The sequence below is a fragment of the Caretta caretta genome, chromosome 7 (assembly GCF_965140235.1).
Source record: "Caretta caretta isolate rCarCar2 chromosome 7, rCarCar1.hap1, whole genome shotgun sequence".
Taxonomy (NCBI): domain Eukaryota; kingdom Metazoa; phylum Chordata; order Testudines; family Cheloniidae; genus Caretta; species Caretta caretta.
In genome coordinates, this window is record NC_134212.1 from 122,868,933 (window position 1) to 123,013,111 (window position 144,179).

At 46.3% G+C, this 144,179-nt stretch overlaps 1 protein-coding gene across 2 annotated transcripts; it reads left to right on the forward strand.

Moving 5' to 3' along the window:
- Positions 1–50,590: 50,590 nt before the first annotated feature.
- Positions 50,591–111,924, forward strand: SLF2 (SMC5/6 complex localization factor 2). Of its 2 annotated transcripts, XM_048858147.2 has the most exons (21): positions 50,591–50,801; positions 62,626–62,669; positions 64,727–65,436; positions 66,549–66,606; positions 70,562–71,757; positions 74,154–74,236; positions 75,118–75,237; positions 75,894–76,061; positions 78,924–78,980; positions 82,753–82,855; positions 86,176–86,251; positions 87,886–88,027; positions 88,835–88,937; positions 89,958–90,134; positions 90,792–90,889; positions 92,632–92,719; positions 93,310–93,438; positions 94,221–94,298; positions 103,408–103,494; positions 105,001–105,069; positions 106,010–111,924. In XM_048858147.2, exons 1-21 carry the CDS (start codon positions 50,692–50,694, stop codon positions 106,043–106,045), a joined length of 3,732 nt encoding a protein of 1,243 aa, XP_048714104.2. In that variant the 5' UTR covers positions 50,591–50,691; the 3' UTR covers positions 106,046–111,924. The 2 variants fall into 2 exon arrangements, with proteins under 2 accessions (XP_048714104.2, XP_048714105.2); XM_048858148.2 differs by lacking the exon at positions 78,924–78,980 and having other exon boundaries at positions 50,603–50,801.
- Positions 111,925–144,179: the final 32,255 nt, after the last annotated feature.

A 144,179-nucleotide genomic window follows, 5' to 3' on the forward strand; every position in this document is an offset into this window, starting at 1 on the left:
TTCTAGTGGTACTTGTATACTTCAAGCACAAAGAATGGGGACCTCTCTAGGGCTGTTCCAGTTGTATTTTTTGTTCTCTTTTGTTTGAGTTTTCCATCTAAGCTGGGGAGACTCGGCTGGTCACACCCAGCTTGTTGCTAGTCTAATGATTTGTATTTTTAGCACAGGGATACAGTTGTACACAATAAATCAGCACACCATCAAGTTTGTTTTCTTAAACATGCCTGTCCATTTCCAGACAGAAGAAACACTGTGTTGTAAGTTTCCTCTCTCTGCCTCCTCTGCTTCACCCACCCTGTATGTGAAAGAGGAAGACACAGTTAAAGTCTGTCATCTAGCAACTTTCTAGATTAAACACTGAGATTTCCTAGTATAGGCTGCAAACTCTGCTACTTTGAATTTTAGTTCCCCATTCCTTCTTTGCCAATGGGCAAATAATTATGTTAGTTCCTAAAATGGGTGATCCAGGCTCCAATAGAAGAGGCTCCAGTATGTTCCTTCTTCAACCAGCCACTCTAGAGAAGCTGCAGGTTATTTGCTACCCAGCTACAGAACTGAATCCACAGGGCATTTTCATTATTTTAAAGCCTATGGAATTCAGTTCTCAAAGCCAAGCAGCTAGGTTCCAGCTCCCAGTCACTGGGCCATGGCACGTTAGTCTCCATCTGTAAGGAAAAGTAGAATAAGCTGGTTCATTGTATTAGTAAGCAGCACAGACAAATATTGAATTGACACTGATTTTGCAACTGATACAGAAAAGTACTTGGGCATCTTTCTATCCTAGAGGTAGGACGCAGTGGCCGTGTTTCCTAATTTAGTAACTTTAATCAGTGAGGGTTCCTATTCAGTGCTCTCAGGTTCTCTGTTCCATTATTAGGAACATAGGAATTGCCACACTGGATCAGCCCAGCTTGAGAATTTGTATCCCTGCTGAGGTTCTTTTCTACTACTTCAGCTATGCTTGTTAGCCACATAAATGTGGCTGACTTCAAAATCCTGCTGAGATTTTTTGCCTCGGTGGTAACTTGCAGAAATGAGTTCCACAGTCTAACTCCTTTCTCTTTGAGCTGCAGACACTTTTACACAGGAATAGTTGTGCACCAGGTGTTGGAACTAAGTAAGTTTCTGTATTTACAGCGTGAGCCGTCACCTTTTAGATGCAGGCAACATGCTCTACAATGGCTTGAAGTAACGTTTCCCTTTGTGGCGTAATGACAGCTTATACCCAGTGGGGTCCACTGATCTAGAAGCCAAATAGAGCTGGAGAGGAGATAGAATTTCAGTGAAACTGAAAGGCAACAAGTTTTAAATAAATAAAGGGAAATATTTTTACATAGCAGGTGCTTTACATGTGGAACTAACTACTTTAAAGGTATCAGGGAGTCCACAAGCTTAGTAGGATTAACAATTTGATACTTAGGAGGGTAATACATTTTTACCCCCATCATCCTCTAACAAATGGGAAGAAAATTCTCCTGTGGCCAGGTTGTTCCGTAATTAAGCTGTCTTGTACCTTCTTCTGAAGAGTCTGGTGCTGGCCCCTCTCAGACAAGATAACTGGTCCAAGCTCATATGGAAGTCCCAGGGTGAGTGTTCTTTATTCACTAAAGCTTCTTGGTATCCCCCTAAGGTTTCCAGGAAAATTGGTTTGATCTTCAGTTCAAGGCCATTCACTAAAGAAAATAGGATTTCAGCATGAAACCTTCCTTAAATGACCGCAAGTACAGTTCTGGGAAGGAAGGGATTAATCTCAAAAGCTTTTCTACACAATACTGTTCATTCTGCTTTCTCACTGTGCAAAAATGGCAGCTTCAGGATGACCTCTGAGACCTGCCAAGGACACATGGGCACGTTTTCACACACTGTGAAAATTAACTCTTCAGACAGTTCGTTCAAGAGAGACTTTTATACAAATCTGCTGCCCAAAATTCCACTTAATAAAAAAAAAAATCTCTTTTTGATCTTACTTCCAATCACATAGTTTGCATGGTCTAACACTACAGAACACTGCTGCTTCTAGCCATGAGCCTGTCCTTTCAATTTCTATATTTAACTTATGCGTGAAGTTGGGGGGAGAACTCTGCAAGCACTCCACAGGGGCACGGTTTTACTCACTAAAGATTCTGTCTACCCAGTACAAGAATTTAGAGGAACTAAGTTTTCATTCTCTTCTCTCCCCTTCAGAGAGGCGACAGCAGCTGCCCAATAAATAGATCTTTTTTTAAAGCAACAAAAAATCTGGTTTATTTCATGTCATCTGAGATGTGGCCATTTGGCAAGGTCTGGTTATCATCACAGGCTTAACATAGAAACATCAGGCTGGAAGGGACCTCGATAAGTCATCACGTCCAGTCCCCTGTGCTGCGGAAGGACCAAGAAAACCTAGATTGTCCCGATGGGTGTTTGTCCAACTTATTTTTAAAAGTTTCCCTTGATGGGGACTCCATGACGTCCCTTGCCAGCCGATTCCAGAACTTAAGTTAAGGCTGTTGTAGGAAGTCCCAGACCTTCCACTTGCCCTGGGCAGGTGCTGGGGTGCCCGACGGCAGACGACAGCCCCCAGCCCATGTCTCCCCTCATCGGGCGTGCTGCCCAGGGCAGGCGGAGGGTCTGGGGCTCCTCGCAGTGGCCCAGGCTTCTTGGGGGGCTCTTACCATGGCCTGCCTTCTGGCCTGGCAGGGGTGGGGCAGGGCCTCATGGCAGAGGGGGCTAAGGTCTACCTCAAAGCCCACCCCCACCACGTGGCCCTCCCTATCGGACAGTCTCTACGTAAAAGAGTAAATGGACACAAATCAGATGTGTGTGTGTGTGTGTGGGGGGGGGGAACCTGGATTTGTGCTGGAAATGGCCCAACTTGATTATCATACACATTGTAAGGAGAGTGATCACTTTAGATAAGCTATTACCAGCAGGAGAGTGGGGTGGGAGGAGGTATTTTTTCATGCTTTGTGTGTATAATAAGACCTTCTGCACTTTCCACAGCATGCATCCAATGAAGTGAGCTGTAGCTCACGAAAGCTTATGCTCAAATAAATTGGTTAGTCTCTAAGGTGCCACAAGTCCTCCTTTTCTTTTTGTGAACTCAGCTAGCTTCTCTAAATATTCTTTAACCTGCTTCCCCCCCCCCTATTTTGGTGTCCATGCCTTCCCCTTAGTTGTCCGTATTAACTGGGTTGAGTATCTGGTCACCAGTCACCCTTTTAGTGACGATTGTGGCAAAACAGGCATTAAGCACCACAGCCTTCTTGATAGGTTTCAGAGTAACAGCCGTGTTAGTCTGTATTCGCAAAAAGAAAAGGAGTACTTGTGGCACCTTAGAGACTAACCAATTTATTTGAGCCTTCTTGATGTTGTCAATTATTAGCTCGCCTTCCCCACTAAGTTTAGGGCCTACCCTTCCCTTCAGCTTTCTCTTGCTCTTACAGTATTTAAAGGGCCTCTTATTCCCTTTGATGGCCCTTGCCAGCTGTAACTCATTTTATACCTTAGACTTTCTGATTTGGTCCCTACATCTTTTGTTCTCCTCCTTATCAGATCTGACCACGTCTCCACTTGTGCGGAATTCCTTTTTGATTTTCAGGTCATCAAAGAGCTGCTGATCGAGCCATGTTGGCATCTTACGAGTCTTCCTGTCTTTTCTTTGCATTGGAATAGTTTGCCATTGCACCTTTAATACGGGCTCCTCGAGGAACTGCCTGCTCTCCTGAACCCCTTAGATTTTCTTTCCATGGGACCTTACCTACCACTTCTCTGAGTGAACATGTCTGCTTTAATATAATTGAGTTTGTTTATATATGCCAGACTGAAGGCTAAGTGCTAGCAGTAGAGAGACAGTGAGTTTTTTTTCTAGTAGAACAAGCCTGGGTGTGCGTGGGGGAAAATGTATTAGTAGAATTGTGATAACATCTTTAGGCCCTAGCCTCATAGCACCAGGTACTGCACAAACAGATAGTCTGTGCCCTGAAGAGAAATGTACCATGCTGCTACTTGGTATTTGTGTTGCATTTTCTGTGGTATTGTCATGCAGTCGCAGGGCCTGGGGAAGAGATGCGGTGAGAACATGTGGAGTCCAACTGGCAACTATGTTTGCTCTGTGCAAACATAGGTACTAGACAGGGGGGAAGTGATACAGCCATCTCTCACAGGAGCAGTCCTTACGACGGGTCATTTCTGAGATGACGCAGGTGTTCGTAAGCCGGTTGTGCAGGGTGGGAACCCCCAGGCCTTCCCAATCTGGAGCAATGGCAAAGGAACTGAAAGATACTAAAGTGATAAAGAGGGATCCAAGCTAGTAGTGATAAAAGATGTAGGGGGAATATGCTGACTAAAGCTAATCAATCTTCTCTCTTTCTTGCTGTCTTTCAGCCCAATGAGATTTATACTTGGTGCTCTGATTTTCAATAAAATAGGTGGGAAAGTATAAAGTATGTGTTAGTGAAAGAAGTCTGTTCTGTTATTACTCGCTAGGCTGGTGGAGGTCACATCTCTTGGTGCCTGATTAAGATCGCTCTGGGAGCACTAACTTGTCGAGCGCTAATGTTTATTCCTGCCATTAGGGTGTCACTGTGCTTGGCATTTTGCCTCTCTGCTGATTACCGAGTGACCTTTAGCTGGATACCTTGGGAAAAGGAGTTTATAGCACAGGGTTCGGCCTGCATCCTCCAAGGCAATGGGAGCAGGATTAGGTCCTACTTTGGAGGACAGAGGGAGGTGTGGGGAGACGTTTTGAAAGCGGTGAAGTCCCATTTTCAAGAGCGACGTCGGAGCCTCAGTCAATGGGCACGAGAGCCCACGTAGCCAAGTCATTTTTGCAAAGGGGATTCAGCACTTTTGAAAGCACGTGGGTGCAGTTTCCAGCCCCGTGGGTGGGCCAGGAGCGGGTAGGGTGAGCGGGCTGTTCTTGAGGAGGGCTCTCTTTCCTTGAGGCACCCCTGGAGCAGCACTGCCTCCTGTGGGCCCTGGAGATGAAACTCTCCTTCCAGCAAGGGTTTGGGCTGCACGGCAGGAAAGGGGCTTGGTTTGAATGCTCCGAGAACTCCCCAGCCTAAAGCAGTGACCCGAGTGAGGAAGTAGAAATTTTCATACAAGGATCTCAAAGCACTTTACAAAAAAGGGTGATTGGATCACTGTTCGTTTAAATCCCACGCTGGTCTCCAACTTTACCCCCTGTCGTTCCATGTAACAATTACGGTTATGAGAATTGAAAGCAATTAGAAGGTGTGTGGGGGGGAAGCTGCAGTTTAAACTTTGTGCATTTGACTATGCTTTGCAGAGAGAACATTCCCCTTTGCTGGTTTATGAGAGACCTACACAAAATAGCAAGGGAGAGAAACATTTTAAAATAGAAAATGTGGTTGTAAAACCACAAAAATTAACAGAACAACTTGGGGGAAAAGATAAAAGATCTGAAACTACTTTCAACTCGTTTTTTGAGAGTGAGTAATTTCAAGTTGGCTTCCCCTTCAATTTTTATCTCTCCATTTAAAAAAAAAAAAAAGAAAGAAAAATACAGATGGGGAAACTGATTCACAGAGGTGACATGACTTGCCAAAGGCCAGCCAGAGCGTCGGTGGCAGAATCAGGCATAATGTAGAACTCAGCCATTCTTGCACACAGGCTGCTGCCTTTGCCTTTAGAGGCAGTTTTGTCCAAATCTAGGTATATATATATATGTAATTTTTTTTTTTTGGCTAAAATTTTCAAACACACATCCTGTTAGCACATGCTCTGAATCAACACCCAGCTCAAAAAGGTCAAGAAGCCACAGTCGACCTCATGCACAAATTAACTTTCACAGTAACAACCGAGCTAACAATCGAGCATCTGTTGAACCAGGATTGGCGATGCAGACATGCAGAACTGATGTTAACAATTCAAACTATTCACTGACTTAAGGCCAGAGTTACAGTTAGCTTGAATCACCACCGCCCCCAGCCTGAATCACCACCGCCCCCAGCTACGCTTTCTATAAATACTTCTGCTTACTGTAAGTCTAGCACCGATTTAGATGTCATACGCATCCATGAAATCAAACAGGACTCCTCCCAGTCCAGAGGGCATTTAAACAGAATACCTTTGAACAGCAAATCAAGAAGCCCAGAGTGCGACTGGTTTTGTGCTTTGGTTCTGCTCTTGAGCTTAGCTGTTTGCTTGTCTCATGATGCTTTGCTACGTCCCTGCCTCTTTAAACTTTAACATAAAAACCTCACACCAGTCAGAGTATCACAGAGCTGAGGGAGGAGGGGCAGGTGGACGGGGATTATGAGCACAGAGTAATTTTGTGGGTCACGGAGTCAGCACTCCTGCACTCTATTCTTGACTCAAGCACCGGCAACCCAAGGCGAGCTGAGAGGTCACAGCCTGTGTCGGTTTCACCATCTTTAAAGTGGGAGTAACATTACTCACCTACTTCCCAGGGACCGCAATGAAGCTTTTAGCTTAGAACTCTTGTATGTCTTGGTGGAGAAGCCTGGGCTGGAGGCGTGGACTATTTGCTCATGGATCCTGGTGCTTAGATTCTGCCACCATGCTTTCCTGCCCAGCACCACTGAATGTGACCGGGCCGATGGCTGCATGAACTGAGCTGGGAACGCCCACCATCAGTTGGAGAGGTAGGTTCCTGTGCTGGTTACAAGTTACTCGTTTCTAGTAAGTGAAATGAGGAACCGTTAGCAGAACAGGGCGTTGCTGACCCAGCGCTGTCTAGGAAGAGACTATTGCCACAGAAATCAGTGCAGTCAGCTACCTCCACTTCATACACGTTGCACACACATACAGTGAGAGTATTATAGGGGTCCTGGACGCTGGCTTATTCCAGTAAAAGCCAGGCACGGGAATACAGGATTTGCCATGCAAAAATCAGACTATTTAGTCCAGCTAGTATCTTATCCCCGCTGATTGCCAGTAGCTAATGCTGTAGAGGACAGTAAAAAGAAAGAACAGGCTGTGGGACTGGCCAGTTGTGCAACGCGGCACATGGAAGGGAAAAGATTCTTCCTGACCTCTGCAGGTAGTCAGCTGGTGACCTGAAGCAGGGAGGTGTGGCCTATGCTTTGAAATCATCCAGAGACCCTGGCCCTACACAGTTTATGCTCAAAACAGACAAAAGGAGGGGAGGATGTTACACCCGCCTTTATTTTAAAGTCCGTTCTCTTTTGTAGGCATGTCTGAAGCCTGTAGGATGATAAATGTATTCACAAGGCACCCATCTTTCCAAAGGAGCTACGCGCGCTGCCATGGACCATACATGACATTAGTCAGCTGCCGTTTCAGACCCTAGGACAGGCCTTGAAAACCACGGCCGTGCAGAGCAGTGTGTGCCCTTTGATTTGTTTTAAGTTACAGCCCCCCCATTTTCACCTCCTGTCCCTTCGTTCTTATGTTACGGGCAGCGTAAGAATCAGCAGATGGCCTAGTTTTCTCTCTGTCCATCCTGCTGCTAGCTCTTCCTTCCTAAAACAACAATCTGGGTTTTAGTCATTGCTAGCCATGTAAAGTAGCAACTCTGTTCTTCCCTGGACCTTCACCATGCAGTCTATGGCTTTCTGAAGGCCCAGTGTCTGGTTTTGGTCACACTACTCCAAGCAGGAGAGCGGAGCAGGCTGCTGGATAAACCATAATTGAGCCACCAGACCAACCTTGCCTATCAGCCAGGCCTGAGAATCAGGAAATTTAGGTTGTAATTCTAGACAAGTTTCCTTTGGGGCAGATCATCTTTGTCCAAGGTAGAAGTCCCAGGAAAGGGCTCAGAGATGGGATCTCTGCAAAGGAATCCTTGCAAAGATTTCTTACCACATTATCTCCTTAATAGGTTTGTTTGCCTCCTCTCCCCCTAGGAAAAGGCCACAGGGCTGCTACCACACGAGGCATCCATCCACAGGAAGCCAGGGTCACCTGTGTTGAGTGTCTGGTCCCCACCCCCATTCTTGGCAACATGGCAATGGAACCATACAGCCAGAGGTGAATCCCTGGTGGCAACTGCCCTGTCTTCCTTGGGGAATCTCCATGAGAATGGAGGGAAGATAATGTGTCCCTTTCACCCGCCCCAGTTCAGTCTCTGCCCCCAAGCCTGGGCCCTGGACCTGCAGAGCAGCTTTCCAAGGCTTTGGAGAAGGGATGAAGAGGCTGGGTTCTTCCCCAAGGTCATCTCCACGCTTTGGTGTCATACGGACAACCCAGGTCTCTCCTCCTCCTCTGTACCATTGGGATAACAGTGATCCGCCCCCGGGGGCGTGGTGAAGCTTAGTGTGTGCAGAGTCAGGGAAGAGGTCAGCTAGCTCAGCAGGTCATCCCCTTTATTTAGTTCAGCTTCCCTGAATTCCCCAACAGAGCCCTCAATCCCGGATTTCGTCCCCAGCGATCAGTTTGGGGTTTCGTGCACAGTGTGATCAAACATACATTTGCCGCATTTGGTATTCAAATATCAGATATCTCAGTCTGATCAAAGCGGACAAGTCCCACCTCTTCTGAGAATCAAGCTGGCTACACTGACATTACCCCCCCCCCCCGCCAAAAGAGATCATTTTTGCAAGATTATAGTATTAGTTCCCTTCACAAGCCAAAGCTCTGTTTATACATAAACTGTATAGACAACCCTTTCTCCCAGTGTGGCCAAGGATGTTGACATTTTGAACTCAGTTATGCTCTTTGCTTCACTCCTTTCGGTTCAGCCCACATGTTCCATATGTGTTTTCCAGATTCACTTTCTAGATGATCCATTTGCTCGGGGGGGTGGGGGCATGTAGGCGAAGAAGAATCAGTCTACACGATCCAGCTGTGAAGATTCTGTGCTGTAAGTGACAAGATTCACAGATTCCCCTTTCAGAGTAGCAGCCGTGTTAGTCTGTATCCGCAAAAAGAAAAGGAGGACTTGTGGTACCTTAGAGACTAACCAATTTATTTGAGCATAAGCTTTCGTGAGCTACAGCTCACTTCACCGGATGCATTCAGATTCCCCTACTGAGCAAGAAGCCAACAAGAGGAGGAGCTAGAGAGGTGGTTTGAGATTCACAAGAAGGGAAAGAGAAGGATTCAGCTAAAGGCTTCTGATTCGAAACTGGAAAGATTCCTGTTCAGATTTGGCCCAAGGCCTTCAGAGAGAGATTTCCAACAGATTGTTTATGCTACAGAAGAGGCCAAAAAACATGAGATATTTGACTATGAAAGACAGCCCTGATGCCAAAGAGCTTACCATGTGAAGCTGCAACAGACAGATGCAAACGGAGGAAAGTGATACTGTACAACATACTGTACAAGCAAAGCGATTGGCACATGCCCAACAAGTTCCATGAGGTCTCTCCTAACATTTATGTAATAATAAAACCTGAAGCCTGGTTCAATTTCAAAATGTACCCTAAATCTGCCCCATATTAAAACATGAACTTTGCCTCCTCCGCCCTTTTCACAGAATGAAACCAGCAGCGTGGGATGGCAGTAGCCATGTCGTAGTTCCCCACTCCACACATCAAACTGCGTTCGTTTGGCTCATTTGGTCCTTCACCTGCACTCTGCTCCCTAGTCTCAGCTGAGATTTCTGATGGCCTCTGAAGAGCCTTGAAAACAGTTACCAAGCAAAGCTGCCTCAGGAGTGTCTCCCTCTCTCCTCTCGTGCCTAGGAGCATCGTGACACTCCAGGACCCCACTGATCTTTGGAGCAGAACTCACAGTGCTCAATCCCAGGCCAGTGACAGGTTTTTTTATTAAACGTGTGTATCACTGCAGTGTCTAGAGGCCAGGCCCTGATTGCTGCACACCCTGTTCCTAGCTCTCACCGTGTGTTTGTCATCAGTACTGTTCAAAGTGCTAAATGAAAGTCAGCAGTAAGTGACAGACCCTACTCCAAAGAGCTTGACAATCTAGAAGGCTGCATTTCCCCATTGCCCAGCGGAGATGTGTCCAATAACTACACGGTTATTGGACACAAACCAGAGAGCAAAATTTGCCCTTTTATATTTCTGTATATGACTGAGTACGTGCATTTCCATGCTGCCACCCCAAATGTGGGTATAAAAACTCAAACAAGATACTAAGTCATGTGACTATAATGGTCTGATTTAAAGAGATGCCACTTGTATAGTTAAGGTTCCTTTCTCAGCCCATTCTTATTCGTTATTTCTTAGCTGGACTTAAGTGTGTCAACAGCAGCACGGTAAGTGGGATAATGGAGGATCATATGAAAGATGCTTTGATTCTGGGCTTTCATTCTTATGTCACTGTAAACCAGCATCTTAGCATCGTTCCCTCCTAACATCTGAGGCCATAGCAGCTCTATGAATATTTAGAAAGCTTTATTTAATCTGCAGATGGAGCCCTTACAGTCCCTTGGGTGACTGGCATGAAACATGACACTATCCCCGTGCCCCGTGGGTTATAAACTCCATTGTGCTGTCAGAAAGAAGGCAGAGTCCAAGGGCTGCAGTAACAGGCACTCAGATGCCAGGACAATAGGAACACAGAGGCTCTGCACAGAACAGAATCGTTGCTTGCTCGGGTTCTACTACTGCGGGATCCACCCAGTGTGGATATTCACCCCTGTGCAGAGGCCAGCACGAGGCAGGCTAAGTGTACCACAGCCTTGTGCTGGCCTCTGCACAGGGGTGAATTTTACTGTGTCCCTGTACCCGACGTACACAAATTAGCCTCCTACAAAGAGCGACTCAGGGGCAGTTTCATCAGTCTCGCTGGAATGGCTAACCTGGCTCCACGGCCTCTCACACCGAGCCTCACGAGCCCTCGCTGGAGAGCCCTCGACACCAAGGATGGGCCAAGTTGCCGTCTCTGCTCCCAACACGGACTTTTAAATCTTCCCTGGCTGGGACGGGCGTGAGGTACATACACGCATCGCAATCCCCTTTTCAGCTTTGTGTCTGAACTAGGTGGAGAACCCCACGGGGAGGTTTAGCTCTAGGGATTCAAAGCCAGACACCCTCACAAGAAAACAATAAATACAAAATGTTCATTTTGTTTTTAAGCATTTTGGCTTCGGGATTCTTCTTTTGACTTCCCTCTTCTGCCTTAGTCCAAAGTCCATTGGCTTCAATCTTCTTTGAACTTGGGTTAGAGACTTTCAACCAACCACATACAATGGGCATTGTAGAAGGCCCCCACCCCCCCCGGATAAACACATATGCACTGCTTATGCACTCACACACTTCAGGCCTGACCCAAAGCTCACTGAAATTAACAAGTCTTTCCACTGACTTTAACCAAAACATTGATCAAACCCTTAGAACTGTTCTAAACCAGCATGTCCCCCAAGTTAAAATATTTGGGTTTTCATTAATTTGCTAAAGGTCATATTTTTGCCATGTCCATCAGCAGATATAGTACTTGTCCTGAAAAAACCCTCATTAAAAAAAAAAAAATTAGCACAGTATTGTAGGCAAAACACAAAGCAAGTTCTTTGTGAAAAGCAAGAGAGTTTAGCAAGTTATTTTCCAACAAATCACTTATCTATATTGGTAAATGAGTCAGGATTTAATGAGGTTAAAGAGAAACGCCTGGTAGAAGTATACAGTTACAGCTGAGATAGGTGCAGTATAAATCCTGAACATATAAATCTTACACAACTGAAAGTAATAAATGAAGTTGTCCCCTTTATCTTTCCGCCTGCGCCTTTTCCCCCACATACAGGACTAATCCAGGATTTAGAGATGTGGGGCTCAACCCTCCTGTCACTTATGGTGTGTAGATCAGGAGCGACTTCGCTGAAGTCAACAGAATTACACTGCCGTAGAACTAACATAAACCCACAAGGCTGGCTAATATTTAAGGTGTCTTGCTACAGCATACTGGTAAATGGAACCTAGAGATCATAACGGGCATTGGACATGTTAGAATTTATTAAAAAAAGAGCACAAAACCCTAAATTCCAATGTCCACCACGAATTACCAATTGGAGAAAGGGTTCTAATGAGCCAGACAGCAGAACTTGCATATGGCATGCTGGGTTTGGAGGAATGGCAGTAGCATACCTCTAGAAGCATGACTGCAAACTATTCCATTTTATATTCCAGAAAAGGAAACAATCTCTCTCTCTCACACACACTTACTTAGTCCAAAAGGGTTTTGAAAGAGCTAATCTGGTTTCACCGTTTACAAAAGCAGCTCAATATTCCAACCAGAGCGTTCCCGAGATCCTGGTAAATTTAGCATTTTGTCAGGCCAGTTCCCCGTCCCTTCCACTGCTATGGTTGAAAGTGAGCATGCTTTGGTTGTCTGTAAATGTCATCTTGTGACACCTGAAGTTAACACTCTGCGTAGAGAAAAAAACAAGCTCTCTATACGTAAAGCTTCTGGAGCCATAAAAATCAAACTGATTATTATAGGACAAGATCTGTATTATTCAGAGATGTGCGTCTCCCTGGTCCAGGAATGGATCTCTTTGAAAGAGTCACAGTAGTGAATAATGACAGGTTTCAGAGCAGCAGCCGGGTTAGTCTGTATCCGAAAAAGAAAAGGAGGACTTGGGGCACCTTAGAGACTAACCAATTTATCTGAGCATAAGCTTTCGTGAGCTACAGCTCACTTCATCGGATGCATAGTGAATAAAGCACTTACCCAGTAGCTGTCTTCGCAGCGGCTCCAGCTGTTGTGAGACAGAGAGACGCAGCCTGAGATACTTTTAAATATTACAGCCAACTTACTCACTTCTCTTCCTGGACTGAAGTGTGCACATGAGCTGTGCAGCTTCCACCACCCACCCCCTCCTTTCACCTTTGGTTTCCAGGCTTTTCTGAGAAAGGAGGAAGGTGTGGGAGGGTAAAAATCGGCATCCCCGTGCCAGTGACACAATCATTACCAGGATTCGATTCAACTCAATTCTTGAGAAACTCCCCAGCACCAGTCAGACCAGCCTCCTGTTCCCAGGAAAGGAAAGAAGGTTTCCAAGGGTTCTGCTTTCCTGGGAAGTTGAGGGGGAGGTAGGGGAACAATTTCTGATGTTACCGGGATCGTGGGCAAAAGGGCAACACGTTTTAGGCACTTTTGAGAGTTGATCAGTATCCTCCTCTCTTTCCAAGCCAGGGATGCCTGGACTTTGTGACACAGGGGCCACATTGGCAGCTTACCAGAAAGGATGCATACTTTAAATGCACAAAACCACCCTGGGACTGTATCTACAAAACACAACTGTTGTTTCTGCTTGCTCCTGTTCCTTCCTCAGCAGCGGATTAGAGGCTGAAAGAAACTTTGCTCACCTAAGTGAGCTTGCACAACAAGCAGAGTGAAACATCACCTGGCAAGTTGGGGGAACGGTGAGTCACTCAAAGCCTCTGAAAACTCTGGCTCATTATACTTTGCTCTTACATAAACACTTTTCCTCCATAGAGCTCAAAAACATGGTACTAAGAAGGGTAAAAAGATTATTATTCCCATTTTACAGATAGGGAAACTGAGGCAGAGAGGCACAGTGGCTTGCCCATAGTTATTCAGAAGGTTTGTGGCAGAAATCTAGGAGCGGACCCCTGGTCTTTTGAGTCCCAGTCTAATGCCCTTTTCACCAGGCCACTCCATCTCCCCTCGAGTGCAGTGGCAAAAGCAGAGTTTAATAGTGTGACTTGGTTTTATAGCTAGGGACATGAAAGTGAAGCAGCTCATTAATTAATTAATATCAAATATGACAACTGCTCAGCCAGGAACCATAACAGCCTCTCAAAAGCCACATGCGACTGCCCACACAACCCCCTATAGCAAAGTTGCCAGTGGATGGAGCGTGTTGGTAGTTTTCAGAAAGCCACTTTCTTTTGTTAAGTCTAGTTTCTCATGTTTGTATCCCACCTTAGCAAGAGCTATGTCTCAGAGTCAGACTCACATGGGGACTGGCAGCAAGGCAACATCGTTAAGCCCGATCAGGTTTGCAGGGTGACTCAGACCCTTGGGAGTATTTCCGCAGAAAGCTATTTTTAGAGCACCTGGTTCGGAATGAAGTCACTTCTCTCAGATGTCATGTGTTCACCTTTAAAGACGAATACAGGTGCCTAAGGAAAATGAGAGACAATATCGCAGGCTCAGAAGAGGTTACTTTGGAAGATGGAACGTTTCAGGCTATTAGCAGAAGAACAGCAAAGGGGAAGAACTGTTCAGTGGTTAGGGTTCTAACCTGGGATCAAAGCACTGACAGACCCCACGGAGCGCTGGGAGGCGAAATACATTGAAGATTGTGAGGCGCTCATACTAGGACACCATTACAAGTGCCTCAGATAGACCTTACTTTTGCCTGTTCCGTTCAGCAAGACTATCCAGGGACACAACTGCTTTGGCGTCAGATGTGAGCGAACCACCATAGTAGTGCGCTCTGCACACAAGGATGCGGAGAGTTCAAGGTGAAAAGAAACCATTAGATCCAGTCTGATCTCCTGCTTAGCAGGCCATAGAACTTCACTCAGTTCCCACTGTACTGAACCCAACAACCTGGGTTTGGTTAAAGCACGTCTTCCAGAAAGGCCTTCAGACCAAGACTGAAGGCTCCAAGAGACAGAGAATCTACCCCCTTCACAGTTTGCGTTCCAGTAGTTAATTTCCCCAACTGTTAAAGATGTGGGCCTTATTTCTCCGCTGAAGTTGTCTGAATTCACTTTCCAACCACTGGTTTTTATTCTGCCTTTTACTAATAGTTTAAAGAGCCCTTTAATATTTGGGATTTTATCCCCCACGAAGCTACTTCTACACTGTGATCAACTCAAGAGATTAAACAGATTGAGTTCCAAGTCTCTCATTACAAGGCTTTTTCTCCTTCCCTCTAACCATGTGGCTTTTTTTTGCTATTTTTTTTGACATCCTTTTAAATATTGACACCAGACCTGCATGTGGTGTTCCTGTACCCACATCACCAATGCCGTATACTAAGGTAAAAACCGCCTTGCTCCTACGCCTTTGTTTATTATACATCCAGTGATCGCATTGGGCGCTTTTTTTGGCCGCAGAATCGCACTGAGAGCTCATGTTGAGTTCCTAGTCCACTAAGACCCCTAAATCCTTTTCAAAGAGTCACTGCTGTCCAAGAGACAGTCCCGCCCACCCCCGTTTCCGTGGGTGTCACTTGCAGTCCTTGTTCGTAGATGTATAGCTTTGCATTAGGCTCTATTAAAATGTATGGCTAGCACAGGCCCATCTTACCAAGCAATCAAGATCACTCTGTATGACTGCCCTGCCGTCATTATTTACCATGTCTCCAATCTGTGTGTCATCTTCACGTTCTATCAGGAGTGATTTCACCTTTACTTCCAGATGGAGGACAATGTTGTTCAGTGTCTGGCCTAGTGTTGATCCCTGCAGACCCCCACTAGAAACACTCCCCCGCATTTGATGAAGATTCCCCTTTGACAACTACTCCAGTTACTCAGTTCTTCATCCACTAGACATGTGGTTTGATATGGTGTACTGCTAATTTTTTAAATTAGAATGATGTGTGGTACAAAGTCAAAAGTCTATGTATATCAGTACAAAACCATCAGTTGCACACATACTAAATGGGAAATGACTACCTAGGAAGGAGTACTAAGGAAAGGGATCTGGGGATCATAGTGAATCACAAGCTAAGTAGGAGTCAACAGTGTAACACTGTTGCAAAAAAATCAAACATCATTCTGGGATGTATTCGAAGGAGTGTTGTAAGCAAGACATGAGAAGTAATTCTTCCACTCTACTCCATGCCGATTAGGCCTCAACTGGAGTATTGTGTCCAGTTCTGGGCACCACATTTCAGGAAAGATGTGGACAAATTGGAGAAAGTCCAGAGAAGAGCAACAAAAATTATTAAAGGTCTAGACAACATGACCTATGGGGGAAGATTGAAAAAATTGGGTTTGTTTAGTCTGGAGAGGAGAAGACAGAGGGGACATAACAGTTTTCAAGTACATAAAAGGTTGTAACAAGGAGGCGAGAGAAAAATTGTTCTTCTTAACCTCTGAGGATGCATCAAGAAGCAATGGGCTTAAATTGCAGCGAAGGTGGTTTAGGTTGGACATTAGGAAAAAACTGTCAGGGTGGTTAAGCACTCGAATAAATTGCCTAGGCAGGTTGTGGAATCTCCATCATTGGGGATTTTTAAGAGCAGGTTAGACAAACACCTGTCAGGGATGATCTAGATAATACTTAGTCCTGCCTTGAGTGCAGGGGGCTGGACTAGATGACCTCTCGAGGTCTCTTCCAGTCCTATGATTCTCTCTATGCAGTTACCTTTCTCAGCCACACGTGTGATCTCAAAGAATGAAATCAGGTTTGACAAGATCCATTTTCCATAAAACCATGTTTCCTGGCATTAGTTATATTCCTGCCCTGTAGTTCTTTATCAGCTGAATCCCATATCAGCTTTTTCATTATGTTGCCTAAGACTGGTAGAAGCTTATAGATAGTTCTAGTTGTCTTTCTATAGTCCCCTATGACTTACGGTACAATCTTTTGCTTAATGACTGCACTAAAGAACCCTGCAGTGGGTTATTTAGTTCCTCTTGGCAAGCCCGTCTGAAACAGTCTTGTCCAACACCAGCAACAGTCAAACATATTTAGATATCTTTGCTGGGTGTTTCTTTTTTTTGTGCCCATTTATATTTCTGGGCAGGACCAGCTAAAAACAGGAAGTGCCTGGAAAACTGTTCTTGTGAGATTAGCAGACTACTTTTGCAAACCCAAAAAGTTCAAGCAATTTTCTGAAGCAGCTGAACTTCTGAGTGTTTATCTAAAGCAAACCCAAACGCTGACACTCCGCAATCGGTAGGAGGTGGATTCTATAGGAGGCTGTTAGATTTAAATCTAATTTCACACACACACACACACACACAAAAGTGAGACATTTTTCCAGGGGGTTAGGGGCATATTTTTGAAATCAGAGGACCATGACTGCTCCAGCTCCCATTTGGGTCGTTGAAAATCTGACCCTATTTATTTATTTATTTTAATAATGTACAGTTGATCTGAACACCCAGTACTTAAAAATTCCCCATCCAGCATCTTTGGGATTATGGAATGAACACCTACAACCACAGGATGAAGAGACAGTCCGTGCATAAAGTGACATGAAAATGTGTGTGTGTTTCTCAGAGTTAAGCTACCCTGAGCCCCAGTAAGACCTTAAGTAAAGACAGGTTTCAGAGGAACAGCCGTGTTAGTCTGTATTCGCAAAAAGAAAAGGAGTACTTGTGGCACCTTAGAGACTAACCAATTTATTTGAGCATGAGCTTTCGTGAGCCACAGAGTTACACAAAAAGGCAATTTCCCTGCAATCTCTCTGCAATCATCCAAATACCTTATGAAGCATGGAATTTATGGAAACCCAGGGCTGGGCGTCAGGGTTTCTAGTTTCTATTCCCTATTCTACCATAAACTTCCTGGCTGACCTGGGGCAAGTCACTCATCGCCCTCTGTACTTCCACTTCCCTTTCTACACCAAAGCAAGGAACGTTGTAATGGCATGCCTGTTCAGGGTCTTACGTCATTCAGCATCAGACCCTACAACTGGCACCATTTCCACAGGAAATCAAAGCCACTACACAAAATAAGTGCTTTCAAGTTACGTTTCCCTGCTTGGGATCTGTTTAATAGTACTATAACATTTTAACTAAGAGCCAGAATCTCCCAGGCCTCTGCTCCTGGAGAGTCCATTGTGCCTTTCCCGGCTCCTGATTTCCTCTGAAGTGCTTTGTGCCTTCCCATCACTGCAGCCAGTTCCAGACAGGCCTTTCCCTCTGACTAAGAGGGAGAACTTCTTCCACAGTCCTCTTTAACCCCAGGTTCCCGCCCATCAGAGCTTCCTGCAGCTCTCTCCTCTTTACCAGTTCAGGTCATCAACTCTCCAAACCATTCTAGACTGCTCCAGAGATTTCCGCCCCCAGCTCTTTCCTAATCCCAGATGGATCTTCCTGTGTCAGGGAAGTTCCCTTTTATATGAATCCCAATCCTAGGTTATCATCATGTGATGCCTGGTCATCTGACCCTACCACTAGCCAAAGCCCAAACCCATCACGGGTGAGGCAGATGATTCAGCACAGCTGCATCTAAGCCCAGCTCCCCTTAAAGGGCCAGTCTCCCCCCAACCCCTGCCAGACTGTCTCTCCGTTATTTACAGTATCATCCACCGTATACTGGGCATTGTACAAACACAAAAGAAGGCACAGTGACTGCCCGAAAGAACTTAGTTAAAAGACCTGTAGTAGTGAGGTTTTGTGTTACAACTCCCTTACTTTCAGTGCAGTGAAACACAGTGTTATGTTAGAGAGTTTAATGGCGGCCATCAATCACAGACCTGGGTGCCAAGGATGGGTGTGCTAACCATCCTTCTTTCAGGCTAAATGGAAGGAGCAATTAAGCCTCCTTATGGAGTGAGATTGCCTTGGGCCGCAGCTTGTCTGGTCTCAGGCCATTTGTCACATGGCCAAGCCTGGCCAGGGCTAAGCAATGTGATCGGAGGGGTTGCCCCTGGAGCTGGTTGCAGACTCTGAGCGAGCTGAACATTTGGCAAGCTGTGCATGTTAGAGTCAGAGAAAGCCAACAAACAAGGAGAGATGTTGCTGTGAGTGTAGCCCCGAGAGGGAGCAGTAAGACCGAGCTCCTTGGGACACAGGACTGGCTGGAGACGCAAGCTTGGAAACTGTCTGCAAGGGGACTGCCTGCTATTATTGGTTTCCACTATTCACAGGAACAGGACTTTGGGTACATTCTTGGTAAATAAACAGGATTGCATCAAACAATTACCTGACTTGTATCATCAGTTTCTCCTTCTAACAGAAACAACCTGGCCAGCCCCCACAATATTAGCTAGCCAGTCAGCCTAAAGAGCAACGGTCCAGTCCACACAAGAGATCCACTTCCTGGACACTACAGTGCTAATAAACAATGGTCACATAAACACCACCCTATACCGGAAACCTACTGACCGCTATTCCTACCTGCATGCCTCCAGCTTTCACCCTGACCACACCACACGATCCATCGTCTACAGCCAAGCTCTGCGATACAACCGCATTTGCTCCAACCCCTCAGACAGAGACAAACACCTACAAGATCTCTGTCAAGCTTTCTTACAACTACAATACCCACCTGCGGAAGTGAAGAAACAGATTGATAGAGCCAGAAGAGTTCCCAGAAGTCACCTACTACAGGACAGGCCTAACAAAGAAAATAACAGAACGCCACTAGCCATCACCTTCAGCCCCCAACTAAAACCCCTCCAACGCATTATTAAGGATCTACAACCTATCCTGAAGGATGACCCAACACTCTCACAAGTCTTGGGAGACAGGCCAGTCCTTGCCTACAGACAGCCCCGCAACCTGAAGCAAATACTCACCAACAACCACATACCACACAACAGAACCACTAACCCAGGAACTTATCCTTGCAACAAAGCCTGTTGCCAACTGTGCCCACATATCTATTCAGCGGACACCATCACAGGGCCTAATAACATCAGCCACACTATCAGAGGCTCGTTCACCTGCACATCCACCAATGTGATATATGCCATCATGTGCCAGCAATGCCCCTCTGCCATTTACATTGGTCAAACTGGACAGTCTCTACGTAAAAGAATAAATGGACACAAATCAGATGTCAAGAATTATAACATTCATAAACCAGTCGGAGAACACTTCAATCTCTCTGGTCACACAATCACCGACATGAAGGTCACTATCTTACAACAAAAAAACTTCAAATCCAGACTCCAGTGACAAACTGCTGAATTGGAATTCATTTGCAAATTGGATACTATTAATTTAGGCTTAAATAGAGACTGGGAGTGGCTAAGTCATTATGCAAGGTAGCCTATTTCCCCTTGCTTTTTCCTACCCCCCCACCCCAGATGTTCTGGTTAAACTTGGATTTAAACTTGGAGAGTGGTCAGTTTGGATGAGCTATTGCCAGCAGGAGAGTGAGTTTATGTGTGTGTGTGTGTGTTCCCGGGGGGCAGGGAGGGGGGTGAGAAAGCCTGGATCTGTGCTGGAAATGACCCACCTTGATTACCATGCACATTGTAGGGAGAGTGGTCACTTTGGATGAGCTATTACCAGCAGGAGAGTGAGTTTGTGTGTGTATGGGGGTGGGGGGGTGAGAAAATCTGGATCTATGCTGGAAATGGCCCACCTTGATTATCATGCACATTGTAGGGAGAGTGGTCACTTTGGATAAGCTATTACCAGCAGGAGATTGAGTTTGTGTGTGTGGTTTTTGGAGGGGGGTGAGGGGGTGAGAGAACCTGGATTTGTGCAGGAAATGGCCCACCTTGATTATCATACACATTGTGAAGAGAGTGGTCACTTTGGATGGGCTATTACCAGCAGTGGGGGAGGGGGGGGGCGGAGGGTGAGAAAACCTGGATTTGTGCTGGACATGGCCCAACTTAATGATCACTTTAGATAAGCTATTACCAGCAGGAGAGTGAGTTTGTATGGGGGTGGGGGGGTGAGAAAAACTGGATTTGTGCTGGAAATGGCCCACCTTGATTATCATGCACATTGTAGGGAGAGTGGTCACTTTTGATAAGCTATTACCAGCAGGAGAGTGAGTTTGTGTGTGTGGTTTTTTGGAGGAGGGTGAGGGAGTGAAAGAACCTGGATTTGTGCTGGAAATGACCCACATTGATTATCATACACATTGTGAAGAGAGTGGTCACTTTGGATGGGCTATTACCAGCAGGAGAGTGAGTTTGTGTGTGTGTGTGGGGGGGGGGGGGGGCAGAGGGTGAGAAAACCTGGATTTGTGCTGGAAATGGCCCAACTTGATGATCACTTTAGATAAGCTATTACCAGCAGGACAGTGGGGTGGGAGGGGGTATTGTTTCATGGTCTCTGTGTGTATATAATGTCTACTGCAGTTTCCATGGTATGCATCCGATGAAGTGAGCTGTAGCTCACAAAAGCTCATGCTCAAATAATTGGTTAGTCTCTAAGGTGCCACAAGTACTCCTTTTCTTTTTGCGAATACAGAGTAACACGGCTGTTACTCTGAAACCAGTAATATACTAGAGAACATTTCCTGCAGCATGAACATTTCCTGGTCACAGAAGTTATGCTTATCAGTATAATAGGACCCGTGCATTTCTGATGCGCGATCCTGGATTTTTGAAAATTGCATTTGTTTGCCAGTTTGCACCTCCCAGGTTTTCGCCTCTGGGGATCCGGTCCATGAGCCGTTGTAAGCCAGCCCACGAGCTCCTGCTGGGGAGCGGGGTCTGGGGCTTGTCCCGCTCCGGCTGGGGCGCTGGGTCGGGGGCCGCACCACACACTAAGGCCCCACTCTAGTGCCCCAGCTGGGGCGCAGAATCGGGGCCCGCATCATGCGGCTCCCGGAAACCACAGCCTGGCCACCCTCCGGCTCCTAAGTGCTCCAATGGCCCCCTCCAGCGCTCCAATGGGAGCTGCAGGGGTGGTGCCTGCGGATGGGGCAGTGTGCAAAGCCGCCTGGCTGCGCCTCTGCATAGGAGCCGGAGAAGGGACATGCCGCTGCTTCCGGGAGCCACTTGAGGTAAGCGACGCTGGGAGCCTACACCGCTGAGCCTCTCCCCAACCCCCTGTCCCAGCCCTGATTCCCCCCTCCCACTCTCCAAACCCCTCGATCCCAGCCTGGAGAACCCTCCTGCACCCCAAACTCCTCATCCCCAGCCCCACCCCAGAGCCTGCACCCCCAGCTGGAACCTGCACCCCTTCCCGCACCCCTGCCCCAGCCCTGATTCCCATCCCACCCTCTGAACCCCTCAGTCCCAGCCCAGAGCACCCTCCTACACCCAAAATCCTCATCCCCAGCCCCACCCCAGAGCCCGCACTCCCAACCAGAGCTCTCACCCAAACCCCAATTTTATGAGCATTCATGGCCCGCCATACAGTTCCTATTCCCCGATGTGGCCCTCAGGCCAAAAAGTTTGCCCACCCCTGCTCTAGGGGAATGATCTCTGGTCTGAGAAGAGGGCTGAGAGTGGTCAGAAACAGGGATGTGGACAGTCAGTCAGTCTAGTGGTTAGCGCAGGAGACAGTAGCCAGGAAGAGAAACCCCGCATCCGAGCTGGAAACCAGATGCCAGAGCCAGGTTACCTGGAAGAAGGCAAGAGATGAGCAGGGCTCAGAACAAGCACACACCAGGCACTACCCCAGCCAGGGGCAAATGCTTTGAGCAGCGGCCAAGCTGCTGCTGTACTGTGCTTTGGAGACGGCCTGCTGCCTCTTCCCGCCAGGCAGGTGGTGGAGCCAGCCAGGCAGCCTGCTACACCCAGCTGTGCCCATTAGGATGCCCAGAGACTGACTCTGCTGCAGCCCCTGATCTGCATCAAGAGTCCTGGGTTCAAATGCTGACTCTGTCACAGACTCACTTTGTGATGGTGAACAAGTCACTCCACCCTTCTCTCTGCCCTTTAAACCTGAAATAGTGACACTTAGGCCCAGACCATCAAAGGCATGTCGGTGCCTCACTCCCGTTGGTTTCACCTTTGTGGCTCTGGGCCACCCTCTCCTTCATAAATAGCTTTGAGGTCTATGGATGAGAGGACTATGGAAGAGAGAAAAGGCAGGGGAGGTAACATCTTTCATCGGACCCACTTCTGTGGGCGAGGGAGACCAGCTAGTACTAGATCAGAGCAAAGTATTCTACTAGGAGTGTGATTTAATGTGGTTCTGCTGCGATATTAAAATCAGTGGCCCTGTTACTCTTTTGCTAGAGAAAAGAATGAAACTTTCAAATGTCCCCACCCCCATACGCTACTCAGTGATCAAACGGCCCAGCGTGGACTGGACTCCTGCCTCTGAATGAGCTAAGTCTCCTATGCCGGTCCATCTCATTGCCCCACTCCTTCTCCTCCCCCGCTGCTTTCCCCTGCAGACCAAGTCAGCCCACAGGAGTGATCAAGCGGGGCAGCCTCCTTCAGGAAGTGCAGCAGCAGCTCATCTATCAAAGAGAAACCAAAAACTTCCTGGAATCTCATTAAATTCAGAGCCAGAGTATTGCATAATTCTGGGTAGGCAGAACCTTACCGGAGGGGATGCTGTGGTGGGGGAGACACTGAAGTCTAACCAGCTGCTTTGGGGGCGGGGGATTTGCCCTGAGGAATATCTTGTATCCCCAGTTCCGGCTAGGTTGGTTCTGATTTTAGCAACATTGCCAACTTGCATGATTTTGCCATGAGTCTCATGATAATTATGGCTCTCCTTAAAGCCACAGCTCCTGGAGTCAAGTGGCTATAAGAAGAAATGTAATCGTAGCTGCTGGCAGTAATATGCGGTGTCACCAACTCTCTCGATTTTGTTGTGAATCTGCCAATTTTCCTAACCCTCTGCTCCTGGATCCATGTCATTGGAGGAGAATCTCAGGTTTCCTTTTAAAAACACAAGTGTCTAGCCCTCATGGGTGCATAGAAAATGTGACTCCAGTGAACTCTACAGGCTCGGAAATGAGAAGGCAAAAAAAATGGTTTTAAAAAAACCCTTTCTGGGGAATATGACTCATGATTTTTGAATGCTTGCAACCAGCAGTACGGATTATGGTTAGTCTGCCCATTATTTGTAATGATACAGCTATGCCAGCTGAGAAATACCTTGATTGAGAAGCGATGAAATGGCTTTAGGATGCAGGCAGTGCATAACTTGTGGGACTTGCCAGGACTGGCAAGTTATGAAAGTAACAATATTGCTTGAGCCCCGGTACCTCTTTCATTACAAATTAAGCACTGGATGCAGGATGGATGGAGCTCTCCAATTGGCTGGCAGTGGTGGCCAATTGGAAACCACTCATGCCCAGATGAGATCATTTTGCCTGAACGAGTTAGGAAAAAAGTTTGAGGTTTGAGGCCTGGCCTGCACTTCAAGGATCATTCGGTTTTTGTAACCGGCTGGCAACATTCTCAGCTGACTTGGTGACACAACTGTCTCAGAAGGAGCCGACTTTGACCTGCTTGGTTGCGTTGTGAAAGAGCGGCTGTGTTGACACACCTACGTTTCACAGCTGTGTTTATATCAGTGCATCCTGGGAAAAACTAGGCTATTCGCCCATAGTGCCTCCCCGTCTTAAAGCTGACCCTGGTTGTGGAATCTCTGTCACTGGAGGTTTTAAAGAGCAGGTTAGACAAACATGATGTTTGTCCTCACTTTATCCCAAGGGAAGGGACATTTTCTCCTAGTAGTGTAAACCACAGGCAGAAGCCCCAAGATCCTCACCCCCACCCCAAGTTTAGTAGGTGAAGAATGGGGGATGGAAGGTGCGTGGCAGGGAGCTCTGCAAGCTACACTTAAAGTGTAAAAGCCAAATGAGGCTTGCGAGCCACAGTTTGGCCACCCCTGCCATAAAAACATTCCTAGCGAAAGGGCATGGTCCATGCTGAAGGCAGGCAATTGTCTGTTTCTAAGCAAGCAGTTAAACAGCATTACCTTGCAACAGATTACAGCAAGGGAAGAGAGGAAAACCACAAGGCTGAATAATGCCTTACAAGCCATTTGCATTGGGCAAGTTCCAGATGAATTCCTTCCCCCCCCCCCCCCCCCCCCCCGTGACACAAGGCAAGTTACAGGAATGCCTTCGCCTTGCTTTAAAAGATCTTGTTGTGATACCGGAGATCTTCTGAAGCTCTGGGGTAGGGTTAGTCATCGCGTGGCTACCCGAGTCTTTCAGCTGTGGGAGGCACATCAGATTTTCGATTCCAGAAGGTTTCCATTACAAGGTAGAAACTTGCTCAAATTCTGAAAGCTGCGCTGTTAAGCAGAACTGAAAATGGGGTGAGTGCGGCGCAAGACCCTTGAGGGTAGCAGTCAGCAGTTTATTCCAGTTACTGAATCCAGATCATTTACAAGAAACAGCAAGGTGGGTCAGACGCTAACAGCTACCGTGTCCCCCCCCCCGTAGACCTTACTTTGAACGTTACGCTCTATGGGGTTTTCCCCGCTCCTTTCATTTTAGGAAGGACGCTCGCTTTGATTAAAGAACAGCACAGACCAGTCCAAACCGCAGAAGATATTATCCATGCCCACATGTCCCTGCTTAAACTGGTTCTACAGTTTTTCTACCGGGTTCAGTAACTAGCAGTCTCCTCCCTTTCCGAAAGGCCACGTGGCTGGGGAGACAGGAGGCGCTGTATGGGTGTGAGTGCCCACAGATGGAGGTCTCCTCAGCAAAGTACTGAGTCTGGGTGGGTTTGGGGCAGGGATGGGTAAACTTTTTGGCCTGAGGGCCACATTGGGGAATAGAAATTGTATAGCGGGCCATGAATGCTCACAAAATTGGGGTTTGGGTGAGAGCTCTGGTTGGGGGGGTTGGCTCTGGGGTGGGGCTGGGGATGAGGATTTTGGGTGTAGGAGGGTGCTCTGGGCTGGGACTGAGGGGTTCAGAGGGTGGGATGGGAATCAGGGCTGGGGCAGGGGTGCGGGAAGGGGTGCAGGTTCCAGATGGGGGTGCGGGCTCTGGGGAAGAAAGGTTTGGGATGCAGGAGGGTGTTCCGGGCTGGGATAGAGGGGTTTGGAGAGTGGGAGGGGGGAATCAGGGCTGGGGCAGGGGGTTGGGCTATGGGGAGAGGCTCAGGGGTGATCCGAGCAGTGCTTACCTCAAGCGGCTCCCGGAAGCAGTGGCATGTCCCCTCTCCAGCTCCTATGCGGCGGCGCGGCCAGATGGCTCTGCACAGTGCCCCATCTGCAGGCACCGCCGCATAGGAGCTGGAGCGGCCCCCAACCCTGCACCCTGGCTAGAGTGCTGGAGCGGGGCCATGACGCTGCTTCTGGGAGCCGCGTGGTGCAGCCTCCGACCCAGTGCCCCAGCTTGGAGCTTGTGGGCTGTCTTGATCTGGCCCCACGGGTCATAGTTTGCCCAGCCATGCTCTGGGATAAGAACAGGTGGCCTCAGCAGTGTCCTGTTTTACCCCTTCCTATCTCCCGTGCAGTATTACCGGCTCAAGTTGCATCTGCTCACATTGCCAATTCCACACGATTTATTACAACAACACCTACAAAGCAAGGCACAAAGACAACTGTGCTTAATACAAGATAAATGGTGGGAGAAGGTAGCAGAAGACACTCAAATATATGTGGAAACAAATGAAACAAGTTTCAGAGTAACAGCCGTGTTAGTCTATATTCGCAAAAAGAAAAGGAGTACTTTTGGCACCTTAGAGACTAACCAATTTATTTGAGCATAAGCTTTCGTGAGCTACAGCTCACTTCATCGGATGCATACTGTAGAAAATCCACAGTATGCATCCGATGAAGTGAACTGTAGCTCACGAAAGCTTATGCTCAAATAAATTGGTTAGTCTCTAAAATGAAACAAAGAAGTTCTTTGATTTCTTGAAGCTAGTCTATGGACCTTCAAAGGTGGGCACAGGTTCGCTCATGATGGCTGATGGCAGGACAGTCAAAGACAAACATGGCATGGAACAGAGATGGGCTGAACATTTCAGCCAACTACTGAACAGACCATCCTCAATTGAAACAAGTGCTATTAATCAGATACTTCAAAAGCCTGTTCAGCACCACTCTGACTCACCATACTCACCTGAAGAAAAAGAAAAGGCAATCAATATGAGGTCAGGAAAGTCCTCAGACAGAGATGAAATACTTGCAGAAATATATAAATCTGCAGGTCCAAACGTGGTAATGGCACTCCAGAGGATCCTTACTGGCATCTGGGACAACGAAGAAATGCCACAAGACTTCAAAGATGCCACAATTATTCCTTTATTTAAAAATAAAGGCAGCAAAATGGTCTGTGGTAACTACTGTGGGATCTCTCTCCTATCTGTCGCTGGAAAAGTCTTTGCTCGTGTCCTCCTGAACCGACTGATTTCATCTGTCTCAGAAGCCAAACTACCGGAGATTCAGTGCGGATTCAGACCTGGCCGTAGCACCAGAGACATGATTTCTAGTATCAGGCAAATACAAGAAGAACATATCGAACAAACCATGGATCTGTTGAGTGTCTTCATTGATCTAACAAAAGCATGGGATACAGTTCAGGCACAATGTGTTTCAGACATACACAAAACATGGTTGTACAACAAGGTTCTTGCTTTGAAATGCAGTCTCAGGTAGCCTTTCAGTGCTTAATAGTGAACTCATTCACGGGATCTGGCTCTGTTTAGTGCCCTTCATGGCCCTGGAAGGTATTGTGCAGATAGCAGTCCAGGCTGGTCAGAGTGCTTGAAAAAAGCAACATATTTAATATCACTAACTCAGCAATTATGTCTACAAGTACAGCAGCTCTTTGAGGTTCAGGGCTAGCTAACCGTACAGTGGAAGACAATTTATTGGCACAGGAAATGGTGGCTAGCACATGAAGGTGATCTCCTTTCAAAATCTTGCTATCTAGGGAGCTACCAGGAGTCCCAGACAATTGCCTTCAGAAGTGAAGACAGCAGGGAGTGGGGTTAAAGGGGCTAAGAGGTAGGTGAAAAAACAGAAGATCACTTCAGGGCTGTAGGAGAAAAGCCACCCTACACTCATATAGAAGCACCCCATAATTAGGATCTGGCTTTCAAACTCTCCCACCAGCCACAGTTCATATACAGGCCAGTGGGTCAGATCCGTACCTATACTAATGCCAGTAACAGTATATCCAAGTACAATACTATAGAGATGGCAACCGTTGCAATCCATGACCTCCTAAGGAGCATCCCCACCCCCACTATGGTTTTATTGCGGATGGGGCTACCCACTTACAAGCCCAACCTGGTGGGTGCTTACGCATTGGTTGCTGTATCTAGGGTATATAAATCACTCACTAAACACGGTTATCCCTGCAAAAGCTCTAGCTTTGAATGAGCTTGGTGGGCTCAAAAGCAGGCATGAGGAGTTGACGAGGGCGTACTGGCTTTTGTGGCTGTTTCACGAGAACCACAAACCTCCACTCTCCTCCACCCAACATCTGGGAGTAAAGATCTTCCGAGGCAGAGCAGCAAAAGTGATGGAAAGAATTTACTGAAGGTAAGGTTGATGTGTGGCTCACTCTGAACAAAAGTTCTATTTAAAGAGGGATTAAAGGCGGTTAGATGCAACATGCCCTACTCCTCTCCTCTACAACACCTAAGGAACAAAGGTACACCAAGTTATGGGGCCCCTTAGAAGTTACCTGGTCCAAATACCCACAGGGCACATTTCAGGTGACAGACTCTGCCTGATCACAAGGCACATTCTTCTTCGCCAACTGATAAGGAACATTAACTACCACGTCAGCAAATACTCAGGGTTGATGTGTGTGACAGCCAACAGCAAGGATTAAGCTGCGGGCCTCTAGAGCAGTGGCTCTCGAACATTCCAGACTACTGTCCTTCCAGGAGTCTGATTTGTCTTGCATACCCCAAGTTTCACTTCACTTAAAAACTACTTGCTTACAAAATTAGACATAAAAATACCAAAGTGTCACAGCACACGATTACTGAAAAATTGCTTATGTTCTCATTTTAACCATATAATTACAAAATAAATTGGAATACAAATATTGTACTTACTTTTCAGTGTATAGAGCAGCGTTCAACCAGCGTTGAAATTTTACTTTGTACTGACTTTGCTAGTGCGTTTTATGCAGCCTGTTGTAAAACTAGGCAACTATCTAGATGAGTTGATGTCCCCCCGGAAGACCTCTGCATACCCCAGGGGTACGCGTACTGCTGGTTGAGAACCACTGCTCTAGAGCTCGTTACATGCATCACTATGGTCTGAGTAGAAGAGGCAGCTATAACAAGCCCACATCCTCCGTGTCAGAGGAAGAGATGATGTAGCACACACAGATTTGTGGGTTACATGCACGCAACAGCATGCAATACGTTGTGTGTTTGAGTGGAGGCAGGGTTGGCGAATAAGGTTGTACTTGAGGTCACGGACAGTGGAAACATTCTATGAAGGTATTAGCCTCCTGTTACGAGAGGTCTCCTGGACCGTGGTATTCCCCGGCTTCAGAGGTTGGAGCGCTCCCAGTGCTGGAGCTTGTAATTTCCATCTCCCAAGTGCCTTAGCTGGGCCAAGGTTTGTAGCACGGATTCTCTCTTCACAGTTTCCTAACCACAGAGCCTAGGGGCCACCTTCAGCTTCAGTCCCAGCAAAAACAAAAAGAGCCAAGAGGCTGTCACCTTGAGTAATTGTAGCCGCGTATCCCAGGATATTAGAGAGACAAAGTGGGTGTGGTAATCTCTTTTACTGGGCCAACTCGGTCCAATAAAAGATATTACGTCACTCATCCTGAGTAAAGGTAGTCTCAGCTTCACATGGCAGGCAGAGCTCTCCAGCCTCCCCCACTGCAGCTGAATCAGGCTCCCGCTGCATGGAACAGTTGCTATTGTGCAATGACGCGGTGGCAAAGGATCTTCCTTCGGTTTGGAAGGCGGGATGCTGGAGTGCAGGAGGCAGAACAGTCGAGGGCAGGCTGAAGCTTACCGCAGGTTCTTGGAGCTGTGCTAGGTATTGTTTAAATAAAGAGAGGTTTAGAGAAAAGCCTCCACTGGTTTAATGCAAAGGCCAATATCCAACAGGTTTGTTTGCCGGGGGAGGCAGGGGAAGGAGAACGTGGCATCAGAATACCTTTTACCATAGGCAGCATCGCCAACCCTCATAAAAACAAATCAAGAGATTTCAAAAACAAAAAAAGAACAAAAATCACAAGAACCCAAAGTTTGTCTTCTGGGCTTTGAAACTTTAGGGCAGTGGTTCTAAAACTAGGGGTGCCGCTTGTTCAGGGAAAGCTCCTGGTGGGCTGGGCCGGTTTGTTTACCTGCTGCGTCCGCAGGTTCGGCCGATTGCGGCTCCCAGTGGCCACGGTTCGCTGCTCCAGGCCAATGGGGGCTGCAGGAAGGGCAGCCAGCACGTCCCTCGGTCCGCGCCGCTTTCTGCAGCCCCCATTGGCTTGGAGCGGTGAACCATAGCCAGTGGGAGCTGCAATTGGCCAAATCTGTGGACACGGCAGGTAAACAAACCGGCCCGGCCCGCCCCGCCAGGGGCTTTCCCTGATCAAACGGTGCCCCTAGTTTGAGAACCACTGCTTTAGGGCATCAAATTTTCCCACTTCTCTCAGCAAACATGAGGGGCAGACACGGTTTTAAAATGGAAGCTGAGAGCCCCATGTAATCACTTGCCCTCGGGAGGTAAGGTTTTAAGAAAAAAAAACAAAAACAAAACAAAAACACCCATCGCAAGAATTAGCAACACCAGTTAGGCAAGGACACTGAACTGGGAGTCAGGAAAGACTTTGTTCAAACTTCATCTTTCCCACTGACCGCTGTTTATATTTCAGTGTACTTTGCAGCCTTGTGGTTGGTGATGTTCCAATCTGAGTTTTTGGGCTAGGGCTCCTATCTAGATCTGATGAAGTGAGCTGTAGCTCACGAAAGCTCATGCTCAAATAAATTGGTTAGTCTCTAAGGTGCCACAAGTCCTCCTTTTCTTTTTGCGAATACAGACTAACACGGCTGTTCCTCTGAAACCTATCTAGATTTAATAATTCTGAGCCCTGAGGGAGGAACAGCTCTGAAAATACATTGAGCAGCACATCATGCTGTTGATCCATGCTGCTCTGTAGAAGCCACGGAGACCGTTATCGTATTCTACACCACCCTCTAGTGGCTAAACCATGTTGAAGCAACTGGCATCTGGTTATTTTGTGATACTAGAATAGATACAAGCAGGCTGAATTCATCCATGATGAAACTCGGTTGAAATTCAGGGACTGCTGACGAACTGGGCCCAGTATGTCCATGTAATAATTTATTTGGCGCCTTTCCTCCCAAGAAGGAGCCCAGCGTGCTTCATGGACACCACCACTGAAACGGAGCAGCTTTTAGAGTAGACGGTAGCAAGCACTGTGCCTCCCAAGCTACACAGAGCATGTGTTCTTCTTAGTGTATGCGCAATGTGCCTCAGGTGGCATGCGACCAGGAGTCATCACCAAGTTTGGTCCGCTGGTTGGAGTATTCGCTTCCCGGCTTGGGCCAGGTACTGACGGGGAGTGCATCATGAACACTGATCCATGCCCCCCATGTCCAAAGCATGTGTTGAAAGGAAGGAAAAGAGGAGAAAGTTTTGACTAACACCTCGGCAATCAATCCATACTCGTGAAAGAAGCCACAGATTCGCAGCAGCCCAGGCAGGTGATACGGGCCTCGTATGTGACACAAGTGACATAGAACTCCGATTTCTTGACCGTAGCAGGATGGAGGACTGAAAGAAAATTTGCCTAGATATAAACCTGCAACTCCAGAGAGTCTAGTTATTTACAGCTAGAGGCTTAGCTCTCAGTTCCAGCATCATATCCTGCACTTCCTTCAATTCCTTTTGGAGGGAATCATGTGGTTTGGATGAGAGATTTCTTGCTGCTCTCTCTCTCCCATTGTATTAGAGAGAAAGCTAGGTAACTAGCAAGGAGGGAGGAAGAAAAGGTTTCCTTTGTACTAGTGCATTTGTCCGGCTAGGTTTTAAAAGTTTCAGCATAGAGTTATGCAGTCTATTAGAACAGGACTGGTAGGGACTGCTATAGTTAATGTACATAATGTAAAGGGTCTGTATGTACAGTAACACACATGAAGATAAGGAGTACTTGTGGCTAACCAATTTATTTGAGCATGAGCTTTCGTGAGCTACAGCTCACTTCATCGGATGCATACTGTGGAAACTGCAGAAGACATTATATACACAGAGACCATAAAACAATACCTCCTCCCACCCCACTCTCCTGCTGGTAATAGCTTATCTAAAGTGATCATCAAGTTGGGCCATTTCCACAAAAGCTCATGCTCAAATAAATTGGTAAAATGGCCCAACTTGATGATCACTTTAGATAAGCTATTACCAGCAGGAGAGTGGGGTGGGAGGAGGTATTGTTTTATGGTCTCTGTGTATATAATGTCTTCTGCAGTTTCCACAGTATGCATCCAATGAAGTGAGCTGTAGCTCACGAAAGCTCATGCTTGAATAAATTGGTTAGTCTCTAAGGTGCCACAAGTACTCCTTTTCTTTTTGCAAATACAGACTAACACGGCTGTTACTCTGAAACACATGAAGATATGTGTCTTTGTTAGAACAAATATAGGCTAGTGATAAGTGTAAGGCTGGGGGGCAATGTAATGAACTTGCTTGGTGTATGAGTGCGTGATGGCCTTCAGTGGTTGCTCCACAGAGCAGATAAGCAACAGTTCTTTTAGCAGAACTGGTAAAAATTTTTACATGATCACATACACCAAGGCAGTTACGTGCACACCAAATAGGAAACATCTTCTGAGCATGGTCACTACAGCAGACTTAAGGCTGTCACTTGAATGCCAAGCAGGAAAGAAGTCCCCTCAAACTGGAGACTACAGTATGCTAGACTGAGTACATAATTGGTAGAACGCTCACTGTGAAAAGTTGGTTTTACAGTGGATACTGAGTGCTAAGTCAGCAGTTTTCCATAGTGATTTAAGCAGGAGTATTGAATACATTAAAACTAGAAGGACAAGTGCAGGGTTTTTTGTGAACTGGAAATGAAGTTCCATTGCAAAAAAAAGAGTGAATTTCAATGCACTGATTAGATGGGTTTAATAAGGACTAACCCTTGTTCTCAGCAGCCCACCTGCAGTACAGGAAGAATATTGGGGAGGTGCTAGAAGGCAGATCTACCTGATAGGGCAGAGCGAAGATAGTGGTGCATAGTGGATAGGTATGTGCCTCCAGGTGGATGAGATGAACTATTAAGGTTCAGCTTTTCATTACCTTGCTTGTGTTAGGAGGGATTGTGTGCAATCACTAACAACTATGCACCAGCTCTACACAATGGAGTGTTGTTACAGGAGTTCCTTCGGTTTGGTTAATTTTACAGAGGCGCTCTGAGGGAGCTCCTTTCAGAAAGGACAACACCTTTGCAAAAGCAGCTGCTGCTTTGTTGGGGCTGCTCCTCTCTGATAGAGCACAAATGGGGCTAGATGGGGAGAACGCCTGCCCCCACAATAGGCTCCAGTTTCAGAGAAAAGGCAAGGGTGGTGAGGAAACTAAACAGCTCCTGTGACCTCCTCTCTTCTTTCAGCCACATGGGCCTTGTCCTCACAGGAGATCTTTGACAAAGCAACACGAGCACGGGACTAGAGGCTGCTCTAGCTGGGGAGAGCCACTGAGAGGGAGCCAGAAGGCTACAGGGCTCTGCAGGCTGGGGTTAAGTGAGGCAAAGGGAAGGAGCCAAGCAGCTGCAAGGTTTGTTGTAATTCCTCTGCTTTGAGAAAGAAGCTCCCCAGATATAATGATGCCCCTGAACCAGTGTGTAGGATGTAATATGTAGAATGTATATCTTAGGTGTTAGGACATGTGAAAAGATTCCTGCTTGTCTGGCAAGGAAAGAACAGCCAAGTAAAAAGCGGAGCCAGCAACCTGATCAGGTAAACAACTGGGTCAGCAAACTAATCTTAGAATGTGGGTATGCACTTGCATTTAGCCCTATGCTGTACCCTGTTTCAGTGGACTTGTCACTCGCTGAAGCAGCAAATACATGACATTACTTCTTCCGCTCAAGAGTCTGTTGGTAAGCTTGTGCATTCTGGATGGCGGGGAAAAGAACCGGTCAACACAGTGCTAGGACTTACTGCTCATCCACCTCTCCAACACTCCTGCCTACCAGGAATGGGCACCAGAAAGCAGCTTCAAGCTGAGGAGTGTGGATAGCAGGAAGGGGTAGTCCAGCTGACACTGGGAGAAGATGCAGGTGCATTGATGAAATCAGCAATGGCTCGAGTGCTATGCCTTTTTCCATCTTCCAGCCAGCTGAGTACTTTCACAAAGAACTAGACTTTCATGACAGTAGTCATTGCTTTGTGTCAAAGGAGAAACTTGGATAACTCAAGTGGTGCTGCACTAGAAAGAGCCATTGCCCTTGACTGTGGTAGGCCCAGTGGAGGAAGCATTATTAGGCAGCCCAGGGGAGGCAATGTTGCATTGCCCGCCTAAGGTATTCAGAGGGTCTTCAAAATGCTGCATCAGACAATGGAAATAGCCAACATAAAACCTGTTCTGTCAACTACCCAATGCCCAGAAGTTGTGATATCAAAAAACAAAAAAACAAACCCTCACACTTTTTTCTTGTTTTTTTTTTTTAAATTACATATTCCCAGAGATAAAAGGGGTCTCCTGTGAGAGCTCGAGTGATTCTGTAGTTTTTTAAAAAAGAATAAAAAAAAGTAATGAGACTCAGTATCAACTTTAAGATTCCATTTTTAATGGGCGATAATGGATTTACTTGAAAATCTTCTCTCAGAAAAGTTGCAGAAATTACATTGATATTATTCATAGAAAACAAAGCTTGAATCCCTGCTGTAGGGCCCTGATTCACCAAGATATTTAATTGCTTAACTCCCATTGATTTCAACCAGGCATTAGACATCTAAATACCTTTGTGAATGTGGGCCTAAGTCCCCAGTGAAATCCAACCATAATGTAGGTAGCTGCCATAAACTTCTCATAGCACTGGACAGAATCCCTGCAGCAGAAGCAAACACTGCCTATGCTGAGAGAGACCAACCCAATGCTACTTCCTTAGTGCCAACCATAGCTACAAGGCACCCAGCATTTATAGGCTGTTTGGAAAGAGGAAGTGACAGCTAACGAGAAACTAGAGAATTTTAGAATGAAAGACATGCCCTAAAGAGTTTTGGGCCATTTGTTGCTTAACCTTTAAAGCAAACCTGGACTAGATACAAGATATGCCTATTACAAAAAAACAGAACGAAACCAACCTCAAAATACACAAAACAAGATCTACGGTTCTATTTAATGTTTTATGCTTGCAATAAGTAAGATAGGGTCTTTGCTATGGTCTCATAGTTAGTGTAGTACCACAGATTAATAAAAAATAAACCCTAAATTGTTTTAATTTCTTAAAGTTCAAGACAGAGCAGACATAATAATCACAGCTATTACCTTGTAAAAGTTCAAGAATCTCAGTTCCCTACTTACTTCCAGTTTAAGAAATCACCATCTCTGAGCCACTATTTCAATAAACTGCAAACGAAAAGAACAAGGCTGAGTTGTATTCGCAGATTGTCTTTTTATAAGCCACTCACTTTACCCATAATTCTCAGTCTTAACCATCATTTCCTGTCAGTTAAAAAAAATCAACCCCATTCCCCTTTGTCCTTATAAAGCCTGTTTCAATCCTCATTCCTCTCTCGATGGCAGAGGGAATAGAGAAAGCAGTTTCTGGGTGAAAAATCACCAGCCCACAAACAGGTAAGAACTGGTCAGTGTGCATGGTTTATTTTAGTATAGTATCAAAAGTTGTGATGACTTTTATTATAATTAGTACATTTGAAAGTAAAAAAAAGCTGAACCCCCTTTCTGAGGACTAAAAGATTCTACAAGAAAATCCCAAATCAAGTGAGCCTTCATTTGTTAGTTGATAGATTCTGCTGCTGTCTTTGTAGTTATTTATAAACAGCTCCTCATTCCATGGCGGGAACAAAATCTTCTTTCTGACTTTTCTGGTCAGTTTTAAATCAGTAACTAAAAATATACTTGTGCTGTCCCATAAAATAATCACCTTCAAGTCAGATTTTATGGAGTTTTAACTCTTATTGATTCTGAAGGAGAAAGAACCCCCAAAGTTGCTCTATTAGGTTCTTTAAAAGAGCCCTACATCAAAGGCCTGGTCTACACTGAAAACTTAGATAGACGTAGCTACATTGCTCAGGGCTGTGAAAAATGTCACTCTTGGGAAAGCTGTTGACTGGGCTAGTTTACTTGGAAAGGGGGAAAGAAAATAAGAGAAAGTGGCTTGGACCTATTCAGACATATTTTGGCAGGTGGCCTCCAATTGACTTGCTTGGCATGGTATCAAACACAGGGGCCTTCAGTAGAAGGAAAAAAGCTTCAGTTTTCCTACCCTTGGAAATTCCCCTTACTGGGGAGTCTAAAAGGAAACAAACAAACACATCTGAAGGCATAAGGAACCTGCAATGGTATCGCTGAGAAGGCTTTCTTGGCTATGCACCTTGTCTGAATGGTTTCTGCACTATAAGAACTGAAGACCCCACATTCAAAAACTCTTTTGTATAGGTCACTGGAAAGATACTATGCCTGTAGCACACCATCGCATGATATCATGCTGATGAGTTGGTTCATTGAGGATGCTGATGGAAAAGCACCACCTAGGCAATGACCAACACCACTTACTGTAGCACCTAGGTATTCTTTTAAGGTCTCCTAGTCAATAATTCACCAAGTCTGACCCCACTTGCCTAGGCTATGGGATCTATCTGGAGCACAGCATAAGGTGCCATGGCTGTAAGTTTCAAAGGAAGTGCTTTTCCAAAACATGTTCTGACTTGCCATTCAGCTGACTAATATTATGAAAATTAAAGGCAGAAGTGTGGCCTGGTATGTTATGCATGAGTCATGCTGTGATACTGGATGAGGGATTTCACCTCTTTGTGCTACATTGACGCATTTATAAAATAGGAGAGGAAAATAGAACCACAATATTAAAAATCTTGTTGAAACAAAATGGATTATGAAGTCTGCAGGATGGACAAGGACTAAATTACCCATGACTCTTCACCTTTGCATGAAAAGGAGGTGCTGAGATGGGAACATCAAACAGTTTAAATTATGTTCTGGACTTAGAAAAGCCGAAGACACAGGAGCTGGCAATGTTAATGGTTGTCACAAAGTTATAAAGATCCAGCAAAATAGTTTATGTGGATGAGGAACTTCAGTGTGGAACATAATACAAACTATCACCCATATTAATATACTTGCGTGTAACAAAGTAGCTCTTAAACTGTATGAACTATTTGAGAAAGAATTAAGGCAGGAAAGGACCATTAGATCATTTAGTCTGACCTCCTGTATAATGCAGGCTGTAGGATTTCACCCCATTACCCCTCTATTGAGGCCAACAATTGTGTTTGGTCAAAGCATATTTTTCCAAAAGGCATCCAGTCTTGATTTGAAAACCTCAAGAGATGGAGAATCTACCACTTCCTTGGTAGCTTGTTCCACTGTCAATCAGCATCACTGTTAAAAAACATCCGATGAAGTGAGCTGTAGCTCATGAAAGCTTATGCTCAAATAAATTTGTTAGTCTCTAAGGTGCCACAAGTCCTCCTTTTCTTTTTGCGGATACAGACTAACACAGCTGCTACTCAAAAAACTAGTGTACCTTATTTCTAATTTGAATTTGTCTGGTTTCAGCTGCCAGCCATTGGCTCTTATTTAGCCTTTCTTGGCTAGATTAAAGAGCTCTTTAATAGTCAGTATTTTTTCCCCTATGTAGGTATTTATACACCACAGTCAAGTCACCTCTTAATCTTCTTTTTGTTAAACTAACCAGACGGCGCTCTCGAAGTCTCTCACAAAGAGGCCTTATCTCCAGCCTTCTGATTATTCTTATGGCAAGTTAGAGGAACATCCTGAAACTATATATTGCTTTGTTTTTCACAGTGCCTAGCCCAATGAGGCCTCTTCTTGTTTAGTCCCTTGGCACTGTATACTAAATATAATTCATAATAAAATAAAGGTCCTGGGGTAGCAGCTTTCTGGGGAAATGGAAGTGATGAGGTGAACAAACACCATTCCATGACTGGCAAGAAAACAGTTAACTTTCTTGCCTTTTGAAGGACCACAGCTGTCTGCTCGCAGAGCAGGGGTATTGGCAAGGGAGCAAAGACCGCTGTGGAGAGGGCAAGAGTCTCCTCCCCACCCTCCTATGTAAGGGATCTAATGGTGGGGAAGAGGAAAGGATGCAAGCAAATGGGCTGAGATAAACCACCCATTCCTGTGAAGCCAGAAGTACCCTGGTAGGATGAATGCTTTTGTTTAATATCTCCTGGAAACTTGGTCAAAGTAAACCACATTTGGCTTGGAATTATTGGCTAGAAAAAGAAGAGGAAGATCTTTCTGGTTGACCCTTGGAGGGGTGGAACTCGGCTGAACACGATCTATTCTATTGTTACCCTACCTGCTTTTGACTCAAGCAGGCTGGCTAGTTTTGAGGTCTTGGGGACGTCCCAGTTGGGAGTAGAATTTGAGGGAGTTGGGTGTTTTCTTTGACATGGTCTTATTTATTTACAAGAAACATACAAAGTCCTGCTTTTCCAAACTCAGAAGAAATCCAAACCAAAAGCATAGTTGCTTAGGTTACAGCCCCAAGCCTTTTTAGCCAACACCAGAACCAAAACATTATCTCTGGCTTCTTCCAGGGTTGTACACCTTGCTCAAAGGTTGCGGCTTGGCTGTCTTGCTTTTTGTCTCTGAGGGCAGGTCTACACTACCACTTAAGTCGATCTAGCTTACGTTGCTCAGGGGTGTGAAAAAGACATACCCCTGAGCGATGCAAGTTACAGTGACCTAAGTGCTGTCTGCACCAGCGCTATGTTGGTGGGAGACGCTCTACCTTTATAGCTTTCACCTTTCGCAGAGGTAGAGTAATTATGCCAACAGGAGAGCACTCTGCCGTCAGCACAGAGTGTCATTACCAGACGCGTCACAGTGGCACAGCTGCATTGGTGCAGCTGCGCTGACGTAGCACTTTTAGTGTAGACCTGCCCTAAGTCGGTCTCTGTTGTCAATCTGCTTTCCCTTCCCTCACACACGCATACGCTTTACGCAAAACAATACGCAGCGAAAGCCCCTCTGTCCACTCAGTCTAAAACTCATAGGTGGGTTCACAACCCCTTTTGTCTAGCTGGGGTCTTGTGATAAACTTGTACTGACAGTTTCGTTAATTGTCACACCCAATCTTAAAGAGATTTGGGATCCAAACAAGCACCGGTACTGCTCAGCATAACCGTATTAACTGCAATAAAATCTACTTTCCTGGACTATGGAACAGGGTGTATTTACTGCTGTCTGCCCTCCCCGTGACAATTACTAAGGAGATACTAATATTCTATTGAGATCTTAATCAAACAAACTTAATCACTGGCTGCTCTGGGGTGAGCTTACCTTTCTGTATGGAAACTTGATCCTGCAAATAGGAATTGGAGGAATCTTCTGGCCAAGGGGAATGAGGTATAACAGTCTTTCCTAGTTCTATGTTTTCCAACTCTTGTGTATTTTACTTCTGGCTTAACCAAAGAAGCATTTAACATTTCATATTTTTATATGGCTCAACTCCTCTAACTTGCATACTTCTAACAAGAGAAATGTTCTTTGGATGTCGTGCATATATTACACAGCTACAGAATTTGAATTCACTCAAGCTGCTACCTGAAAATAAAAATTTCATAATGGAACAAAGACGATAGTTTACAGATCATGTTTTAAGTCATTATGTGAATCATTTTTACTGAATCTGTCTTAAAACACAAAACTGTTTTGAAACTGGGGCGTGCTCTCTCTCTCTCACACAGACACACAGACACACACACACACACTGAAAAGTGTAATTGGACTTTAACATGCTCAATAATTAGCGCTGAGATGCAGCTACATTCCTTTAAAAAACCAAAACCGAGGAGTACTTGTGGCACCTTAGACTAACAAATTTATTTGGGCATAAGCTTTCATGGGCTAAAACCCACTTCATCGGATGCATGCTGTGGAAAATTGTGTATATATATCTTCCTACTTTATTTTGCACTGCATGCATCTGATGAAGTGAGCTGTAGCTCACGAAAGCTTATGCTCAAATAAATTGGTTAGTCTCTAAGGTGCCACAAGTACTCATCGGGTTTTTTTCTGATACAGACTAACATGGCTACTGCTCTGAAATCTGTCTACATTCCTTAGTCATTGAAATAAATTTAACAAATTTGTTAAAAGTATTAATCTTGTACATGAAAACTGTGCTTCTAAAAGTTGCATGTTATTCAGTATGTACTTTAGAGAGTCACTCAAATGTACAAAGATTTATTTTGGAACTGTACCAGTTCCAATCAGCTCAGTATTTGAACTATGGATTGGGTGGATCAGAACAAGAATGCTATCTGAATAGTGATATCAGAATCCGTAGTTCATTATTAGTTTTAGATAAGCAACAAAGAAAACATTGCAGGCATCCTCACAGGGGTTCTCACAACAAATTTTTTGGAGGTCTCAGCATCCAGCCACTGCCACTATGACAATTTTTCCTAAAATACTTAATTAACTTTAGGAAAAATAAATAAATATGCACATAGACATGTCCAAATCAGTGTAATTTATTTATGTAGGGTTTTTTCAGAATCCATAATAACAACATACAGTTAGTTGTCTCTATTCTTTATTGGACCTAAACAGAATAGAAACACAGATAAGGTGCTTTGCATGTTCTTGTCTTTTGTTGTGTTTTCCCCACTTTTTTTGGTTGCGTTTTTTTTTTACTTGCTAACTAGTAAGCCTGCTTCTGTGAAAAGTGATTTTTGTATGATCGTTAATATCACTTTTCACAGCATCAGACTTGCTAGCTAGCTGGGAGGCAGTGAAAAATTATATTAATCATGCACATATCACTTTTCATAGCAGACTTACTCAGCCCTGGCAAGCCAAGGCTTAATTTGTTCCCTGGATGGGAAGATGGGTAGGGAGGCAGCAGGGGCTAGGGGTGATTGGGTGGATGGGTGAAGGGCCAGGGGTGGCAGCAGGGGGGCCAGGGCAATGAGGGAGGTGGTGAGCCCAAAGCCCAGTGGCCAGGGTCTGGAGCCCATCATGGTATAGCCAAAGCCCAGAGCCCCAAACCCATGGTTGGAGCCCGCCACCACATGGCCAGAGCCTGCCGTCTGCCACCCCAGAGCTGAAACCAGAAGCCTGAGCTCCACCATGCTCGGGAAGGTGGGGAACTCACACTGGCTGTTTGCTCCTCCGGCTTTTGTGGCTCCAGATGGAGCAGGGCCCAACCTCTCCTTGCAGACCTAGGGGAGGGGCCATGGGTGGCAGGTACCATAGGCCAGTGGAGGCTAAGCCTCCCCTAACCCTGCCCACGGCCCTGCCCACGCTCTGCCCTGAGGCCCCACCCTCGCTCGCCCGCTCCCATGAAGCCAACAAGTACTCAGCTTGGGCCGGCATTCTGGAGCTCGGGGCTCGTCCGGCTGGTGGCCTGAGAGTCGGCCAGTGCTGGGGCCAGCCAGTTGTCAGGGGTTGGCCTGGGTGTTGGCGTGGCTGGCGGCTTGGGACTCGATGGCTGGGGCTGTTTGGCCAGAGCTCCTCTGGCCATGAGGGGCGGGGGCACCTCAGGGCTCTGGTGGGATGGGGGGGGCACAAAAGGGGTGGGGGTAGGGGCAGGTCCTCTGGTGGAAGGGGTGGGACTGGGGGGCTAGCCTCCCTGAAGGGGGCGGGTTACATGCTGCCCGTAGGAAGGGCCACTTCTTTGCAGCCTCCCTCCCCTCCCCCGCCCCCCCAAAATCACTGCCCAGGAGGCTATGGCTGCAAGAAAAGCCCCTGGTGGCTGCATTTGAGAAACACTGTCTAGTTACCCTTTACTGCAATCCTATGTGTCTCAAAAGATCACTGACAAGAAATTAATGTGAGATCCTGACATGAGTGGAAGTGTGGAGGACAAAGGGGCCCAAGCTAGCTTCATTAAGTAACCGGTGCAAAATAACAAACACTTACAAACACAAAATGCAACATTAGGCATTCCAGGTCTCTGGCAAGAGTGGAGTACAGTGAGAATGCAGGGGAGGCAAAAGGCAAATTCCCATAAAAGCAGCTACTGTACCATAAGACATTGTACACCAGCTGTTTTCATGCAGTAGTGCTTGTATTGAGGGCCTTAGTCGATTTTTTTGGATATATACATACATCATAACTTGTTTGGTTTTATTACAGTTACCACAGGAGTAACCCAGTCACGGTTACTGAATCCATTCCGTAAAATTTAACTTTTACCATCCAGTGACGTTCAGGTTTTACTTAACCTCTGTGTTAAAGGGACTCCGTATCCATGTAATGGATGAATTAAGGATAGAATAGCAGTCCATTAAACACCACATTGTATGCTTTAAGAATCTTTCTTTTGCGTCTTGATTGGGGGGCGGGGAGGCCACAAAGCAGCGGCCCTTCCCATGGGCAGCATGTTTAGTTGATAGATGATTTGTATTTATAGGCTACTCTTCCACACAAGCCCACACTGGACTTCCTGTTCAGTTATTTCAGATTCTGCACAGTGGCATCTGTCCTTATGAAAATATGCCAGTGTGGCTTTGCCATTTAAACTCATGTGATCATTATAAAATAATTTTGTGTATTCTTGCTGTTATCCTTTTGCACTCACAGTATCCATTTTGAAATTCACTTTTTGTTCATTTATTTCCAGTGTTACAACTTGATCTGTTGTACAACTGTGTTTTGTAAATATAGAGACACCAAAAAAAAAAGAGATCTTTGAATCAGGAGAGATTTCTCCTTCAGATGTTTATTAATTCTGTGTTTTGCTGTTATATTTCTTTGCAGTTTGTGAAGGCTGATAGGCTTTTGCAAAACACAGCAATTAAAAGCAACCCTGACTATACACCCTTCCTGCTGATCAACTTTGTGTTGCAATTGCCTCCATATTCACTGCAAATAAATCTGGTCTTTGCTATTCATGTGCCCTTCTATCTTTGCCGTTTTTAATTAGTTGTGCTTCTATTTTGTCACTGATTGCTAACCCTTTCATTAGGGAAATATGGTTTTCACTAGCCCTACAAATATCCACTGTTAGCACAGTTAGTTTCATGCAATAATGTTGCTTTGACTTGTTATGAATTTATCACATAACCTGGTTTCTAATTAGTATATATGATCAAATTCACATCTTATTTTACTTCATTTTATTACATAGATTTTGTTTGCATCTTGTAAAGAAAACAGTCCAAATCCTCTAAGGTGTGGAAGTTAGATGCATAAATAGCTTTGATAATCTGGGCCAATGAGCCTTTTCCCAGTGAAATCCTTTCATGGATGAGTGTTCTTAAAAATTCTCAGTGACTATCTAGCTGTTCCCCTCCACATTCCCAATAGAATGTATTGTAGATCTCATGTGTCTCTAGGCCTTCCCTATGTAAGAGTATGGAGGAGTTCACTCCATACTCCCACGACTTCTCTTCAATATTGCCATTCTTCCAGGGAAAACTTGGAAGCATTGTAAATCACTTCCTCTAACTCTCTGCCAGGTTCCCTTCCATACTGAAGGAGTCAGGTGACTTTATTTGCCTCACTTTTGCCACAAGTCATTTTTCTTCAGACACCACATAAGAATATGACACACATCAGTGCTGGGACAAGACTGATGACATGGTTTTACTTGTCACATGGCAAAGAATAACCACAAGCTGCAGTGGTTACTGTTTTACCTGCTGAAGGGGCCTATTAGGATTTAGGGTTGCCAACTTTCTAATTGCACAAAAGTGAACACTTTAGCCCTGCCCCTTCCCCGAGGCCCCGCCCCTACTCACTACATTCGTCCTCCCTTGGTGGCTCACTCTCCCCCACCCTCACTCACTTTCACTGGGCTGGGGCAGGGGGTTAGGGTGCGGGAGGGGGTGAGGGTTCTAACTGGGGGTGTGGGCTCTGGGGTGGAGCCAGAAATGAGGGGTTCTGGATGTGGGAGGGGGCTCTGGGCTCCGGCTGGGAGTGTGGGCTCTGGGGTGGGGCCAGGAATGAGGGGTTTGGGGTACAGGAGGGGGCTCCAAGCTGGAAGGTGAGGCCAAGGGATTTGGCGTGTGGGAGGGGGCTGGACTCTGGGCTGGGGGTGTGAGCTCTGGGCTGGGGATGAGGGGGCTCTGGTTTGGGGGCAGCTCACGCCTGGGGCAGGGGCTCAGACTTACCTCAGGTGGCTCCCGGTCAGCAGCAAAGTGGGGCTAAGGCAGGCTCCCTGCCTGTCCTGGCACTGCGCTGCACCTTGGAGACGGCCAGCAGGTCCAGCTCCTAGGCGGGGGCACCCAGGAGGCTCCACACGCTGCTCTGGCCCATAGGCACCTCCCCTGCAGCTCCCATTGGCTGCGGTTCTTGGCCAATGAGAGTGCAGATCCAGTGCTAGGGGCAGAGGCGGCACGCAGATCCCTGTGCCCCCCCTGCCTAGGAGCCAGACCTGCTGGCCGCTTCTGGGGCACAGCACAGTGTCAGGACAGATAGGGACTAGCCTACCTTAGACCCGCAGCACCGCCAACCGGACTTTTAACGGTCTAGTCGGTGGTACTGACCGGAGCCGTCAGGCTCCCTTTTTGACCGGGCGTTCTGGTGGGAAAACCGGACACCTGGTAACACTAATTTAGGATAGTAGCGATAGCTACCTTTGCCCTTGTATGCAATCTTTCAGGTATTCTCTGTGGAAGTCTTCCACCTGCAACCTCATTTCTCTATCACTGGTTCTGTCCTTTTGTCTTTTTTTAAAAAATTAGCTTTTTCCATCTCAGACCTAAACATTCTGTGAGTTTCCTGGTCCTTTTCAGGTTAACATAATTATCTGCTCTCATTTTCAATCTAATTCCCTTGTTGAAATAGCAGGTGGTCACTTCTGGATGCCAGGTCCCTCTCTTGATCTGTGATGGCTTTGGTGTTGTAGTTCACATCAAAACCAGGAACGGGTTAATAGGCTTATTAATGATACAAACAACCCTTGGAATAACAGAGTATGATTTAAAAGCAAACATTCCTGTTTACTTGGGGATTCAAAAATAACAAGAATATAAACCAACACTATCTTAAATTCAAAATACAGCTGGAGAGGAGGTTTGCATTAATGGCTGAGTGGGAACAATGAGTACAGAAGTGGGGAGGATTGGAGGACTAATAAAGATTACACATTGTAGATGACAGGCATCCCCACAATCTCTGTGCTGTGAGTTCCATAAAGGGAAAGGAAGGCAATGTCACACTTCTGTCAATAGAGTTTCAGAATGAACAGGTTTCACTGTATTTTGAAATTGAAAGCAAATAGAAACTGTCCAGGAAACTGAGGTTCCTTCTTTCTTTGTGATTTCTGATACAGCTCTAATATTGGGAATTTCAAATGCATAAACTGTTAATGTGGTATTTTAGGATTATTGGCTCTTTTTCCAGATGATGTGGCAGAAGCAAGAAGTGCATTAATGTAATTCAGTTTTTACTTAATGACTGTGGAATTCAACTATACTTTCTGGAGTCTGAAACAGATTTCCTCCCAGATTGACAATGGTGTTTTGGTTTCTCTTTGTTTTTATTTTTTGCCTGGGAGTATTTTTGCCCTTCTCAGAATAAGGTTTTTTAAAACAACTTTATCTAAAAGCTTAAATTTTGAGAAATTACGTAACAGACTGCAGGATTATGGCCAATCCATTCCAGATGTTAAAGGCCCTTAGGCAGTGTCTAGTTCTTCATTATGATTTATCTGTATTGTGACTAGTCCATCTGGGGCTTCCTTGTGGAATATTAGCCAGAACAATATCATCTTGGTTTTGCGGAATAGCAAAGGCATGACTAATTCTGGAGACAGAAATGAAACTTATTGCTATGAATGTCTTGTGTAACATCATGTATTGTATAGTGCTGATTCCACTCCAAAAGCTTAATAGTTTTCCAGGTATTTAACTTTCTCGGTTTTTGACTGTTTGCTTTTTTGGGGAGCAAAGTGCAGAAATAAATGTTTTAAGATTGAACCGTCAGAGAATACAGGGAACATTAATGAAAACAGAAAGCAAGGGGATTGGACAAGAAGTTTTAAGCTCCTATAACTTCTATAATGCAAGACATTATGAGGTAAGCTTCTTTTAACTGTTTTGCTTAATCCAGAGGAAAGGAATGTGAAAGTGCAGAGACAGGTCTAAAATAAGTAAGTCAATTTAGTGCTCTGGTTGGAAGAAACTGGGAACATGAGTCCTCAGTCTCCAGTAGTAAATAATGTTTAGGGTGATCTGAATAGCTACTCTAGTTAAAATGAGAATTAATTAACATAAAGAGGACTATCAAGTGTTGTATTAACTCCTATTTACACCTGTATCTGTGCCTTTAAAGAGTGTTGTCTACATCTTTAGGGTTAAACCTGCTGTTGTGTGGGCATATTAAATGGCACGCATCTCTAGTGTTTGCAGCTCTCCCACGGAAAATACTTGACTGATACAATAGTAGACAAATTTTTCCTCTCTTCGTGTTCCCCTCACTCACTCTTTACCATGATTATCTTCTCTTTTCAGTTACTCTAATTCAAGTACTAGCCAAAAGATATCACATATCTAGTCTGTTCAATACAATTGCTGCTTTTTGTATTTTCATTATCTTCTCCTTCAGATTCCCATATGACTAACATGACATCATAACCTCCTGCTGCCATTAACCTCTCCTTGAATCTATTTGGCCTTTGCAAAACCGCAGTGCTTGCTCTGCAGTTTTCTTCAGACAGATTGGTGTACTGTATGTCTGGCTTTGGCTGGTTATTTGACAACTTATTTACATACTGCCACCAAATCAGTTCCAAAATACTGTCAGTTGTTCAAGGCTGAGAATTCTAAACTGAAAGGAAACCACAATCTTCATACTATAATTTGCACTCCCATCTCCTCAAGAGAACTGCAGAAATAATCCCTAATACTTCAATTCATAGCCTTGGGCAGGAAGCTTTTTGTAAACTTTTAGTTAAAAACGAATTCAGGTATGCGCTGTCACTTCTATTCAAGCAAATCTATACAATAACAAGACCAGAGGCACCAACTTAATCCTAAAATATCCCTCAAGAGTGTTGAGTGTCAACCTGGATACAAATATTCTATTAAGCACCTGTTTAATATGGCAGTGCCTAAGGATCAACCATTCTGTGTCAGGCATTGTACAGACAGTAGAAGACAGCTCTTGCCCCAGAGTGTGCATATCTAAATAGACAAGACAGACCCAGGATTAGCGAAAGGGATAGAACCAGGGGCGCTGGAAGGGGGGGAGCAGGAGGCCATGTCCCTGCAACTTTTTACTGGCTGTAAGGGTAAGCAACGGGGGGGTATGAGAGGAGAGGAGCGAGCGAGCAGGGGGCGGGGACTCGGGGGCAGGGGGAAAGGCAGGGCATGGCCTCGGGGGGGGGGGGGGGGGCTTGGTTTGGGCGTAGATGCCCCACCCCATTTTTAGGAAGCATCTGATGCTCCTGGATTGAACACATAAGAGGAGTGTACTATAATGGCAGCAGATGTAGTGTTAGTTCCACAATATTTTTTGGGTGTGCTCTCCATTAGGAGGAGGTAAATTAAATGGAAAGAAAGTGAATGAAGGGACATGGAAGGAGAGGGGAATAAGTGGGATCGGACAGAAGTGGAATGAAGCTGAGGTGAAGAGACTGATGGAGGGAGAGGGCTGGAGCAAACAACTGATCAGCACAGGGCAGACAGTCTGTTTTTTTTTTTAATCTGTTCTTGTACTGTTCTCAACACGATAGTATCTAAGCACCTTCCAGTAACTTCGGCCTTAAATAATGAGACAATACATCCACCATGTGGTGGTGGTTCTCTAATCCTCTTCCCCAGAGAGAGAAGCATGTACAACAGTGTGTCTTGTTTTGGTAGGGTTTTCGGTTTGTTTGTTTGTTTCTTTGTTGGAGAAGACACGGTCAAAGAAATGTCTTGCACTTGAAGCAGAAGGCGCTTGGTTCCTGAAGGAGTTCATTCCACAGGCTCGGCCCAGCCTCTGAGAAAGTTCTGTCTCCTGCACAGACAAGCTTTACCCATTGTGTGGAGACTTCCATTGTGCCAGAAAAGTGTAGTGGTCAAACACTGTCTTCACCTCTGAACATCATCTTTAGATCTTTCAGATATCCTGGGCCCAGGACATGGAGCTCCTAAAGATCAGGATTAAGACCTTGAACTTGATTGAAAATTCTATGGGAAGCCAGTAGAGAGAGTGTAGAATAGGTATGATGTGCTTGCTGTAGCCTTTGTTGCTGAGTTGTGCTTCACCATCTGTACTAGTTGGAGTTTATTAAGTGCTGAAGGCTTTATGCCCAGCTACACTGCATTGCTGTACTCCCACCAAAAAGTGACAAAAGGTGTGAATAACAGGCCAAATCACCATGATGGGATGTAGTCTCTTAGCCAACCAGAGATGATAGAAAGCATTACTTGCAGAAGTGGCTATGTGAGATCTTAGTGTTGGTGAAGAATCCAAGCGTGCTCCTAAACTGCAGCCCCAATTGATTGATTGTAGGTACTGTATATATCCTCAACCAAAGGAGAGTGCACTGTACCTGCAAACTCTTCAAGGCCAGTCAAAACTCTAAAAAGTTTTCTACATGTCTGCTTTGGTTGCTCCTGTAGCTGCTCTTACCAGCTACAGTCTCTAGTTCCATCCTCTACAGATTTTCCCCAAGGCCACATGGCAGGGATTCACCACCTTGTCCTAGTTTCTCCACAATGGAGGGAGGGGGTGGCAAGTCTCTACTGCAGTTCTGGTTCTTGGGAAGATCCTGGCTGTTCCCATTTTTTCTCCTCATCCCCAGTGCAGCACCCTTGCTGCTATGTTAATGCTTGGCTTACCTCCTGTTACATCAAACCCCAGTCTTTATGCTGTATGTCTTGGTGGTGGCTAACTTTTTAAAGATAGTATTTTTAGACAAAATGCTGCATGAAAAAATAATTTCAATATAAAGTGTAACTTTCCCGAGTTTCCTTTCTATGGCACTGTTCTGAGGAGGGAAATCATAACCTCTTTTGCACTCTAGTCTTTATATTCAATGTAGCAGCCGTGTTAGTCTGTATTCGCAAAAAGAAAAGGAGGACTTGTGGCACCTTAGGGACTAACCAATTTATTTGAGCATAAGCTTTTGTGAGCGACAGCTCACTTCATCGGATGCATAAAGTGGAAAATGCAGTGAGGATGTTTTATACACACAGACCATGAAAAAATGGGTGTTTATCATTTATCAATGGGTGCTGGAAATGGCCCACCTTGATTATCATACACATTGTAAGGAGAGTGATCACTTTAGATAAGCTATTACCAGCAGGAGAGTGGGGTGGGGGGAGAGAAAACCTTTTGAAGTGATAAACACCCATTTTTTCATGGTCTGTGTGTATAAAACATCCTCACTGCATTTTCCACTTTCTGCATCCGATGAAGTGAGCTGTAGCTCACGAAAGCTCATGCTCAAATAAATTGGTTAGTCTCTAAGGTGCCACAAGTCCTCCTTTTCTTTTAAAGAAATGAGGATTTCACATCCCAGCTATTGATAAGTGAGTTCTTGCCAGACAGGATGCTATCAAACTAAATTTCCTTTTACATCTTCTAGGCACTTCCCTTTCTCTGGAGGCGATAGGCACTATCAGGACAGGACTGTATCCTAACAGCCCACTAGCACCTTCTTTCAATGTGACTCGGTTGGAATGTGAGGATCTGACCAGTCGCTTCCCAGCTTACGGCTGCCTCTGCTGCTTAGCCAAAGGCCTTAGCCTAAGAACAGGGCCTCAGACTGTCACAGTAAGAGAAGGCTCTTACACCGACAGTGATTTTGATTCTTGCTTTTATACCTCTATAACTAGCCAAGTGCTAAGAATACACCTAAATTCTTAGAGTATAGGCCTTTACAGACAGGCCTGAATATCTATATCCTAACAGCTGGTGCTAGAGGTTGCTGGTTATGCTATTGATTTCTCTGAGCCTTTGGCTAAGGCTTGAGGTTTTTGTCTATGCCGCACAGGCAACCATTCGTGTTACCTACTCGGTGAATCAGACTAATATAAACCCCTTGCCTAGAAAGGCACTGTTTGCTCCAGGCAGGGGTAACCTGGGAGGAAAGCTTGGTCAAGTGGTTGGATGCTCCTCTAGGATTTCGGAGAGATGGGTTTGAGTCCTGCTTTGTCAGAGGCTTGCTGTGTGACGTTGGCCAAGTCATTTATTCCATTTTCCAACTGTGAAACAGGTATAACAGCACTTCTCTGCCTCAGAGGGGTGTTGTGACCCTGTGAGAATGTGTTAAAGAGACATGAATACTATGGTTACGGGAACCATACAAGTACCTTAAACAGGCCCATATGGGTTTTGTGCTGCTGGCTGGCCACCTCTGCCTCTATTTACACTAGGTCAGTGCTCTCCAGGGTTGAAGACTGTTGCTCTGAGGGGCTTTGTTTGCACGAGGGGACCCCACTACACTGTGCCCCTACAACAGCTGGAAGCACGGGTCTTGCTCTGTTTAAATGTGCTTGTGGCCCTACATCAAGGGCGGGGATCGGCGTGCGGCAATGGACTGGGGGGAGAGACAGAGAGGAGGAGGCTACTCAGGGGTAGGGCCAGCCTGGGAGAATGGGGCACTGGCCCCTCAGCACCAGGCAGGGGGTTGCTGACCGGCCCCCCGCTGGAAAGGGCAGTAGGCTGGGCTGTCAGGCAGGGCCCAAGCAGTGACTGAGCTCACGGGGTGGGGTGTCTGTATGGGGTCATACTCCCCTCACACAAGGACGGAGCCTGCCACCCGCCCCGCCGCCCCAACCGCTTTGTGACCCGCAGACGACGCTTGGCGCGCGCAATAACAACACCAGCGCGAAGCTTTCCCGCCCTCCCCCTCGCGCGCCGGGCACGGACCAATGGGAGAGGGAGAGGCAGCACGAGGCGGGGCCGCCAGGCACCTTCCCACCCCCTTTCCCCCCCACCTCTATCCGTCGCGAGGCGGAGCCGGGGGGGGGGAGGCTCTCGCTCAACGCCGCTCCCCCGCCCTTACAGCCTAGCAGCCAATCAGAGGGACGCTCGGTCTCTTGCCCGACCCCCCCCCATGCATTGTGGGAGCCAATTGGAGAGTTCGCGCCTCGTCTACGCAGCCAATCAGAGGTCTGCACGCAAGACGGGCGGTGTCGCTCGCGGCTGGCGTTGGAGGGCCGGGCCGGGCTGTGGGGAAGGCGGCGGGCGCGGCCCTGGTTTCCTCCCGCGCCTGGGCGGCGGCCTTCGTGCAGCCGGAGCCATGACCCGGCACCTCGGCGCTGGCTCCTCCGCCCAGGGCTCTCCCGGGGGGCCCCCCGGCCGCCATTTTAAGCCGGCGGCCGCCGGGAGAGAGAGCGCCCGAGACTGCAGGTACCGGCGGGCAGGACCGGGGCTCTGGGGCGCGGCAGCGGGTGTGAACAAACGCCCTGGCCCGCCCCCTCTCGGCGGGGGGTGACACCCGCAGGGAGACCGCAGTGCCCAGCGTGCCCTGGGGGGGGCTGTGCCTCCTCCCCCCCTCCCCCCGCAGGGAGACCGCAGCGCCCAGCGTGCCCTGGGGGGGGCTGTGCCTCCTCCCCCCTCCCCCCGCAGGGAGACCGCAGCGCCCAGCGTGCCCTGGGGGGGGGCTGTGCCTCCTCCCCCCTCCCCCCGCAGGGAGACCGCAGTGCCCAGCGTGCCCTGGGGGGGGGGGGCTGTGCCGCCTCCTCCCCCCCCGCAGGGAGACCGCAGCGCCCAGCGTGCCCTGGGGGGGGGGGCTGTGCCGCCTCCTCCCCCCCCGCAGGGAGACCGCAGCGCCCAGCGTGCCCTGGGGGGGGCTGTGCCTCCTCCCCCCCCCCCCGCAGGGAGACCGCAGCGCCCAGCGTGCCCTGGGGGGGGCTGTGCCTCCTCCCCCCCCCCCGCAGGGAGACCGCAGCGCCCAGCGTGCCCTGGGGGGGGCTGTGCCGCCTCCTCCCCCCCCCCCGCAGGGAGACCGCAGCGCCCAGCGTGCCCTGGGGGGGGGGCTGTGCCTCCTCCCCCCCTCCCCCCGCAGGGAGACCGCAGCGCCCAGCGTGCCCTGGGGGGGGGGGCTGTGCCGCCTCCTCCCCCCCCGCAGGGAGACCGCAGCGCCCAGCGTGCCCTGGGGGGGGCTGTGCCGCCTCCTCCCCCCCCGCAGGGAGACCGCAGCGCCCAGCGTGCCCTGGGGGGGGGCTGTGCCTCCTCCCCCCTCCCCCCGCAGGGAGACCGCAGCGCCCAGCGTGCCCTGGGGGGGGGGCTGTGCCTCCTCCCCCCCTCCCCCCGCAGGGAGACCGCAGCGCCCAGCGTGCCCTGGGTGGGGGCTGTGCCGCCTCCCCCCCTCCCCCCGCAGGGAGACCGCAGCGCCCAGCGTGCCCTGGGGGGGGGCTGTGCCGCCTCCTCCCCCCCCCCCCCCCCCGCAGGGAGACCGCAGCGCCCAGCGTGCCCTGGGGGGGGGCTGTGCCTCCTCCCCCCCCCCGCAGGGAGACCGCAGCGCCCAGCGTGCCCTGGGGGGGGGGCTGTGCCGCCTCCTCCCCCCCCCGCAGGGAGACCGCAGCGCCCAGCGTGCCCTGGGGGGGGGCTGTGCCTCCTCCCCCCCCCCCCGCAGGGAGACCGCAGCGCCCAGCGTGCCCTGGGGGGGGGGGGCTGTGCCTCCTCCCCCCCCCCGCAGGGAGACCGCAGCGCCCAGCGTGCCCTGGGGGGGGGGCTGTGCCTCCTCCCCCCCCCCCGCAGGGAGACCGCAGCGCCCAGCGTGCCCTGGGGGGGGGGCTGTGCCGCCTCCTCCCCCCCCGCAGGGAGACCGCAGCGCCCAGCGTGCCCTGGGGGGGGGGCTGTGCCGCCTCCTCCCCCCCCCCGCAGGGAGACCGCAGCGCCCAGCGTGCCCTGGGGGGGGGGGGGCTGTGCCGCCTCCTCCCCCCCCCCCGCAGGCAGACCGCAGCGCCCAGCGTGCCCTGGGGGGGGGCTGTGCCGCCTCCTCCCCCCCCCCGCAGGCAGACCGCAGCGCCCAGCGTGCCCGGGGGGGGGGCTGTGCCTCCTCCCCCCCCCCCCCCCCCGCAGGGAGACCGCAGCGCCCAGCGTGCCCTGGGGGGCGCTGTGCCTCCTCCCCCCCCCCCCGCAGGGAGACCGCAGCGCCCAGCGTGCCCTGGGGGGCGCTGTGCCTCCTCCCCCCCCCCCCCCGCAGGGAGACCGCAGCGCCCAGCGTGCCCTGGGGGGGGCGCTGTGCCTCCTCCCCCCCCCCCCGCAGGGAGACCGCAGTGCCCAGCGTGCCCTGGGAGGGCGCTGTGCCTCCTCCCCCCCCCCCCGCAGGGAGACCGCAGCGCCCAGCGTGCCCTGGGGGGGGGCTGTGCCTCCTCCCCCCCCCCCCCGCAGGGAGACCGCAGCGCCCAGCGTGCCCTGGGGGGGGCGCTGTGCCTCCTCCCCCCCCCCCCCCCCGCAGGGAGACCGCAGCGCCCAGCGTGCCCTGGGGGGGGCGCTGTGCCTCCTCCCCCCCCCCCCCGCAGGGAGACCGCAGCGCCCAGCGTGCCCTGGGGGGGGCGCTGTGCCTCCTCCCCCCCCCCGCAGGGAGACCGCAGCGCCCAGCGTGCCCTGGGGGGGGCGCTGTGCCTCCTCCCCCCCCCCCCGCAGGGAGACCGCAGCGCCCAGCGTGCCCTGGGGGGGGCGCTGTGCCTCCTCCCCCCCCCCCGCAGGGAGACCGCAGCGCCCAGCGTGCCCTGGGGGGCGCTGTGCCTCCTCCCCCCCCCCCACAGGGAGACCGCAGCGCCCAGCGTGCCCTGGGGGGGGGCGCTGTGCCTCCCCCCCCCCGCAGGGAGACCGCAGCGCCCAGCGTGCCCTGGGGGGGCGCTGTGCCTCCCCCCCCCCCGCAGGGAGACCACAGCGCCCAGCGTGCCCTGGGGGGGGGCTGTGCCTCCTCCCCCCCCCCCCGCAGGGAGACCGCAGCGCCCAGCGTGCCCTGGGGGGGGGGCTGTGCCTCCTCTCCCCCCCCCGCAGGGAGACCGCAGCGCCCAGCGTGCCCTGGGGGGGGGGCTGTGCTGCCTCCTCCCCCCCCCCGCAGGGAGACCGCAGCGCCCAGCGTGCCCTGGGGGGGCGCTGTGCCTCCCCCCCCCCCCGCAGGGAGACCGCAGCGCCCAGCGTGCCCTGGGGGGGGGTCTGCTTCCTCCCCCCCCCTCCCCCGCAGGGAGACCGCAGCGCCCAGCGTGCCCTGGGGGGGGCGCTGTGCTTGCCCCCCCCCCCCCCCGCAGGGAGACCGCAGCGCCCAGCGTGCCCTGGGGGGGCGCTGTGCCTCCTCCCCCCCCCCCCGCAGGGAGACCGCAGCGCCCAGCGTGCCCTGGGGGGGGGCTGTGCCTCCTCCCCCCCCCCCCGCAGGGAGACCGCAGCGCCCAGCGTGCCCTGGGGGGGGGCTGTGCTGCCTCCTCCCCCCCCCTCCCGCAGGGAGACCGCAGCGCCCAGCGTGCCCTGGTGGGGGGCTGTGCCTCCTTCCCCCCTCCCCCCGCAGGGAGACCGCAGCGCCCAGCGTGCCCTGGGGGGGCTGTGCCGCCTCCTCCCCTCCCCGCAGGGAGACCGCAGTGCCCAAAAAGAAAAGGAGGACTTGTGGCAGCTTAGAGACTAACCCATTTATTTGAGTATAAGCTTTTGTGAGCTACGGCATCCGATGAAGTGAGCTGTAGCTCACGAAAGCTCATGCTCACGTAAACGGGTTCGTCTCTAAGGTGCCACCAGTCCTCCTGTTCTTTTTGCGAATACAGACGAACACGGCTGCTCCTCTGACACCTGTTGCAGTGCCCAGCATGCCCTGGGGGCGGGGGGGTGGGGGCTGTGCCTCCCCACCGCTCCAGAGGAGATGGCAGCATTTGCCATGTACTGCTGCATCTCAGTTTTTCTAGGAGGATTCTCCCATATAGACATTTGCAAGTGCCCAACTCAGAGGAAAATAAGTTCTGTCACCTGCTACACTCCCAAGTTCCACCCACTTGGGACACTGCCAAAACAGACAGATGCCTTCTGGGCTTGGTTTGGCCTTCATGAGATGCAAAGTGCATCTCGTGGTTTAGGAGGGCTGTTGGGCTCGCCTCTGTGGAGCTCTGGGTGGTTGCTTATGCAGTTCGTGTGCTCACCTGCTTGTGAGGAAAAACTGCAGCAGCGCCAACACCCAGATGAAGAATTGATAGTGTTGTGTTGCTTAATAACAGGTGCTGATGGCAAATTGATCTCTCCACTCTTCGGAGGGTGGTAGGTGATGGGCTAGCTCTTTCTTTACTTTTATTTGATGCCAGTGGTTCTGATAACACAAGATGGCTGAATGGCAGACTTGGGAGCAAATTGAAAATGGTGGCTGACCCAAGAAGTACTAATTCAGGAAGTCATACTCCTGTGTGCAGAGGTTGCAGCTGTCAATATGTGCTGGTCTGTTTTGAGTCCAGGAAGAATTGTAGCCAATCGAGAGAACTGGTCTTAAGAGCTCAGATCAAAAGAGAGAGCTTCTGTTTATCTTTAACTCTAGTTGGCCTGTCCCAGATATGACTAATACCAGCTCATGGTTTTGAAATCAAAGCAACATGAGGGTGGCACCAAATGAATTTTTTTTTTATACCAGCTGGGTTCATCTGTCCAGCTGTTTGTGTGACCCATGCTTGCTTGGTGTGGTGCTGTGTCCCCTTCTAGTGGCACCTACCCCAGCTAGAGCAGGAGTTCTCAAACTGGGGGTCGGGACCCCTCAGGGGATTGCAGGGTTATTACATGGGGGGGTCATGAGCTGGCAACCTCCATCCCAAACCCCACTTTGCCTCCAGCATTTATAATGGTGTTAAATATATTAAAAAGTGTTTTTAATGTATAAGGAGAGCTTCGCACTCGGAGGCTTGGTATGTGAAAGGGGTCACCAGTACAAAAGTTTGAGAGCCACTGAGCTAGAGATTGAGTCTGCTACAGTCTCGGGTAAGAACCATATGGCTTTTAGTTTATGCAATTGAGGCTCATACACTAAGCTTCAGAGGTCTCAAGTTCTATCCCGCCCACTGATGACCAGGTTCTATTGGTGCTACGCTTGCAGTCAGCTGAATTCTGCTGATGACTTGGTCAGCTCCATCCCAAATTTTCTGTACGTGACAGGAGGCTTTCTCCTACATGATGGAGCACCTTATTTTGCCCTTCTATTTCCTTTATTTTTCCTCCATCTTAATATTACCTGTTCTAGAGGGAAAACAGGTATGGTTTCATTTTCCTCTCTGTATTACTTCCTGTTTGGGAAAGTGAAACTGATCTGTGTGGCTTTCGTTCTTTGTGAAGCGTTCAGATGAAAGTGGTTATTTTGAAAATGTGTTTTGGCCAACTTGCATCCTGTTACTTTGCAGACTTTGAAAAGACGGTCATGAGATGGTAGATGTTAAAAAGCTTCCAGGAGGACAAAACGAAGTCATTACTCCTATAGATCTATTAGTTTGAGATGCTCCATTGCGGCAGGGGCAGATATGTTTGGTACCCTGCTCCCATTTTGTGTAACTGTGCTTTGTCTGATGGACTAGCAATATTGGTGCTGCTGCAGATTTCTTTGGAGATTAAACGTGGATCTTACTGGATCTGAATAAGATGGATATAGATAATAAATAGTTTGGAAGGGCTGTGGACCCTTATGTTCTTAGGGTATTAAACATTACTTTCAGTGGTTAAAAGTCCTTTATAAGGAACTTTTATTAAAAATAGGCTTGTGCTGTTTCCTGTTGTATGAGATATGAAGAAGGCTTGAAAAGTGTTAGAAGGGTTGTTTGCTTTTTTTTTTTTTTTTTAATTGAAGGATTTTGTTTGCTTCTTGTCTTATTATCAGGAATGTTGAGTAAGATCATCCCGGTTGTGTGTGGGGTCCTCCTGAGTCCTTTTTGATGGTCTCGGATTTATTGTCTCGGATTAATACTTGCACATTAATTGAAAGAGTGTTAGTAAAGGCTTTTTCCCCCCTTGAAAACATAAATAAATTGAAGTAGGTGTTGACAAAAACATTTTAAAGTCTGACTGAAAATCTTTCCCCTCTCAATTACTTGCTCTCATTCTTTTAATTATTGTGACACTGTCACTTCACTAGTTCTCCATCTTTCAGGGCTGATGACCTGGATTTTCAATGTTTTTTGGGTTTGTTTTTGTTTTTTTGTTTTTTTTTAAGGGGAAGCAAAAATGCACTGCTTCCCTGAATATGCACATGCCTATGCATCCTTTTAGGTTTTTACCCCCACTGAGTTATTTGTCTGTCGTGTTTTGCCTTTATCTGAAGTATCTAATATACTCCATTGTCTGAGAGAGGATATTAGTCTTGAGTGATCATTGACCTATTAATAGGACAGATACTATCGCCCCTGGTTACAAAAGGCAATGTGTCTTTAAGGTCTATCCTTCTACCCTTTCTGTTCTAAATTTTACAGTGACATTAAAAAAATTGATGGAAAGAGCAAATACCAAATAAAATTCCATAGCATTTACTGTTTTAACCCTGAAAGAAAAGCATTATATACTCAGGTTTTTCTGTCCCTTCTTTTGGACTGAAGTTTCTGACCACTGTTGCTTCAGCGTGCAAGGGCAGGGAAAATGGTACTGCTGTGGGCCTGCAGGGAGAAGGCTGGAGCGTAGAGCTTTCTCCAAGAGCCTGCCTTCTCCTGCTGGGTGAGGCAAAGGTGGAAGATCATTAATTATCGGAATAATGATGATCAGGGCTTTTTATGTACTATTCATGACTTGTCTATCTTGATAGTATGTAAAATTATTTTCTCCTAAGTATGGATTTCCCCCCAAGCGTGGCTGTGATGTTACATCTACCCTAGATGTTAACAAGAATACATAGTTATTATAGGTTTCAGAGTAGCAGCCGTGTTAGTCTGTATTCGCAAAAAGAAAAGGAGTACTTGTGGCACCTTAGAGACTAACCAATTTATTTGAGCATGAGCTTTCGTGAGCTACAGCTCACTTCATCGGATGCATACCGTGGAAACTGCAGAAGACATTATATACACACAGAGACCATGAAACAATACCTCCTCCCACCCCACCGTCCTGCTGGTAATAGCTTATCTAAAGTGATCATCAAGTTGGGCCATTTCCAGCACAAATCCAGGTGGTCATATAGTCTGGTCACAGCACATGTTTGTTGCAATTGTGAGTATACTCTGAAATTCAAATGTTAATTTAACCCATTTAAATTAACGTTAGGTGCAGGAAATTTCCCGTGTGTGCGCCTTAAAAGCAACAGAATCAAAAGTTAGTGTTGTTTTTTTTAAACATAAGGTTTCTCCTCCAGTCTTTTTAAAAATCAAATGTAAAAATTAATATATTACTCTTAAAAGGTGACTGAAAAGTGCTATAAACTTAAGCCTCAGTTCAGCAAGGTACTTAAGTATGTTCCTAACTCTAAATATGTGGGTACTGTAGTCACACTGACTTTCTGAAGGCATGTGCTTAAGTCCCTGAATTGAGGCATTTGCTGGACTTCTAGATACAGAGCTAACTGTCCTCTTCTGGCTCAGAGCTAAAGAGAGTTTTGTAACGTGTCTCTCCTTGCTTAATTCCAATATAACAAGCTATCACTTTAATCTGTAAAAGCATAACCAAAATATGGGTAATTGGAGATCTTAAATGACAGTCCTCAACAAATAAAGCTGGTCTTTGTAATCTTATACTTTCCATCTGCATACTAATTCAGTTTGATTAGAGTGTTAGAAAGTACACTCTGGTTACATCACCCATAGGAAACAATTTTAATAAAAAGAAAAGGAGTACTTGTGGCACCTTAGAGACTAACCAATTTATTTGAGCATGAGCTTTCGTGAGCTACAGCTCACTTCATCAGATGCTCACGAAAGCTCATGCTCAAATAAATTGGTTAGTCTCTAAGGTGCCACAAGTACTCCTTTTCTTTTTGCGAATACAGACTAACACGGCTGTTCCTCTGAATTTTAATAAAGATCTCTCACCATACATCAGACTCCTTCTTTCAACATCATTTGTTTGGAACCTAAAGAAACTTCCACAAATAAAAAAATAGGAACCATCTTGCAAGTCAGTAATAATTTCCTTCTCTTCTTGGAAGAGCGTAGATGGTGGTCATTTAATTACTTTTGAGTTAGACTGGGGTGGCTAACCTGAGCTTGAGAAGGAGCCAGAATTTACCAATGTACATTGGCAAAGACCCACTATAATATTTCAGTAGCCCCCTGGTCCTAGCACCTCTCACCCACTGGCAGCCCCACCAATCAGTGCCTCTCCGTACGTCCCAATCATCTGTTTCATGGTGTGCAGGAGGCTCTGTGAGGGAAGGAACAAGGACATGGCAGGCTAAGGGGTGGGAGTGGGAAGGGGTGGAGTGGGGGCAGGGCCTGTGGCAGAGCCAGGAGTTGAGCAGTGAGCACCCCCCCGGCACACTGGAAAGTTGGCACCATAATTCCAGCCCCAGAGTCGGTGCCTATACAAGGAGCTGCATGTTAACTTTTGAAGAGCTGCATGTGGCTCTGGAGCCACAGGTTGGCCACCCCGAATTAGACTGTTACGGGTTCCCCCTGGGGTGCCTCCAGTGGCAGGACTTCAGGAGCCAGGCTGTGCGGGTTCTGGCCTCCAGCTCTGGCTGCTGCCCTCTGGCTCTGGTCCCAGGCACCTGCTGCTATGTGACAGGAGCTGGCCCTGGGTGCTGACCCCTTGGTCCTGGCTGCACAGCAGTGGGCTCCACCCTGCGGCTTCAGCTGTGTAGACCCTGCTCTGACCACACAGCAGCGTGCGCTGACCCCCGTCTCTGGCCATTCAGGCTCAACCCTGCCTCTCCCCCCATTGCTTTGGGCCCTCACTGCCTTCCCCCTCTGACCTCCTCATCCAGGGCTTAATTTGTCCTGGGGCTTGCTGAGAAAAGTGAATTAACAAACATAGAAGTATCACTTTTCACAGCAGACTTACTAACTAGCTGAGAGGCTGTGGTAAGTGGTACTTGTATATTTGTTAGTATTGTATCATTTATCACAGCCTCCCAGCTAGCTACTGAGTGTGCTGTGAAAAGTGATATTGACAAACATACAAATATCAGCAAAAACCAGGAGTCCTTGTGGCACCTTAGAGACTAACAAATTTATTTGGGCATAAGCTTTCATGGGCTATAACCCACTTCATCAGATACATGGAGTGGAAAATACAGAAGGCAGGTATAAATACACAGCATGTGAAAAGATGGGAGTTGCCTTACCGAGTGGGGGGTCATTGCTAAGAAGGCCAATTCAGGTAGCGTGGATGTGGCCCATTTCCAACAGTTGACAAGAAGGTATGAGTAGCAACAGAGGGAAAATTATTTTTTGTAGTGACCAAGCCACTCCAAGTCTTTATTCAGGCATAATTTGATGGTGTCAAGTTTGCAAATTAATTCCAGTTCTGCAGTTTCTCATTTGTTTTTGAAGTTTTTTTTGTTGAAGAATTGCCACTTTCAAGTCTGTTGTTGAGTGTCCAGGGAGATTGAAGTGCTCTCCTACTGGTTTTTGAATGTTCCAATTCTTGATGTCCTATTTGTGTCCATTTATTATTTTGCATAGATTGTCTGGTTTGGAAAATGCACATGGCAGAGAGGCATTACTGGCATATGATGGCATATATCACATTGATAGATGGGCAAGTGAATGAGCCCCTGATGGTGTGGCTGATGTGGTTAGGTGCTATGATGGCGTCCCTTGAATAGATATGCGGACAGAGTAGGCAATGTGGTTTGTTGCAGGGATTGGTTCCTGGGTTAGTGTTTCTATTGTGTGGTGTGTAGTTGCTGGTGAGTATTTGCTTCAGGTTAGGGGGCTGTCTGTAAGCGAGGACTGGCCTGTCTCCCAAGGTCTGAGAGTGAGGGATCGTCCTCCAGGATATGTTGTAGATCCTTGATGATGTGCTGGAGGGGTTTTAGTTGGGGGCTGGAGGTGATGGCTAGTGGCATTCTGTTGTTTTCTTTGTTGGGCCTGTTGTGTAGTAGGTGACTTCTAACCCAGGAACCAATCCCTGCAACAAACCGCGTTTCCAACTCTGTCTGCATATCTAACTTCAAAAACAGAGTTCAATGAGAAACTGCAGAACTGGAATTAATTTGCAAACTGGGGAAGGGGGTTGTTAGAAGGTTATAGATTGCTGTAATAAGCCATAAAATCCACTGTGTCAAATGAGTCCATGATTTTTAGTAAAGAGAAAAGGAGTACTTGTGGCACCTTAGAGACTAACAAATAGTACTCCTTTTCTTTTTGCGGATACAGACTGACACGGCTGCTACTCTGAAACCCATGATTTTTAGTGTGTAGCAAAAATTTTAATTTAAGCTCCCAGGCTTTCTTTTGAAAGTATTGTGCTGATTTCCTTTGACGATTAGGACTGATAGGTCAGAGATAGTGATCACTTTGTGAAAAGCAAATTCACCCACATGTGATGTAGTGTTTTTTGTGTCTCATCATTTTTCTCTGTGAGTGCATTTGACAGCATAGTGATTGTCTGGTTTCACCCACATAGTTGCTATTGGGGCATTTAGTGCACTGAATGAGGAACACCACATATTGTGCTAGGCATGTGTAGGAGCCATGGACCTTGAAAGGTGTTTTCCTGGTGGGTGTTGATCATTAGAGAGAGGGCATTGCAGCATCTCTAGTGTTACTTCGCAGTGTGTCTGTTCTAGCTCATGCTAGACTCAAAAGGAGTAAATTGAGTGCACTTATACTGAAGTGGGAAGGAGGAGAATTGTAAAGGTCTTGAATGGTAGGAGGAGAAGCTTGAAGTTGATGCCTTGGAAGAGTGGAGTCGGTGGAGGGATTCAGATAGGGGCATGATGTGATTATTGGATAACAAAGAGAGAAGGCAGTGTGTTCAGAGAGGAGGAGGCTGCAATTGTTGTAAATCAGGGATGTTTTAAAAGCTATACCTATCTCCAGAGCTTGATCAACAAGACTGGTTGGTTGATATTTTCAGAGTTGAATGCAGGGGTTTTAGCCACACAGGTTCAAATGAAATTAATGGAAGCAGTGTGGCTAAATCCCCTCATCAACTTTGAAAATCTCACCCTTAAAAAATGACCACTTAGTACCAGTGTTCCCTCTAATTTTTCCCACCTATGTTTGGAATGAATTTTGTTCGTATCAGTGCACATAACAAAATCCATGTGGTAGAGGTGGGGCTGAGGGGTTTGGAGTGTGGGAGGGGGTGTGAGGGCTCCGGCTTGGGGTGCAGGCTCTGGGATGGGGCCAGGGATGAGGGGCTCAGGGCTGGGGCAGTGGGTTGGGGTGCAGGGATGTGAGGGCTCTGGCTGGTGGTGCGGACTCTGAGGTGGGGCTAGGTATGAGGGATTTGGGGTGCAGAAGGGGGCTATGACAGGGAGAGAGGACTCCCTCCCCACCTCTCCCCCCAGCAGCACCTGGGCTCGGGGGGGAAAGGCACCTCCCCCTGCCACAGCAGCTCCACGGCTGGGGCTTCAGGATAGGGGGCCCTCCCCCGGCCCCTGCAGGTCTGGCCAGGGCTTGGTTCAGGGAGGAACACCCCATGACAAGTCCAGGCTGGGGCCGGGCCATGCTGCACTTCACCAGCCCCGGCCCTGGCTCCGGCATAGTTGGGGCTGGGAGCCACCCTGGCCAAGGCAGGTCCAGGGCTGTGGCATAGTTGGGGTGGGGGGCTGCCCCAGCTGCAGTAGGTTGGGGCAGGTCCCCGAGCAGGTTCCCTGAGTGCCTCCGCGCAGCTAAATAAGCTGCTGTGTGGCCATACAGCTTGCAGAGAACTTAGCTTAGTACTTTATTTATAAAAAGAAAAGGAGGACTTGTGGCACCTTAGAGAGTAACCAATTTATTTGAGCATAAGCTTTCGTGAGCTATAGCTCACTTCATCGGATGCCGTAGCTCACAAAAGCTTATACTCAAATAAATTGGTTAGTCTCTAAGGTGCCACAAGTACTCCTTTTCTTTTTGCGAATACAGACTAACACGGCTGCTACTCTGAAACCTACTTTATTTATAGTTTCTCATTCCATTCAGAGTGGGAAAAGGAATTTATGTCATCTGCTTGTTTTTTTCAAGGCTTTATACTGGACAGAATGCTATTGGAACTTAGTTTTGACATTTACAAAATTTTCTGTAATGAATGGGTAAAATATTGCAGGATTTCAGTTTTATCTGTATTTCTAATGACAGCATTGATATTATAAAAACTGTATATTTAGGCTATAATACTTCTGTTTCCTTTTCAGAAATCAGTCTATTACAGATTTCTTCAAACCAGCTCCAAAACAAGGTAAGTTAATATTGTTATGAAAGATCTTTCGTACATGAGTTTTCTTAAATTATACAAGTGCAGAAATCTAACTAAACTTATTTCCAGTTGCGAAACTTGTAATCTATAGAAGATCTTAGCTCAGGTGTGGGCAAACTATGGCCTGCGGGCCGGATCCGGGCAGTTAGGGCATTGGATGCGGGCCAGATCACCACCCTCGTGGCACCACGGGCCCCGCACTTCTCCCAGAAGCAGCCGGCACCACATCCCGGGGGGGCCAGGATGGCAGAGGGCTCTGTGCGCTACCCTCGCCTTCTGGCACCGTCCCCTGCAGCTCCCATTGGCCAGGGATGGGGAACCGCAGCCAGTAGGAGCTTTGGGGGAGGTACCCGTAGGCGAGGGCAGCGTGTGGAGCCCTCAGCCCCACACAGCCCTCGGACTGCAGAGACATGGTGCTGGCCACTTCCGGGAGCGGTGGGGCCTGGGCAGGCGGGGAGCCTGTTTTAGCCCCGCTGGGTGCTGCTGCCACCCCGGAGCCACTGCAGGTAAGTGGCGCCGGGCCAGAGCTTGCACCCCAACCCCTTGTCCCAAGTCCCCTCCTGCGTCCCAACCCCCTTCCCTGAGCCCCCTCGTGCACCCCACACCCCTTCTGTGCCCCAACCCCTTGCCCTGAACCTCTTCCTGCACACCGTACCCCCTTCCACACCCCGCACTCCCTGCCCCAGCCCTACATTCATGGCCTTGCATGCAATTTCCCCACCCAGATGTGGCCCTCGGGCCAAAAAGTTTATCCACCCCTGCCTTAGCTGTATAACCAGATGTGTGTGTAATGTTGCTGATCAAATAGGTCTGATGTAACCCTGCATGAATTCTAGTAGGGTAATAATGGCAAGGTTACAAATTTCCTTTCCATTGAGGCTAGTTAAGCTAGATGGTGGATAGTAACCCAAGCTGTGGCACAGTTTCATTTTTATGTTTTGGGCATTAAAATACTGTTTGAAATAATTTACGTAGTGCAAGTGAACACTGAATTACTTAATAGTCTGTTTGGCTGGTGAGAGAGAAAGATGGAGTCTGTGGATATGTCTATGCCAGAGGTGGGCAAACTACGGCCCGCGGGCCACATCTGGCCCATGGGACCCTCCTGCCTGGTCCCCTGAGCTCCTGGCTGGTTAGGGGAGGCTGTGCCTCCTCAAACAGCCAGGCATGGCCTAGCCCCCGACCCCTATCCAACCCTCCCCTGCTTTTCTCCCCCTGATGGCCCCCCTGGGACTCCTGCCCCATCCAGCACTCCCTGTCCCCTGACCACCCCCGCCCCGTCCTCCCCCAGCCTCAGCTCATGGTGCTACCGGCACAATGCTCTGGGTGGCAGGGCTGGGGAGGGGAGGAGAGAAGGAGGGCGGGGCGTGGGTGGTCGGGGGGCGGAGGAGAGAAGGAGGGCGGGGCGTGGGTGGTCGGGGGGGCGGAGAGAAGGAGGGCGGGGCGTGGGTGGTCGGGGGGGCGGAGGAGAGAAGGAGGGCGGGGCGTGGGTGGTTGGGGGGGGGTGGATGGGGCAGGAGTCCTGGGGCGGCCATCAGAGGGAGAAAAGCAGGGGGGGTTGGATAGGGGTCGGGGGCCAGGCCATGCCTGGCTGTTTGAGGAGGCACAGCCTCCCCTAACCGGCCCTCCATACAATTTTGGAAACCTGATGTGGCCCTCAGGCCAAAAAGTTTGCCCGCTCCGGTCTATGCTGTGCAAAAAAGGTGTGTTCTGAATTTGGGTTAGTTAACTAAACTAGCAGTAGAGAGACAGCAACTCCGTTTTTAACTTTGGTTAGCAGGTTGAGTTAGTCTCTGGGAGCATGGCATTGAACTCAAGCTGCTAATCCAAATTAGTTTTTAACTTGGGTTCCCATAGAGGTTTTAACTCAAGCTGCTAAACAGAGTTAAAAACTGAGTTGCTCTTCACTGCCATGTTAAGGACACACCCTTTTAAAACTGAATTAAGGACACACCTTTTTTTCTCTCTGTAATAGTGTGGTGACTAAATTATGCATAATTAATTTTATATTTTGTATCTCTTTAAATTTGGCAATAAAGACAGAATTGTATTGTGTTCTCCGGACAAAAGAAATGTAAAAAATGGGGATGTTGAACTGTCAGTCATATGTACAGAACGATTTGAAAAGAAAATATCATCTCAGAAGAAAACTAGAAGGGAAAGGATTCCAGTCCAATCTCCAAACAAGAGTCCTGTAATGGATGACTTACTGAGAGGAGCTAACAGAGAGAGAAAGGACAGTCCAAAAATTTTAGAGAACAATAGACCATGCATGGTGCTAAACACAAAGTATCCGAAGGTTGTGGTTCGAAAACTCCTTATGTCTGCAGGCTCTCCCAGCTATTCCTTGACAAAAAAGGATACGACTAGTAAGAGAGAACCTGGGAGGAATGAAAAGTGTCCAATTAAAACAAGAACACCGTTTTATGAAAATGGTAGGGAACAGCGGATTGACTGCGTGGATCTAGAGGAGGCCAGTTCAGATGTTGCCAGCAAATGGGTTTCAACATCAGAAGTTGACATCTTAAAAAACTATGCCAGAAGTAATGGTAACGTGAACAATAAACCTTTGTGCCAAAAAGCAGGGCATTCCACAAAGCTCCAGTACAGCCCCGTTGAATCTCAGTTTTGGTTACCACTGGAAACTTACTGCAGAGAAGGAGAGAAGAAGAGACAAAGAATGGAACAACCTAAACTGCAGCCCTTCAGTCCAGTAAAGGTATTCTTAGGACCAGGTATATCAAATCAGGTATGTCTGCAAGTGTCAATAAGGGCCAAACCTCTGACCAATATTTTAGATGAATGTGATTTACATACAGAATATATTACATAGTATATTGTCTTTTTAAGCAAAGCATTGATCAAGTGATTACTAGCTATTTTTAGGTTAATCAGAAATAACTAGCTGAAAAGTTGCCTGGTTAAAACAGAAGACTACCGAAGCTAGGTAAAGTTTACTCTAGTACACCAAATCTTGAGGACCCATCTGATAATTCATAACGTTAGCCATAAGCATTGAGCAATAGGAAGGGACATTAGCTCTCTTCCTGGCAGCAGTGGTCTGCTTTCATTCTCAATTTTCAGTGCAAACACAGTGCTTTGATGGAAATTGTAGTCCCTCTCCCAGTGGTAAACTTAAATGCAAAGGCAGGTGTACTGATGCTGGAAACCAGTACAAGTGTGCAAAAATAGTATAAAGTGAAGTATATTGATATAACTGATGGCATTTTATTTAAAAAAAAAAAGCTTATGTTTTTTGACAAGGTAATTTTAGGTGAAGCAGTGATCCTCTCTCCCTGTGCGCCACTTTTTAGGTATTTACAACCTTAGAATTAAGGCAGCGGTTCTCCAACTGTGGCTGGGGAGTCCAAAGTGGTCATGACCCTATTTTAATAGGGTCACCAGTGGTGGTGGTAGACTTGCTGGGGCCCAGGGCTTCATCCCTGTGCGGTGGGGCTCTGGCTTCGGCTTTAGCCATGGGTGGCGGGGCTCAGGTTACAGGCTTCCTGCCTGGGGCTGAAGCCTTGAGCTTGGGTTTTGCGCCCTTCTCCCGGCCTGGGGTGACAGGGCTTGTGTGGGCCTGGGCTTTGGTCCCCACTCCTGGGGTAATGTCGTAATTTTTGTTGTCAGAGGGGAGTCGCGGTGCAATGAAGTTTGAGAACCCCTGAGTTAAGGCGTAACACTCTTTTAGATGTGAACCTTACAGCCAAGAGAAACAAAAAGTAGTTTTAAATAAATGGAAATGGCATTGGTATTTTTTTCTAAAATTGAATATGGTATTTATTTCACCAACCGGCAAGCCCTGTTTAAAAACACTGTTACGCTCAACCAAGTAACTTTTTTTTTTCATCTTATTAACAGGGCAATGGATGTCTTTTAAGAAAAAGATCAAGCTCTGCTTCATGGGAGACTGCCTCAGGTAGAAACAACAATGCTAATGATGTAGAATTAGTTGGAGCAAACAGGTTATCTCATTTTAATGATTGTCCTTTATTAATGGCTAGATTCCTTTTGAAGTTTGAATACTCCTTGTATGTGCATGAAGATGAACTGAGACTCTCATAATTTCATAGAGGCTCATCAGTAACTAAGAAACTAAACATGAAACTGTACCACAAATATTCTGTGTTTTTTTTTTTTAAGTAATGTCAGTTAAACAGACCTAACTATTTCTGCTTTGCAGTGGTTTGGTCTGTTGTGGCAAAGTTTAAAAATGACTTGGAGCTGCTGAAAGTATTAAAATACAGTATCTAATTAAGTGGTGCTGTAGCCATGTTGGTCACAGGATATTAGAGAGATGAGGGCCTTTGTAAACTTGAAAGCTGGTCTCTCTCACCAACAGAACTTGGTCCAATAAAAGATATTACCTCACCTACCTGATCTTTCTCTAGTGTATATATAATTAAATCAGGATAAGATATTGCAGAAATGAGCTGTGTTATCAGTTTGCTATAAAAGGATTAAGCATGAATTCCTAAGACCTTTAAACATAGAAACCACAATATTGATTCAAGATTAATTTGGAAATTCCACCTTTACTGTTGTAGTTTTTACAACTTTTGTCTTTTTCAACTTTTAAAAAAAATAATAATGGTTTTACTTTTTAATTAGGGCTGTCGATTAATCGCAGTTAACTCAAAAAAATTAACTGATAAAAAAATTAATTGCACTATTAAACAATAGAAGAATACCAATTGAAATTTATTAAATAGTTTTGGATTTTTTTTACATTTTCAAATACATTGATTTCTATGACAACACAGAATACAAAGTATACAGTGCTCACTGTATATTTTTTATTACAAATATTTGCACTGTAAAAATGATGAAACTTTTTCAATTCACCTCATACAAGTACTGTATTGCAATCTCTTTATCTTTAAAGTGTAACTTACAAATGTAGTTTGGGTTTTTTTGTTACATAGCTGCACTCAAAATCAAAACAATGTGAAACTTTAGAACTACAAGTCCACTCAGTCCTACTTCAGCCAATCGCTCAGACAAACAAGTTTGGTTACAATTTTCAGGAGATAATGGTGCCCATTTCTTGTTTACAGTGTCACCTGAAAGTGAGAACAGGTGTTTGCATGGCACTGTTGTAGCCAGCATCACAAGATATTTATGTGCCAGATGTGCTAAAGATTCATCTATCCCTTCATGCTTCAACCACTATTCCGGAAGACATGCTTACATGCCGATGACGGGTTCTGCTCAATAACAATCCAAAGCAAAGTGGACGGATGCCTGTTCATTTTTATTATCTGAGTCAGATGCCACCAGCAGAAGGTTGATTTTCTTTTTTTGGTGGTTTGGGTTCTGTAGTTTCTGCATTGGAGTGTTGCTCTTTTAAGACATCTGAAAGGATTCTCTACACCTCACTCCTCTCAGATTTTGGAGGGCACTTCAGATTCTTATACCTTGGGTCGGCTGCTGTATCTATCCTTAGAAATGTCACATTGGTACCTTCTTTGCGTTTTGTCAGATCCGCTGTGAAAGTGTTCTTAAAATGAACACGTGCTGGGTCATCACCCGAGACTGCTATAACATGAAATATATGGCAGAACGCAGGTAAAACAGAACCGGAGACATACAGTTCTCCCCCAAGGAGTTCAGTGACAAATGTAATTAACACGTTTTTTTAACGAGCATCATCAGCATGGAAGCATGTCCTCTGGAATGGTGGCCAAAGCACGAAGGGGCATATGAATGTTTAGCATATCTGGCATGTAAATACCTTGCAATGCCGTCTACAAAAGTACCATGCGAACGCCTTTTCTCACTTTCAGGTGACGTAAATAAGAAGCTGTCAGCAGTATCTCCTGTAAATGTAAACAAACTTGTTTATCTTAGCAATTGGCTGAACAAGAAGTAGGACTGAGTGGACTTGTAGGTCCTCAAGTTTTTACATTGTTTTTCAATGCAGTTATTTTTTGTGCATTTGTAAGTTCAACTTGCATTATAAAGAGATTACACTACAGTACTTGTATTAGGTGAAATGAAATATACTATTTCTTTTGTTTTTTACAGTGCAAATATTTGTCAAAATAAATATAAAGTGAGCACTGTACACTTTGTATTCTGTGCTGTAATTGAAATCAATATGTTTGAAAATGTAGAAAACATCCAAAAATATTTAAATAGACAGTATTCTATTAGTTTAACAGTGCGTTTAATTTTTTAATCACTTGACAGCTGTACTTTTAATATATTGCTTTCCTTTTAAACCATAATTTTGTACTATTCAGTATATAGATGTTGCATAAACTGAATTAAAAAAAAAGATTAAACCAAATGAGTAAATCCTAAAGTAATTCCATTGAAATCAATGGAATTATTTTGAGTTTACATTAGAATTAAAGCTGCGAGTCTGTCACGGAAGTCATGGATTCCGTGACCTACGTGACTTCTGCAGCCTGTGCTACAGTTTGGGTGTGTGGGAGGGGGCTCAGGGCTAGGGGCAGGGGTTTGGGTGGTGTGGGGGACACTTATCCTGGGGTGGAGGGCTCCCTGGCTCTCACTGGCATGGCCCTGCACCTCCTAGGTAGAGGAGGGACCATGGGGCTCTGTGTGCTGCCTGTGCCCTCAGGCCCTGCCCCCGCAGCTCCCATTGGCTGTGGTTCCTGGCCAATGGGAGCTACGCAGCCGGCGCTTCTGGCGGGACTGGGAGCAGCGCGCGGAGCCCTCTGACCCCTCCGCCGCCTAGGAGCTGCAGGGGACACACGGAACTAGGTAGGGAGCCCCTGCCTGCCCCACAAAAAACCCCAGCACCAGCAGGATTCCAGACAGCACCCTCCCCATTGAGCACCCACGGCCCCCCACCCAAGTTTTAGTTAGGGGTATATGGTAAAAGTCATGGACTTTTTGTTTACTGCCCATGACCTGTCCATGACTTTTTTACTAAAAATACCCATGACTAAAGCGTAGCCTTAATTAGAATAAATAAGAGCAGAATTTCATTCACTTTGCTTAATCTGTTTTTTTTAAAAAGGACAGATTCATACTTACCTAAAAAGCGAACATCACAAAATTAATGCATAGTTGACAATGTGAGATATTGATTCTGTTTACTTAAATATCAAAATATAGCAAAATAAACAGTGCATGTTAGTGCACCAGTTTTCAGAATAACAGTGCTTTTGCCCAGCTCTGTGTCTCAGGTATCAAATTTAGCTTTAGAAGAAGGCATCCTTGGGTCTCTTTTTAAGTTGGATGGATTTACCAACCAATAGCTTTATATATGGTAGCATTTTTTACCCCCCACCCCCCCCGACCAGGCTGCCAGAGGTGACAATGCCTAATTAGAAATTTGGAATTGGACCACCACCCAGAAGATCAGTACCTATATTTTAAAAGAATCCAAAAGGGAATGGGATCTGATAAGTGTGTTAGTTACTGTGATACTTTTAATTCTGTTTTCAAAATCAGTTTTCAGAAGCCCAGGTATAAATAAATGTATTTGAAATAAATTACTTCAGACTTAACGGAAACTTTCCTCTGTTCTCAGACATGATCCCTCTTCCCTTAGTCTGGGCTACTATAGTCCCTCATATTTTAATTCTAGCATATGGAGCAGGTGCCCCAATATGATACTGAGCTCCTTTCTTAAAAGAAACTGTTCTTATTTCATTGCCAAATTAGTTACAAGTAGTAATGCACATGTATAATCTCAACTAAAGATAACTGATCTTAGCCTGAATACTGTGGGCTAAGTGAGAGAGTTGCTGTTTGTGCTCAAACATTTTGTCAGTTATGTCATTAATGAGGAACTAACAGTTGTCTTACTACTTTTTAAAAGAGGAATGTTGTGACACAGTTTCAAGAGAGACACTGAAACTTTTACAAAATATGAAACTTTTTTCAAACTTTTTCCACAGATGATTCATCTCAATCAAAGCAGGTTTCAAAACCTGAAGTTTCTTCCCCACTTCTATCAAGATGGTCATCTGAAAAGGCTGTTAATATATGGAAAAACCAGTCATTCCGCCTTAACTCAAAAATTTCTTCAGGACTGTCCAAACAAAAAGACTTTCCTGGGAAAAAAAAAAGAATATCTATGAATATGGATTTGAAAAGTTCAGGAAAACCTGTGGTACAAAGTTTGAATGAACCTCATTTCAGCAGGTCGTCTGAAAAATGCCAAAGTAGAAAGTCTGAATTCATTAAACACATTGTACTAGAGTCTCCAGGTAATGGTGTTCTGCAACTAGAGGATGCTGCTATGTCACATAGAGAAGACTTGTCTCTTTCAGAGGAATATTTTGACATAAGCCACAAAAAGGAAAAAGGTAATTCCTCATATGTGGGTTTATCACCTTTAAATTCTGGACACTGTGCTAATAAAAATGACCAAATCCATGTTGCAGATACCAAAGAAAATCAGTTGCAAGCAACCCGCTCACATTTCCTCTTAGAAAAGTCAACATCTTTTTCTCAGGAAAAAGCTACTGTAAAGACTTATATCCATGAATTAACTAAAACTCAGTCAAATACAGTGTGCACAGAAGAAATGAAATGCCTACATTCTTCTTCCCACATTGAAAGTGCTAGTTCATCTCAGGTATTGGAAACTAAGAAAGAGCAAGACAGAGTGAGACAGACTGAACCTATCCTTTGTAAAGATGATAATGTACAGCTTCCCTCAGATTCTCACAAGAACTTTACTAAATCAAAAGAGAACAGTGTAAAGACTTCAGAAGATAATTCTAACTTGCCTTCTGTGGAAACTTTTGAGAAGCCTGTATTTTCAGTAAAGATTGGCAAAGTTGTTGCACGTTCACTGTATTTTGAAGATGGTTGCTCAGCTAATAGCACTAGTTCTTCACAGATTTCAAATGAGTTGAACATTGAAAGCTCCACCATAACAACTTCTGTGTTGAATAGAAAATTAAGCATCAGTTCTGATAGTGAAGATGAGAGTTTTGACTGTAATCTGGACAGCGATGAAGAAGAAATGCTCTTGCCATTGCAAGATATCCTGTCCTCAACTTCAAAATCATGTGCTGGAACTCCAGAGGGAGCTTGTCTTGAGGATCTTTCACAGGACACCTTGACTCCATCACCCAAACGTCCTGTAAGTGGCTAAAATTTTTTTCATCTGAGTCAAATTTATCGGTGTTTTTCTTCTGACACTTCATTGTTTCTTTGTAAGAAGAATCTCTTGTAAAGTCTTGTGTATTTGGCTGTAAAACTGGGTAGTCAGTTCTGATCCTATAACATGGTGAGCATCCTTTCATCGTGTATTATACCACACTCATACCTATGCTATCTGAGCATTTGCAGTGATTACATAAAGTAAATAAGTTCCTTTGGCCTCTTCCACTTGAGCATATTAGTGGTTTCAGGAACTTTGTTTTCCACTTACTCTTCCTGTTAAAACAGAAATAGGCTTTACATTTCCATACTGTCCTGAATGTGGCAAGATCCTTCCTTGGTCTGCTTCATTTCTTCTGGGAGTTCAATATTTGTTGGGCTGGCTGCTGAGTAAGCTGTTCCCCAGTCTCTAGAAGTTCATCCACCTTGATGAATTTAAAAGTAGTTAGCAGTGTTCACTCTAACTTTTTTCCACGCATGTGCGGAATGAATTTTGTTATGTGCACCAGTATGGAGGTGATGTGTGCCATATTGGCGCACATAACAAAATTCATGCGGCGGGAGTGAGGCCGAGGGGTTTGGAGTGTGGGAGGGGGCTCAGGGCTGGGGCAGAGGGTTGGAGTGCAGGGGGTGAGGACTCTGGCTGGGGGTGTGGACTCTGGGGTGGAGCTGGGGATGAGGGGTTTGGGGTGCAGGCTGCCCTGCGCTACAGCGGGGAGAGAGGACTTCCCACAGCTCGCCCTACCCGCAGCAGCACCTGGGTGGGTGGGAGAGGCATCTCTTCCCACCCCCACCCCAGGCTGCGGCAGGTCTGGGACTGGGGAAGAGTCATCTCTCCCCACCACAGCCCTGCGCGGTGCTTAATAGGCTGCTGTGCGACCATGCAGCTTAGTGGGAACCTAGGTAGTTAGTGAGCTGTGAAGGCTCAGGAGGTTGACCTGTGAGCATGAAGTGTTCTTTGAAGTGTATCAGACCATCCTATTGAGAGAGCCTGAATTTCAAGGAAGCTGAGAATACTTGGGACCTTGCAAGAGGTGCCAGGACTTATCCTGCCGTCACTTCTCTTTTTTTCCTCGGTCTGTCCATTAGGATGAACCACATCTTACAATTTACATGAGTATTATGGGGATAACTTAAGGTTAGCACTTTACAAATTATTTGTTCAGTAGCACAACCTGGAAAAAAAGCTGCTTTTTTTTTTTAATTTAAATTTTTATAATAAAATATAAAGGAGGGTTAACTTTAAGCACTTCTAGCATAAGACTTTCCTAATGCAGTGCTCCTAACAGAAGGCTAATTACCTTGAAAACAGCTGATTTTTTTAAAACCTTAGTCAAAGTTGTCTTATATCATGACTACATAAAAATTTATTCTGTTTCTAACTCTTGAAATAATGGGGTCTATGTGTGTGTGCTGTTTGCCTTGTTTCCTGAAAAAACACAAATATTATACACACATGTAATGACCATTAATTAGAGGCACATACTAGATCAGATGTTTGGTCACATACATTTACTGCAAACATCTTACCTAGTTATGCGTCTGTGGAATTAAACGGACACTACAGATAAATAGTGTGTTACTCAAGAATTGCCATGACCATATCTTTTGTGGGATAGTCTCGTGTTTTATTTATTTATTTTTTAAAGGGTGTGCACACAACAATATAGAACAAAAATCAGAAATAAAAAAAAAAAAGCTCCTGAATTGTGCTAAAGCTATCTCGGGTCGAATTTCTAAATGTTAATCAAATGCAGGATCTGGTAAAAGCGCTTCTTCATTCACCACAAAATGTTCCTTTGAGCTTCTGTGATTGCTAGCCCCACCTAGCTCTGAACCCTGTGCCCAATGTTTTAGACTCCTCTATTCTATTGCCTAGCCTTAATTCTCTTCAGCCCTTATTTGGTAAAACCTGGCATCGCTTCCTTAAGAAGTTAGCAAGTGTGTTTGCTTAACTTTTATAGGATGCTTTTCACTGCAGTATCTGACACCCATTTTACGTATCGGTTAAATGAGGCTTAGAGAGGTTGTGATTTTTTTGCCCAGTGCCTCGTAGGAAGCTTGTAGTAGAGCTGAAAACAGAGCTAAGATCTGAGATGGTAAGGCCAGTGTTTCATCTGCTGGTCAGTGCTGTCTGAGAGAAAATGTTTCTGCTCTTTGCAATTGGTTGTGTAATCTGTCAAATGGGGCTCTTTGGCTTAGATTTTATTTTTCAGGATCTCCTGTATGTTTCTAAGTGCAAATTCATATAATCTATCTTCTTGAGCAGGTGGATTAAATTATTATTATGAATGCGGCCTTTTGTCTAGCCGTGAATCCTCTTAAGAAGACTGTTTTCCCCATTATAAAAAAAAAATTCATACTACTTCATTACAGCTTTCTAAGATGCCTGTTGTGAGTCAAGTGTCTTATGTGAACAGCCTAGAGCATCTCTTGAAGGAGAAGGAAGAATCCAAAAGGTTAGCATGTTTGTTGTTTTAAGGTAAATAATACTAATGATACTTGTGAAAAATGCTAAACTTGCTTGTGGAATCATAGGTTCTTTATTCCTCCCAGAACTGGCACAGCATGAGCCGTAGCAAGTTAAGATTTGGCTACTGCTGCCAGTGTGCCTCAATCTGTACCTAGAGGGACCATCTGAATGTGTGTTAATGAGACTGTCAGTAAAAGGACATAGTGTTAGTTGTGGCTTTTGTGATGTGTATACCTGTCCTTAGTCTCATTCCAGTTCCTATCGTCTCCCTTATTGTAGGTCACCAAACAGCTGCTAGGCAGGTACGAAATAAAATTACTTACATAGACTTTTTACTGTCGCTTCTTCCGAGTTGGTTGCTGTTATAGAGGTAGGCCTATCAGACACTAACATCGTTCTTGCTGCATACTAGGATCAGAACAGCCACAGTTTGGTGGGTGCAATCAATTAGCATCCTTCCAAGATGTCCTTAAGGCAAAAGCCATAGGCTGGAATGTGTATTGATGCCAGTTTGTGATGATGGGAGGGGGTGCTATTGACAATCTAGCTAGTAACGAACTTGATCTTAGAAGTAAATTCAAAAGCTGTTTAAAGTAATAGAAAAAGAGTATTCTTCCCGTTGATCTTTTACCTGTTAATAATAATTTCTTGATATTATTTACAAGTAGGATCATACAGCTATAGTAGTCTTCATCAAATTTTTGTTTTAAACTGATATACTCAGAAGAGTACATTCAGCCAGTTTTATCACCTTATAATGTGCTTCATGTGATGCTGAAATCAGAGATCTGAACGCTAATCGTACTTCCGTTCGTTGTAAAAATGGACTAGCAATAATAGGGTGTTCTGCTCTTGCCTCCACTGCAGGATAGATGAACTAGAGAAGCAACTACAAGAAGACATGCAGGAAATTGGACTAAATTCTTCAACTGGAGACGAAGAGCAAGAAAACTCTGATGAAGATAGAGATCTGTCAGAAGAACACAGGTTTTTCCTCTTTAATATCACCTAAATCTGTTTAGTTTCTTTATTCTCCCACATGGGCATGCGTACTCAGTGTAATGTTGTTTATGTCAGTGGTTCTCAACCAGGGGTCTGAGCCCCCCGGAGGGGTCTGAGCAGGTTTCAGGAGGTCCACCAAGCAGGGCCGACATTAGACTCACTGGGGCCCAGGACAGAAAGCCAAAGCCCTGGGCTCTGAGCCCCGACATCTGGGGCTAAAGCCAAAGCCTCAGCAACTTCACTTTGTGGGGCCCCTTGTGGCGTGGGGCCCTGGATAATTGCCCTGCTTGCTACCCGCTAACGCTGGCCCTGCCTTTTATATGCAAAAAACAGTTGTTGTGGCACAGGTGGGCTGTGGAGTTTTTATAGCAAGTTGCGGGGGACTTGGAAAGAAAAAGTTTGAGAACTCCTGATTTATGTGGCTCCTGTAACCTATCCCTGTTACCTCTTTGTTTTTTTAAAATGCAAGCGCCTACTTTATCTTCAGGGTCCTACATAATTACTTGGCAATAACTGTATTGAATCTAGGCTAAAGAGGCTTTTCAGTTTAAGGCTGAAATGTTCATCAGCCAAGGATAAAACTGTCTCAGACAGGTAGTACCAATTATCTAAGTTCACAAGAACAATTGTGTGTATTACAGGGCATTTATAAAGAGGTTTTCAGTAGTATCTGATGCCATTCCTGATTCTCATCCTGGAGAAGAAATATTTCACTTCTCAAACTCTGGGAAAATCTTCAATCAACAAAACCTTGATTTGAGGAATTCTGATTTCATCCCTCAAAATCCTATAGAAAAACTCCTTCTTAGGTGAGGATATTTTTTTTTCCCCTCTTCTTCTCCCCCCCCCCCCCCCCCAAATGTTATTGCCTTTTATTTGCAAGGCTGTCATACTGGCTAGATTTTTCTGAAGAGTTTTAAAAAAAAAAAAAAAAAAGCCTTTGGATGGAAGTGAGTTCTGCTTTACCTTGAAAACCAGTGCTGACCCCTTTATCTGGAACTCAGGTTTTCCTAGGGGGCTTTACAAAACAATTGTGCCACTGCATGAAAGGAGGCTTTGCTGTTTCCCCCTGTAGGTGGGAACCTGGGTCTCCTGCCTAGTGGTAAGGGCTCCAGGTGGCAGCTCTACCTTGTGGGCACAGTTCCCGAGTGGCAGCCCAATCGTGGTGCAGTTCTCAGGTAGGGTAGGGAACCCCAGGTCCTCCCACTTCACTGGGTTCCGATCCAGGGTTGACTTGGTGCGGTATTAGGTCACCTCCTTCCCTGGAGCTCCTAGAGCATATCCTTCTCCCTGTCCTGCCACCCCCAACTATGCTGTCTGGCTGCCTTTTCAATCTCACCTCCAACCCAAGAATGCTGGACACAGGCAGGTGCAGGGCCTCCTGAGCCCGGAGGTGCTCCTTAACCCTGCCTGTCCAGTGAGGGGTTTATAAACCCAGTCACACCACCTCCAGGCTCACTGAACAACCCACCTCCATTTTTCATTAACATGGATGAAGAAGGATTCAGGATAGAGGGCTTCCCCCTGTTTCTGTTGGCTCTTGGAATCCTTGGCCCATGGAATCCTTCACAAGCTTGACAGTTTGCTAAGGCAGACCTGAAAAATACAGTATAATGAATGAAGAAAGTTAGCTGCTTGGGTATGGCAAGACCCAGAAGATCGGGTCTCCTAAAATGGACTTTGAGCTGTAGTACTTGTTGCACTCATTTGTAGAAAGGTTGCCATGCTAAGGAGGATTCAAACAAAAGTTTTTACAGCTTAATCATTATGTTCTGGGGTGACGTGAAGCCTAGAATCCTTCGCGTATCTAATCACGCAGCCCATCAGAAGAACTAGTTGAGTCTCATGACAAAACCCCTAGAACCAATTTAAGCATACGGCTGTCTTGTCATGAGAAAATTTGGAAGTAATGGTAAGTCAGTCATGGCAAACTCCTTCCCTCTTCTTTCCCTTACAGGGAGGTGGCACTTAATTCCTTATCTGTTTTACATTAGCGTTTAGAGGCCCTAACTGAATGTGAAAAGAGGTGAAGTGGCTTGTCTTAGGTCACTTAACACACCAGCTGCAAAAAGAACCCAATTCTTCTGACTCATAATCCAGTTCCCTATCCATCGGTCCATACTGCCTTCCAGAGGAAGGGGAGGGAAACCAAGGGTCCAGCATCTTCTCTTCATTCCCTTTTGGGGAAACAAACAGAAGTGTTTCTCTTCACCTATCATCAGAGGATAAAATTAATAGGGACCTAAAAAAAAGTTACAATCTGTGGCATCCCTATCCCCCTTATCAAGGCTTAATCATAGAACTAAGTCCTTTGTATGCCTGTGTAACCCACAAGAGCGAAATTTCCTTGTACTTTAAATGGCTTCATACACATCACAAAAGCAACAGCTGACACTATACCCCTTTGATAGTTTCATAAAGATCAAAACTCAGTTTTAAATTTCGAACGTTTCACTATTCAGTTTTTAATTTTCCTTTTGCATTTCGCTGAGCTTGGGCAGGAAATTAGACTGTGCTGCTTTTTTAAATTCTTTTTTTAAGTTAGTCAGTTTCACCTCCAGAATCTCTTGTTTTATGATGCTACGGTGTTTGGCTTTTAAATACTGCAGGAAAATATTGGAATGCAAGTAGTTTTCAATTTTTTCTGGTTTTTTTTTAAATTTTATTAAACCATTCCCAGAATAGAGACTGAGGTGATTATCCCTTTCACTTTAGAGAAGGGATATATGTGTATATGATAGAGGTATACAAAATGATGATTTGGACATAGAAGGAAAACTAGATGCTCTTAGTTATCCTTTCTCATAATATAGGAACAAAAGATTCAATAAGATTGTAATTCCACAGGTATAAAACTGATAAAAGGAAATACTACTATGCCTAATTAACCTGTGAACTCTTACCAGAAGTTGCTATAATTGAGGCCAGTGATTCAGCAAATTAGACACTGATGATAAAAACATACATGGTTATATGAGACGGTTGCTTAGAAGGGGTAAAAACACACATGCTTCAAGGTATAAGCCAGTATCTAATTAGGAAGACACTTCATCCGTGGGCTTATTTCACAAGTGTTCACTATAAAGTTTCTTCTGTTTTTCCACTAAAGAAACTGGTAGCCCCTATTTTCAGAGGCAGGGTACTGGACTAGCGGGGGCCACTGGTTTGATCCATCTTAGTAGTGCATATATTTGGTTATAAAAATATAATCCAAATTAGTCTTAGAATTTGTTTTTTCATTAGTAGAGCTAGTACACTGTTTAAAAAGTACATATCTTTAAAACAATTATGCCTTTTAATGAAGACCAGTGAATATTTGAAAGTGAATTATTCTTTCTTAATCTTAAAATTTTCAATGTATATTATGACAGTTGAGAGAGGACTAATTGCTTTAAAATTAGTCACCTGAGTTTGAAAAGTTTTATTATGAATAAGGTACAGCCACTGTAGTAGACTAAGGCCTTGTCTAAACTACAGTTTTGTCGACAAAAGTCAGCAGAACAGTAGAGGTATACACATTGAAATGCTTCTCCTGCTGATGTAATTCTCCTGCTATGCTGACACAATAAAACCACCTCGAGGAGCGGCATAGAATTTATTGCGATGTAGTTAAAGCAATGCAGTGTTAGTATAGACAGCTCACTTGATTATGTCTCCTAATTTGCCTCCAGGAGGTGTTTCACAATGCCCCTCATGACTGCTCTGGTCACCAGTTTGAAGGTACACAGGTATGCACCCCTCCCCCGTTTAAAGGCCCAGGAATTTTTGAAATTCCTCATTTGCTCGGTGTGCGCAGTTCACACGGCATCATCCCGGCTGACCATGCTGGCTTTATGCAGCAGACGCGCTCCTGCATAGAGCCCAGAGAAGCTGTTAGATCTGCTGACTATATGGGGAGAGGAGGCTGTGCAATCACAGCTTCGCACCAGCCATAGGAATTTCAATACCTATGGGCTGATTGCCAGTGACATGCAGGAGAGGGGCACGACAGGGACACGCAGCAATGTCATGATAAAATAAAGCGGCTGAAGCAGGTGTACCAGAAGGCAAGGGAGGCCAACCGTCGCTCTGGTTCAGCACCGAAGGCATGCCACTTCTAAAAGGAGCTGAACGCTATCCTCGGCGACGACCCCACCTCCACCACCAAGAGTCCCGTGGATACTTTGGGGCGAATGGAGACTGCTGACTCAGCCCTGATGAGGAAGTGGTGGACAAGGAGGTGGAGCTGGAGGATGCTGTGCAGCACATGGCAGAGTTGTCCAGTGCCATGGCTAGTCAGGACCTCTTTTCCACTCTGGAAGGGTCTAGCCAGTCCCTGCAGTCCTGCTCTGATGTGCAGGAGAGGGGAGCTCCGGTAAGTGCTCATTTTGCTTTCATACTGCATGGTGAAAAGAGATTGAGCTCTCATGTACTTTGCTATAGGTTGGAGGATGGGGTAAGGGACAGAAATTAACAGAGCCTGTCCATCTATGCAGTGGGGCCACGGCAGAAAAGTTTGTTAGTGTACACAGGGATGTCTCTGGAATCCTCCATAGTGATCTCTAGGAAACTTTCCTGAAGATATTCTGCAATCCTCTGCTGAAGGTTCCTTGGGAGAGTTGCTCTGTTTCTCCCCCATCTGTAGGAAACTTTGCTGCTCCACGCAGCAATTATTTTTGCAGGGACCAGAGCAGTATGCAAGCAAGCAGCCTATGGAGCTAGTCTGAAGCCACCTGCATGCAGCAGATGCCCCCTTGCATCCTGGGTTACCCTTAGGAGTGAGATATTGGGTTCAATTACCCCAGCCTGTGGAAAAATGTACCAATATTCAGAGTAGGTTCCCAAGCCACTTATAGTAACCCCCTTCACAAAACACCCTTTGTCCCCTCTGTCCCCCCTCCTCCCCCCAAACTCACCATGATTGGGACTCACGGTGACCTGTGTGCTAGCCAAGAGACAGTGAGAAAGAGGTGTGTGTAACTTTTGATAGTCTCAGCTGTGAGCGCACTCACAATATTGTCTCTATTCATTGTTTCTTTGCCTTCGTCTACAGATGTGCCCTTGAGAAACACACTCCTTCGCACCAGCAGAGCACCTCCATCAGATAAGACAGTGACTCAGGAGGAGAAAGGAGGATATGTTTCGGGAGGTGCTGCAGTCAACAGATACAGCATAGAGCGAAACAAAGAGTATGGAGGGAGACAATGAAAGACTGAGGCTGGATAGCCAGGAAAGGACACGGGCAGGAGCGGATAATTAAGATCCTCGAGGACCAGACAGAGATGTTGAAGTCCTTCATTAGCCTGCAATCACAGCAAATCTGTGCCTGTCTCCTCCTCCAGCCGCTACAGAATTCTGGTCCATGCCCTCCCCAAATTCTCCCACCACATTCATCGTGGGTTCCTCGTCCCTTGTCGTACCCTGTGCACGCTATGCTGGGGGACTGGTTTCCTAGTGAAAGCTGGAATTATACCCAGCTGTGAGAGCCCTAACTGTGAGATTGTTCTTCTTTGTTGTGTCCCCTGTTTGACCAAAAGTTTGCATTTGATCCTGTTGTTTGACTTGAGACTCTGAAATTAAATGTCTTTATTTGTGAAATACATACATTGCTCAGTGCTAACATTGAAACACATTGGCTATAGGTAGGACTATTTGCTCCTTGCAATTAACGCTCAAGAAGCAAGCACTACAGGGGTAATTCATGGTGGCATGTAAACATTACTTGGCCAAATGCATCACATACCGACACATTACTGGGAGTCATTGTCAAAATGCTCCTTCGAAGCCTCCCTGATTTGAAAAGCCTCTCGCTGCGCCCCTTTAATTGCTCTTGAATCTGGCTGCTCAGAATCGGCAGCTGGCTGCTCAGAATCAGTGGCCCATCCCTGAAGAAACTTTCCCCTTTTGATTCACAAATATTATGGAGAATACAGCTGGCTGTAATGACCATTGGAATATTTTCCTCATTGAGGTCTAACCAGCCAAAAAGACAGCACCAGCAATCTTTTAATCGGCCAAAGGCATATTCAGCAGTCATTTGGCACCTGCTGAGCCTGTTATTGAAGTGCTCCTTTCTGCTGGCTAGGTTCTTGTATAAGGCTTCCTGAGCCACGGGAGCTAAGGGTATGCACAGTCTCCAAGGATCACTATGAGCATTTGCACATCCCTCATTGGAATTTTCTGGAAAGAAAGTCCCAGCATGCAGCTGTCTATACATTCCAGTGTTCCGAAAGATGTATGCATCGTGCAACTTCTCTGACCACGCCACACTGAAGTCAGTGAAACAGCCTGGGTGATGCACCAGTGCCTGCAAGACCATGGAGAAGTCACCCTTTTGGTTGATGTAATCTGTTGCAAGATGGTCAGAGGTCAAAATTGGGATATGCGTTCCATCTATCACCCCGTCGCAGATAGGGAATCTCATTGCCGCAAAGCTATCTATTATTTCTTGGATGTTATTGAGAGTCACAGTCCTTCATAGCTGGATGCAATTAATGGCCCTGCACACTTACATCACCGCAGCACCCAGGGTGGACTTTCCAACTCCAAAGTGATTTGCGACTGACTTTTAGCAGTCTGGAGTTGCCAGCTTCCACACAGTGATCACCACTCCTTTTTTCCACAGTGAGGGCAGCTCTCGTTCTGGTGTCCTTGCACCTCAGTCTGGGGTGAGCGTCGCACACGGTTCTAAGAATATGGCTTTACTCATCTGAAAGTTCTGCAGCCACTGCTTGTCATCCCATACATGCATCACGAGGCGATTCCCACCACTTAGTGCTTGTTTCCTTAGCCCAGTACTGATGGTCTACCTTGGCAAGCTGTTCTGTGAATGGCAGCAGCAATCTTGAATTATTTGTTTCCATAGCAGACTGCAGAGCAGGGAACACCAGTTCACCCTGTTCTGCAGCTCATGGAAAACTGCCGGACCAGTTGCCTTGTGTTCGTATGCTCAGCATCACAAGTGATCAGTAGCTGAGGATCCATACTGTCAATTAGCGGTAGTGGGCACACAGTTTACTAGGGCTGTTGAAAAATGGTGTGAAATGAGGTAGGAAGCCCATGGAATGATGGGATGGAAAGACTTGCATCACAGGATGGCATGCACAGCCCCATAATGCACTATGATCCATTCCCAGAGCTCCCAGCAGCAGAGGGTCACAAAGGGTGGTGAGTTGTACAGTGGAATAGCTACCCCTAATCCAACACACTCTCTGTCAATGCAAGAGCAATGACTGTGGACGTGCTCAGCTGACACAATGTTGCGTGGACGTGCTCCACCGATGTTAAAGCAACTTATGATCATTGTCAAAACTTAAGGTGACTTAATTCTGTAGCATAGACATGGCCTGCAACTTGTATCCACCAGGAATATAGTGAAAAGAATATTTGTAATGGATGTTTCATAAACTCAGAATTCTCGTTAAGTGAGATCTTGGGGGGGGAAATACTGTTTTTATGGTTTTGGAGATGTCGATTTTGTCACCAAATTGATTTCTGTTCTCTTTCTAACTATTTTCACAGATCAGAGGTAACACAGCAGCTTTCTTTAGCAACTCAGGGTTTCCTCAGTTGTGCTTACAGTTGTACACAGTGCCCCATGCCAGTTTTGAAGTGGCTGTTTCAGGTAAGATCACTGCTATTTTTCACTTCTCCTAGGTACAATTATATTCATGATTAGTTTATTTGGGGACATATAGTTATACAGTCATACAGTTAGAATACCCAAGATTGTGAACCTACTAGATCAGTTTCTAATTTAAACATAAATCACCCTGTCTTTCTGGATCCTGATCTGTCCTCCAATCTGAAATATTTCAGCTGCACCTCTCTTCCTGCAAACACCAGAGACATTTCAGACACTGTGGGGTTCTGGGGCTTGGCCATGCCACTTCGGTCTTTTCACCTTCCTGGCACTACAAACAGAATAGGACTTCAGTAATCCTGCCTTATTCTTTAGAATCCTAATGTCTTAAATCTTATTTTGGGGACAACAGAAAGCTCTCTCTTCCATCTTTCCATCCCTGTTATCCCTTTTAGGAGATCAAATTTCTTGTACCCAGTCTGTCTAGTATGATCATCTACCAAACTCCTTTTTTCGCCTCTTCCCTCCCCAATCAAGGCAGAGCTGGCCAAACAGTGCAAGTAGAAGACCAGTAGGTGCTCCTTCTGTCAGGAGTCAGAAGGATTGGGGAGCTCTGCCACACCTGCTCCCATTCCATAGAATCTTATGCTGGGGAAGGGGCTCTGACTCAGGACAGCAAATCAGGTTTTCCATTCCCTTGTGACGCTTCCCCTATCACCAGCAGGCTTCTGTAGAGACCCTCAACAGGGGTGGTTCTGTCCTGAAACAGGCCTAAGGGTGGAATATCTCTTGTCTATCACATGGATGCTGTTGACTTCAGACATGTGGGTACAGGAGTCTGTACAGTATAGATGTTCTCTGGAGCTCCTCCACACCCTTCATTTCCTCTTTAGACCCTGAGAAAAATTAAACTGACTGAAGGAGACCTTTCACTTCTATAGTTAAGGGTCTTAAAGCCTGTCTTTCGTGATAAAAGATGCTCAAGGCCGTAGTCTGTATTCTCCACAGTAAAGAATAGATTATGAAGAGTTTGACCTGTCTTGGACCTCAGGAGAATGAACAGGTAGATGAGGGCAAAGTTCAAGATGGAGACTCTAGTTGCAGTTATAGCAGAAATTTCTCCATCAAACATATTGACACTGGTGGTTATGGCAGAAGCTTATCTGCATGTCTCTCAGACCTGTTTAACTTCTATTGCTCAGTTGCAGAAATCACCACAAAAAGCATTACTTTTTAGTCGGTCTTCTGCCCCCAGGATGCTCTGATGTTGTCAGTAGTGACACTAGCCAGACTTAAGGAGTCCAGGAATTCATCTTGACATTCTCATCAGAGCTTCATCCCCAGGGGCCATACAGGAAGCACCCCAGGGTACTTTCCTGGTCACATGATTCAGGCATGTGGGATTCTGATAAATAGCTCTGACACCACTCTCTTTCCAGCCCCTCACGCAACTACTAAATGAGTGATTCAGAAGATCAAAACTGAAGAAGCAATCAGTGGTCACCCCAATTGCCCAAGAATACATGGTTCTCAACTAGTTAAATGAAGAGATGTAACAGTTCCTTCTCTGCAGACAGCCTCTCCCGTCCCATAGTCTGTTCTTGCATACCGCCTCAACTACCTAAACGGGGTAGCTTGGCTGTTCAGCAGCAGTTGCTAAACAAGGTACTCTCCTAGCTTTCTTGTGGGCATTTTACCTTTTTCAGCTTATACGGAGTATTGACAGTTCTAGTAATGGTTTTGGGGGGTGGATCAACTTGGAAACCAGAGATTCCATCTCCACTGGATTACTTGCAGCTCATCCTAGACTTGGAGTTGAACAGTTGCATCTCAACAGCAAATAGTGTTCACAGGTTTGTCATAAGGTAGCTCAGAGACTTTGATATCAAAGTTTTTAGGGCAATTTGTCTATCCAAAAGTTAGCTGTTTTCCAACCTGGGAGTAGGGTTATAAACTCTTGCAACCTATCAAGTCACTGGAAAGTAGATGTCCCCTCCGTTCTTTCTCTCCATAAAGACATGCTTCCTGGTGTCAAAGACTTACACAGAAAGAGTCTGAAGTCTCTGCTCTTAGAAGGCACTGGCTTTACAGCATATTACATACAGCAGTTCTCTGTAGTTCATTTATTATCAAGGTAAACATCCTTCCATTTATCACAAGGAATTATTCATCTTGCCCAAAATCCTCAACATGCATGAGTAGGTGGGTCAAGTTCTGAATCATTGGAGAATATGCAGCTTCCGAAAAACTGATTCCAGAAGGCAGGAGCCCACTTGCCACATTGGCCTTAGGAAAAGACGTGAACCACCATTTAGGAAATCTTCTTTAGGGTTGTCTTTATATCTTTAAAAAACCTTCCTCCCCAGTTCTCTTCAACAATATTCAGGAAGATGGTCTCCAAATGGATTAATACAGTACTGCTGGTTTTAGGATATGCTGCTCTCCCTCCTTACCAATTTTTCTTTACTGTTTGCTACATCTCAAATGTTTCTGAGGGGAAGAGGTCAAGATTCAGAGATCAGGTTTCAGAGTAACAGCCGTGTTAGTCTGTATTCGCAAAAAGAAAAGGAGGACTTGTGGCACCTTAGACTAACCAATTTATTTGAGCATAAGCTTTCGTGAGCTACAGCTCGCTTCATCGGATGCATGCTGTGGAAACTGCAGAAGACATTATATACACAGAGACCATGAAACAATACCTCCTCCCACCCCACTCTCCTGCTGGTAATAGCTTATCTAAAGTGATCACTCTCCTTACAATGAGTATGATGATCAAGTTGGGCCATTTCCAGCACAAATCCAGGTTTTCTCACCCTCAAACCCCCCCCCACACACACACACAAACTCACTCTTCTGCTGGTAATAGCCCATCCAAAATGACCACTCTCTTTACAATGTGTATGATAATCAAGGTGGGCCATTTCCAGCACAAATCCAGGTTTTCTCACCCTCGCCCCACACGCTCGCTCACTCACTCACTCATTGTAAGGAGAGTGATCACTTTAGATAAGCCATTACCAGCAGGAGAGTGGGGTGGGAGGAGGTATTGTTTCATGGTCTCTGTGTATATAATGTCTTCTGCAGTTTCCACAGTATGCATCCGATGAAGTGAGCTGTAGCTCACGAAAGCTTATGCTCAAATAAATTGGTTAGTCTCTAAGGTGCCATAAGTACTCCTTTTCTTTTTGCAAATAACCCAAATACCCTGTGGTATCATGCCTCACATTGTTCCTTGCTTAGGAGGCTTTGGCATTTATTTTTTTGTAACGTGTTTCTTCTCTTAACAAGGATTCAGGTTATTTTATGAATAAAACTGCAGTGTACCTAATACGTAACTTAGTTTGCAATGCTTCTTTCAACAGATGATGTCAGTTCATTCAGACTACTATGTTTCAGTGCAGATTTTGGATACGCTGATGGAGATAACAATTAAAAATGGTGAGTCTTTTAAACGAGACAGTGTGATTGACTGAGGAAAATGGTCATTAGGCCCAAATCTAGAAAGAGGAAAAACAGAGAATACGTTGGTTCTCTTTCATTACATTGCCACTGTAGATCCAGATTGTGAGTTTAGGTCCCTTTGCTGTGTGATATGGCACACATTTCATAGCCGCTAGTCTTTCAGTGATTGTATGCAAGCCATGCAGCTGGTCATGATCTCACTGTACAGCTGCAGGGGTGATACACCCAATACAAAGGTTACTCTGGTCAACTACCTTCCATCCTTGCCCAAATAGCACTAAAACTAGGAAGACATCTGTCCAGTAGATCAAATGTTGACTTTTTCCCTCCCAGAAGTCTTTTCCTCAGCCTTTATTTTGTGAGGTATAGGCAAACAGTCCATAGACTGAAAACTAGAAGGCAGTGTGATTTTTTTCAGATGGTTATATCTGGTTATATCAAACGCTGCATGGTTTTCCTTCAGGATAAATAGCAGAAGTGGTAACAGAGGGCGCCGTGTATGGAAATGGCCTTCGAGCATCTGCCCCTGCCTACATCTCTGCTCTCATTTCCTGCTTATCCTCCCCTCTCTCATTTGCAGTTTCAGGGACTTCTGTCTGACCACTCCAGATATTCTCCAGCTTTTTTGTTCATTCAAATCCCTCAAAACTTGTTACTGATTAAAGCCTACCAGCTAATTCTTTTAATTAAAAAGGCAGTTACTCACCCATTTCATATAAACTTTTAAAAAGCTGGTATGGGTTGAGTTTCTCTGAACCATCCTATTTATTTTCTCCTTGATTTCTGTTGTCTGTTTAGATTGTAAGCTTCCGGGACAGGGAATATGTCCTCCTCTGTCTTGTACATCACCGTGTGTATCTTTGTCTCAAATGTTACTCCATAGGAGTAGGGTTTGATCCTGCTTGGGGCACTTTCAGTTTCCACTGTTTTCAGCATTCCTCGCAACAGCATCAAGTCCCAGTTTATAAAAGCGTGACCCAGTTCAGAGCTATAATCCTGATTCTTTTTGTTGTCTGAAAAATTTTGCATCTCATTTTTATCTTCCCTTCTTAACTTAGCTACCCCTAGGCTCGAGAGCATCTTCTACAATTACTATGTGTATGTCAGACAGTAATGCATGCTATAAACCAATATCCCCTAGGCTTTGAGCATCATCTTTTTGGTAACTGCCATCAAACAAGAGTAAATTATACCTGTACAATGCTTTCTGGTTTAGAAATTGTGTCCATTCTTAGAGGCAGGCATAACCCTTCCGATATTCTGATGATAGCCCCACTGGCAGTTTATCTGGTCCTCTGAAAGTAACCCTCACCCTACGTATCATGCCCTGGGTTGGGGAGCAACTTCAAAAACTCACCTAAAACATAAACTGCTCTGAACTAGAAAACCAATATCACCTTTCAGTGTCAAGCACCACACCTTTAGTGCTACAAAATTATCCTGGTGGCTTTGTGGATAACAGGCCTGTACTTCGATGTACAGAAGATCCTCATGTTAGTAGTGCTTAGCACTGGTATCACATATGGCCATTACACATATTCAGTTTGTTTAAAAGCAACAAACTCTAAAATTAACTTTTTAAACATCAGTGTCTTGTTTTGTACTTGTAGCGTCCATCAATGATGCACAGTCTAAAGCGTGGATTCCCTCACTGTCTGATATATCGGCTATATTTATCAATATGGGAGTGCCTTTTAGATCTTTATTTCCTCTGCAGCATCTACAGCCCACCTTTAGTGAAGATGATATTTTGTAAGTAATTAGCTCTTGCTTTCTTTGCTCTAAACAATAAATATCCTATCTCACGCTGGAATGTAGACTAGGAGCTGCTTCCTTGGTTTTCTTCTGTCATGTCCACTCTCTCTGGATTTTTAAGTGTACACAGCCCGACTGTTAACCATATAGTACATAGAACACATACCATTATAACAATTTCTGCCAGTTAAATGTTCAACAAACCAGAGAGTTTATTGGTCCTTGGCTCTTCCTGCTTTAACTTTTTGCTGAGTTTTATAAAAAGCACAACCTAGGAAATTGGGCCAAACCATTAAGAGTGCTTTAGAGCAGTGGTTCTCAACCAGGGGCCTGGGGTCCCGCTAGGGGGCCTCGAGCAAGTTTCAGGGGGGCCTCCAGACAGGGCCAATATTAGACTCGCTGTGGCCCAGGGCAGAAAGCCGAAGCCCCACTGCATGGGGCTGAAGCCCAGGTCCCTGACCCCTGCCACCTAGGCTGAACCTCAGCAATGTAGCTTTGTGAGGCCCCCTGTGGCATGGGGCCCCAGGCAGTTGCCCTGCTTGCTACCCCCTAATGCCGGCTCTGGCTTTTATATGCAGAAAACCAGTTGCTGGGGCACAGGTGAGCTGTGGAGTTTTTCTAGCATGTTGGGGGAGCCTCTGAAAGAAAAAGGTTGAGACCCCTCGCTTTAGAGACACCCAGAGCTTGTTCCCTATAACACTTTCTAAGAAATCATGCAATATTTTTCTTAAATTGAATCAAAATGGCTTTGGAGTATCTTTTTTTAAAAAAAATGTGTAGGTCGTTTGACATGTTTTCTCTTAGATCTGAAATGCAAATAACAGTGGGAAAACAAACAAGTGGAGAAACCTCTGCAGGTCCCGCTTTTTCTTGTCTGCCAGAAACCAACCTAATTAACGTGGTCAAGGTGAGATTTCTCAAGTGCTGTTTTTTTTTAAGGGAGATCTATGTCTGAGTGCAGTACTGGGTATGTCTTGTGAAGGTAATACTACCCTGAGAGAAAGTCAAGCTCATGTTTTTGAGCTAGCTCTTCTGAGTAAAAGTTCCTAAAATTTAAATACAAAATTTTTAACTGGCTTCAAAAATATCTTGTGGAAATACTTTAATTGTCATAACATATCATTTGTGTAGGGAAAGCGGTAACTGTATGATAGCATTACTGTTTACAGGAAATATTTAGAGCAACATTCTTGAGAAATCCAGAATATGTGTATTTCAGGATGTAGGTTAAGGAATACATATATTTTCAGAAGAGAATAAAGTGGGATTAACCCATACAGTAATACCTGAGAGCGTCTAGTCAAAATCTTAGATTTTTCAAGTATTGTTCGTTTAGCTGGGAAGCTTGTCAGCCACTCACCACCCTATATTTATATAGAATGTCTGTTCCATGGGGGATGATCACTGCTACAGCACCTTTTCCCAGCCTCTCTGGGCAATATTGTATTGGAATCAGATGAAAAGACACCCTGTCTGAATGACAGAAAGGAGGGAGTGAATAGTTTAAGAAAAATGTGCTACTGTAAATGAAAAAATACTCCCTTTTAGTCCCCTGGTATGATGGGAGATGTTGCAAGGGAAATCCATCAGTTAGTACACATTTAATATGCCTGCTGGCAAATTTAAGCTCCTAGACTATATTTTAAAATACGGCAGAGCCCTGTTTATCTGGTCTTGTTGGGACCCCTTGCCAGATTGGACAAAGAATGGGAAAATGCAGTGCTGCATCGCCATCTAGTGGCCACAGGCGAGATCACCTGCTTCTGGCCCTGGAGTCCTGGTTGTTCTGTAAATGCAGAGAGCCAGTAAGGAGGGGGTCAGATCATAGAATATCAGGGTTGGAAGAGACCTCAGGATGGGGCTCTACTGTAGTAATTTAACTGAAAATCTCATAATTTAATATGTTTGGGCTTTTTTCCCCAAAAAGTTTCTTGGTTTTTGTACAACTATGTATCGGGATGGGTATGCGGACCAGGAGCTTCTGCTGCTGCTGTTACTGCTGTTTAAAATTAGCCTGGAAAAACGACTGCAGCAAATTCCGTTGATCGATCTTCAGGGTCTGCTGTTAAACCTACTGAAAAATATCAGAGACTGGGATGCCCAGGTAATGTCATACCTGATTTTATAATGCTAGGTATACAAAATTACAGCTTGAGTCCAAGGAAACCCGCTCTTATTTAAACGTCGGCCTGTATTGAAGTACGTTCATGTGGTCATCCTGACTTGCGTTCTTGACTTAGCAAAAAAAAAAATTTTTTTAACTTAAATAACAAAATCACAATTGGAAAATTCAGCATAAGCAAGATGAGTAATCATGGGGGAAGTGACTGAGTGTGTGGGGGAGAGGGGTAAGTGTAAATGTTTCTCTACCATTGTGCTTGTCTGGCTTGTTTGTAAGCGAGCACTATATTGAATTGTACAAGAATCTGACTCAACAGCGTTCTTGTAAATTTAGAATGTCTGCTTGAAAGAATGAAGCAAAGCATTATCCTAAATGTAGCTGGCAAGCGAGTTTTTTGGCATACAAACCTTGACTGTCCTACTGTAAATTAATAAACCTGGAATATCTATGGGCTGACTACCTACAAATGCAAGGCAAAAAAATATCATTAAGGACATACTCTCCCTTCTTTCTGCACGGCTCCAGGAAGGGGATAATGGTTTGATTGTAGATATATGGATTTTCTGACCACTTTTCATACATGTAACAGCTGACCATTTTAATATAATCCATTCTTAGTAAAGCTTTTTCCTTTTTAAGATGCCTCAGCTCTGTCTGACAATTAGTGAACTTTCCAGTCATCACCATGATCTCCTTTGGTTAGTTCAACTGGTCCCTAGCTGGGTAAAGCGTGGAAGGTAATAAGTGTTGCATTTATTTGATGTTAATAAGTTAACAGTTTATGTAATATCAAAATTGTGCTAAGCACATTAGACATATCCTGAAATACACACAGGTTTAAGTAAAGAAGCCTACAAAAAGTGGAAACATTGGAAGAAATTACTAAGAAGTAGTATAAAAGAATAGCATAAGCATGTAGAAAGGCTAAGGCACAAAATGTGTTGCTTCTAGTAAGGGATGTAAGAGGCAATACAAAGATTCTTTAATTACATTAGGAGCAAGAGAAAGACAAAGGAAAAGTATAGGTCCTTTGCTTAGTTGGCAGGAAGAGATAACTGATGACATCAAGAAGACTGAGGTAGTTTTGCTTCAGTTTTCACTAAAAAGGTACTCAATGTAATATCAAGAACAAGGGGGAAGGAACGCAAACCGAAATAGGGAAAAGAACAAGTTCAAGAATATTTGGGTCAGTTAGATATATTCAGGTCAGCAGGGCCTGATCAAATTCATCCTCAGTTACTTAAGGAACTAGCTGAAGCAATCTCTGAACCATTAGCAATTATCTTTGAGAATTCATAAAGGACGGTTGAGGCCCCAGAAGACTGGAGAAGGGGAAACCTAGTGCCTGTCTTTTTAAAAAGTGGAACAAAGAGGACCTTGGGAATTATAGACCTGTCACCTAACTTCAATACCTGGAAAGATTCAGGAACAAATTATTAAACAATCAAAATTTAAATTATTAAACAGTTTGTAAGCACCTAGAGGATAATAGGATTATAAGGAATAGCCAGCATGGATTTGTCAAGAACAAATCATGCCAAACCAGCCTGACTGCCTTATTGGACAGGGTTATTGGCCTAGTGGGTGTGGGGGAAGCACTGCAGCTTTTGACACAGTACCACATGACTTTTTTTCATAAGCAAACTAGGGAAGTGTAGTCTAGATGAAACTCCTATAAGGTGGGTGCACAACTGGTTGAAAGACCATACTCATAACTACCAGTAGTTCTCTGACAGACTGTGAGGTTGTTTCTAGGGGGGTCCCGCAGGCGTCAATTTTGGCAATACTATACAATATTTTCATTAATGACTTGGATGATGGAATGGAGAGTGTATGTATAAAATTTGCAAGTGATGCCCAGCTGAGAGGGGTTTCAAGCATTTTGGAGGGCAGGATTAGAATTCAAAATGACCTTGACAAATTGGAGAATTGGTCTGAAATCAGCAAGATAGAATTCACAAGTGCAAAGTACTTCATTAAGGAAAGAAAAATCAAATGCACAACTGCGAAATGGGAAATAACTGGCTAGGTGGTGCTGCTGAAAAGGATCTGGGGGTTATCGTGGATCACAAATTGAATGAGTTAGCAATGTGATGCAGTCCTGACAAAATATTCTCTGGTATATTAACAGGATTCTTGTGTGTAAGACATGGGAAGTAATTGGGTCCCGTAGTACTTGGCACTGGTGGGGCCCCAGCTGGAGTATTGTGTCCAGCTTTAGGAAAGATGTGACAAATTAGAGAGTCCAGAGGAGAGCAACAAAAGTGATAAAAGGTTTAGAAAACGTGACTTGTGAGGAAAGATTTTTAAAAAACTGGGCCTTCTACCTTTATTTAGTGAAGCTGGAAGATCTGCACTAGATATGCAAAAAAAGCACATGCTAAAATACTTTAGGGAAATCATATTTTGCCTCATATGCAATGTTAAAAAGCACTTATTTGAGATGTTCCTTTTTTAAAAAAACAAACTTCTCTTTCAGACAAATAAGACGACACCTTAGCCTAACGATAATTTCAAAGCTTCTTAACAAAAAGTATACAAGTTTACCTGTTACCAGTGACCTGCAGGTACTGTATACATACCTTCTGTTAAAATTTTGTGTGTGGGTTTTGTTTCATTTTGCTATTTAGTGATTAAATGTGTTTAATTTACATCTTGGTCTTGACTCTCTGAGGCTCATATTTGCTGTGGTTTAGGAGTTCTTCAAGATGACCGATTAGATTTCTAAAATTCTGTAAATCACGAGTGCTGTATGCTGTTAAATATAGCTCTTCAATTCCCTGACTTAGTCCACAGCTACCATTGCTTTATTCTGTAATAGGTGATTTATTTTTTTAATGTTAACTCCTTAAGATCCATTTTCCTGACAATAATGGTACCATGCCTTTTGCAAGTTTCTCCTGCTTATTGCTTGTCATGCAAAAATCAGCATTTGGTTACTAACCTAGTGTTGGCTTAATGTTGGCAACACACAAGAATTAACTTGTTAGTTTGTGAATAGAGTAAAATTACCTACTGTTTTAGATGTTGAGTTTTCATTTTGGTGGACAAAATAGTCTCCAACTGGTGGTGATCTGTTGTTTGTACTGTATTGAGCTTTGCAGTGTCAGGAAGCTATACTAATTCCTAGAACATTTGTTTGTTGGCTTTTATATAGATGTCTCTTCTATATCAGTATCTGGTGCAGATGAAGCCTTCTGACTTATTACAGAAAAAGATAGAAGCAAGAAAGGAGCAACAGGATGACCTCAGTGGAGAGTCCGTCTGTACAGAACTAGAGCAGCAGGTATATGTGATTTGCATTCCTCCTACACATTTATTTTGTCATTTGGAACATGTTGACTTTCACAGTTTTAGAGTTAAGTGCTTGAGGGGTTCTGTGTATGGAATGCCTTGCAGCATCTTGCTCTTAATATTTTATATCCATTCATATGAGCTGAGATACTATTATTTATTGTTATGGTAGTGCTTAGAGGCCACAGCTGAGATTGAGTTCGTATTGTGCATGAAAAATGCCTAGCACATAATAAGGCACTTTGTGCCCCCAAAAAGCTTACCGTCTGTCTAGAAGCTGTCTACTCTGCAGTAATATTATACTTTGCCTATATTGGAAGACTGGAGATTGTGCAGGATGGCTTAGTCTGAAAGCCATTCCTTCAGGATCTTGGTGTACATGTTTGATGTTGGGGGGTAAGCTGAGAGAAAAACATAGCTACCCATTTCATGCATCCAGTTTGTTTAATTATAACAATTGGAAATACAGAAAACCTTTCAGGTCATGTAGGGACCCATGTAAAATTGTTCCAAAATTGTATTTTCCAGTGCTCTTGTCCATTTTGTTTCAAATTATTTATTTAGGCAAATTTTCAGATATACATGTTTAATGACCTGGCCATCTGGCTTTCCTGAGGGCTTAAAACTAGATAATATAGCACTAAAATAAAATGATCCTAAAATCAATTATCCGTGGTGTAGTTTCAGAGGAGGGTGGCAGCACTCTGAATTTAACGAAGATTCAAGTTCACACTTGTAATATTAAAAGCATTAATTATGTTGGCTTCTTTCTAGGCCTACTATCTGACCTACAATCTTCTTCACTTGGTCAGTGAAGTTAGTTGTTTTGACGTTGTGAATCCTAATCAGAGGGTAAGTAACTGGCTCAAGTGATTGGCTGCTTATGATGGTGCTTTTTTGTATAGGGACACAGTTTAAATTTTGTTAAATATTAGAGGAAAACATTTCTTACTTGTGTAAGAGATCAGTGGAGCTAGCTGGAGGACAATTCTGTTTTGTAACAAATTTTGAGGCTTCAAAATTTATTTTCCTTCCAAAGTAGAACAGAAACAAAACCTTCTTCGAGTAGCGTCTCTGTGGATGCTCCACTTCAGGTGTCTTGACACCCTGTGCGTGTAATTGGAGATTTGTGGTAGCAGTGCTTGGTTGGGCTGTGCACGCGCTGTAGCCATCTTGCACTGTTCTGAGCAGTTACCTAGTGGTGCTCAGCCAACCGTCCTTCAGTTTCGTCTCTGCCGCCTTTGGGTTGAGTCAGAGCCATCAGCAGTTCCCTCTCTTACCTCAGATAGTTCATAGTTAATAGTGTTAGCTTAGTTGTAGTTAGCTACCCTACTGCCTTGCCCTACTATAATGTCTTATATTTCTTTATTTATATATAATAGAAAATATATTGCCTCAATATAAATCCTCGTACGCCCACATCTTGAATACTACGTGCAGATGTGGTCGCCCCATTTAAAAAAAAAAAATTGGAATTGGAAAAGGTTCAGAAAAGGGTAACAAAAATGATTGGGGGTATGGCACGGTTTGCCCTATGAGGAGAGATTAATAAGACTGGGACTTGTCAGCTTGGAAAAAAGACAACTAAGGGGGGATATGATAGAGATCTATAAAATTGTGATTGGTGTGGAGAAAGTAAAGAAGGAAGTGTTATTTACTCCTCCCCCATAACACAAGAACTAGGGGTCACCAAATGAAGTTAATAGGCAGCAGGTTTAAAACAAACAAAAGGAAGTATTTCTTCACACAACACACAGTCAACCTGTGGAACTCCTTGCCAGAGGATGTTGTGAAGGCCAAGACTATAACAGGTTTCAAAAAAGAACTAGATAAGTTCATGGAGGATAGTTTCATCAATAGCTATTTGCCAGGTTGTGCAGGGCTGGTGTCCCTAGCCTCTGTTTGCCAGAAGCTGGGAATGGGAGACAGGGGATGGATCACTTGATGATTACCTGTTCTATTCATTCCCTCTGGGGCACCTGGCATTGGCCACTGTCGGAAGACAGGATACTGGGCTAGATGGACCTTTGGTCTGACCCAGTATGGCGTTCTTATGTTCTTCATATGAAAAAAAAAATTCTTTTTCCTTTTACTGTCCCCCTGTCTTTTCAAGAGGTACACAGCGATAGCCTCGAACAGGGCCATCCCAGTTTTTTCCTTGAAGAAACAGACGCTCTCAGGCATGCCCGCGTCAGCTGGCTTTAAATGCTGCCTGACTTGCAGACTTTCTATACTGGTCTCTGACATAACACATCACTCAAAAGTGCCCAGGCAAAAAAAGCCAGGGATCTCCAACTGAAGCTCCTCATGATGGAGAAATCCCTCAGGCCAGCCTCAAATCCAGAGTCCAGGACGCCCCCTGGCCAACGGTTGCTGGGAACAGCAGCTGATGGGTTCTGCTCCAACAATGGCTCACAAGGAGCCTGTTCCAAGCATGGCTACCAAAAAGCAGGCATGGACATCCCCACACCGAGAATTGCCTAAAAGAAAACGATCTCCAACGGAAAAATCTGCCCTGGTACCGACGGCACTCAGAGTGCCGGACCGCGGAGCACTGGGAACGTCCGGCACCGAGAGTTCCCAAAGAGCTGAAAACCTATGTGGGCAAGCTTTAATGGAGGTTCTCACAGCAAAGTGAAACTTTCCAGCTCGGCACCCACAGAGCCGAAGACTACCTTGGTAGTGAGTGGTACAATGGCTTCACCTGCTGTACCTATACCTCACAGCTCTAAATCCTTGGCACCACCAGCTTCAGCTCATACTCCTGGGCCATCCGCCATGCCGTCTCCGGCACTGAGCCTCACGGGTCTGCAGCAGTTCATGAGGCATTCAGACCTGCTAGTGGGCTCTGTGCCTGAATCTCCTTTGATCAGAACCAAGGGTACCCCATCCAGATCAGTACCAAGCCAGCTGACAGATCTGCAGATCAGCCCCTCCTATCTCTGGTGATGAGGAAGAGGAGGATGAAGCAGTAATATACACTCTTCACCATTCCTCACCCAAGCCCAGACCATCTCACCACCAAACACCTACCATATGAGGATGGTATGGTCAGCCATGGGCACCGCCCCCACCATACCATTCCCACCTAACTGGTCCTACTAGGATACATGGGCAATGTATATGGCCCAACACCACAGACTCATTAGCCCGCCCAGGTCCAGAACAGCATGATACTCTTCACCAACTGTCCCAGCTCCCTCGGAAACACAAGAGAAAGAGACTGAGTGACCTGAGAACATAGCTGAATATGACACTTGGCTGCCTACTTACCTCTCTTCGTCATCACTGAACAAAAACCATAATGCCGCCATCACCCACCACGGGGGATGATTTCAAATCCTTTCAGGACCTCTTGAAAAGGGTAGCCGAATCTCTAGACACTTCACTAGAACAGCTACCAGAAGCCCAACCGAAGCTCACAGACGTACTCCAGGCATCCCCGTCGGCAAAGATAGCTCTGCCAATTGATGATGCAATCATTGAGCCTGAAAAAATAATCTGGCAGACACCTGCTACAGCACCACCCTCGTGTAAAAGAACTGACAAAAAATATTACGTGCCAGCAAAAGGGGCTGAGTTCCTATTTACATACCCTATGCCAAACTCCTTAGTAGTGGAGGCAGTCAACCAAAGGGGGAAACAACACAACTCCTGAATGACACCATACGACAAGGATTGGACCTTTTCAGTCAAAAAGCTTATTCCTCAGCTACACTTCAGTTCTGCATAGCTAACTATGTGGCTCTGCTGGCCAAGTATACACACAATATGTTCTCCAAAATGTCAACTTTTATTGAAAATTTACCCAGTGACAAAAAAAGAACAGTACAAAGCAAATATTTCTGAAGAGTCTCTCATCACCAGGATGGCCCTACAGGCCTCCCTTGACTCTGCAGACACGACAGCACAATCCATCACGAAATCTGTGGTCATGCGCCATACATCTTGGCTCCACCTCTCCAGGTTTCCAGGGGAGGTCCAAGCAACAGTCGAGGACTTACCCTTCGAGGGTCAGAAACTATTTGCAGACAAAACCAATGTCTCACAGAATATCAGGGTTGGAAGGGACCTCAGGAGGTCATCTAGTCCAACCCCCTACTCAAAGCAGGACCAAGCCCCAAATAAATCATCCCAGCCAGGGTTTTGTCAAGCCTGACCTTAAATACTTCAAAGGAAGGAGATTCCACCACCTCCCTAGGTAACGCGTTCCAGTGTTTCACCACCCTCCTAGTGAAAGTTTTTCCTAATATCCAACCTAAACCTCCCCACTGCAACTTGAAACCATTACTCCTTGTTCTGTCATCTGCTACCACTGAGAACAGTCTAGATCTATCCTCTTTGGAACCCCCTTTCAGGTAGTTGAAAGCAATTATCAAATCCCCCCTCATTCTTCTCTTCCGCAGACTAAACAATCCCAGTTCCCTCAGCCTCTCCTCATAGGTCATGTGCTCCAGTCCCCTAATCATTTTTGTTGCCCTCCACTGGACTCTTTCCAATTTTTCCACATCCTTCTTGTAGTGTGGGGCCCAAAACTGGACACAGTACTCCAGATGAGGCCTCACCAATGTCGAATAGAGGGGAACGATCACGTCCCTCGATCTGCTGGCAATGCCCCTATTTATACATCACAAAATGCCATGGCCTTCTTGGCAACAAGGGCACACTGTTGACTCATATCCAGCTTCTCGTCCACTGTAACCCCTAGGTCCTTTTCGGCAGAACTGCTGACTAGCCATTCGGTCCCTAGTCTGTAGCAGTGCTTGGGATTCTTCCATCCTAAGTGCAGGACTCTGCACTTGTCCTTGTTGAACCTCATCAGATTTCTTTTGGCCCAATCCTCTAATTTGTCTAGGTCCCTCTGTATCCTATCCCTACCCTCTAGCATATCTACCTCTCCTCCCAGTTTAGTGTCATCTGCAAACTTGCCGAGGGTGCAATCCATGCCATCCTCCAGATCATTAATGAAGATATTGAACAAAACCGGCCCCAGGACTCATTACATACCCTAAAAGATTCAAGGGCGACCTTAAAAAGCCTGGGCATCTACATACCTGCAAACAAAAAGAAGCAGAGCAGGTTTTAAACAAAGACAGAATAGATGTCTGCAGAATCAAGACCAGCCTTCAAAGTCTCAACAATCCACTTCCAGAAAACAATTTTGAAGGCATAGTTGAGGACATGAGTCTTCCACACTCTCTCTTATTCCAGAATCCGAAATGGTCCCCCATCTTTTTGGAGACCGTCTGGCACTCCATCATGACAGACAAATGGGTGTCAGAGATTATCTGAAAGGTTTACTCCATCCCCTTTATTTCTATCCCACCTACCCACCCCCTTCCCCGTCCCACTTTAGGGACCCCTCTCGGGAGCACCTACTACAACAGGAAATAAACCACCTTGTACAAGTAGGTGCTGTGAAACCCATACCATTACAACACAGGGGCAGAGGTATCTGCTCACACTATTTTCTAACTCAGAAAAAGACCAGCAGGTGGAGACCCATCCTGGATCTACACAAACTCAACAAATTTGTAAGAACACAACATTTCAGAATGGTGACCAACTACAATAATTCCAGCACCATAGAAGGGAGATTGGCACTTGGCCCTTGACCTCCAAGATGCATATTTTCATATCACTATATACCCGTCACACAGAACATTCCTGAGATTCATCCTAGGGAAGCAAGACTTCTAGTACAGGGTACTACCCTTCGGCCGGTCCACCGCTCTGAGAGTCTTCTCAAAAGTTCTTGCTGTCGTTGCAGCTCACTTCCGCAGACAAGAAGTAATGATATTTCCATACTTATAAAGAAGGTGTCCAAGGGCACCAATGCAGCAAGAAGCAATAAATGCCACGCAGCACACAATAACCCTGTTCACGGACCTAGGGTTGCAAATAAATGTACAAAAGTCCACATCTGTCCCTGTCCAAAAGTTGGAATTCATAGGAGCCTACCTTGATGGTCTCACAGCAACGTTACCCCCAACTACGCTTCCTCACTCTAGTCAGCCTAATTGAACGGTGATGGACAGCCCACAAACATCCACCAGAACATACTTACAATTCTTAGGCATATGTCAGCAACAATGTTTGTTGTAAAACGTGTCAGACTCCTAGGGTTGCCACCCTCCAGGATTGTCCTGGAATCTCTAGGAGTTAAAGGTTAATCTTTAATTAAAGATTGTCGTGATAAAACCTCAAGGAATCCATCCAACCAAAATTGGCAACCCTATAGACTCCATGTGAGATGTTTGCAGGTGTAGTATATACTGCCAGCATATATACCACACAGATATTCTCTCAACAGACACCTCACAATGTCATGCAGAGTGAGACCCTGTAACACGGTGGACACAACCAAAGAATGTCTGTTCGAGTCCCGTTCCAGCAAAGAACTCCAACCATTACAATCATGACAGACGCTTCCCTAATAGCTTGGGGGGGGCACACCGACTCAACAATATGGTTCACGGCCACTGGTCTCCAGCGGAGTCCAACCTGCACATAAACTTACTGGAGTTAAGGGCAGTCCAAAATGCATGCAACCACTTTCTCCCTCTAATCAAGAACAATGCCATCAAGATCCTCATGGACAATATAGCATGCATGTTTTATATAAACCACCAAGGGGAAGCATGATCATACTCCCTATGTACTCAGTCAATATGACTTTGGAATTGGTGCATCACCAACAACATAGAGATATCTGCAACCTATCTTCTGGGATGTCCAAATACAATAGTGGGTGTACTAAGCAGGGATTTCTCACAAATTCACGAATGGAAGATGAATCCCGGAATTCTCAAGTCCATATTCAAACTATGGGGGTTCCCCACCATAGATCTATCCAGATGTGCTACCAAAACAATAATGTACAACTTCCAGCAGGAGTTCACACACACTCTGCCAGAGCACTGGCAGCCTATGTGGCCTATCACTGACATTTGTAGAGCAGCTACCTGAATATCAGTCCATACTTTCACTAAAAACTATGCTTTAGAACAACAATCAGCATCAGATGCTCACTTTGGATTTAAGATGTTATCCAGCATCAACAGACGAGCAGTGCCCCTCAGTGGAGGGGAGGGGCTTCAAAGTTGAACAGTCACCTAAAGTGGCGCACCCACAGGGACACTCCTTGAAGGAGAGGGTTACTCACCTTGTGCAGTGACTGAGATTCTTCCAGATGGTTGTCCCTGTGGGTGCTCCACTACCCTCTCTCCTCCCTTCTACTTTGGCGTTTCGTGCGGATTCTCGGGGGTAGAAAAGGAAGAGGGGGATGGCTGACTACACACCGCTATGCAACCACTCGGAACAGCATGAGACGGCTACGGCACGTGCGTGGCCCACCTGGGCACAGCTACCACAAATCTCCAATTACAAGCGCAGGGCATCAAGACACCTAAAGTGGAGCACACACAGGGACAACCATCTTGAAAAACCTCAGTTACTGCACAAGGTGAGTAACCCTCTCTTTCGAACACTTTCATGAAACAGAATTGTGTTTGTTTGTCTTTTCGGATGAAAAAGGTTAGATTTTTGTTTCAGGTCTCTGTAAGTGACCTGACAGTCCACCTGGACCTCAAAACCTTCACACCGAACTCTTTTTGAAATGGATACATCTCAGCAAAAGTTTCAGCTCTAAAACAGCATATTTTGACAAATAAACATTTAGTCAAAAATGTTTTGACCCACTCTAGATATTGCAAAGCATTTAAGAGAGCGTATCATAGAATCATAGAATATCAGGGTTGGAAGGGACCCCAGAAGGTCATCTAGTCCAACCCCCTGCTCAAAGCAGGACCAATTCCCGGTTAAATCTGGTAGTAGTGAAGTACTGGAGTGCAGCAACAGCAGGCTAATATAGCAGCCATTATAGGCTCAATAGCAATAGCTCTCTTTTGGCCTAGGATGTTACAATCCATTTATTGAGCAGATATTGACCAGGAGACATCTGTTATCCCATACAGTAATTTGGTCTTTCTTTATTTGTTCCCATTGAATTGCTTACTGTAAGGTAGCTGAACAGTTCTTACCGCTTATGCTGTTGCCACTCCATGGATCTTCCCACATGGTGGTTAAAGAAATCTGACTATCATGTGACTCCCTTAAGACGGAGAATGTCATTCTTATGTCTGCTCCAGTCTGTTGCTAATATTTGTGTGACTGAGAATCTTCGACTCCTTTGAAAGTGGAGAAAGATTCATAGTAGCTTTATTGTGAAGATGTTAGTGACTTGTATTGTATAAACCTTTTGTTTACACATTTTTCCTGGAAATTCGTTTTTTTAAAATAGGTACCTTAATACATTGCCCCCTCCCTAATGTTGTGTTTTCAGTTAGAAATCCCACTCATTTCTTCTCCACCAAATTTACTTTTTTAATGAAAAGTGGTGGCATGATAGAATACCTTTCTACAGTCTAGTCAATGGGATAGGCAATGTATAAAGCCTTTAGCACTTGCAGCTGTTTTCAGTATTGTCTCTCCTGATTAGACTGAACCAACTACGTAGGATTATACGGTATCTTTGTGATGCTAGCGGATGTCCCTGAGCAGTGGTTCTTTACTGTGGATCAGCAGTGGTCCACAGAATGAAACCTTTTGACGGCTATTCACTGGGAGATGGAGGACAGAAGTCTCTTATGAAGTGGTTCATAGAATTGGAAAAAAGGTTAGGGAACTACTGCTGTGGAGAATAGGATGTTGTTCGCCTGCTTCACTTCTGATGACCTTAAGTAGGTTTCTAGAAGTGAAGGGCCTGTGCATAACCCACTAGTATATTTATTTTCCATTTAAATGATCTATCTTGAGATTCAGATCTTCCTTGGTTTTTCCATTTTTATTAATCAAAAATAAAAGGTGCAAGCTTCCCTCCAAGCACACAATTCCAGTCTCCACAGAGGAAAGTCAACTCTGTTTTTTGGAGACTTGTTTAGGAAGGAAACAGAATTCTGCAGTGAAGCTTCCGTTAGATATGGGAACCAGCTTTCATTGTCCAAAACTACTGTAAAATGGATCCTAGTTCATATTTAAGCAAAAGGATGTTGCCAGAAGAGTAGTAATCTTCCAGGAGAGCTGCCACAAACATGAAAAGACCATTAATTCTTCCAGGAAATGCCTAATGATTACCTGACTTGTCTGCTGAAAAATTATATTTTGACTATTGTAGTTTCAATGCTTTCCATGAAAATTTGATCTGAGTGGCACCTGTAGTCTTCTAGGGCATTGAAGACTCAAAAAACTAGCCAGTCAGAATTAAACAGGACCCCTCAGCCAGGTCCATTTTGGGGGGCAGTGAGCCAGACAACCACGTCTGCACTTCACTCCATGTCCCCAGCCAGCCCCAAACCGAAACTCTCTCCAGCCCCTCCTCCTCTGGGCTTTGTCCCTTTCCTGGGCCAGGAGGTCACCTGGTTCCTTTGTTCTCCAACCCCTTTAGCTCTCACTGTGCAGGGGGGAAGGACCCAGGCCATCAGTTGCCAGGAAACAGGGTGTTGGCCATTAACTGTGTCCAGACCCCTGCACACACCTGCCCTCCAGGGCTCTGCAATGATCATACACCCTTATCCCACCCCCTAGATACTTAAGAACTGCATAGGGGAAACTGAGGCACCCCCACACTATTCAGAAGAAACCTTAAGAACAGTCCCGCTTTGTCACATCTGCTCCGTGAATATAACTTTGGAACTACTATTTAAAAAAATGTTTAGTCATGAGTTAAGTGGTGTTAAAGGTACCTAACAGCAGTGGCCTTATGGTTCTAAAGTCAGCCAGATGTGTGTATTGGAGAAAACGCTTCAAATTAAAAAAAAAAACTGAAAAAAATTAAAATTAAAAAGCCCTGCAAAAACTGTGTGCTTTTTCCTGTATTTGCAATTTTTCTGTTTAGGGTTTAGACAAAGTTTAATTTTGAAGTGATGAACTTAAACATACTTTTGAATTTGTGTTTATTTAGAAGTGCTTACTGAGGCTCTGTGGTGCCTTAGAAAAACATGTGAAGTGTGATATTAGGGAAGATGCAAGGCTATTTTATAGAACTAAGGTAAGCATATGTGTGTCTTCGAAGTGTGTTCCATTTCCGTGCCCCAATTTAGGAGGTTCTAGAAGTACTGAGATTCCCTTACATTTCCTTGCTGGCTTTTTATACATGTAGGCCCTAATCCTGCAAAGACTTGCTCATGTTGCTTAACTCTGTGCACTGCGAATAGTCTCATTTGCTGTCAGAAGGACTCTTCAGTGCATAGAGTTAAGCACGTGTGTAAATCACTGAAAGATCGGGGCCACATGGCCAGAAAAAAAATAGCTGCAAAGGATCTCTGGATACTGCTGGTTTTTCCTACCTAGAGACGTCACTGATTGTTGATGGGGGAAGTGCTCTTTGGGACAAGGGATCTGTCCAAGCAGCACTTACAGAGAAAAAGATAAGAGGACTTGGAAAGTAATCTGATTCTTTTGCACAGTGATCCATAGCTTTTATTTGAATTAACAAGTAATTTACATACATACATAATTAATTAAGCCACCAAAAAACCCAAAGTGATGCAGAATTAAGCCTAGCTCACCTATTTTATAATATGTTGTGGTGCTTTACATATGAGGGTCTCAAGTTTGTTACTTGAGTTACTTTCATGTGCTTTAGTAGCAAGCCATGGCATGGCAGTCCTTACCTTTCAAAAGCCTTTTGTTCAGTTAAGTCAAACCTTTATATTTTAATGCTGTTTTACACCAGCTTAGAGAATTCACTAAATTCCTACCCTTCAAAAAGCCTCTTTATTAACATTTGATTCTATAGATGTGTCATTTGGTGCAATTAATACTGCAGACCTACTTTAACTATATTTCAAGTTTAAACTGTATCCCCACCACCATACATATCTTTTTGTGTATTTTTTCCGCTTACCCTTGAGGTGGGAAGGGGTTATTATTTTCCTGTTTAATTGCTTCTCCCCACCACTTCTGCTTGTATGTATTGTTGTGAAGTAGCTCTTGGGGGCGAGGGGGGGGTACCATTGTGTTGGGTGCTGTACAAGCAGAGTAAGAAATAAGGTAAGCTCTTCAGAGCAGAAATTTGAGTGCATACTCAAGATTGGTAGCCATGAAGTATGGCCTTATGTATCAGGAACACCTTTTAGAAGCTGTCTGTGCTGCTGTTTGTTGCCCAGAGTAATTACTGTAACAAGATAATCAATCCAATGGCAAACTGCAAGACTTGCATTTTACACCCTGCTAACCCAAAAAGAGTGAGACACCGGTATTATCAGGCAAATGCTTTCACGCTGATCTCAGGCAAATGCTTTCACGCTGATCTCTAGCACTGACATTATTTACGTGTTAAATTGAGATAATCAAGTTTAATCTTGCTTGTAAAATTGTCTATCGCTCTAGTATCCGCATATGGAATATAAGCATTTGATTAAGAGCTCAAATGCTATCACCCCAAAGCCCTGCTGTATCACAGCTTTAAAAGGGATCTTCATATGCTGTCCGATAAGTCTCACATTTGTTTTTATTCTATTAAATAGGTAAATGAATTAATTTTTGTTTATAGGTAAAAGACTTAGTTGCTAGGATATATGGCAAGTGGCAGGAAATGATACAAAATTCTCGGCCTACTCAGGTACTGTTAAACCATTTTTTCTTATTGCTAAATGCATTTTACTAATTTGTGTTACTTGAAAGTATAATGTAGCAGTTTTAAAAAGCAATTTCTAATTAGTAAATGAAGTCAGTAGTAAAGTACACTATCTACTAGCTGTGCTGCTATAATCTTGGGTGAAATCCTGCCTATGATTTCGGTAGGATTTCAACCTTTTTTCTAACAAATGGCTTGAGTGACCAAGTAAACTCTGATTGCACTTTGTAAGTGATATGCCTTCAAGATATGTAGATGATCTCGTGTGGAATGTACAAATATCCAAGTTGGATATCCAAGATTTGGGGCTGTTTCTATCAATCTCTAGGTTTTGTATCTCAGTAGGATGCCATGGTATCAGAGTACCTATTTTCTATTTTAATACTAACTGGGGATATAATCAATTATCTTAAAGCGAAATTTGTTTTGCTTGAACCAGTAATCTGAAAGAGGCTTCTTGGACTGAGTTTTAAGCACGTATAAACACTTAAATCTATTTGAAATAATTATTGAATAATTAAACATTGGCATTGTTAGCATATTGATAGCTCTTGCAGTCTTGCTGAAAATTTGACATAATTGTAACATTGGTAAAATGAATGGAATCCCTGTGAGAGAAAATGCCATGAAAGGAAAGGAACTAGAGGGTGATACACTGCTGAAAAAGCTTTCTATAAATCAGGTTGTGGAAATTTCTGATGATGCAATTCTCTAATTGTTTTTTAAATTAGATATGCATTTGGCTGTTGCCTAGGAAACTTGCTTTTCATTGGTAGGCTTATTGTTTAAAATAAGAAGATTATATGGATTTACAGGTTTACTTGCAGTACCGTAGCTCAAGCTACTTATCTACTTACCTTATTACTCTCTCAAAAATAAAATTTGTATGTTTCTCAATTATTTTCCTGTTCTTTTTTCTTTTAAGGGGAAGCTGCATGATTTCTGGGAGCCAGATTTGTGAAACATAAGCCAGGTCAGAGAAAACAACAAAGAAAGAAATTGAACAAGAACTTCTTTTGCAACTAAGGAAGACTTTCCAAGAGGATTGAAACTCTAGCCTGGTCAAACAGACTAAATCAACAACTTGAATCAAAACTTCAGCTTGGTGCAGGCAACTAGAAAAAACATAACCTGTGCAATTGATTTCTGACTTTATGATAGATACAGTAACATTCCTGAAAAATTGTGTATATGTATGTGCAAGATTTAAATAATACCTTTTCAGTATGTCTATCTGAATTGTCCACTAGTCTTCTATCCTATTGAAAGCTGAGAGAGTTTTCTCATTTCCCTTCCCTTGCTAATCACTACAATGTAAAACTATGGTAATATAATTTCTTCTGTTGCCCAAATGCATCCATAAGTATTGCTATTGCACAGCTAGAAAATGAACAGCCATGAATTGAGTGTGCGAAGTAGGAAATGGTGGCCCCTCAATGAAAGGGATGGGGACTGCAGTGTAAATAGTGGTCCAGGCAGATTGATTGTTGAACTTTTCTTTGTTCCATGGCTGTGCTGTACCCATAAACAAAGGAGAATTTAAGAGGTCATTACAGTGATGTATTAGGTTCAATTTAAACTTAATTTTCCTCCTTCATGCTTTAGCAAGTCTGTGTAATTTATATATAGTGACAGTGTGCAGAAAATTAAGTTGTATGTAAGACGAATATTACAAGGAGAAATCTTCCTGCAACATTTGCTGTCATAGTATCCAAAACACAAATTTCACCTGTTTATGTATGTAGTCTGACTTCAGCACCTTTCTGTAAATGACCAAAATATCAACTTAAAAATAGCAATTTTAAAATATCACCTTAGATTTGGGAAATGAGAACTTATTTGACTTTGCCAACGTTGAAGTAGCTGAGAAAGTCATATTAGACTTGTCCAAAATCATTTGTGCTAAATTTTGCCCTTAGAGGTGTGCTCAGAACTCTTGTTGAAATCTTTGAGCTGTGTGTAATATTCTAAGGACAAAATACCTTTGTTTGTGAGCAAATGTTGGCACTCACTACTTATAGTGTGCTTAGCATACCACTTCATCTATGAAATATATGTGCTTAAATAGATAAGTTCAAGTATTTGGTAGAAACATCAACAAGAATCTTTTGCTAATTAAAACTTAGGCTATGTCTACATGGCCCTCCAGTTCAGACTACCAGAGTTTGAACTGCAGTATGCACAAGCTGTAACTGCCCCATGTGGATGCTGCTGGTGCAAACTAAAAGGTGTACCTAGTTTGTGTGAATGTAGTCCTCTTTTTTTAAAAACAGGACTGCATTAATGCAAGCTAAGTACCTTTTAGTTCACGCTCTCAGGGTCTATATGGGGAAGTTACAGCATAGCATACTAGTGTGGGCTGCGGGGTTGTGTTGGCAAGCCCAGAGATTCTAGTGATATCAACATAGAATACACATGTAATGTTTTTTTCTTTGGTTTTACAAGTATTAATTGTACTTATGGTTGATTTGTATAATAAAACTCATATTCCAAACTCTTTCCCAGGAAAAAATAGCCAAAAAAGACTCAATTTTAAAAAAAGCTCCCTCATGTAAATATGTAGAAGAAACTATTATAGAATTGTGGAGTGACCTGTAAGGAGGAGAAAAGTATCCTTACCTGACTTTATTTGCTTTTGACACTCGCTGCTAAATTGCTTTTCAGACTATTTCTTGTCCTCCATTTCAAGCGTTAGTGTGAGAGTTTATTAATAAAGTCGAAAGCCACAGCATCTTTGTGCCTTTCACAAGGTCTTCACATGTTAGAACAAGGTTCATGGTGATGGCACTATTAAAAACAAAGAAACAAAAAATCTTAACCTGTCACCAGGATTTGGAGAAATCTACCTCAAGGGTATTTTTTTTATTTGGGTAATGAAGGGTAGGGGACTTCTCTCTCTACAGTTTGTCCTATATAAATGCATCCTTTAGTGTCAGATTGTTGTTCTGTGACTATATTATTGTACATAATTTTATTAGTGTTTATATTTTTCTCACGTGTAAAGTTTAAAAAAAGTGCCGAATATATTGGTTTTTACTTACTGTAATTAATGTGTATATATTTTCTTACTAAGTGAAGAGGAAGCTCCTGTCTTGTACATTTCTGAGGACTGGTAGGTGAGGGTTTGGACAGCCAGTCTCGTTTTTTATTGCTGTTCAAAGCCAATTGAAACTGCTGATTTTTTCAGATTAAATAGCCACTTTGATATTTGCTTTTTTATTTAATAGCTCCAATGGAAAATAAAGCTAGAATTGTTTTTTAATTAGATGTCTCTGCACATAAAACAGGCAGTCATGCAAATAAGAACTTTCACTTCGTGAAAAATCACTGCACATCCTATTTCTGTCTTACTGCAATGCCTTACAATACGTCTTGAAGTAACAGCACACGTACTCCTGTACTTTTTGCACTTTTGCCTTTTTTGTAAACCCTGGGATTTTTCCTTTCTCTTTTGATTTGTACACAATCACATTCAACTCTCCTGTGTTTGAAGGAACAGCTCCCCAGCCAGTGAAAGTTGGACAGTGGTTCTGTGGGAACCTATCATTGATTTACAGAGATGGTCCCAAAGCTTTGCTTCAGTGTCATGCCAGGGATTCCTTGCATTCGCCTGTCATCTGTTCTGAGCTCAGTACTGCCTCCAGAACTGCTGGCTGCTGCCAACTTTGACCGAATCCATGGCTGTTGTGCTTTGCTAGCCCACTGTGCTCCTGCTAGCTCCCTATGATGCTAATGCTCCTCTGGAGAAAGGCTAATTGCACTATTAATGTGTTCTGCTGTCTTAAAATAAGCACTTTGCACTGAGGTTTATCTTTCAAAATGATGCTAGCTGCACCGAGAGCCACTTTATCTCATTCCATGGGTAATTAGGTACACGTTGCTACGCTGTCACAGACAGGAAATGAAAGGATGACTACGCAATGTACATTCATGCTTCTACGCAACACGTTTATTTTACTGACGAGCATTGTTTGGTTTACAAAACTAGATCAATAAAATGTTTTTAAATTAAGAAAATCTGATAGCACATTGGCAACAAACATTTGTACTCTACCATCTTGTCCCTATTATTGTGCTTTGGTCTTAAGTATATGAGTTGGGCTTTTCTACAGTGCCTAAATGATTTGAGTTCAAGTCCCATTGAAAAGTCAGTGGGGACTTACACTCCACAGGTGCGTTTGAAAAACTTCAAGGTGACAGTTGTGAGAACTTTTTGAAGCCTATGAAGGGAATTCAGCTGTTGAGCTTAGTGGATCTCAGGTAACTAGAACATCAGGGACATATGGCATATGTATAACTTGTTGGGTGCATATCAAGATCAGTACAATAGGTGGATCATGGAAGTAAACACGTTTTTAACAGAAAATGCTTTTTGATAAAATTATTAATGGGTTGTGCAATTTTAGCTATTCAAACTCTATACACTTGGAGTATGGAAATAATGTATCTAGATATTCTGATCTGTATGGGTTCTTATACCATGCTTATTACTGTAGTATCTGAACGCTTTCATTACTGCATTAAGCAGTGTGACCACAAATCTGCAACATGTGATTTGTTCTCCCCTTCCAAGGAGAGAAATATGTATGCAGTACAGTGCTCGTGTTAGTTTTTTTTTTTAAATGTACATACTGCTCTGTCAGAAGGCAGCTCTCAGTTGTCTTGCATTGTAAGTCAGAAGGTGCTGAGATTCCTGATTATCCTTAGTTCTATGGGAGTTTATTCCACAGTCTTAGACCAGCCCTACTGCACAGATGAACTTTACCCTTCTGGTAGAAAATTTTGTTGTACCAGAGGAATAGAGCTCTTTACCACTGTCTTTATTGAAGAACATTAACCGTCTTATAGGAGCGCTGGGCCCAGCCCATTGAGCACCTTGAAGAGAAGGACTGAGACCTTGAACTTGACTTAGTATTCTATGGGAAGTCAGTGTAGAGGATGGAGATTAAATTTGATGTGATGGCAGTAGCCCATGATGCCAAGGTGACCTGCTGCAGAGCTCTGTACTAGCTGGAGTTTCCTAAGAGCTGAGGGTTTCGTGCTCTGGTGCATTGCATTGCTGCGGTGTGGATAGGCGGTGAAAATAGTGTCTTAACCAAGGACCCTGCCACTGTCAGGTGGGATGAGAGCATCTCCTAGACAATTTATATGGTTCCTCCCATCTGCCAACTATTTAAAAATAGAAATAAAAATAAGTCTTCCATTTTTCCCAGCCTGTAAGAGAGCTTGGTTAATTTATAAATTGGTGATTTTCTTTATTGTGAGAAGAATTTCCGTGGGGAGTAGGGTTTGCAGCATCTAAATGCAAAATCTTCCTCTGACTTAACGTAGTGGATTTCTTTTGTCGCTTCCGCGGTCTAGGCTTAGCTCCTGAGAATCTTCTGCCTCCAGCACTCATGAGCCTGTTGTTTACCCCTTTATTTTTCAGTGAAATGTAGTAATTGTGGGGGATTCTGGTTGCAGAGGGAGTAGCAATCTCTCAGGAAGCCAAGGCCGATCCCATGGAGGATTTCAAGTACTGCTTGAACTGAAATTCCTTTCTATGACGAAGGAGTGCAGAGAGCAGAGCATAGGGGTGATCTGTTCAGTGACGTGTGTTGCCAAACAGATGGGTTCCTGTGTTTTGTGTCAGTGGGAGCTTTTTTAGGCTCTGTGGCTCCATACCTAGCCAAAAGTTTTTCAATCAAGCCCGGAGGTTATTGCGGCCAGATGTGTGCCCGATGTAATGAGATATAAATCTTTTGGTTGGTCACACATGGAAGTAGGTATGTTCTGCCCCCATGACTGTTGGAGCACCCAGTAGCATCCCAGGAGCTCTTGAGGCGGTGAAATAATTTCAAGGCAGGTGCCCTTGAAAATGAGGGCTGTTAAAGTTCTTCAAAGTGCTTCCCTCTTCCTACCAGCATCGCTTTAGTCTTGCCTGGGTTCAGCTTTGGGCACCACCTCTTCATCCTCATGGTGAGAAAGTTGAGAGGTGATGCAGAGCTGGGTGTCTGTGAGCTGCTTAGCACTTCATCCCCATTTGTCTCACCGATTCTTTCATGACAGGTGTTGAATAATAGGGAGCAATGGAGTCTTGGGGACTCTGTAGGTGACTGCTCTGGGGATGAAAAATTGCCCATAAAGACTCCTGGGTTCAGTGTGGGAGAACAGAATTGAGGCGTTTCAAGGTGGTTACATTCACCCCTGTCATGTCTAAGAGGTGGGTAACCTAATTGCATATCCATGCTGCAGAGAGATCCAGCAGGATGATTATGGCTGTACTTTCTTTGTCTATGAATGGGAGGAGGTCAATCACCAGAGCTACAAGTGTTTCATCTCAGGTCCTGGTCTGAAGCTTCACTGAGGGATCACAGGGAAGGGGTTTTTTGTTTACTAGTTTCTCTATTTAGCTTGCTTAGAAATGAAAGACTGACTTTTGTGCTCTTGGATTGATGGCAGGTGTTCCAGCTACTCACCTCAATATATAAACACCATGTTTAGGATGGCAAAAAAAGAACTCGGTAGCAGGCGTTTGAGTAGTCAGGCTTTTGGGAGCAGGCAGAGGGAAAGAGTCAGCAAGCATTGATTTTTCCTGTGTTGTTCAAACTGCAGACTTTTGTAAAAGCAGTGTCATTTGTATTACAGCTGTGAGCTTTTCCCAGAGGTCACTGTTCACAATGGGGTTTCTGCCGCTGTTCTGGTCTGTGCACTGAACGAACAATGTCATTCATATCTTTGTCTTATGCAAACTGTGGGGAAGAAAATATCAAGGATTTATTTTGTGACTTTATACAGCATTTTGTTGCTTTGTACCTTTTGTTTGAATGTCTAGTTCTGTATATTAAACTTGTTTTGGTATTTTGGGCTTCGGTGTTAATGTTTTTTATAAGCTTTACTTAGTATGATGTGGGTTTTATTCCAATTGACTTTTATACCTCACACTCTTTTTGGCTCTGGTTTTCCCTACAGTACGTTAGCCTCCCCTGCTTGCTGAGAACTGCTTGAATCTACTTCCTATCGTAACTCTTTGGCAGGATCAGTGAAGGCAGGTACTCTCTAGAGTCTTCATTTGTTGAGTCAAAACTACAAAGACTCATTAAAACGTAGTTTGTTGCAGCATAGATTGGCATTGGTGGGTCAATAGGTGGTAGTTTTCTTTTGAATCAGCACAGTGCTATGGTGCTGTTGTGCTCCTGAAGGGGCTGTGGTATGAATGAGACATAAAACAGATGGCTCATTAAAGAGCCCATGGCACTCGGCAAAAAGTAGAGGTGGATGTTAACCCTGGTGTCGTGCCTAAATTCCAGTTTGGATAGTTATTAATTTGTACTGTAGTGCCTAGGAGCAGCAGTCACGGACCAGACCCCATTGTTCTAGGCATTGTACAGACACAGAAAAAGGCAGTCCACATAGACTAAGGTTAGAAGGGACCATCATGATCATCTAGTCTGACTTGCACATCGCAGGCCACAGAACCTCACCCACCCACTCCTGTCATAGACCCCTAACCTCTGTTTGAGTTCGTGGAGTCCTACAATTATGTAAAGACTTCAAGTTACAGAGAATCCACCATTTACACTAGTTTAAACTTGCAAATGACCCATGCTGCAGAGAGGCAAAAAAAAATCCAGGATCTCTGCCCATCTGACCCAGGGGGAAATTCCTTCCTGACCCCAAATATGGTGATTAGTTAGACCCTGAGCATGTAGCCGGTGGGACTTTCTCAGCCACCTGGGCAAGAATTCTCTGTTGTAAATCAGAGCCCTCCCCATCTAGTGTCCCATCACTGACCGTTGGAGATATTTGCTGCTTTCCTTTTCAAAAGGGGTGGGCATACTTATTCTTATCTGCATCCCATCCCTTTATTGTCTGATAACTTCGCTAGTTGTCCGGTCACACATTTTTGTGAGACTACTGAAGCAAAGTAGGCACTGAGCAGCTTTGTCTTCCTATTGTCTTCCATTACCAGCTTGCCGCCTTCATTGAGCAGTGGACCCACACTGTCCTTGATCTTTCCTTTTTTGTCTGACACATTTGAAGACCCCTCTTCCTGTTATCTGTAACGTTTCTTGCCAGCTGTAACTCATTTTTTGAACAGATGAACCCTGAACAGATGTTTTCAAAGACCTATCCACAATGATTCCAAGATCTTTGAGTGGTAACAGCCAATTTAGAATCCATCATGTTGTGTGTATAGTTTTTTTCCCTCTGTGCATTACTTTACATTTTGGATTTCATTACATTTTGGATTTTTGGCTACTTTACTGATATTGGATTTCATTTGCTATTTTCTTGCCCAGTCACCCAGTTTAGTGAGATCCCTTTGTAACTCTTTGCAGTCAGCTTTGGACTTAATACAAAATTACTCAAGATAGTTGTTTGCAAATTTTGCCACCTCAACTTTCACCCCCTTTTCCAGATCATATATGAATATTGTGACAGGGTCCGGCCAGCTGGCTACAGGAGAGTAATAGAAGGCAGATATATTAGCCCCAGGTTAAGCAGGTCCCTTTCCCCTGGGTATAGTAACAAGAGAAGGTTCCAGAACAATCAGGAACCTTCTGGAGACAATTAAGACAGACAGGCTGATTGGCTGCAGGTGTTCTAATCAAGAAGCTGCTTGAATCAATTAAGGCAGGCTAATCAGGGCACTTGGTTTAAAAAGCAGCTCACTTCAGTTTGTGGTGTGCGTGTGAGGAGCTAGGAGCAAGAGGCGCTAGAAGCTGAGAGTGAGAACACGGACTGTTGGAGGACTGAGGTGTACAAGCATTTTCAGACACCAGGAGGAAGGTCCTATGGTGAGGATAAAGAAGGTGTTGGGAGGAGGCCATGGGGAAGTAGCCCAGGGAGTTGTAGCTGTCACACAGCTGTTCCAGGAGGCAGTCTAGACAGCCGCATTCCACAGGGCTCTGGGCTGGAACCCGGAGTAGAGGGTGGGCCCGGGTTCCCCCCAAACCTCCCAACTCTTGGTCAGACACAGAAGGAGTTGACCTGGACTGTGGGTTCATGAAAACGGCCAAACTGAGGGCTGCTGTGAAGCTCCAAGGCGAGTAAATCCGCCAATAAGTGAAAGACCCACCAAGGTAGAGGAGGAATTTTGTCACAATATGTTGAACACCACTGATCCCAATACAGATCATTGGGGGACACTGGTATTTACCTCTCTCCATTCTGCAAACTGACATATTTATTCCTACCCTTTGTTTCCTGTCTTTCAACCAGTTGCTGATCCATGAGAGGATCTTCCCTCTTATCCTATGACTGCTTAGGAGCCTTTGGTGAGGGATCTTGTCAAAGGCTTTCTGAAAGTCCAAGTACTATATCCATGGGATCACCCTTGTCCACATGCTTGTTGACACCCTCAAAGAATTCTAGTAGACTGGCGAGGCATGATTTCCCTTTACAAAAGCTGTGTTAGCTCCTCCCCACCTATCCTATTCATTTGTTTGTCTGATAATGCTGTTCTTTGTTATAGTTTTAACCAGTTTGCCTTGTACTGAAGTTACTTACCAGCCTGTAGTTGCCAGGATCACCTTTGGAGCCTATTTTAAAAATCAACATTATATTAGCTACACTCCAGTCCTCTGGTACAGAGGCTGATTTAAGGAATAGGTTGAACACCCCCGTTAGTAGCTACAATTTCACATCTGAGTTCCTTCAGAACTCTTGGGTGAATATCATCTGGTCCTGGTGACTTTTATTACCATTTAGTTTATCAATTTCTCCCAAAACCACCTCTACTGACATCTCAATTTGGGACCGTTCTTCAGATTTGTCACCTAAACCATCTTCCCCCATGTCCTCTTCAGTGAAGACTGATGCAAAAAAATTAATTTAGCTTCTCTGCAACAGCCTTGTCTTTCTTGAATGCTCCTTTAGCCCCATCAATCATCCAGCTGATTATTGGGCAGGTTTCTGACTTCTGATGTATTTAACTTTTTTTCCCCCTTTGATTGAGAACTGCATGGGCACCTGTTTCCAAATGGTCTCTGTAATTCAATGAGACCAATCCACTATGCTGCCATCAATTGTCATGTTTACTCACTGTGCTGCCTTTTTTTTTTATTTAACCACCAGCAGATTGCTGGTTGTTCTCTCAGAGCTGCAGTGACTAACTGCCTGCTTAATTTGGAGATATAAAAACAACAATCTGCAATGGAATTTCAAAGTGAGTTCTGCCCCACCCCTTTCATAAATATAACACATGGGAGGGATGTTGGATTTATAGCAAGTCTGAAGTCTGTCTATTGCCAGATCAGGTCTATGGGGCATGGATGGTTATGGGGCAAACTTCCCCACACAGGCCTACTAAAGCAACCATGGAGCTGGGGCTACACTTAAAATGCTGCACCCGTGCAGCTGTAGCGTTTTATTGAAGACGCTCTAAGCCATTGGGAGAGCTACTCCTGCCGGCATAGTTAATCCACCTCCCCCTGAGGCAGTAGCTATGTTGATGGGAGAAGCTCCCCCACCGACAGAGCACTGTCTACACTGGGGGCTAGGTCAGTATAATGCCATCATTCAGGGGTGTGTGGGTTTTTCACAGCCCCGAGCAATGTAGTTGTTCTGATGTAGCTCTGTAGCGTAGACCAGACCTAAGTCTCTGTGGTTCATTCAGTCCTTGGCCTCTTTGCTGAAAGTGCCAGGGCGGGGCCTGACCGGAGTCAGCAGTGGGGGGGTGGGCACCCACTAGGAACAGAGAAGGGGAAGGCTGTTCATCCCATCACCAAACAGCCAGTAGGCCTTTTCTGCTGCGACAGACTTGTGGGAGGTTCTCTCTCTCTCTGATGCACCTGCCCACCGTGATTGATGGTGAAGGGCTTTGCCCAGAGTCACCCAGCACCACAGTGGCAGAGCGTACAATGCTGGACTTCCTGATGTCCTAAACCCTGCTCTCCTTCCTCTAGTCTGGCCTATCTTCTGTAGCCAGGCATATATATTTTAAGCCATCTTTCTTCAGCCTTTTCTAGTATACTGCCAAGCTGCAACAATTTGATTGGCGGAAACTTCCAAAATAAGAGATTTTAAAATTGATCTCTGTCCAAATCTCATTTATTTGGAGGGAATCTGCCTTTTTTTATTGATCACTTGCAAACCACTAAGGCTGTACATTACATTACATTTCCTTTATTGTTGGTAATAGAATTAGCTATGGTTTAATCCCTCCACTCCTGTGATAACATAACCCTTACTGCAGGCAGGATTTGTCCTGTAATCTTTAATCTTATTGTATTCATTTGCCTATATTCCCTTAATCTCCTAGCAATCCATGCATGTTAAGATTTTCGTAGTCACAAAAAGGAACAGAAGCTCCCTTGTAAAAATCGGACTACAACTAAAGCCACACGAAGGTCGGGGAGACCCAATGCAATATTGCACACCTGGATCTTTACAGATGTAGCCTCGCTATAGGGGAACCTCGGGAGTAAATAGCTGAAAACTATTCCACCCGTTAATATTAAATAGATTGAGTTTTACTGCCAATAATCTCAAAGCAAGTATTTATCTGAACAGAAGAAATTAGTGAGCAATTTTAATCTCAGGCTTAAAAAATTTTCTTTTGGAGGTGTGTGGGCAAATGTCTTGCTGATGAAGGATGCTAAATTGGTAGCCCTAGAAATGGAAGTGCGCTCTCTACAGCAGTGGTACGGCCTGAATAACATGTACAAGATTCCACCTGTTGCCTGGATTCCAAAGATACTCTGATACCTGGACCTCAGTGGGTCAGGAGCTATTACCCAAGAGAGCCACCGTAGTGTGAATTCATGGATTCATTTACTAGATCTATGATTCTCACAGCAAAATGACTGACCAAGTAGCAGTATTTTATCAACTACCGTTGGTTAATAACATGGTAAAAGCCTCCTGATTCGTTCACAACTTAGAGTGGTTATTAATTAAATCACACTGTGTGTTAATATCACGTGCTGCAAAGAGGCACAGGAAGGAACCTCAGTCTGACTGTCAGTGCCGTCTAGCATCCGTGGCCCCATTCGGTCTTGGACCTCCCTTCTGAGTCACAGTGCCATTTAGGTTGTTGGTTTTTGTGAGGTAAACACCTGACCACTAGGAACTGGACTGAAATATATCGACTTGTACCACAACCACCCAGTCGCTGGTAACTTGCGCTCCACTGACATGAGCTTTGTTTATCTTTCTCAGTTAACACGTTGGCATTATTGTATGTGTCCTGATGTTGCTATTTTGGGGTTTTTTTCCCCCAGGTTACATACAGAGGCTTCAGGTACCCAACATAAAATATTTTTGGGCACAAATGCTACCTTACATGCTATTCTATGCAAATAGATATTGTAGCCCGTGAAGTTTCTCTGGTGGTTTTAGCAAACGTATCACATCACACTACTAACTGTTAGCCTAGTCAGATTCTAAATTAGTTAATGTATACAGCAATGTACTTTAAAAATGAATCAGATTTTTGAAAGATTTCCATACTGGACTGCACTTGGATCCTGGTTTTATAGCACTTCTGCTATCAATGGAGTTTGTACATGCAGATTTACAAAGAGCCAGCAGAATTTCTCCGACGTCATGTTCTCACACACCCATGCAGCTAATTAAAAACACCATTTAAAAAAGGACAGGGTCCAAGCCAGCACCCCACCTGCCAGAGGGGATGGGTTAATAGTGAAAACACGTAGGCTGGATGGAGCCAAAGGTTCTGTTCCCAGGAGGGCTGACTCTGGGTTAGAGAAAATGGAGCTCCTTGCAGATTCCTGGCTCCCGCTTTTGGATGGGACCTAAAATTCAAGGTCTTCTCTGCTCTGTTGTGGCACTTTCCATAAAAGAATTGTTCCAGTGTACCAGGATTTACCCTGCCCTTACGGGTGAGCAGCCCAGTCTGTGCTCATTGCTTGCCTTTCAGGGGGGCTGCATGGTTAAAACACATGGAGATGCTTCAGGGTGAAGTGTGAAATGTTAATACTGATAAACAGACCTGCCTGCCACAGCTTATGTGTGGCTCTTTCCACAGTCGTCATCTTCTCCTGTCTTTCAACCAGAAGAGTTTGTCTCTTTTGATGACTCTGGTAACATTAAACTGCTGGTTCATAAGGACACGTGCAAGGTGAGGGAAAGAATTACGTTGGTCATGACGCTGTACGTGTACCTCGAAGTGTCTTTTCTGGCCCCCCAAAGCAAACATATCCTAGCACCCCATAGACCTGGAAGACCAATGGTCAATGTGGGGTTACCTAGAGAGGAAAGTTCTGTTAATAACCCCACACAGCATTAATTCAGGGCTTTAGCCATCCATAGATTACAATGCCCTTTAAAAAGGTGGGCACTGTCCCCTTTACAGCGAGGGAAGCTGAAGAACAGATAAGTGGAGTGACTCAACAAGGCAGTGAGGCGAAGTGGAGCAGGAAATAATCCTACATCTCTCTCTGACCTGTGCACAATCTATTAGGACTCAGCTGTAACAGCCTTTTTGCAGTACCTGGCTCTTTTTGGAGGGGGAGACGGGCAGTAGACACAATGGGATAAGGATGTAGGAACTGGGAGGAGACTTTCTGAGATCCTGTCTTGTAGTTTTGAAAAGGTAGGTAGCATTTCAGCCCAGTCAACCTTGGCCATGTCCCCTTTTAAGCCTTTCGGCAAATCATATGTATTGTCCATTTTGTTCCATTATCAGATGACTCATTGGGTAAGTACATATTTAACTCCCTTGTCTTTTGCAATGACAAAAGCTATACTCTCAGCTGCATCTGGGGAAGGTTGCCCTCAACAGCAACTTTAGAATAGAACTAGAGATATCAAGAATGCCCTCAAATCTTCCTTGGTTCTGCTGACTCATTTGATCCCATGGCAGTTCATCCTAAGAAGGCACCAGCTAGCTGGGCAAGGACTTGCATGAAAAGTCTTTCTGAAACAACCCCATGCTTCAGAAAGAGAAGCTGGAAATGCACTAGGTCAGTGGTTTCCAATCTGTGGTCCGCAGACCCCTAGAGGTCCGCAGACCATGTCTAAGGGGCCCATGAAAGGTGGTTGTTACCATAAAACAGTGGTTTTCAACTTGTAGTCCACAGATCCCTGAGGGTCTGCGGACTAAGATTTCCAAAGGGGTCCATGCCTCCATTCATAATTTTTTAGAGGTCCATAAATAAAAAAAGGTTGAAAACCACTGCTGTAGGTATCCCTCCAAGTCACGAGTGACCCAAGGGCCAGTGAGGGAACAACGAGATGAGGGTCTTTTGGATCAGATGTAAAAATTGAGCTTTTGGCCAGTGGAGGAAGACTGCACTTTGGTTTATTCACACCCTACTGACCTCATTTTTTTCCTCCCTAGAGGTAGCTGCACTGGTGGTAGGTAAAATAATCTATACACACAGCCAGGATCTTCGGACCAATTTGAATGAATTCAAATCAGCAGGGCCACATGCTATTCACCTGAGGTGCTGAAGAAATCTCAGAGCCGCTGGCGATAATATTTACAAACTCATGGATCACAGGAGAGGTCCTGGAAGACTGGAGAAGGGCTAACATAGTGCCTGTCTTTGAAAAGGGGTGAAAGGAGGAGCTGGGGACCTATAGACCAGTCAGCCTGACTTCGATACCTGGAACGCTACTAGAGCAATGCATAAAACATTCTATTTGCAATACCTGGAGGACGGAGGGGTGATCACTAGCAGCCAGCGTAGAGTTACCAAGAACAAATCATGCCAAACCACTTTGATTTCCTTCTTTGACAGGCTAACTGGCTTGGTGGATGGGGGCATGCGGTGGACGTAATATACCTGGACTTCAGGAAGGCTTTTGGCACAGTCCCACATGACATTCTGATAAATAAGCTGGAGAAATGTGGTCTTGGCAGAACGACCATTAAGTGGACACATCATGGGTTGGACAACCGCAAACCAAGAGTAACTATGAATGGAATGATGTCAGATTTGGGGGAGGTCTCAAGCGGGATTCCACAGGGATCTGTTCTGGGTCCAGTGTTGTTTAACAGCTCTATTGATGACCTGGATGGAGGTCGACAGCACACTGATCAAGTGTGCAGGTGACACAAAGCTAGGAGGGATTGCCAACACTTTGGAGGACAGAGCTAACATTCAGCGGGATCTTGACATGGAGAATTGGGGTATATGCGGCAAAATGACATTCAACAAAGACCAATGTCAGGAGCTCCACTTAGGGAAGAAACACAGAGTGGGGGAGAACTGGCTTAGCAGCAGCACTGCTGAGAGGGATCTGGGGGTTGTGGTGGGTCACAACCTTGACTTGAGTCAGCAATGCGATGCTGTTGCAAAAAAAGCAAATGCAATTTTAGGTTGCATTAACAGAGGCACAGCATGCAAGTCACGGGAGGTGATAGTACCACTCTACTCTGTATTGGTGAGGCCTCAGCTGGAGAACTGTGTCCAGTTTTGGTCACCAATGTCTAGAAAGGATATAGAGAAACTGGAAAGGATCTAGAGGCGAGTGACAAAGATGATCAGAGGGATGGAATGCAAACCATGTGAGCAAAGGCTGAAGGAACTGGGTATGTTTAGTTTGGAAAAGAGGAGATTAAGGGGGCATATGAGAGCAGTCTTCAAAGGCTGCCATTAAAAAGATGGAGAAAAGTTGTTCTCTTTTGTTACAGAGATTAGGACAAGAGGCCATGGGTTCAAACTACAGCGGAGCAGATTTAGGTTAAATCTGAGGAAAAACTTCCCAACTGTAAGAACAGGAGGACAATAGAACAGACACCTCAGGAGGCTGTGGAAGCTCCTTCAGTGGAGGTCTACAAAAGGAAGCTGGAGCCATCTGTCATAGATGATTTAGACAGGGCCGTCCTTAGGATTTATGGGGTCCTATGGAGTATTATTAAACTGGTGGCCCTATACCTAAATTTCTCTTAGCAACACAAACATAAGATTACAGTATTGGAAAACTTGCCACAAGCACTTTATTAAAAACAGTTTAATTGTGCCGCCTTCACCCCTAACCTCTGCACTTCCCTCCCACCTGCGCCCCTAACCCCAGCCCTGCGCTGCCAGTGTGCCCCGCCACACTGCTCCCCTGCCCAGTACCCCGCACCCCCTTATGCCAGCAACCCCCGTGCCCAGTGGCCCCTCACCCAGAGTTCTCCACCACAGATCCCTATGCCCAGCGATCTCCCCCCCCACAGCCTCCCTCAACTACCCAGCACCCCATATTCCTGAGGGAATTCAGCACCAAAAAATTAAATTCTGTGCACAATATTTTAAAATTCTGCAAAGGTTGTCAATAAATAAATGTGGAGGCTCCAGCATGGCAGTGGCAAGCATAGGCCACTGGCTGCATGGAGGTGGGAGATCCCCCTGCAGCCTTCCCCCTCCTCTCCTCTCCCCTGCTAGGATGGGAACTTGGCAGTGAGATACCTCGCTGTGCATGTCAAAAGGCCACAGAGAAGCATTTTACATGATGGCTGGGATGTCAGCCATGGCCCAAAATCCGTTTGAATGACAAAAAAGAAATAGCTGATACCAATGGCTGAGTCCAGCCCTCTTCCGGGCCCTTGCCTGCCACCGCTCTGGGCCATCAACTCCCAAAAGGCCTTTCGTTCTCCCTAAACTAGAGCATTTCCCTCTAGTCCTGACCAGTGAAGAGGTGCTTGGGAGGTGCAGTTTAATAAGAAAAGGAATTGTATTCAGGCAGCAGGCCTTTCTTCTGCCCTGATTTACACCCCTGGTTGCCACACACGGCTCAGTGGGATTGCACTGGGTATAACTCTGCTCGCAGTTTCAACCATGCTTCAACAGTGGGGCTGGAGCCATAACCAGCCAGGACTCATTTGAACAGTGGCTCTTGTTTTGGATTATTTCAGGCTGTTTTTCAAGGTCTTTCCCACGGGCGAGGAAGAAGGGACCTTTCAAATCCCACTCAACGCTGCACTGTTTGGCTCTCCCCCTCGGTCACAATGCTGCCAGCTTGACAGACAGCCCTGGAGATACTTGGGTCCACAAGAAAAAAAGTCACGTCCCTTTTGCCTAAATAAAAGTTTTCAGCTACTCCAGCCTTGTCAAGTGCAAGTCCATCTCCCTCCCCAGCTAAGCGGTCGCTCCCTCCCTCGCATTCTGCAGCCCTGATTGCGGCTTTTCTGCTCCAGGTACATCCCCCTCCTCGTTTTGTGTCAGGGTCCGTTTCCTCCTGTCTTCACCGGACTATTGTGAAATATTGATTGTCAAAGAATCAATCCTGAAGCACTTGCATGAGAGGAAAGTGATCAGGAACAGCCAGCATGGATTCACCAAGGGAAGGTCATGCCTGACTAATCTAATCGCCTTCTATGATGAGATTACTGGTTCTGTGGATGAAGGGAAAGCAGCGGATGTATTGTTTCTTGACTTTAGCAAAGCTTTTGACACGGTCTCCCACAGTATTCTTGTCAGCAAGTTAAGGAAGTATGGGCTGGATGAATGCACTACAAGGTGGGTAGAAAGCTGGCTAGATTGTCGGGCTCAATGGGTAGTGATCAATGGCTCCATGTCTAGTTGGCAGCCGGTATCAAGTGGTGTGCCCTAAGGGTCGGTCCTGGGGCCGGTTTTGTTCAATATCTTCATAAATGATCTGGAGGATGGTGTGGATTGCACTCTCAGCAAATTTGCGGATGATACTAAACTGGGAGGAGTGGTAGATACGCTGGAGGGGAGGGATAGGATACAGAAGGACCTAGACAAATTGGAGGATTGGGCCAAAAGAAATCTGATGAGGTTCAATAAGGATAAGTGCAGGGTCCTGCACTTAGGACAGAAGAACCCAATGCACAGCTACAGACTAGGGACCGAATGGCTAGGCAGCAGTTCTGCGGAAAAGGACCTAGGGGTGACAGTGGACGAGAAGCTGGATATGAGTCAGCAGTGTGCCCTTGTTGCCAAGAAGGCCAATGGCATTTTGGGATGTATAAGTAGGGGCATAGCGAGCAGATCGAGGGACGTGATCGTTCCCCTCTATTCGACATTGGTGAGGCCTCATCTGGAGTACTGTGTCCAGTTTTGGGCCCCACACTTCAAGAAGGATGTGGATAAATTGGAGAGAGTCCAGCGAAGGGCAACAAAAATGATTAGGGGTCTGGAACACATGAGTTATGAGGAGAGGCTGAGGGAGCTGGGATTGTTTAGCCTGCAGAAGAGAAGAATGAGGGGGGATTTGATAGCTGTTTTCAACTACCTGAAAGGGGGTTCCAAAGAGGATGGCTCTAGACTGTTCTCAATGGTATCAGATGACAGAACGAGGAGTAATGGTCTCAAGTTACAGTGGGGGAGGTTTAGATTGGATATTAGGAAAAACTTTTTCACTATGAGGGTGGTGAAACACTGGAATGCGTTACCTAGGGAGGTGGTAGAATCTCCTTCCTTAGAGGTTTTTAAGGTCAGGCTTGACAAAGCCCTGGCTGGGATGATTTAACTGGGAATTGGTCCTGCTTTGAGCAGGGGGTTGGACTAGATGACCTTCTGGGGTCCCTTCCAACCCTTATATTCTATGATTCTATGATTCTATGAATGGGCAGGAAAAGCAACTGCCACCTTTTATTTCCCTTTAACTTTCCCTCCTCCCCAGCCTGGCTGTGTGCGCCTCTCCCTCCTCCCAGTCCGCGGATGCTGATCCCCGCTGAGGAAGGGAGGAGAGGAAAGGTGACAGTCCAGAGGGGATCTTCCCCGTCTGGGATTAAACTTCAGAGAAGCGGGAGGCAGAGTGAAAAGGAGCCGAGGAGAGAGATTGCAGAGAGTTGCTGGGGCAGGGCACATGGGCAGAAGAGGGGAGAGGGGCAGGCAGAATGGGCGGCTGCTCGAAACAGCTGCTCTCCCCTGGGGTCACTAGCCTGCTCCCCCGGAGGCCCTAGCGCGTTTGCTGCTTGCTCACTGAGCCAAACAAAGACACCCCCCCGGCTCTTTTCCCTTCCCAGCCCGACTCCCCCCAGTCATCCCCAGCCTGATTCCTTCTCTGCCCCCTGCTCCCTGAAATCCTGTGCCCAGCTCTATCCTCCGAGCTTGGCTCCCCCACTCTCTTCCCAGACTCCAGGTATCCTCCCCACTCTGTTGGCAGCCTTGCCCCCCCCCCCCCCCCCACACACACACCTGGCCCAGCTCCTCCTGGTCATTCTCATGCAAACTTTCGCTCCTGGCCCCCTGAGGCCCGGCCTGAGCTGGAGCCCTCAGCCGGCCAGCTGAGGGGCCAGGGGGTCGGGGAGAAGCCTGCCAGCCCAGTGCAGGGGAGGGGCCGGAGAGGAGTCAATGCTGCAGCCAGCGAGGCTGGTACCCCAAATTTCCGGGTGCCCTTCACAGCCGCATGTGCTGTGTATGCCTAAGGACGGCCCTGGGTTTAGACACACCAAATCCTGCATCTTGGCAGGTGGTTAGACTAGGCACTGACCACCCCTCCCCAATCAGCACCTCCCCATGGATCAGCTGTTCTGCGTCATGCAGGAGGCACGGGGTGGGGGAAGGGAGGAGTGAGGGCAGGGTGTGCTCATGGGAGGGGGCAGAATGGGGTGGGAAAAGGTGGGGCGGAGCAGAGCAGGGGTGGGGCCTTGGGGGAAGGGGTGGAGTGGGGGCAGGGCCTGGGGCGGAGCCCGGAGGGAGCACCCCCTGGCACATTAGAAAGTCGGCACTTCTGCTAGATGACCCTTGCGGTCCCTTCTAACCTGATGGTTCTGTGTGTGTGTGACCCATTAGGAAAGGAATAGATAGTAAGACAGTAAATATCATATTGTCACTATATAAATCCATGGTGCACCCATGTCTTGAATACTGTCCGCAGTTCTGATCACTCCATCTCAGAAAGACATATGAGAATTGGAAAAAATACAGAGAAGGGCAACAAAACCGATTGGGGTATAGAACAGCTTCCATAGGAGGTAGGGTGACCAGATGTCCCGATTTTATAGGGACAGTCCTGATTTTGGGGGCTTTTTCTTATATAGGCTCCTATTACTCGCCCACCCCCTGTCCCAATTTTTTACGCTTGCTATCTGGGTGTGGAGAAAGTAAATAAGGAAGTGTTATTTACCCCACTACATAACACAAGAACGAGGAGTCACCCAATGAAATTGATAAGCAGCAGGTTTAAAACAAAAGGAAGTATTTCTTCACACAACACACAGTCAATCTTTGGCACTCCTTTCCATGAAGGCTGAAAGTATAACAGAGTTCAGAAAAGAATTAGCTAAGTTCCTGGGGGATAGGTCCATCAATGGCTATTGGCCAAGATGGTCAGGGACGCAGCCCCATGCTCTGGGTGTCCCTAAATCTCTGAGCGTCAGAAGCTGGGACTGGACAACAGGGAACGGATCACTTGGAATTGCCCTGTTCTGTTCATTCCCTCTGGGGCACCTGGCACTGGCCACGGTCAGACACAGGACACTGGGCTAGCTGGACCATTGCTCTGACCCAGTATGCCCATTCTTATGCTTGTATGTAAAGTTTTGCTGGGGAAGGGGGTGGGAATCTAAAGCAGAGGACAGACGGTTCAGTGATGAAGACACTAGCTTGGTCCTGGGAAATCTGAGGTCAGTTGCCTGCTCCGCCACAGATGGCCTGTGTGACCTTGAGCAGATCACTTAGTCTCTCCATGCCTCAGCTCCCTGTCTGGGAAAGGGGGATAAAAGCACTGCCCTGTGTTGTGAACAGGAACACATCAGAGAGTGGGAGGTGCTCAGAGATGATGCTCACGTGGCCCATAGAAGTAATACAGGTAGAAAGCGAGAAGAGAAATTCCACTGCTTTTAAAAACGATTTCTGTCCCTCTGATGTGGCCAGTTTGAAGCCAACCATTATTTCCCTCGCTGCACCTGGAGCAATCAGCATGAGGGAAGAAAGGGGAATGATTATGGACGGGAGAATGCAGAGGGCTTCCCCTATGACAATTCAGTGCCAGAGTTTGGTTGCTGCTTTGGCCACCTGACAGAGACCCACTGCTTCCTTGAGTAAGGCTGAAGGTAAACTTGAGCAGTTCCTAACATCTGCTAATCCCTTTCACCTGTGGTTCTCAAGGCGCTTTCTACGTGCAGCATTAATCCCCATGGGAAGTAAATAAGTCTCACGATCCCTGTTTCAAAGGCCACGGAGAGAGGTTTAAGGACACGCTCAGGGTCACACAGCAAATCAGTGGTGAAGCTGGGAATAGATGTCAGTGTTGTGTTTGGACCGCCACACCACAACCCCTGCTCCCTACTTGTGACGGAACGGCAGCCTGGATACTGCTCACAAAGCTGTTTCTCATCCAGCCGGCAATTTTAAAATCTGGGGCAAAAGGCTACTTTCCTGGTTTACCACAGCTTTGTGATTGCAATATCACCCACAGGCCAGCCAGGCCCGGGCTCCCTTGCGCTAGGCGCTGGACAGACGTGCCTACGGGCAGTCTCTGACTTGAAGGCCAATACGGTGTTCTTTGCACGGTGAATGATGGTGTCCTCGGCCTATCACGTGGCAGAGATTGCTGCTTTTCCTCCCAGTGCATCTGAAGGAGAGGGGAGAAGAGAGTTTTAGGGCCACTTACGATTTCAACATGGCTGTGCAGAAAGCTCCAGCCCAGTGCAGCTGCTCAGGAGAAGGGCAGGGGAGGACCCAGCCCCGTATAGCTGTTTATCAAAGCAATCACAACTCCCATTTCCTGCCGCAATGACACACCCTGAACAAGGGAAGTTAGTCACATTGTAACGCAGCCTAGGTACTGAAAAAGGTTACAAACCAACCAATGAACCAGCCAGGTTCCCGAGCCAAACTCTTGTCCTCCATGCGCCCCGAGCTTAATTGACACATAGGAACAAATCATACACTGCCATGACTCACCCTCCTTTCTCCTGAGAAACTCCAGGCTGGCCTGGCATCACACTGCACGGCTGAGAGTCACACGGCAGGAGCCTGTGCTAATGATCAGCCTTAGGCAGAAAATCCCAATTTTCCCCACCAAATGGGAACAGTGGAGAAATACAGCATGTGATCAAGAAGCTGGGGGAAAGGACTGCTGCTTTATGTAACTCGGGGAAGTAACGACTGCTGTTACTCAGCGTTAGGAGCTAGCAATTCAGCACTTTGCAAGAGGAAATGAACACCACGTCCATTACAGCAGCTACAAACAGGGTGTGCTTTAAGGTTGAGACCCAGCTTCTGATTGACATCCCCTTTTCAGCTGGTTATAACTTTCTCCTACACACAGTCCTTTGGAACTCAAATTTTCCCTGCTGGCTCTCAGCCAAGAGACAGTTATTTTGAAAGTTAGCTTCAGCCTTTCCAGTAAAATAAAACCCAAACCAAACTCTTGCCTTCAGAAACGGTGCTTGGTTTGCTTTGTAAATCTCACCGAGATCTAAAGAAATAAGCCATGGTTGATGAAAATTGGTTCAGCAGCTTGAAAGTAATGAGCATTTCTATTGGGACCTTTTGCACATGTGCTCCTATACAGAGGCGCAGCCAGGTGGCTCTGCGCGCTGCCCTGTCCGCAGGTTCCCGGCCAATGGCAGCTGTGGGGACAGTGCTTGGGGTGGTGGCAGCCATTTGTTCCATTGCTGACAAGCCCGGATCAACTGGCCACTGCACAGGAAGAAAAGGTCCAACTCACTTGCTGGGCAGTAGGAGTGAGCTGTGGTTAGTTGCAGTAGATAATGCTGAAATCCCTGTACAGTATGTTGCCATAAAGCCCTGGAAAAAGATTTGCAAAAACATCGAGGGGTTTTAGGTGCCTTGATTGTTGTGGTAGCCAATCTGAGACACCGGAAAGGAGCTCTGAGGATCAGGAGGTGCTGAGCAGCCACCTGCTGAAAACCAGGTCCCTTTGAAACTGGGTACCCAAAATCACTAGTCACTTTTGAAAATCTTGGTGTGATGGGGGGTAAACCCCCGTGCCAGCACTGAAGAGGTTAAGAGGAGCTGGAGAGCCCAATAAGTGCATCTAGTTGCACCTGGATGAGGGGTCAGGACCAATTTGTGATGAGACCCACCTGGTGAGGACGAGGTGGCTACTCCAAGGGTAGGGCTTCAAGGCAGAAGAGGAGGAAGCAGCACAGGGATTGTTTGCTGAGAGGAAGCTCTGGAAAAAGGTCAGGAAAGCTGAGCTGAAGGGGAAGGGACCTGGACCATCCCTGGGCAGCAGACAGGACTGGGCGAGGGCTTTGAAAAGGGAGTTGAGCCGCGAGAGAAGGGTCAGGGAGGGAATCGGGCTGGGAACAGCGTGTGCCGGTCCCTGAAGGGCGGGCTGGTGGCCTTTGGGGGAACGGAGTCGACTGAAGGTTTTAAAGATGTTCTAACCCTGAAAGGAGCTGGAGAGAGTCTGGCTAGAGGCTCAGGGAAAGGTCTGAAGAGGCCGTATCCTCCCAAAAGGGGCGGGGACAAACCCTGAGGTGTGGGGAGGTTGGAGGCATGAGAAGACCCAGAGCACCGCAGGGCTGGAGCAGCCATCGGCAGGGGAGGGCAGAGGAGAGGAGGCCTGCTACGCCCAGCCACACCGGAGTGCCGGCAGTGAGCAAACACCTCCACGCTCAGCCAGGATGGTGACCGCGCTGTGAGTACGGTGCTGACAGGCGGACTCGTCATTGCTCTGGGCTGTTTCATGGAGCAGCTGACAGAGACGCCCATGTGGGGCCTGGGAAACCCGGCAGAGTGCAGGGCATTCTGGCTCGTGTGTGCGGGCTTGCTGAGTATTCCCACGGTTTGGTTTTGGAGGCATGAACGTACTCGGCTCGCGTTGCCGGAAGGAGGGGAAGCTGCCCTGGGTCTGCTCTTGGCTGGAGGACGATGGTGCGGAGCAGGAAGGAAAATTAGAGTCATAGAAGCCAAGACCAGAAGGGGCCATTGTGATCATCTCGTGTGGCACAGGCCAGAGAAGGGTCCCAAAGCAATTCCAAGAGCAGATTTCTTAGAAAAACAGCCCATCTCGATTAAAAAAATGGTCAGCAATGGAGAATCCAGCAGGGCTCTCCTCCCCCAAGGCCTTGCCCTCGCTCTGCCTGTTCCCTCCCCCCCCCAGGCCCCCACCTGCTCGTTGCTCTCTGCCCTCCCCAAAACCTCTCCTCCCGCTGCCCAATCAGCTAATTGGGGCCACCACCAAACAGCTGTGGCTGCTGGGTGCTGAGCACCCCTGGAGTTGGCGCCTATGCCATGGGCTCTTTGTGGATTTGGGGCCAAGCCCGGAGCTGGTGTCAGTGGCCAAGCCCGGAGCGGGTGCATGGACGTAGGCTCGTCGATACCAACTGAGGCTCTGGCTCACGATGCTTCCCTCCTCGGGGAGCTGAGAGACGCTGCTGTCTGCCGAGACAGAGCCAAGCCGCCTGCACCGACCAGCTCTGCCGGTGCGCGCGGCCCGCTGACAAGGCAGCGACCTTGGGAGAGACCTCGGCCGTGGAGCGTGGGAGCGGGGGTTCAGGGCGGGGGTTCGGGGTAACCGAGAGCAGAGTCGGGGTCTGTTTACTCGCCTGTCTCACCCGGGCGTCCTTGCGAACGCAGGCGGACAAATGACACGGCGTGAGCCTGGCCCTTCCTCCTGCACCGTGCAGCCAAACAACGGAGTTACTCACGCTGCCCTGACACGAGAAAACCTGCCTTTTGTGCTCGTGTACCGGGCTGTCGTCCCACTTCTCCGGGGCTAACAGTGCCTGGTTTGCAATTACCGGGACAATCGCAGAGGTGGAAAGGCTTGTTTGACGTCGTTCATTTGCACGTCATTCATTTGCACGTGTCATTGTCCGTAATGCATTTCCACCTGCCCGCTGATGTCTGAGCTCTGGGAACGCTCCCAAAGGGCCGGACTGTGATGGGGTGGGGGTGGGCACGTGCGATTGACATGTGAGCTTTGCAGAAACCTTTTCCCCCTTTTAGTTTCCAGACCTTTGCCCCTGTAGTCACCGGACTGCGGCTTTGTTGAGGAGAAGGTGTTATTCGTTTATTTCTGGTCCCGATCCTGCATTGCTTTGCACACCCAAAAATCTACATAAGTCAACGGGAGTTTTGGAGGTACAAGAAATGAGGCTCTCGTGCTTGATAGCCACCCCGTAAAAACTCCAGGGCTGGAACTACAGAGGCCCAGATCTTTGGATCTACCAGGCCCCACGCTTGGAGGATGATGCCGGCCAAGGTGACTCCTTTCCGAGGGGCTGTTGGGTCTAACGAGTAGTAGGGGCAGGAATTCAGGGGCTGCTCCGACCTGTGCCTGGTGACTCACAGTCCCAGGTGGGAGCCTGCTCCCTTCTGCACTAGGAACCCCGCAGGGTGGCTGCAGCTAGACCCATGTCTTGGGCTGCCCCCCTCAGTCGCCGGCTCAAAGAGAGATGCTGAATTTGATGACCTGGTTCAGCTCAGTAGCCTCTGCAGCAGCTGGAAATCCGGTCCCAGGGCACTGGTGCTTCCAACAGCGTCCAAAAGAAGCAGTGACACCAGCGCCATGGAGCAAATCCTAGTGCCCACTCATCAGCGGCCCTGTCGCTCTGGAAACACATTCGTCGCCTGCAAAGCCAAGGGGAAAAGTCAGATTTCCCCAGGATCAAATTCAGTGGGAGGCAGGGAGCAAGGTGCCCTCCCTAAGGCTGACGGAGTGAGACTTCCCTTCCTCTGCAATCAGCCAGGGATGGGCAATCCCTGCATGCTTCGGCGTGGTGGGGTCTCTTTTAGCAAAGCAGGGTGGATTGGGGTTTAATGGTGCAAAACCCAGCATTGGTTCTGATAGAGCTGAGCTGCTGGGGAGCCCCTGGGCAGGAAAAGTGGACCCTAGTGTCAGTGCAAATTTCAGGGGCTCTGAAGTGGAGCCAGCCTGCTTCCACAGAAAAGGTAACAACATTTTGGGGAAGATTTATGTAAAGCCGGGTCTGGGGGCGGGAAGGCCAGCAGCTTCTGCAGGGCTTTCCATTAGGACAAAGACATCTGCTAAGCAGGTCAGATCTCTGCATCCAGAAAAGGACAGGATGGCCCTTGCCAATGAACTGGTGCAAGGACACAGTGGAATCACCGAGAAAAACGGTGGAAAAGTAACAAGATGTCTGAGAAGAAAGTTAATAAAATGGGAACGTGGCTAAATCTTATTTTCTTTCTCTCTCACACTCATGCTCCCCACACACTCCACCCGTAGGGCATTACCAGAGCCTGGGTTTTCGCTCATCATTTTCTCTGCCTCTCCCCGGCGGGCTCTCAGCATCGGGCTGGGTGTTCGGTTCTCCAGGCTCAGTCACCCTAGCTCTGCGGCAGCTATCAGAGGTGACTGAGACGTAGCATTTGCCTGGATGCCTTCGATAAATCCAAGCCGCTCATTACGGCGGGGAATCCCCGGGTGCCCACCTGAGCGAAGCAGGAAGCTGTCATTTCCTGACTAACTATCCCCGCGCCAGCTGACGGGTTCGGCTCAGCGAATGTACGGGCCCATTTGCCTTCAGAGCCATCCCCTGAAGGAGGTTATTAATTCACTGAATGGAGACAGTGCTGAGGGCTAATCACTCCCCTTTAATTAGTTCATTGTGGCGGAGACTCAGGGCATGGGCCCAGCCACTGGCTCTTATCAGTAAGTCAATGTTGGGCATTTTGAGAGCACCGTCTACCCTGGCATCTCACAGCTACTTGACAGAGGATTGAATTAACCCTCCTGATCTCCCTGAGCGGGGGAGAGGGGGATTCTTTGTCTACCTCAATTGTATTGACCCATCAGCCATGTTTCACAGTGGAGGAAAACTGAGGCACAGAGCAGGGATGTGAGTCATCCAAAGTCACACAGCGGGTCGGGGTAGAGCTGGGAGTAGAACCCCAGTTTCCCAGCCCCGTGTCCTACCCACGACCCCACAGGGGGCGGGCGTCTGGGATGAGTATCCTGTGCAGGGTTTTAGCCCCAGCTCCTCGTGCTGGTGAGATGAACGTGAATAAGAACGTTCTGAGCACTTCTCACGGCTTGGACGAGCCCTTGTGTAATTATGCCCATCCTTGTACCATTGAGGGTACAACCCCCAGGCAGCATGGATTCGGGGTGAGGCTGGGTGGATCCAGGTGTGGGTATCTATGTAAAAACACACGGCTTGAGAGCTGGGAGCCTTCCCCCTCTAAACCACCAGGTCAAATGCAGCCCAGCTCAGGAGCAGCGGTACCATAGCTGAACAGCACCTGCTGAAGGCATCTCAGCAGCTTACGGGACCTGAGTAGGTGGGTCCCAGTTCAGATGGCAGTGGGACGGCACACGCCAGTCAGCGTGTGTTACGTGTCCCTCCCTGTCCCTGGTCCACTGAGGGGAGGGGCCTGGTACAGCTAGAGGGCCTGGCTCTTCGGCTTGAGCGGCTAGAGAGCTGGGCAGAGTTCTCTGGAGGACTCCAATTCAGTCCCAGCTGTTGACCAAGAGGGCTCTAGATCGCAGCCTCAGTGGAGAGAGGCCAAGGAAACTGAGCTCACCCGTCCACGCTCAGGCGCTCCATTGGGCTGTGAGGGGGGCTGGTACGTGGGAAGTTTGCACTGGCTCTACCCCTACACTGGGGAGATAGGACCTCCAGGGACTGGCACTCTTTCTGGTCCCTCAGCCGTGCACGTATTGAGTCAGTTCCTCTGGGCTGCTTCCGCCGACTCCCTGGTGGAGCAGTGGGTGTTGTCTGGGGCTCTCTAGTCAGTGTCCCCCCTTGACCCCTTGTTTGGACCTGGTGATGTACACCCTCCTCCCTGTTTTCCATCCGTTGTCCCCCATAACTTGCCTCATTGGAGAAGGGTGAGGCCTTTTGTTCTGGTAGCCTCAGGATTTAAATAGGCCGCAATCTATTCTCAGTCCTCGGGTGACCTCCCAGCTGGGACAGAGTGTGCTGGGCACCGTTCCCCATCCACCCCGCACATACCCCAGCGTAGCACAATGCACAGCAGCGCCTGTGACCTCTCAGGCTGAAGGGGGTTTGCTGGCAGTTGGCTCCGAAATCACTGGGTCTGTGGTTGGGCCAGGAGCTCAGATGGGCTGAGGGAGGCGATGAGTCTCATTCTGATTTGTTTCTTGGGACCTCAGCTGTGTTTCCCCAGAGATGGTTTGGTTTCTCTCTTTTAATAGCCACATAGCATGGCCCTAAATCCACGGATACATAGCACACAAAGGCCTTCACCCGCTTGCCTAGCCCTAGGGTTAGGGATAGCCTCCCCCCTACGCCCCCCCAAACAAGTTTAGGGTCCTTTCTATTTTCCTCAGTAGGAATTAACGTCCAGTTTTTAAAGGATGTCTTTTTTGTCTTTGACTCTTTTACTCTGTTTAGCCATGGGGACATTTCTTTGGTCCTCTTGCTGTTTTCATTTGGGGTACACATTTAGTTCGAGCCTCTGTCATGGTGTTTGAAAAAAAGTTTCCATGCAGTTTGCAGGCATTTCACTCTGGTGACAGCTCCTTTTCCCCCCTTCCATTTCACTGACCTCCTCATTTTTGTGTAGTTCCCCGTTTCGAAGTTACATGCTGCCTTGATGGGTTTCTTGGATATCTTCCCCCATTTTCATTTAAAGTGGATGCAGGGCTATCAAGGCTGCTGGCTTGACGGCCCTGAATTCCCTCTGTAGCCCCGCAGCACGTGTGGCTTCCCCCACCCATTGCCGCCATGTTGCCCACTCCTGACTTAGAGGGGCCAGCCAAGGCAAGTTCACTCTGTCCTGGCAAGTTCACTCTCCATGGCCCGGTCTCTGCTGAGACGATGACAAAGGGACCAGGTAAAGCCAGTTGCAATGATGGATTTTGTGAGGTCTCTGGGAAATGGATGGTTTCCCAGCCGCCCATTTCACCCAGACGTCCGCACAGCCTTTAGGTGGGGTTGGTCCCTGGGACAGGTGCAATCATTCGTCTCCAGGCTCGTAGAATTGTCATGTGTTGTGCCTTCGAGTGCCAGTCTAGGCCATTGGCACGGGGGTGGCTCCAGCATCACTCCCTGCAGCTTCCCTGGCTGTGTCTCCCATCCAGGTAGTGATCAAGCCCATACCTGCAGGGGGGTGAGATCTGAGGAGCTGACCAGCCCCGACAGGCACTGCTCGGCTTAATTTTCCCCAGATGCCGTGATTCCAACAGCAGCTCTCCCATCTCCTCTCCAAGGAGACCGCTCCCACTCCAGCCATGAGCACTGGAACGCAGCACTCCCCATGGCTGCTTTTTGCATAACTACACAAGTGACTCTCTAATTACACAGCCAGCTTAGTTTCAATTGACTGCAGCTGGTTATTTGATCCCGCTAAGCCTCCTATTGTTTGTGTTTACACTGCTGCAACCTGCAATTAAAACTTCCTCCCGTCTAAATAAATGTACCAGCTCCCATCTCTGGCAATGGGACAGTAGGGTTGAGCTACATGCTGCTGGAGAGGGCCTGGCACAGAAATCTAAAAGTGGGGCGGGGCGTTGCTCTAAACAAATTATCTGACCTGCTTCTCTGGCTCCTGTCACTGAAGTACCAGAGCACAGCACAATCATTAACGCATTTACCCCCATGACACCCCTGTGAGCCAGGGCTGGGCTGTTACGCCCATTGTACAGATGGGGAACTGAGGCAGAGAGGGTAAAACACAGAGCCTCAGTGGTATTTAGACTCCTAACATCCTCAGGAATCAATGGGAGTTAGGAGCCTACGCTGGGCCCCGGGTCACGCAGGAAGGCTGGGGCAGAGCAGAGCAATAAAGCCGGGTGTCAGGACCATGGTCTTATACCCAGGGCCTCTGGGTCCTTGGGAAGCAGCCTTGGCCATTGTGCCACACTGACTCAGCCCATCGCCAGGGGATTCACAGACCTGGGTGGGCCAGCTTCCAGGGTTCTGTCACCTGCTTCCTGATTGGCCACATGGGCTTGACCCTGATTGGCTGGTGACAATATATATAAACGTCCCGCTTCCTATCTGGCCTTGTCTGAGCAACAAGCTGTTGCCTGCTAGTCACTACCTGGACCCTGCCTCGCCCGACCCTTGGATTGGATCTCCTGGCTATCAGACCTCTTGGGTGAACGCTGAGTCCAGAGCTGGCTGCCCTTTGACCTGCCTGACCCCTGGGCATTGCACCAGGTCACTGAAGTCACAGGCTTGAGCTCTAACTACTGAGCCATCCTTCCTCCTTAGATCATAGAATCATAGAATCATAGAATATAAGGGTTGGAAGGGACCCCAGAAGGTCATCTAGTCCAACCCCCTGCTCGAAGCAGGACCAATTCCCAGTTAAATCATCACCAATTCCCAGTTAAATCATCACCAATGATGATTTAACAGTTGGCCACTTCAGGGCTGGCGAGAGAGGCTGGACTGAGAGCCCTGAATCCACCGAACAGACACAGCACTCGCAGCCGTGGTACACCGTGTCCTTCACCTCATGGACCTGCTCCCTGCCCTGGAGAGATCAGCGCGGGGGGCTGTGTAAGCCCCGTCTTGTTCTTGGCCAATAGGAGGGTATGTTGGTGTAACCCACGTATCTAACAGGGAGATGTCGCTTTGGGAGGTCTGGGGTGGGGGCGGGGGTAGGAACGAGCAGTGTCTGGGTCATTGCGGCTGGGCAGATGCACAAGTAGCTCTCCACACTCAGAAGTTTCTGGAACTGGGTGCAGTGGTTTGGGGTCTGCTCACTAGGTCCCCCGTAGCTGGACTCAGACTCCAGGAGGGCGTGTGGTCAGGGCAGCTGCTTGGCAAAAGGCCACGTGCCCTGTGTGAGTTGGGAGAAGCTGAACGCAGATGCAGAAAGCCGGCTGGTGTTCCTAACTCGGAAGCATTATGCAGCAGGGTTTTTGTTTTTAATCTATGTACTTAACTGAGTGATTGGTTACTTAATTAGCTGACTAGCTCGCTGAGTGGTTACAACAGAGGAGGAGTCTGCATGGATTCCAACTGAAGATGTCTACAAGCAAGGGGAGGGAAGATGTTGCTTTTGACTCAGAAGCCTGTATAAATTTGGTGATCAAAGACTCTTAACTGAGACTCAGGGGAACTCAAGCTCAGCTTTTGGGAACTCTTGAGTTTCTTCTCCCTGTGTTTCTGTGGGGACCAACCTGTTTAGATTTAATTTATTTTAATTTTCTTTGTTGATGTAGAACTGAAGATAATGTGTGTGGCTTACACAGCCATCATGTTATGCTGTAGCAGTTAAGTTGTTGTTGTTTCTTTCTTTATCATAAGACTTTAGAAAGTTGGTACTTAGGAATTTAATTCCTTTTGGACTTGAACGTGGTTAGGTGAACCCTGTGCAATCCTTAGTGACTGAATTCTGGATCTCCAGGTGCTTTTCCATGGGAGTTGGGTTTTTTAGGCCCTGGAGAAGGGCACTGAAGCAAACTCTAGCCCACCCAGAGGTTACACAAGTGCCAAGTAGAACGGTGGGCTTTCTGACACACCCTTGACCCATCACGTCTCTGGTCACATGGACCACCAGACGCTGGGTATTTACTGACTTGGGGTTGATTGGAACCAGTGACCTAGAGACACCAGGCCTCTAGGCAGGCGGGGTTTTCAACGTGGGCTAGCTCATCTTTTACCTCCACACTGAGTCCCCACCAGAACTGGGGTAGTTGGGCCACCACATTCCATTCAACATCAGCCACAAGCCATAAGAAGTGAGGGGCATGGGAGGTAGCCGGCTCTTGCCCCGACAAAGCCTCTGGTTGGCAGCCCCTGCAGAAGAAGCAGCAGGAAGGTGTCCCTGGCGGAGAGCAACAGGCTGCTCTGCTCCAACTGGGGGGAAGCCCAGCTGAGCACCTTCCCGGTGAGCAGGCTGACGACTAGCCCCACCTTTGTCTGGTCTGTGGGATACTTTCAGGGGCGGAGCATGAAGAGCAGCCTGGGTTGGCTCAGGAACCCCCAGAATGTTGGACAGGCCCAGTCAGGCAGCAGCATCCTGGGAGCCTGTGCAGGTGATGGGTTGAGACACGTTGTATGGCTGCTTCTCCCTCTGAGCACACTGGCCGCCTCCCTAGGGCCTGCGAGCGGGCTAACGGCTCGTGCATGGTCTGTGCTTCGGTTGCAAACACTGTAGGGGTCTGTAACGTGAGGTTCTCCCCCTGCAGATGAGTGACTTCACCCGCCTCTTCCATCTTCAGTGGAGGGCTGAATGGCAGGGGGCCAGAGGCTGTCTGGGCCGGGTTATGGGTGTCTGAGAACACAGGTCACTTACCAGCTTGTGGTCAGGAGACAAGCAGAGGCGTCGGGGCCAGGAGGCCAGGAAGCCGGGGTCAGCACTGGGCCGCAGGCAGGAGGCAAGTAGCAAAGTTGGGGACACACCGGGGGCAGGAGCCAGAATCTGGGGTTCACAGCACGGCAAGGTCTGGAGCAGAAACAAGCAGTCTGCATTGCTGCTCAGACGATTCCCCGTGACAGCTTCCTGGTTTATATACCAGCTTGGGCCCATGAGTGGGCTGCAGGGGGTGGTACTTCCTGCAGCGTCCAGCTTCACAGAGCCTGAACTTCCCGCTGGCAATGCAGAAGTGTTGGCAGCCTAGAACCCCCATGGGCCCAGACTCTTACACTGGCTCATGCTGCTTCTCTCAGCTTTGGGATTCCTCTCTCTCTCTCTGCAGCCAGATTGTCCTGGGTAGCAGCTGGGGAAGTTGTGACACCTCCTGAGGGTACCCAGGGTTGCGAGGCACCTCACTACCTCCTGCCCTTCGTGTGAGGAAGCTTTGTCTGTGCCGCTATGCATCAGCTCCACTAGCCACTGGCAATGCAAGTCCTCCCATTCAGGCCTCAATGACACTCTACAGGTTAGCGATTTGCACACCCCGAGCTCCTTCCCCTCCAAGAATCTCCCTGGAGTGTCTAGCCCTGGGACGCTGGCAGTATTCACCAATTCGCTGGTTCCAAAGAACCAGTGCACCCCAGCTTACCAATTCCCCCGCAGATCACCAGTCTGCTGAACACGCAGCACTGAGATATGTTGATAGTGAAATCACATACAAAGCGTGGAGGTTCAAGTGAGATACCAAGTAGAAGTATTGGAAGCACACAGTTACATATAAAATAAAATCATAACACACATCCCAGAACCTAGAGTTAATTAACAAGATACTCATCTGTCTAACCAAGTATTGCTCACCCAAAATCCTTGCAGTGCTTTACAGCTGGGCTGGCTGGGACCATTCTTTCATGAGACATGTGTTCTGTCAGTTTGCCTCTATGTGAAGGATTCAGTGTGTCCCGTTGCACTCCAAGATATACCAGAATAATCTGATGTCTTTGTTTATAAACAGGACACCCCCCTGCTCTTTGTTTCTTCCTATAGATTCCCCCTCTTGTAGATTTTGCAGTTGCTTAATTCACACCTGGGTCCATATGCAAATAGGCCTACAATACACAAATATATACAAGAAGATAAATCTTAGTTATTTCCTGCCTGAAAGGAACACTTCTGAGGTTTGTCACTGCCTGGTGACCTACCTTAACTCCAAGATTTTAAGAGCATAATTTTTAGCGTAGAGATGTAGTTCCTTAATGAATCATAGAATCATAGAATCATAGAATATAAGGGTTGGAAGGGACCCCAGAAGGTCATCTAGTCCAACCCCCTGCTCAAAGCAGGACCAATTCCCAGTTAAATCATCCCAGCCAGGGCTTTGACCTTAAAAACCTCTAAGGAAGGAGATTCTACCACCTCCCTAGGTAACGCATTCCAGTGTTTCACCACCCTCTTAGTGAAAAAGTTTTTCCTAATATCCAATCTAAACCTCCCCCACTGCAGCTTGAGACCATTACTCCTCGTTCTGTCATCTGCTACCATTGAGAACAGTCTAGAGCCATCCTCTTTGGAACCCCCTTTCAGGTAGTTGAAAGCAGCTATCAAATCCCCCCTCATTCTTCTCTTCTGCAGGCTAAACAATCCCAGCTCCCTCAGCCTCTCCTCATAACTCATGTGTTCCAGACCCCTAATCATTTTTGTTGCCCTTCGCTGGACTCTCTCCAATTTATCCACATCCTTCTTGAAGTGTGGGGCCCAAAACTGGACACAGTACTCCAGATGAGGCCTCACCAATGTCGAATAGAGGGGAACGATCACGTCCCTCGATCTGCTCGCTATGCCCCTACTTATGCATCCCAAAATGCCATTGGCCTTCTTGGCAACAAGGGCACACTGCTGACTCATATCCAGCTTCTCGTCCACTGTCACCCCTAGGTCCTTTTCCGCAGAACTGCTGCCTAGCCATTCGGTCCCTAGTCTGTAGCTGTGCATTGGGTTCTTCCGTCCTAAGTGCAGGACCCTGCACTTATCCTTATTGAACCTCATCAGATTTCTTTTGGCCCAATCCTCCAATTTGTCTAGGTCCTTCTGTATCCTATCCCTCCCCTCCAGCATATCTACCACTCCTCCCAGTTTAGTATCATCCGCAAATTTGCTGAGAGTGCAATCCACACCATCCTCCAGATCATTTATGAAGATATTGAACAAAACCGGCCCCAGGACCGACCCTTGGGGCACTCCACTTGATACCGGCTGCCAACTAGACATGGAGCCATTGATAACTACCCGTTGAGCCCGACAATCTAGCCAGCTTTCTACCCACCTTGTAGTGCATTCATCCAGCCCATACTTCCTTAACTTGCTGACAAGAATACTGTGGGAGACCGTGTCAAAAGCTTTGCTAAAGTCAAGAAACAATACATCCACTGCTTTCCCTTCATCCACAGAACCAGTAATCTCATCATAGAAGGCGATTAGATTAGTCAGGCATGACCTTCCCTTGGTGAATCCATGCTGGCTGTTCCTGATCACTTTCCTCTCATGCAAGTGCTTCAGGATTGATTCTTTGAGGACCTGCTCCATGATTTTTCCAGGGACTGAAGTGAGGCTGACTGGCCTGTAGTTCCCAGGATCCTCCTTCTTCCCTTTTTTAAAGATTGGCACTACATTAGCCTTTTTCCAGTCATCCGGGACTTCCCCGGTTCGCCACGAGTTTTCAAAGATAATGGCCAATGGCTCTGCAATCACAGCCGCCAGTTCCTTCAGCACTCTCGGATGCAACTCGTCCGGCCCCATGGACTTGTGCACGTCCAGCTTTTCTAAATAGTCCCTAACCACCTCTATCTCCACAGAGGGCTGTCCATCTCTTCCCCATTTTGTGATGCCCAGCGTAGCAGTCTGGGAGCTAACCTTGTTAGTGAAAACAGAGGCAAAAAAGCATTGAGTACATTAGCTTTTTCCACATCCTCTGTCACTAGTTTGCCTCCCTCATTCAGTAAGGGGCCCACACATTCCTTGGCTTTCTTCTTGTTGCCAACATACCTGAAGAAACCCTTCTTGTTACTCTTGACATCTCTGGCTAGCTGCAGCTCCAAGTGCGATTTGGCCCTCTGGATAACATTCCTACATGCCCGAGCAATATTTTTATACTCTTCCCTGGTCATATGTCCAACCTTCCACTTCTTGTAAGCTTCTTTTTTATGTTTAAGATCCGCTAAGATTTCACCATTAAGCCAAGCTGGTCGCCTGCCATATTTACTATTCTTTCGACTCATCGGGATGGTTTGTCCCTGTAATGAGTATGGATACATACATTCCTCAGTGATTATGCTCATGGTAGAGACCTCACGTGCCGTACTTGCGTGAACTATGATGCAGATATCCGACCCGGGGATCCCTATTAAACCCTATGCATGCCCTGTGCCCACTGCCAGTTGGAACCAATCTGTCCCTGGGTCACAGAGATGTTATACAAAATTATTATCCTGGCATCTGCTTCCCATCCACAGTGTGGATTAGGAACTAATGTGTGACACCACCCTGTATTGCTTTATCCTCTGCACTGCGGGGGGATAGATCAAGGGTCTTTCTCAATGATTGAATCTAAATTCATGATGAGTGTTCATTTAGTCTCAGAAGCTGCATAGCCAGGAAAGAAGGGCCCCTTTCTCGTATATATCACAACCAAACAGCAACAACTGGCGAGCCAACCAAGATGGCAAGATTGAATGTCTCCATTCTGATCGGCTGAGATGGATTTGTTTGCATGGGCATGCATAAAGAAATGTCCTGGTTTTAATGAAAAATTCATCCCCCCTGCAGATTCCTTGCAATTAGAACGTGTGGGTGGGTGGGTGTGTGGGTGTGCGTGTGTGCACGCGTAACCCATGCCTGCTGGGCTTGGTGCTCTGTCCCCGTCTAGTGGCACCTCAACCAGCTAGAGATTAATGAGTCTGCTACAGCGCTAGCTAAGAGACACATGGCTTTTGGCTCATGCAGTCGAGGCTCATACACTAAGCTTCAGAGATCCCAGGTTCAATCCCGTCTGCCGATGCCCAGGGTCTGTCTGCGTTACACACGCGTGTGCTAATGCCAGCTACAGGACCTCTGCTGCATGACAGCTTAACTAACAAACAACTCCCTGCTTTCCACATTCGGCCGCGGAAACTCTGGAAAGGGAAAGGAGCCTAGCAGCGGGAGTCTGACATTTGTGCACCTTCGGCCGCCTTGTTCCTGTCGAGAATCCTACCAGACCGAGGCAGCTTTGCCTGCTGGGTTTTACTTCTAATGAGCCTCTTTGTTTCTTTTTTTAAACCAACCTTGGCATCGTATGATCCCCCCGTGCAATGTACCCTGCTCAGGGCAAGCCCTGTCCCTGCTTTTGAAACACTGCAGAAGTGCATCAGTACACAGGAGAACATAAGGCAAGGGCTGGAGCAGTCAGTCAGTGTTCTTATTTATAGAAGAGCTGATACCATTTTAATCCCATTAATATTTCTCTGTCTGCCATCGCTAATTGCCTTGATAGAGCTTAGCTGCTTCTGCAGTTCGGAGTCGCAACCGTCTTGCTGCGCCGCCAAAGTGTGTTAATTACACACTTCATCTCGAACGCCAGCTGGGGAGAAAAAGAATATATTGTTGATTGAAATGTTTCAGTGGAGCTGGGTTTAACCTAGATTTCTGGGTGCCTGAAAGGCCAACCGGTCTCATTCCATGTGTAAAGAGAACGGGAGTGCTTCGTACTTGCATCGCACTTCACGTGTCGAATGACGTTTTGCACTTGCTGGATGTTGCAGATTTCATCAGAGGATCTCAGAAACCCGCACAGACAATCAAAGGCCTGATCCTGCACGGTGCTGAGCACCCTCACTGCCCATCACCTCTATTTGCTGTTGTGAGTGTACAAGGGCTGCCCTTTTGGCCGACATGCCAGGGTTTGCACCAGGCACCTCCAGCGCTAAAAGCTGCAGCAGCTATGGCTTGAGCCAAAGCTCTGTAACTGGGGCCGTAGAACAGACTCCTACCCCTGTAGATCAGGCCCAGAGGGGGAGTCCCATAAAACACACTCACCAGTGGGTTACAAGTGCTCATTGTCTTACAGGGAAAGGTGCAAGGCCCCCCCCCCCCCCCAACAGCTCAGTGAGGCAGCTGGGGCAAGGATTACTTCAGGATTTTCTGTCCAGTGTATACTGCATGGGACCCCAACCCCTGTTCTGTTCTATTCTGTATGGGTTCTTATACCATGCCTAGCACTGTTATATCTGTGGTTTGGGACCCTGGGGGCTTGTCTACACAGGACATTTATACCAGTGGAAGCTATAGGAGGAATTTAAGTCAGTACCGTCCGATGGGGATCAATCCCTGTGTGAACACTCTTATTCTGGTATAAGAATGGCCTTTTTTTAGTGTCGTTTACGTCACTGTGGAAGGGATATAAGCTAAACTGAAAAAGCTGGCCTAAGAGTGTCCACACGGGGTATAATTATACTGGTATAACTTTCCCATGTAGACACGCCCTTAGTATCTGGCACAGAGTATCCTGTCTCACCACTATTTACCTCTCTCCGTTCTGAAAACTCACCATTTATTCCTACTCTTTGTTTACTTATCTTTTAACCAGTTACCGATCCATGAGAGGACCTTCCCTCTTATCCCATGGCAGCTTACTTTGCTTAAGAGCCTTTGGTGAGGGATGATGGGAACACTGAGCCTTGGGGTGGCTCTGGGGGATCAGATTGTTGCTTTGGTGGGTGTGCATGAAAACTCTGTGGGCATGGGAGAGGCAGTTACACCTTGTGTAAAATTAATATGGCTAATGTTATGGAGGTTAAACTATATGGAAGGAATGTGCATTTTCCCAGGACGTGTGCTGTATATATTGGAGAAAGGGTAAAAGAAATGCAAATAAAACATGGTACCTCATTAAAATCCTAATAGGGCTCCAAAAGGAGCCACAATAGATTGTGCTTTCTTTTTCAGATCGCTTTTTTTTGGAGCAGGAGATGAAAGTGGAAAGTAATCAGAACTCTAGTGGAAGTGGAATGTTTCCCTTTTAAGACAGTGTCTGAGCTGCTGACAGCTTTGGATCCAGAAGCAAGCTAGTAAGCCTCTGTGTAAATGCAAATTACCTAGCTGATGGGCACAAAGGAGCTGCAAATAATGAATACATCTGGTCAGCAAACAAGCTACTAGAAGACTCAGATTATGGCCCTCCAGGAAAGGGAGGTGAAAAAACAAGTCAAGCCTGAAAATAAGGGGGACAGGTTAACCTTAAGGGGTGTGTGTGTGTGTGTGTGTGTGTGTGTGTACAGTGCTAAAGTCTGAAGCTGTGTCTCAGCTATTACCTGAGAATAAACTTAAAGCTTGGTACAGCAGAGAAACTATTGGTCTGTTGTACAAGAGGGGAAACTGAGGTACACCATCTCATGAATTTCGTAAATGACCAGTGAGTGGAGTAATTCACTAGCCTGACTATAGAACAAAATAAGGACAGCCTGGAGGTAATTCTTCTGTTTTTCCTGCAATTAGCAAGGAAATTTGTAAGAGAAAGTGGTATTATTATTATTAAGCAATAGTCCGTCCCCACCAGGGGGGTGGAAATTGTTTCTTTTGTTTTTCAGACACTCTACAAGCAAGCTGGCGCCAGCGGGAAAAATAACCCAGAATACCATGGATCTATGTTTTGTGTTGTTTGTCTGGTGGTGTTTGTCTTGTTGCTAGCATTGTTGTGTTTTAATGAACAGAAAACCTCATGACTTGGGTGGGGGATGGCTTCCAAAGGCTGACCCTGGGGGGGGAGATGTGTATGGGAATGCAAAATGCTCAACTAGGAGGCCAGCACCTGTGTAATAGCTACCATGGTACCTGGAAATGGCATGGCAACTAAGGTGGCCCCCACAAGCCCTATGGAAATAATGAGAAGGGGAGGAGCTCACTGGGAATCAATGGAGGGGTGTGTAAAATAGTGTAAATCAATAGAAGATGTTTGGATGTGCCCCTCTCCTATGACTATGGAGGAGCAGAATCAAT

Bases quoted from the DNA above. Each gene is read 5' to 3' on its own strand.
- SLF2 (XM_048858147.2), top strand. From the start codon at position 50,692: ATGACCCGGCACCTCGGCGCTGGCTCCTCCGCCCAGGGCTCTCCCGGG. The intron at 74,237-75,117 runs GTTAGCATGTTT...CCTCCACTGCAG, and splicing joins GAGAAGGAAGAATCCAAAAG to GATAGATGAACTAGAGAAGC. The intron at 90,890-92,631 runs GTAATAAGTGTT...CTTCTCTTTCAG, and splicing joins AGCTGGGTAAAGCGTGGAAG to ACAAATAAGACGACACCTTA.